Below are 102,257 nucleotides of genomic sequence, written 5' to 3'. Positions count from 1 at the left end.
AGAATGGGTCGCTCCCTGACTTGCATTAGAGTGAGGAAGAGTTAGAATATATGCAGAAAATCAGCAAAATGAAAGGTCCAGGGGGCAGATTAAGGCAGGTACCCTTGTTCATAGAACCTGTCAGGTTGGGTTCCTGTGGTTACTCTTACACACACACACTAGACATCCTTTGCCAGTTGGGTTCCTCTGATTACTCTTACACACACACAACACACATACACACATACACTACACACCCTTTGTCAGTTAACCATCATGCCATTCTGACTTAGGTGAGGTTATATTAACTACTCCTCTCTGTCTCTCCAAATTTCTCTCTCTCCACCCTACAGTGGCTTAGAAATCAAGGATGGGGAAATGGAAGCCAGAAGTAGAAGAAAATGAATGAAATGCACCTGGTGAGATGAGAGTTAGACTCCTAAGGAAAAACTGTGAGTGGTCAAGAAATAGGAAGCTTGAAAGAGGAACAGTTAATCTACGGGATATATCTGTTAATGAAGGAGGGGGAAACTCTATGTAGGAATCTCAAGTTAAAGAATTTGAGGACGGACATAGGGGAGACTTGGAAAAATGAAAACCTGTCAAATGCCTTAAAACCTTTAGGACACTTGCCTTTTCTTCTACAACCACAGTTGGTCAGTTGGTCTCCTGGAGGGAAGGTGGCTGGAACCTCTAAGTATCCCCTAGACTATTGTAGCTATACTTAGCGTCACTCTTCCTCCCCATTCCCCACATCCCACACCCCTCAGGCAGAAGTGACAAAACAGAGACTTCTGAACACATTTATTTGATATGTCAAGTGGAGAGAGGAGTGATTTAGGGTTACTCCCCACTTCTACCTGTGGGGGTGTTCATAAGCTCAAACAGACAGAAGAGCAGCTTAGAGCCCATGACCCACCCCCCTGGGAAAGTGAGACAACCTGTTGTATTGGTTGCAGGGGAGCAGGGTGGGGATAAAAAGCAGGAAGTTGAGAAGTAAAGCTGAGAACAGGAAGGGCAACAGCAGAACTGAGGCTGGGGATTGCTGTAGGAAATCCCAAGGAAAGTGAAGAAGATATCTTGAAAAGTGGTTAGGGCTGGAAGCAGGGTGTGAATAAGGAGCCAGGCCTGGAGAGAGAACCAAGACCTGCAAAACCTGCAGAATAGCTGGGATGTTCACAAAGAGGATAGACTGTGCAAAATCATGAGCCGGCTTTGTTGCAGGGCATACGTGGAAAGCAAGGTTTGCTTCTGTAGGAGGGCAAAGAGACTGGAAACTACCCATAAATAGGGGCTCCCTACTGCTTCTGAACAAATACAAGAGAGTCGGGAACCCATTTGGGGCCCTAGCACAAGTGGTCCTGTGTATGCCATGCCTGTGAGTACACAAGTAATTCCCATATGCGTATGAAGTGACCAGGGCATGAATGCATGTGTCTTTATGCCCAGTAAATAGAGTATTTACCCTTCCCTGCGAATAAAAATACTGTGCTTGTGGACACATGTTTACCCATGTGTGCGTGCACCGTGCCCATGAGCACATGCAAGAGACCCCTATGCCCGTGGTGTGTATGTGAGCCAGTTCTCCCGCCTGTCCCATCAAGGTCCTGATCCCTCACCCTCCTTGGCTCTTCTCGCTCCTCTCAGCGCCCAGGCTCCCCTGGCCCGCCTAGACTCTGGAAGCCCCCTAGCAGGCGGATCTGCTCAGTCTGCATGGAGTGGCGCCTCACCAACTTGCGCTTGGTCCTGGGAGAGCCTGGCGCCCCCGCCTGGGGAGGAGCGGGCAGCGAAGGCGCCCGACCTCCAGGTTGGGGGCGAATGTCGGGGATGGGAGGATGGGGGCTGACGTTGAGCGGGGGCAGGAAACCAGGCCGCGTTTGCGCAATGTGGTCCAAGAGCAACGTCCCGGAGCCCCTCCGCTCCAGCAGCCCTGGACTCCGCCTCCGCCCGCTCAGCGGAGATACAGCCCCAGGCAGACTCTCCTGGGACTGGCGCGGGGAGGGAGCCGAGCCTGCTGGAGGCAGGGTCAGCGGGGAGGCGCTGAATCGGCGGCGCTCCAGCGACAGGCGGCTGCACTCTGGCGAGTCAGGGCAAAGATTTCCGGGGGTATCAAGCTCCACCGGCTCCATGCGGCTCAGTTTCTGCCTCAGCCCTGAAGGGGGACCAGACTCCTGAGCTTCTGGCGCAGTGTTGCGGCGAGAGAGGGGACCCCCGCCCGTCACTTTCTCCGCCCAAGGGGGCGGGTCCTCCGGGCCTTCCGTGCTGTGACGTCTGGAAAGACGCGGTCTGCTGGTCAGGGTCAGGCCGTTGAATTCCGCGGTCAGGCGCTCGACCCCCGGCCTCCCTTCCGAGGGCGGGACCGGTTGAGGAGGGGCCACTAGGCCCCAGGGCTCGGAGTTTAGCCTTTTGAGTGGTTTTGGAGGGTGACGGGGTGGTTTGGGGAGCGGCTCAGAAGGGGACGAGTCATCGGGGGACTTAGGCAGAGGGAATTCAAATACGTCCCGCTTCTCCTCTTCTTCCTGGGTGCGAGGGGATAACAACCCACGTCCTCCTCCTCCTGCAGACTGCAGTTGGATTTCCGAAGGCGACGTGCAGACCCCTGGGCTAGAAAGAGCGGGAGCGTGGTCCTCCACCCCCGGGGAAGGTGGGGAATTGAGATACTGCCGGGTCTTCTTGGTACCCGAGGGCGAGGTGTCGGTGGTGATGATGATGACCTCCGTGCCCTTGGCCTTACAGGCTTCCAGCAGCGTGGCAAGGGTCTCGCGGTCCCCGCGGTCCAGGGCGTGGACAAGCGCCGAGGCGCCCGCGTGATCTCGGACTGAAGGGTCTGCGCCGTGGGCAAGGAGCAGCGAGGCCACGGCGGCACCCCCACCCCCGGCGCAAGCGTGCATGAGCGCTGTGCGCCCTAGGCGGTCTGCGATGTTGGGGTCGGCGCCTTGTTCCAGGAGGTAGCGTACCATGCGCGCCTTGTTCTGGGGGTCGTCGTAGCGGGCCCGACAGGCCGCCATTAGCGCAGTCTCCCCCTGGGCATCACCCTCATTCACGTAGGCGCCCCCCTCCAGAAGCAAACGGGCCAAGCGTAGCTTACCCTGACCCACTGCCCGAAGAAGAGCGTGGCCCTCGGTGTGCAGCATAACTGCAGCTGGGGCGAGAGTACCGATGGAGCGGATGGCACCTGCCGAGAATGGCTAAGGGCGTGGGGGATGGGGGGTGGCTGGCAGAGGCCCGAGGGCTCAGTGGCGAAGCCAATCCCTGCGGGAAAGAGAGAGATCTTATTGAAGGATTCAGGCAGGGAAACTGAGGCACCGATGGAAGGACCTGGCGTGGGGCGGGGGAGATCTCCACGGCACCGCACATAGTCCTTCCTCTAACTCACGCCTTTGAGCCGCCTCTTCCCCCTAGCGCATGCCTGAGGAGGTGGGAAGGGTGCACCCGCATTGAAGGACGAGCGCGCGTGCAAATGCGTACGTGCACGCGCAAGGATATCCGCACCCCCACCCTCACCCCAGGGCTTATCAGACCTTTCCAGCATCCCCCTTTTCTTATCCGCACTTGGAATCCCCTTTTTAGGATGCTGAACGCCACCCACCCACACACATGCACCCATACATTCACACACATATTTCCATTCCTAACCTCTTTTAGGTTGCCACAGCCCCATAAATTGGATGGGGGGAGGGAAGCAGCTTGCGTTTGGGACCTAAAACGGGTGGGGGGAGAATTGGGGGTTTCTTTTGCCCCTGCTATGTTCCCCATCACTCCTTGCTCTTTCCCTTCCCAGGCTATGCGCCCAAATAGTTACCTGAAGGTCTGCAGAATCTCTGCCGGGCCAGGGCTGAGGCCAGGGCTACGGGGAGGCTGGGATGGCGGAGCCAGGTTCTCGGGGGCCCACATGGCGTGGGGGGGGCATCCGGATTCCCTTGGTGTCAGTATCTGCGCCCGGGCACTGGATTTTGGATCCTCCTCCCGGTGCGCCCCGGGCACAGCGCCGGCTCGGGAGGAAAGAAGCTGGGGGGGGGGGGGGGGGCGGAGCTCTGCCTTGCTATTTATAGCCTAGTCTCTGCGGGTGGGGGCGTCGGGTACCAAACCGTTCCCCCACCCCTGCACACATAAACCCTCAAAACCTATGGGTTCCAATCCTGACTTCCTTTGCTTAGCTGACCTCCTCTCGGCCCCAACAAACCTAAGTGTTCCTTAGGAGACTCCTCCGACACCCAGACTGGGACCATCTCAATTCTTCGCTGAGCTTCAGCAGATCCCTATTTTCCGTGCTTGGTGTGTTTATGCGCGCCTGTGCGCCAGACCTGACCTGCCACACACGGCGGCACATGGCACACTGTGCAGAGGGGTGGAGACAGGCAATTGGGTTCCACAGCCGGAGTCCATACTGTACAGAGAGAGGCAAAAGATCCGCCTGCCTTCTTGTACTTTAAATGTCAGGGAGAACGGGAGTCACACACAAAGGCACATCCTCACTCCACCTCCCCCCAAAACGGAACACATAGCATAAACTTGGACCTTAGCTCCCTTGTACAGACCTCTTAGGTAAGTATAAGGAGGGTGGTTATGTGGGGTCATTTTTAGATAAAGCAAGAGGCCTTCCCACATGCCTCCTCCCCATATTCTTGGGGGAGGGAGGGAGATAGAAAAGGGGCAGAGAGAATAGGGAACTTTGTAACAAACATATCCTCTCTCATTGCATCTTTTCACTCTCAGTCTTGCTTAGACTCCTTATTTTTGCATTTTGCTTCAAGGTCTCTGTCCGAATTGCTCCTTAAGTCTTCTCTCTCCCTGTCTGCCGCAATCAGTTTCTCTCACTGTCTATCTCTGACTCGCCTTGCCACCTGCCCTGTCTCCATAGTTACCATAGCTTCCATCTGCATATTTTAGGAATGAGTTTGTGTCCAGCTGGAAGGCATCAGGGGAAGAGGGATGAGGAAAAATCCTCAGGATTTGGAAAACTCACCTGAGATAATTCAGAGGTTGGAGGCCACACACAAGATACTAAAAATAATGTTCCTGAAGAAGGAGAGAAAGAGAACTATTTGCAGGGATTGTTTTGTTGTTGTTTTCACCAGCTACCATTTATTGGACACCAACAATGTGCCAGGTCCTTTACATACATTATCTTCAACCTCAAAACACCACTATAAAGGAATAATCTTCTTGTTATAGATGAAGAAACTGAGACTTAGTATAGTTAAGCAAGTTCTCCAAAGCCTCACAGCTGTGTTTCTGTCCTATTCCAAAGACTGGACACTTGCCACTACACCTACAGCTTTCCAAGTCCAGAGGCTTCGCTCCCAGGGTCATTTTCCCTAACATCTGGGATAGTCTTCTTGACTAACTCCTAGATTTTACCTTCACTCTGAACTTTTCCCCTGAGTTTCTGTTTTTTGTGAAAAGAGGACTCCTCCCACTGTGCTCCCCACCCCTCTTGCCAAGGGCCAGGAGGAGCTGGAAGGGAGTGGAAAATGCAGGAAACACTGGGCTCCTTCCCTGCCTCCCCAACTCTGGTTCTCTGATGCCTAATTCTTCCTTCTCCAAATCCTCTCCCCATCTTCTCAGAGAAATGGCAGCAACCCAGATAAAATTTTTTTTAGAAGAGAAATATTCCTGGTGGTGCTGGAGGGAAGCAGTGTAGCTTTGAGGGAAGGTTGGAATAATGGAGGAGAGGTCAAGCTGTGAAGCCTGAATCACAAAAAGACTGATCAATAAGAACAGGTTTCATAAGGGTTCATTTCTCTGTGGGATCTCCGTCAACAGAGTCCTTCGGTGAGATCTGATTGTCAGGTTCCCTCTGTGAGCTCTCGCTAACCAGGAGCTCCTCCAGCCGAGATGAGGTCCGAAATAACTGACCCCCGGTTGATTCTGCAGCCCCATCTCTCTCCGCGCCAGGCTCCCCAAGCCTGGATTCCGGCTGACTCTCTCCCTCCCTCCTTCTTCTCGCTTCAAGTGGGCGGACCTCCCTCCTCAGCTTCTCCAAGATTGGCCGGGAGAACTCACCAATGGGAAGCTCTGGGAGGCGGACCTAGAACGCCACCGGCTTGAGGAAGACCAGCAAATTTCAAGTTGGCTGCGGCTTGGGCTTCGCGTGGGGGAGGGGCAGCAGGTAAGGCTCCGACCCGGTGGCTCTGACTTGGTTCGGTTCCACACTTCCCAAACTAGTTCACCAAGGCCAAGCTGTGAGACAGAGAGAGCTCTCCTGAAGCCTGTTGGATCAGCCCCCTTCTGGTTCTAGGGAACCTTTCTCCTCTGGGCTCCCGTTGCTGCATTGATTGTATACCAGAGAACCGTAAGTTTTCTGTCGGGCATAGGGGACAGATTAAAGCAGAAGGTGAGAAAGATTCACTGTTGTACCTCTGATTCTTTGCTGTGGCATCAACTTCCCCCGAATCTTAACATTATTCCCCTAAGAGCCTGACAAACTCCTGTTATCTATCAAGACTCAGCTGAAATTACCTCCTACCTGTAGCTTTCCTGGACCACCTTTTTTAGCAGAATTCATTATTCCCCAGTCAGATGATAGCTTTTTATGCATACCCTTATTAGAGCACTTAGACTTAGTGCGCACTCTCTCTTTAGTATTTCTATTCTTCTTAGAATGTAAAGTTTTGTAGGGCAGGTTTTAGTACTGAATACATAGTGCCCAACAAAGGTGAATTGAATGGAACTGATTGGGGAGGCAGGATTTAAACTCCTAGTGGAATTAGGGAACTACAATAATAAACAAAATAAAATACAATACAGTGTATAATTAAGATCCTTAAATTAGTGGTTCATAATATGATTGCTCCCGCAGTCCAGAGAAGGAAGAAAGCTAGGAGGACCAGAATAGGAAGGGGAGGCTTTGTGAATCACAAGGTCTCAAGTTTGGAAGAGCCCTTAGAAATCATGTATTCATTCATTCAAGAAGTATTTGTTGAGAATCTACTATATGCCAGACACAATGCCAGACAATGGGGATCATGATGAATCCTCTACTCTAGGCATGCCACCTTCCTTTGTTAAGCCATATTTAGTAAACTGTTATCCAGCTTCTATTTAAACATCTTTAGGGAGAGAAATCCATGTCACTTTGCAGGTCATTCCATTTTTGGATATTTCTTCTTCGATTAATATCCAGCAAATATTCTAAACAAATACCTAGCCCAATGAAATGCATTCCACACTTCCATTATAAAAGAGGGAGCACTGTCCTAGTGGCAGCATTCTTAAAAATAAAGAAAACCATCTCTTTTGTTTTCTGATTATAGAAGTAATATGCATTTGTTCTAGAAAATTTGGAACAACATAAAGGCATAAATAAAAATGCCTATTATTTCATGACCATGATGTAGTGATAAACATTATGTTAATATATATCCTTTCAATTTCTTTTCTGCATGTATACATATATATACATATGTGTGTGTATGTCTGTATATAGATATTACATAAATAGGGCCATACAATAAATACAATTTTATATCATGTTTCCCCCTACTTTACATTATATTGTGGACACTTTTCTGCCTTCAAATATTATTTAAAGTCATTTTTATGGCTACATAATAGTCTAAAAATGGATATTTGAATTTTTTTAACCATTCATTTTCTGTTGAACCATTTAGGTTATTTCAGAATTTTTGCTACCACGGATAGCTCTTTGATAAACATCCTTGTACTTATATCTCTGGCTATATATCTGATGATTTCTTTAGGATAGATTTTTAAAGTAGGATTACTGAATTAAGCATATGAACATTTAAAAGGCTGTTGATTCAAGTGGTCAGATTGTTCCCCTGAAAGATTGTGTTTATAGTCTTTCCAGTGAGGTATGAGAGTGTCCAACTCAAAAAAATTCATCACAGCCTGATTATTATTTAAATCTTTGTCAATTTGATAGATAAAGAGTGGTTTTATTGGCCGTTTTTTTTGGTCAATTGCCTATTCATGTCCTTTGCACATTTATTCTATTGGGATGATTTTTTTTCACTTGGATTTCCATGAGTTCTAAGATAATAAGGGCTTAACTTGTTGCCTTATTTATTAAAAATATAAGAAACTCTAAACATTAGAGGTCTCCAGGCCTCAGTCCCTGGATCTCTTCTTTTCTCTGTTCATATCCACTCCTTTAGGGATTGCACAGCGTCACATGGCTTGACATATTTGTGTATTGATAACTCAACTCCAGTGTAAGCTCCATTGAAACTCCATGGGTGCAGCAGTTTTTTGTCCACAATGAGTTTTGCTCACTGCTGTATTCCTAGCACTGAGAACAGTGCCTGGCACATGGTAAGCACTCAGTAAATATTTGATCAATGAATTAAGATAGTTTTATTATTATTCCCATTTTACAGATGAGGAAACAGAGATATTAAATAAATTGCTGAAGGTTGTGTAGCTAGGAAATGTCAGAACTGAGATTCAAATACATGTTCTTAACTACTACATGTACTGCCTTCTTTAAATTTGATGTAATTGTTTTTCTGTATGTTTTGTTGAAACCTATTCTTAGTAACTTCTACCACAATACGTAATTGTGTATAACTGGGAATGAGTGTAATGTATACGAGGTGGTGTTTGGGGAGAAGGAGAATGCAGGGTGAACCCTAGGGAGGGTTGATGTTAAGGAGAAGCAGTTTGGAACCAGATTATGGGAGACCTTAAATATCTTCAAGAATTTAGACTCAATCACAATGTTAAATAGAAGAGACATTGTAGATTCATCAGCTGAGTCGGGTAGGAGACAGATAGTTTACAGTTTCCCAACCACCAGTTTATTGTCTGAATTAAATAAAATGTTGTCTTCTTTTTACCACACGTCCTTGAGGGTCACTTGGTTAGTATCAGAAATGGAGTTAGATTTGGTCATGGCCTTTTCTTGACTCCTCACTTCTTTGCAATCAAAACAGCCTCCCATCTCCTGCTAGAACTGTATCTGTCAAGTGGAAAGATACTTAAGCCATCTGGTTAGATTAGAGTGTCCTTTCCCTTGAAAGGGTTTGAAGACATTGTGACAAATTCTTTTTTTTTTTTTTTAAGATTGGCACCTGAGCTAATATCTGTTGCCATTTTTTCTTTTTTTTCTTCTTCTTCTCCCCAAAACCCCTCAGTGCATAGCTGTATATTCTAGTTGTGGGTCCTGGTTGTGCTATATGGGAAGCCACCTCAGCATGGCTTGATGAGTGGTGCCATGTCTGTGCCCAGGATCTGAACCAATGATACCCTGGGCTGCCAAAATGGAGCATGCAAACTTAACCACTCAACCACGGGGCCGGCCCCTGGTGACAAATTCTTGATCCTTCTTTGGTATCCATGAGACATCCTCTCTCCTCTAATATCTTCTTTTAATCAGATCATAATTTAATCTATTAACCAACAGCCATTTTTCCTTACATTTTTCATAGCAGTTGGACTTGAAACTTTCCAAATTCCTCAGACACACATTTTTCCACCCTGTCCTTCCTGCTACAGATTATTAATCTCATCTACTATTCTGTTACTGTATTTAAAAATTTTTTTAATTAATATTTTTCTCTTGTTACAAAACCAGTACCTATTCAGTGTAGAAAAAAACCTTAAAATTCACATAACCAAGAACAAAAACACATCACCCCAAATTAACCAATGTTAATTTTTGGTTAATTTGAAGAACAGCTTTTTGGGGCAGGCCCCGTGGCCGAGTGGTTAAGTTCGAGTGCTCTGCTTCGCTGGCCCAGGGTTTCTCTGGTTCGGATCCTGGACACGGATGTGGCACCGCTCATCAGGGCATGCTGAGGTGGCATCCCACATGCCACAACTAGAAGGACCCACAACTAAAAATACGCAACTTACCAGGGAGGCTTTGGGGAGAAAAATGAAGAGTAAAATGTTAAAAAAATAAATCAATAAAAAAGAACAACTTTTTATTGATATGTGTGTGTGTGTTTGACAAAACAGATTACCTTATACATATTTTTGAATCTTTTGTTTCACCAACTAATCTTTTGTGGAATGCACTTCATTGAGCCATATATCTCTTGTTTAAAGTATTTGTTGAATAGTGATTGAAAAACAAATATTCAAAAATGGAATAGCAAAGTGAGATGGGGAGTTCTCTTACTAAAGATGTTTAAATAAAAGCTGGATAACAATTTACTAAATATGGTTTATGAGAGGCTGGATGCATTTCTAGAGTAGAGGATTCATCATGATCCCCATTGTCTGGCATTGTGTCTGGCATATAGTAGATTCTCAACAAATACTTCTTGAATGAATGAATACATGATTTCTAAGGGCTCTTCCAAACTTGAGACCTTGTGATTCACAAAGCCTCCCCTTCCTATTCTGGTCCTCCTAGCTTTCTTCCTTCTCTGGACTATGGGAGCAATTATATTATGAACCATTAATTTAAGAGATCTTAATTGTGTTGTCTGTATTGTCTCTTTTTGTTCCCTAAACTAACATGTTGTTAGTATGTACCTTTAATATGATGTGATGAAAATGGCACTTTACCTCTGTGTTCCTCCTCCCCAAAACCCATAACCCCAGTCTAATCAAGAGAAAAGCATCAGACAAATTCCAACAGAGGAGCATCATGAAAAACAAGGAACTATGAATTTTGAATTGCTACTCAAGTTTCTTTTTTTATTATTATTAATAGATTTTATTTTTAAAAATAAGTTTTAGATTTATAGAAAGACTGAGCAGATAGTACTAAAAGTTTCCATATGCCCTGGCACACAGTTTCCCCTATTATTAACATCATATATTAGTATGGTACATTCGTTATAATTAATGAACCAATATTGATATACTATAATTACTTAAGGTCCATATTTGAATCAGATTTCCATAGTTTTACCTAATGTTCTTTTTCTGTCTCAAGATGCCATCCAGGACACTTCCTTACATTTAGTTGTTGTGGCCCTATTATGTATGTACAGACATACATATACACACATAAGTACATGTATATTTACACACAAATGAAATTGAAAGGATACATATTAAAATGTTAATAATGATTATTACTACATCATGGTCATGAAATAATAAGTATTTTTCTTTATACTTTATGTGTTTCCAAGTTTTCTAGAATAAATGTATATTACTTCTATAATCAGAAAACAAAAGGGATGGTTTTCTTTATTTTTAAGAATGCTGCCACTAGGACAGCTCTCCTTCTTTTACAATGGCAGTGTGTACCTTCCTTGTTTTTGATGACCTTGACAGTTTTGAAAAGTACTGGTCGGGTATATTATAGGATGCTCCTCTGTTGGAATTTGTCTGATGTTTTTCTCCTAATTAGACTAGGGTTATGGCTTTGGAGGAGGAGGATCACAGAGGTAAAGTGCTATTTTCATCACATCAACTTAAGTGTGCATACTAATAACATGATTTAATATTTTTGATGTTGACCTTGGTTACCTGACTGAAGTAGTATTTGTCCAGTTTCTCCACTGTAACGTTACTCTCCCCCTTTCCAAAATTGTATGGGACAAAATTTCCTATATACAACCCATGCTTAAGGAGTGAGGAGCTACATTTCCCCTCATTAGAGTAGAATCTACATAATTCATTTGGAATTCTACAGAAGAGATTTGTCTTTTCTCCCCCATGTGTTAATTTATTCAGTTGTTTGTTTATGTCGGTATAGACTCATGGATATTTATTTTATACTTTGAGTTATAATCCAATACTACTTTATTTATTTTATTTCTCATTGGGAGCTCTTTCACTTGACTCTTATGCCCCTTTGACATAGCCCCATCAATGTGTGTGTGTTGTTTTTTGGGAGTATTTCCTTACTTTCTGGCACTACAGCATGCTTCAAGCTCATCTTAGATATTTCCTTCCCCAGTCCTAGAATCAGCTGTTTCTCCAAGAAGCCCTGGTTCCTTTTATTGGGAAATGGTGTTAGAAACTAAGATCTGGGTGCTATGTGTGCTCCTTGCTACTGGCTTATAATTTCTTTGAAATTTCATTTTCATTTGGTGACTTTGTCCCCCATTCTATCTGATTGGCTCCCCAAGATGACAAGTGGCAGTGTTCAGTTCAGTAGCAGGAGGAACTTTTGATTCATCACAGTTGAGTGAAATGGGCTGCCTTGGGGTAGAATGAACACCCTCTCTTTAGGAAAATGCGACCAGACACTAAATGACTAACAACTTACAGAGTGGAGCACTGCACTGGGAGCGCATTTGGACTAGGTGACCCTATGGGTCCTTCTAATTCTAAGATTCTTTGCTTCCAAGTGGTGTTTGAAATGATCAATTTGATTGTAATGGCTCTTCCTGCACTCTCCCAATTGACAATGAGACTGACGACTCATTCCTGTGCCCCCACAGTGCCTGGCACACTACGTTTTTCATGGTAGATGCTTAATAAATGTTTTGCTGAAATGCATAGTGTTGGATTGAATTGGGGCCTTGTTGGGTTTGGAAAGGGAGAAAAGAATTCAAAGGTCATATGTACATATGCAGATGGTAATAAACTTCCACTTATCTTAGGGTTGTAGGGAAATTTTATCCAAAAGTCTAATCACTTTCCCTTTTGTGCTACACTTACACTATACTGCAATTATCTGTCCTGTTGGGACCATGTCTCATCCATATTTATATTTCCAGAAACACCCTGCCTGGCACTATGCTTTCTCAGTCAAAATTTGTTGAATTACGCTGGCTTTTCCCATCCCAAGGAGAAAAGATTGTCTTATACCTCCCTGGCTTCCTGTCCATTCTACTGTACTTCTTTTTCTCTTTTTGTCTTTATCAGGTTTTTCTCATTGGATCTCTGAATACCCAGGCCCCCTCCACCATGGCCAGCCGGGGTGGGGGCCGGGGTCGTGGCCGGGGGCAATTGACCTTCAACATGGAAGCTGTGGGCATTGGAAAAGGAGATGCTTTGCCCCCACCCACCCTGCAGCCTTCTCCACTCTTCCCTGTGAGTGTCTGCCCTCCCTTCTTAAGACTCCCATGTGCCCCTCGCTGACTGTATATGATCCTGGATTCCTTGTGGGCTATCATAAAACCATCCTCATCTTGCTCCTCCCTGTCTCTATACTCCCAACTCACATGGGATGTTTTCCACTACCCTTACTTCTCAGACTCCCAGCTCCACAGCTTTCAAAATGCTGTGTTTCTCTCCTCGTTCTCCTTTGGCCCTCTGCTCAGTGGGAGCATTGGATTGAATTGGGGGGAGAGGAGAGGCCCTCCCAGATTTGTACTCCAGCGTTTTCTTTCTGAACTGACCACTGCCTCTGCCTTCTTAGCCCTTGGAGTTCCGCCCAGTGCCTCTGCCCTCAGGAGAGGAAGGGGAATATGTCCTGGCACTGAAGCAGGAGCTACGAGGGGCCATGAGGCAGCTCCCCTACTTCATCCGGCCAGCTGTCCCCAAGAGAGGTCAGTTGGAATACTAGCATCATGTTCTGAGCACCTTCTGTGAGTAGTGCTCTGTACTCAGCACCACTGGGGGCCAGAGAGGCCAGAAGAGGCACAGGAAACTCACTTTCTAACTGGGGAGATCATAATAATTACCCCTTCATTTGAAATGTATTACGGTATCCATGGTTTGTTTTGAGTCTCACAATAGTTTTGGGACAGTAGGAAGTTAAGTATTAAGATAACCATTTCACAGGTGTAAATGAGGGGATGTATTAAAATTTTTAAGAACCTGGATACTATATGCATCAACCAATCAAAAGGGGGGCTGGTGCTGAGTCTCTGAGAATCTCTGTTAATTAAAATATTACCCCTTTAGTTAGTGGATCATGGCAAGGTCAGGGAGACCAGGAGGGACTGGAGAAGGAGGTGCACTTGGGAGGCTTGGAATAGTGGATATTTACCAACTGCTGTGGAAGTACCGTATTTCAGTATATTGACATCAGGTGCTTTCCTACTGAAGCCCTAGAAGCTAAAGCTCAGAGAGATGAAAGACTTGCCTAGGTTAGCCCCGTTAACCAGGGGTATAGGGAAGACTGAAACTTGCTTTCTTGCTCTCTAGTATACTTTCCACTATACCACACTACCTCTTATTGTAGCCATGCCTTTGGGTTAAGAGAAATAACAAAAACGTTGTAATCTTGGGTGGCAAAGGGACAGGTTAGAAGAGTGTTGGAGGTTGTCACTGAAGCTGACCCCCTGGGCTCTGAGTTTGGGGTGAGAGAACAGACAATTCCTGAGTATTGAAAGGGCTGGGACCTCAGGATAAACCCTCTTCTGGGGCTCTGAAAGGATAGTACTTTGACCCTTGACCTCTGACCCCTCAGATGTGGAGCGTTACTCAGACAAATACCAGATGTCAGGGCCGTTGGACAATGCCATCGACTGGAACCCTGGTAGGTGATGGGCCCTTTTCATTGACTGCCCTTCTTTCAAATGCTTGAGATGCCTCAAGCCCCAAGCCACCACCTCATCCACCCTCCTCTGTCTCCCTCTCCACCCTATTAAGTATTTACAAACTGGAGCCTTAGATGTGCTCCAAAACACTTTCAGACTCTACCTGAAAACCTATTAAATAGCCCCTACTCCCCTGGAGGGATCCAAGCCACAGTTTTATTCCAAGCACCTTTAACCCAGCCGCTTCTTTCCTCACCCTTGACCTGACCCTCATCTCTTCTTTAAAATGAGTCATCATTCATAGGAGACCCCAGGCAGAGTCTTACTGACTTTTATGTTCCCACTATTCCCAGATTGGCGACGTCTACCCCGAGAGCTAAAGATCCGAGTGCGGAAGCTACAGAAGGAGCGTGAGTGTATCTGGAAAAAAAAGGGAGAAGAGAGATTTTTTTCATCAGCTCCAGGACCAAGGCAGCTGGAGAGCCAAGGCAGCTGGTGGTCTTGCCTGCCCTCCCACTTCCTACACAATCCACCAGTATTGTTGCTGGATGCCATAGTGGCCACATGAGGGCAGCAGAGTGACACGGTCTCTGCAGGAGGGTGGGGCAGAAAACTAAAAAGAAAGTTTACTCTCTGATAGGTTACCTTTGATCCCCTCACCAGGGACCACCATTCTACTCCCCAAAAGGCCCCCTAAGACCACAGAAGATAAGGAGGAAACAATACAGAAACTAGAGGTAAGGAGGAAATGTGAATGGAGACCACCTGGGCCCCAGATCCATTCCCTCCCCTTTGGCCCATGTGTGCCTCAATTTTTCCCTTCTGGAAGCTAAGTCTGAGTTTCTCTTCCTATTCATCTTCACATAGACCCTGGAGAAGAAAGAGGAAGAAGTGACTTCAGAGGAAGATGAGGAGAAAGAAGAAGAAGAAGAGAAGGAAGAGGAAGAAGAAGAGGAGTATGATGAAGAAGAACATGAAGAGGTGAAGGGGACCTCTTTCCACACTCAACCTCCGTCTCTTCCCCTCATAAGTTCTGGGGATCTCAACTCTGTCCACCAGGGATGTTCTCTTCAGAGGGTTGGAGGGCCAAAGGAGATAGTGCCCTCAAAGGATAGTGCCATCCCCTTTATCTGTCCCTAGGCTCTTCTCAAGAGCGAACTACAGCTGAAAGGGACTTTCCAGGCCTGAAACAGTGTGATTAGGAGGGAACGGTTCTGGTATACAGAGTGGAAGGAGAATGCTGAAAGAATGCCTGACCTTTATTTCTTTTTTTTCTATTTCAGGAAACTGATTACATCATGTCATATTTTGACAATGGAGAGGATTTTGGGGGTGATAGTGATGACAATATGGATGAGGCTATATATTGAAGAAGGACCCTAAACAATACCTTGGACCTCCATATCTTTCTTGATTTAGGATACAGAGAGTAACTGTCCCTGTTGTTTGGTTTTGTGGACAAACAAATCATTTGCTCAGAGTCCAGATAACCTGTTTGGTCTCTGGAGGTAGAAATGGAGAATGATGACTCTTTTCTACCCTTCCCCTCCCCTCTACTCTTGTATCACCTCTGATATCTTGGGGAAAGGGCAAAGGACCAATGTCTTAATTGTGTGAAAGAGAGAAAGGAAGGTCAAAAGAAGAACTGGTTGTTAGAGCTGAGACAATGCACACATGCCCCTACCCATTTTTTATAGTTGTTTGTGGAGATAACTGGGGGTGGGAGCAGTTAGAAGGAGCAAGGGCAGTTTTATATTTTTAAATAAAATATTTGTATTTGTCTCTCTGTCCAGGGTGAGGCATGGTGGGAGATGGCTGGAGAAATGAAAGGGATGTCTAGCTGAGCCATTCTTCTCTCCTTACCTGTCAGAGTCCAGTGTGACACACTGGGGGTTACAGCCTTCCTGTCCTTTGTCCCTTCCCTCCCACCCCCATGGAAGGACATATACTCCCAATTTCGCACTGCCAAGGAACATTCAGGAACTCATCTGCATGGCTGCAGCTGCGCAAAGTGAGTAATAGAGAACAGCCCAGGCCCTGAAGACCAGCTGGCTTCTGAGCCTCTGGTCCTCAGGCTACAGAGACGATTGTTCACGTGTTCATAGGGACACAGGCCCTCTCTTTCCCACACTTGACCTTGATCTTGTTCTTGTTTATAAGGAATGATTACAGCTATTTTTATGGGGAGAATCAAGAAAGCCAGGTGTGGGGAGGGAGTAGGGAGGAGGTGCTAATTCTTCTTCAGCACACTCACCCTCTTCCAGGCCCTGGAGACCCCAGTCTAAGAGGTATCTCCGTGCAGAGGGAGCCCCCTAAATATCCTGTTCTCCGCTTCCAGATGTGGCTATTGGCTGAGTTGCAGTTTCTCTTTTGGTTCTTTCATGGAATTTAGTTAGCCTTTCTCACTCCCTTCTCGGGGAGGTGGGTAGGCGGTGTTGCTTTACAGGAAGTAAGGAGGGTGGGGAGGAAGGGAGTGACTTTGGGACACTCAGCTCTTAGAGATACTTCCTCACCCACACAGCTCTCCCTTGGGTGAGGTCACTTCCCTCGGCTCTGATTGGCTTCTGAGGAAGCCCTAGATGAGCTGATTGGTTCCAGCCACTTGACATGCAACAGTCACGGGCGAGCTGCGTGTCCAGAATAGGGACTGAATAAGGAGGCAGGCACAGATAGCTGGGATGCTGTCATAGCGACAACACTAAACATTTGAAAGCCATAAAGATGGGATGCAGGAGAACCTTCAAGAAATTCCCCACCATATTCAGGCAGGCAGACTGAATTCGTTACGGCATCCAGTGATAGAAACGGGCAATCTAATATTAGATATTTCTGACCCCATTGTAAAGAATGAATAAGGGCTGTTACTTCATTGAAGGAAAGCACCTTAAAAGCTGGTTTGGGTATGGTAGTAGGTGTTAAGGTAGAAGCAGCCAAGAGAACAGAGAAGAATGCAGGAATAGAAACAGAATATTCCAGAGTGATTGAGCAATTTGTGATGATTACTGTGTTTCCTTTTCTAGCTCTCTGAGGTGTTGTATGAGTGGTTGTAGTTGGGCGGGGGGGGGGGGGGGCGACCAGGAGACCTGTCACTGGGGTTTCCCATAGTCACACTTTAGCCTTTGATTGTGACTAGGGAGAAATCAGCAAGAAACAAAAGTAAAAGACACTGAAAAATCTTTTGTTTTTCTCCCCTACATATACACACATATCACTCCTAACCAGGTCTGCTATATCTGTGTCTGTCTTGGGGGCACAGCTAACCTAAATCTCACCTGTACTAGTCTGGGAACTTAAAAGAGTGGAAACAAAGAAGATTCTAGACAGGAGACAGTAGAGGAGGACTGGAACATGTCCCTGCCCCCACCTCTATAGACACACATGCTTGTCCCATAAAATGGGGAAAAGAAGGACAAAGGTTAGAGTAACCACTTGGGATCAGTTGTACTGCCTCAGAGACAAAGTGTCAGAAAGATCAGACCATTCTTGGACTCTTTCCTGTCTGGCCTCCTGCCCCTCCTGGCAGGTGACCTTGCTGAACAAAGCCAGAGACACGGGACCCAGTGGCTTCCTCAGATTCCGGAGGAGTTCCAGGCGTGAGCTAGACTGTTTCCATTTACCTCTCTCCCACTTTCAGTAGGCTCTATCAGGCAGACTGAGGCTGAAAGCCTAAGGCCCAATAAACAGAGTCAAGGCTCCTATTCCTCTGGAGGACCACCTGAGAGGTTAGAAGTTGAGGCCCTGCTTGCAACATTTAGAAAGGACCCATGAGATTCTTGCTCTGTCGTGTACTATATGCCTGCTAGGGCCTGCTTATATTGAGCAGATTGCTCCCATGCCCACAGCCTGGGCTCCCCTTCCTGGGGGAGGTTCTCTGGCAAGAATCCTGTCTTTCCCTACCCTATGTTCCATCCCTAGCCTCCTGGTCCCCTCCCATCTTGAGCACGAAGCTTGAGAGTGGGGTCTGCAAATTTAAGTGTAGGGACTCAAGTGATTTGAGGGAGGGCTGAATGCAAGATCTGGATGCAACATGCAGTTTGGAAGACTGGGAGTAGAGACCAAAGAAAATTGGAGGGTCAAGTGTTGGGTGGATAGGGCACCCATGATTTGGTGAGGAAAAGACAATTATTTTCCCCCATTCATTTTTATTACTGTTTGAACTTTTAAAGGAAGGAAGGGTGGTTTGTAGGCGTAGGCTCGTTAAGAATGTAGCAAAGAGGAAGGGCTAACATCTCAACCGGGCAAAGCACTAGTTTATGGTCCTAGTTTCACCACTACATAGCTTTGTGCCCTTGGGAAAGTCAAGTCTCCAAGCCTCTATTTCCTCATGTACAAAACAGAATTTGGATTAGATGTCCACTAGGAATCCTTCAAGCTGATGTTGATCCACCTGCAAGAGTCCAAATGGTTCTGAGAAGAAAGATCGTGACATGGCCAGCTTTTGCTGAACTCATTCCATCCGCTGGATTTCCCCATCTTATTTTCAACTTGGGTAGCTAAAGATAAACTCAGGCATCTAGCCAGTCCTCTCCAAGAACCTGCTTCTGCACAATAGCAGGAAGATCATCAATTCCATCAACTAGCAAGAAAGGAGACAACCCCTGCAGCAAGAGTTCAAGGTTACAATCTGCAAGCCAAGACTCACATCAAGCTGGCCACCAAGAAATTTCTGACTGAGGAAGGGGCCAGTGGGGCAGGTCCTCTCCATCTGTCCTCATACATCATGTCTGGCCAGAGGACAGAGAAAAGAAATGAGCTAGACAGGAATAGCCCAGTGAGCTAATCTGTCCAGACTAGTGGTGACACCTTCTCCATTGAGCTTTCCCCTGCTGAGGCTCACTTTTGCCCCAAGGTCATTTGGGACCAGAAAGCTGGAGATAAGAAGTTCTAGTTTTCTACTATCCCCTCAGAAAGGCCTTTTCCTTATCCCCGAAAGGACTTAATTTGCCATTTTGTATCCTGAAGGGAAGACAAGTTCTCCCTGCAACCCTAATGGGATTCAGTGGGGAGACAGTGATCCAACCTTAACTGCAGGACCTGAGAGGCTAAGTGCGATCACCTTGGGAAGCCAAGACTTTGGGGGAAGGAAACCAAGGATTCCTCAGACCAGTCCTGACCAATGTAGGGAGAGGCTATATCCCCAGGACCTCTGAGTCTGGGACTATTCTCCATTCTCAAACCTCCCCTCCTCCCAGGATGCTCAGCTGTGGGCTGGGCTTCCCTAGATTTGGACCCCTGCCTCTCCCTAAATCTTCCCCATCCTGTGATTCCATTTCTCTTGGTATACAATAGAAAAGGGGGGAAATATCCAAATCCTGTCACTAACATTCTTTGTTAGATTCAGGGCAGCATTTATAGTACTAGAATAGGAGATTAGTAAAACCTGTCTTTGCCTTACCAGAAGGAGTGGAACAAATTCACCTAAGTCGGTAACACGGATCTAGGGTATTTCCTGTCTTGGAGAGAATAAGTGAAATCCCATTTGGACAGGGAAAGAAGGCCTGGTACTCATCCTCTTTATGCTCTGCCATGGCCAGAGATGTAGCCATTCTGGAGAGGAAATCCCCTCATCTAAGGAGGTCAAGATAATTCCTTTATCTCATTTTTCTCAGGCAGAGGTGGTAAGAAGTGGATAAAAGATGGGCTCAGTGGGAGAAAGGGCAAATGCTGACTAGCCCTTTTCTCAGCCCTCTGCTTCCTGTCCCCAGGCCTCTCTCCTGGCCCCTGGACAATCTTTCCTGTCTGACCATACTTGGCTGCTCTTGGCCCCTCACCTCTCCCTTACTTGGCCTGGCTCCTGTTTTGAGACTTGTTTTCCACCCTGAGCTATCACTCTAACACCTGTCCAGAGATATCAGGGATGTTTGCAAACTTCTCAGGAGCTGGACTAGGCCAGGTCAGGAGGGATGGCTTAGGGCTAGAGAGAAAGCTTGTCACTCAGACTCATTCTTATTGTCCTTCAGATTCTTTTCCTCTTTTTGACTCTCTCTCCGTGTCTCTCTTTGCTTCATGTCTTTAGCATTGTGCTGCTTAAATTGAGTTATTCATGGGTGATATAGTGAGGAATATTTGGAGCCACAGAATACACATGGCACATCTTCCAAAGTGTCAGTTTTACTTTTAAGATTTGGTGGAGGGGGGGGCTGGCCCTGTGGCCGAGTGGTTAAGTTTGCATGCTCCGCTGCGGCGGCCCAGGGCTCGGATCCTGGGCGCGGACATAGCACTGCTCCTCAGGTCACACTGAGGCAGCGTCCCACATGCCACAACTGGAAGGACCTACAACTAAGATACACAACTATGTACGGCGTTGTGGGGGGGTTTGGGGAGATAAAGCAGAAAAAAAAAAAAGTTGGCAAGAGTTGTTAGCTCAGGTGCCAATCTTTAAGAAAAAGAAAAAGATTTGGTGGAGGAAGATAAATTGTTTTTATACTAAAACTGCATAAATATACTATGCAGTATAAATCAAAATTTGTACTCTTTAAACATAAAATAGATACTTCAAAGACATTTCTGGCTTATAACAGGCTTCTTTGGACTGCTCTAGAAGCCCTAGGGAAAATGGTTCACTCTCCCTAATCTTAGGGGTCCTTCAGAGGAAATATTTGAGAATCTCTACTTAGAGCAGAGGTGACAACCTAAGACAAACCTAAACACGAGACAGGAGTCAGGCAGCTATAAAGGAGTGAAACAGTTGAGTGTAATGCAATAGGGAGTGGCGAGAACTGGCAAATAAAGAGCCTACTTGGCCCCTTCAGCTCCAGCAGGTTGATGCCATGAAGGAATGTGGGCTCAGTGTTACCAAATATGATTGCTTTTTACTAATTGCCAGACCAGTAGATTTTAGTGAAATCTTTTTTTAAATGTTTACAGCCAATTCAAATTTTTAGGAAGAAACTGCACAGGTTTCTAGACGTCTACAAGCTGAATCTGCCTGTGTGCCCCTGGTTTGCTGCCTCTGGCCTCTACCAACATTTCTTCTACCTTCCAAAGGTATATGAGGCCCAAATCTGGGCTTCCAAGGTCTCAAATTCTGATCCCAAGAACTGGGGACAGTGAAGTGCATTAGGTTGCAGGAGAGTTTGGAGCTTTCTTGCAGGACATCTTGGGAAGGCAGAACTAAAGAGAAGCCTCTGGGTACCACTGGCATGCTACACCTTTCTCAGGGTGGTGGGGGGAGGCATTGGTCACTGCTCAACTACCCTTTCCCTGATCTACAGAGATATAGAGCTAAAAACACCCTGGGGTCTGCAACGGAAACCAGAATTTCCTCAGAGTTGGAAGGTGAGACGAGCACGAAAGACTAGGAATAGAGAGAAGTGGGAGAACAGGAGACAAAGGAAGGATTAGCTGTGAGTCTGGGTAGATAAAGGAGGAAGTCAGAATTTAGACCAGTGACATGGAGAGTGAGGGGTCTTTAGCCAGAGAACCATACAAGGGAAACACAGTTCTCACGCCCCTGAACTCCGCCTCCCCTCCCAGCAACTGAAATCCTCCCTCTGTCCATCTGTCCAGGAGGTTAAAAATATCCAAGCTGGGTACCCAGCCAGACATTTCCAAGAACCCATTTACTGGCCATTTGATTGACTTAGAGAGGTAGTCAGTAGCTCCATCACCCAACAAGGAATGAGAATGGACCGTGCTTAACATCCTAGGATTCAAGGCACGTGAGATTCACAATCATGTCCCCATGTTCTCCCTGTCCTCCTCCTTCCTCCATCACTCCATTGCCTGGGGATGACCAGTCAACTGGTAGTCAGAAAAATCCCAGCCTTCAGAGTTCGTTCATTCTTTTCTCCTTACATAACAGGCCCAGTTGAGAGTACAGCAGGGTCAAGCCCAGAGAAATGTCAGTAAATGACATGAATAGCTCAAATAGGCTAAAGTGGGCCTCATTAGTGAGCTCACTTCCACTGGCTTTTGTGCTACTCTGTCTAGTCCACCTCAGGGGAAGAAATCAAATGAGATGTAATATCTTCAAATAAGGAGTCTGAGAGTTCTTTGTAGTATCACATTATATATCTAGCACTGTCTGTTCCTCAGTTTATCACTCCAAATGCTGGAAAGATTTCCCCTGGAATTGTATACCAAAAAGTTAAGAACCTTCAATTAATTTCCAGACGGTGACAAAGTTGAATCCAGAGGCCTGTGAAGCACATTCAAGTATGAGAGAGAAAACTGTAGTGCTCCCAGAGCTATACCATGAGATGCTGGGGGTGTGCAGAAGGCCCATTGTGGCCTGGGGATGGGAGTCCCAATAGTGGGCTACCTTTCCTCTATCACAATTAACTCCAGGTTGAGTCAGCTCCTATACACTGACCTCTTCTCAGACTGTTTTGTTCCCCCAAAACAGGAAAGGAAGCAAGAGGAGCAAAGAGAGAATGGCCTTACTTCTGATAGGTCAGAGAGGGAGAACAATTTTTGGAACATGGCTGGGAATAAACTAATCAAGGTGGTGGTAGTGGATATGCCTTCTCTTTTATTTTAGATAACAAGTACTTACTTTCCCTTGTTCTAACACTTCACATATATTTTTAAATCCTCACAACAATCTTCCAAGGTATCTATTATTATCTCCCATTTTACAGATAAACTGTAGCGCACAGATGTTAAACAGGTTGCCCAAGGTCATACAGATTGTTAATTGGTGGAAGTAGGATTTGAATTTAGATAGTTTAGCTCCAGGGTACATGTGCTTAACTACCTCACTATACTGTTTCTCCTTAATAGTATAGGAAGGCTGATCCCTGAAGTTTTTCTAGGCTTTAGACTCATCTGTTGGACCAGGACCTTCAGCCCTGGATCTGCAGCAATCTCTGAGAGGGAGTTTTTCAGCTTAGGAAATGGAGGTTGATATGGGGTCAGAACACAGAATGAGACAAAAGTTTCTGCTTTCCTAGAGGTCAGGGTGCTTGGGACAGGGATTAGGCCGTTGGAGGGTCTATTTGCTATTGAAAGAACTGGGCAAAAATCACTCCTTCACCCCAATTCATGCCCTGCAGTTCTTATGTGATTGTTCTCTGTTGACCAGGTGCTTGGTCAGATCCTCTCTCCACACTTTTCCCTCCCAATGCCTAAATCTAAGTTACATCCTTGTGTTTCCAGCCTGTTCAGAGGTATCAAAGTAGCCAAGGACCCTGGTTGTGGAAGTACCTGCCCTTTTCTTGTTAATTTCACTTTCTCTAGCTCTTTTCTCCCTTTAGTTTTCTTTCTGTTGTCTCTCAGATCTTCCTATACCAGATTAATTGGACCTAATGAATAAATGACACTAAAAAGTACATCTCCTCTAATGGCTGTATCTATAGGTTATAGCTCTTTAAAAATTAAAAGCCATATGAGAAGAGCACAAGAAAGGAAGACCCAAAATATCCACCCACTTAAGTGGAGAAACAGCTGGGCCAGTACCCAGGGAAGAGTACTTAAGCGAGTCTATATACAGAAATTGTCCTGGGGTGAGGCAGAAGTTGTGTGTAGAAGGCAAAAAAAAGTTGAGTGGAGCCTTTTGTGCTCTAAGGAACGGATGAGTTTCCTTTGAGTGAACAGCTGTAGCTGCTTCCTTCCTTCCTCAGATTTTGCTGTGCTGTTCAATAGTGGTAGCCACACGAAGCTAATTAAATTTAAATTAATTAAAATAAAAATTCAGTTCATCAGTCATAGTAGCCACATTTCAGAGCTCAACAGCTATATGTGGCTAGGGGCTACTGTATTAGTGCAAATATAGGACATTTCCGTCATCAGAGAAATTTCTATTTGACACTGCTCAATTTGACGTATTAGGGTATCAGGAAGGGATGCATATGTTCTGGCCCTTTGAGGATCAAATCGCTAACAGACCTTGGGTATAAGTTATCTACCCTCACCCAGATATCCCTTTCTCATATCTCGTACCAGTAGCTAGGCTGTGTACACACACAGCCAGGCTTATGTGCTCCATGGTCTTTCCATCCCTTTGTCCTGCCCTTTGGCCTGCTCTTGTCCTTGCTCTACTCCTCCAGTCCCTGGAAAACAAGCTACAGAAAAAAAACTTTTCCATTAACTTTGACCTAGTTTCCTGGTCACAGATTCGAAAGAGGGAGGTGCCAATAAATTCTTCAACAGGTAAGAAAAGGAGGCAGCAGAGCTAAGAGTAAAGGTGAGAGTCACCATGGCAAAGGTGATCTAGAGACTGACACCTTGAGAAAGAGACAAAGAGAGCCGGGAGAGAGCAAACTAGCAACTGAGAATGAAAGATAAGATACAACAAATGAAGACTGACATGAAAAAGACTTTTTTCAATCTCACTTTCTGTTCAATTCACGCTGATTGAACTTCCAGGAGTCTGAGGTTTGGAATTAATACCTGGAGGTTCACAGAAAAGCCAACCCCACCAAGTAAGGGCCAGAACTAGATCTCTTTGCATAGGTTTAAATGAGCCAAATCAGGAAGTACGTTAACCTCTGCCATCTCAGGGTTTCTCATCCTAGTCACCGCTCCAGGAATAATAATAATCCTTTCATTTAGAGGTGGAATTGGGACTATCAATCTACTGTTATTACTCCACAAAGAAATAGGAACTGCTGAAGCATTATCCTAAGGGATGAGGGTGGGATTGGATATTCAGCAAACCCTGACTGAGACGATTATGGGCTCGGATAGGAACTGTACTAGGAACTGCAGATAAAAAACAGCATGCCTTAAAACAATTTAATACTTGTAACTAAATCCTTAACCCCTGATTATCATCATCTTGCTTCTTATTGCAAATAAACCAAGTTTACACTGGGAAAAACTTCCTGTGATAAAACCAAATTATAAAATATGGAAGCATAACCCTTTCCTTCCAAATGTCCTCAAGAATCTTATTTCCCTGTACTTCAAGAGCTCATTAAAAAAAAAAGCTTGTGCATACCAAAACTGAAGGAATTTAGTGATTGATTATGGATGTAGAAAACTACCTTAGACTACCATAAGATCCCACCAGTTTTTTACTGAATTGGAAAAAAGACTAAAGTTAGTTCAAATTCTCTCCCTCTTCACTCTCCGACACCCCCTCCCCCTGCCTGTATTCATTAGTCAATAGGGCATGTTCTCTCTACAGGGTTTTCAAGAACATGAATCGTGAAATAGGGAAAAAGCTCCCTTAGGCATACTTTCTAATAATTTCTCCAATACCATCTCAGACAAGAAAACAAGCAGTTTCGCAGTTAAAAAAACTTTAATTTTATTTTTATTTTTTTTACAAAGAATATCCCCACCTGGGGTGAAAATATATCTGGTTAAGTACAAAATATAGCTTTTATTATACAAAAAGATATACAATTAAAAAACAAAAAATAAAACCACCTTCAGCCCACATACTTTCTCAGAAAAGGGTGGCGAGCTCAGTGCTCTGACACAGGACAGTGAACAAAGTGCTAAGGCTGAGGGTGACTGACCAAGTGCTAGCGGCTGCAGTGAGAGGAGCTGTCAACATCCCTGTCTCCTAACAATGGGCAGGGAGCCTTCGTGGACACCTGCCCCCTAGTTTCTCATGGCAGCGTCTGGAGGCTCTGATCGTAGTGCTGGACCATCTTGATCCAGAGTTCCTCCTTGCATTTGCAGAAATCACAGTGGGCAAGGCTGATAGCAGCAACCCTTCTCACATAATTAGAGTGTCACAATGACAGAATTTTGCACACTGGGATGAAGTCTCAAAAACAGAGTAACACTTACTTTCGTCATTGTGCTTACCCCTAGAGACATAGTAGACCAGTTGTAGCTTACATTTGAGATAGGAAAAAAAAACCCCAAAAAGTCTGATAGGAATTAAAGTGCTAAGAACATCACCTCAGAATCTATTCCAAAGAGTCCCATGAAAAGAAAAACACCTTCTCCCATATGAAACATGCTCATAACAGGAGAACACAGTGCTATTGGCTCTAGAATGGCTTTTAAGACCTTTAGTGGGGCATAGGTACTACTGCTTTAAGCCAAATTAAACCTTAGAGCTTCCTCCCTTTAATTCACATGGGAAACTCTCTCCAAACCACATCACCTCTGTAAGTTTTTTTTTTTTCTTTAAGTGTAAAAACAAAGGGCAACAATGATTTTAAGAACTTCCTTTTCCCAAAGTTTTGGCCATGATTTTTTCCTTCTCATTTTCCTAGTTTGCTAAATTGGCTCTGCTCCACATGGCACCAAAGTTGTAACGATCTGTAACCCCTTCCAAAAAACCTTGGGAAAACTACACCAGGAGGCTATTTCTACCCCTTATTCAAAAGTACTGAAAAAGCCTCAATTTTCAAGATCTGAGAAAACGGGATGGGCCTGAGTTTTTTCTAATATGTTTTTAAACCCGTCCACAGCAAACACCCCCATACCACATCATCTTGCTGGCTGAGAACGAGTATGCACCCTTTAAGACCCAGGAGATCACCTACTGATCACCTCCTACACTTGGGAGTCAGAGGCTGGGGTGGACCCACACCCCACTTAAGAGACCATTGAGTCTTTCAAAAAGTAAGAGTTCAGGAAGAAAGGCAGAAAGAAACAAGTAGGTACAGCTGCTTCTTTTCTTCCACATGCTCACTGGACATTGTTGTTGAGGACACCGGGATCCACCTGGGAGGAAAAAAGAAAAGACCATTTTAGTCTGAGTAAGCAGGAAAACAACAACTCAGTTCAGCAATCCCTCCAAGTCAACGTGCTACTGAAGGCTTAGGACAAACGTAGTGGTAATACGACAATTCTCACCTCAGTATAAGTAGGTGGTGGCATGAACTTGAACTCAGGAGCATACATAAAAATAGGGCTATCTTGAGGACTATCTGTGTCATCTAACAGAGGAGTGGTGGGGCTCTCCAACAAGTGATCTTCAGGAATGATATCCATGTAGCAAGGAGGAGCTAGAGAGAGAAAGTATGGGGATAAGAAGCTTGGCCGATAAGAAGCTTGGCCAATAAATGCCTGACCATCTCAGTTTTACAAACCCAAGCAGACCAGAGGAGAAGAAAAGACACTAAGTCTGGCTCACCTTCCGGAGTATCAGGGATGTTTAGATCTACCCAACTCATCTCAGAGCTGGTTTGGCTGGCCATGCTGGATGTCCGGCTGCTCAGACCTGACCTGCTGCCAATAACCAGGGGCAGGTCAAGAATGACCTTCTTGGAACCAGGGATGCTAACATAGATCTAGAAAAAAAGATGGCAATTTGTTGTTAGACTAAAGATCTGGAGAAAAACACCACTATTATTATTTTGGCAGATGAGCAATTTCTCTCTCCAACCCCACTCACTCACCAGTAAGAAGTATTCAACTCGAAGGATGTTGCAGCCCAGGATAGAAGGCCTGATCTTCTGCACACGAAGGCTCTTACCACGCCATGATGCACAGGTTCCTGAGATAATATGATTGCCTCTGACTGATGACAGCTTCTCCGTCAACACCTTGGTTTGGCCATTGGCAAGGTAAGTGTGGCGGGCTACAATGGCAGCTTTGGGGATCACGATGCGGGAACACGTATTCTCAAAGTCAGCATGGATGGAAATCTCGTCACCTAGTAATGAAGATGGAAAACTAATGCTCAGTACAGTTAACGACTTTTCTTCTGTTCTTGTCCCCTACTCTCACCCCCAAGCCCACATTCCTGTTTCATCAATGTACCATCTTAAGCACTAGGTTTTTACCTTCACAAAATCCTTTTCTGTCAATTCTGGCAGAGACAGACACTCGCCCATCAGGAATGAACATGCAGGAAACTTTCTTCTCCTTTTTAGCAGACACAGGTACCTATGGGGAGAGATGGGGAAATATTTTGAGAACTTCTAGAGATCCTTTCTCTGCTTCTTTCTCCACCCCTTAGCTGGAGTAGGCAGCTTTCCCTCCCCGCCTTGGTGACTTAGGACTTGATTCCCTAAGGTGCTTCAATCTAATGCCCAAGACATTTGACTTATCCCTGAGACCCAGAATAGAATCTTAAAATAAACCTCACCAATAAATCTGGGGTATTGACATCCACTAGATCCATCACTTCAAAGTTTTTCTTTGTCTCTTGAGTGGGCTGGCTGGGGCGATCAAGAAAAGCCTTCACCCAGTAGTCTACACACCCATACTTTCCTTTGAAGGATGTTCCCAGAGGCCTGTGTCAAGAAAAACGAAAACTTAAAAATCCTCTCCCTAAACAATAAGGGATCAAAGGAGTGAAAAATTTTTGGAGCTCCAACAGTCCAAAGATGCATTTAGCTGATACCTACCCCTCAGGAAGCTCAAAGCCGAACTTGTACTCATATCTGTTTCCAGGTCTCATGATCACCATCTCATTCTCACCTGAAAGGAGACAAAAGTGAGCAGCTATTAGATGCATCTGTGTGATAAGGAATTCTTGGGCAGCAGGTAAGAGCACTGTATTACCCCCCATTTTCATCTCATGTTTTTAAATGAGGAATTCTGATGCATTTTGTTGGACAAAAAGTTGTGAAGCCCGGCAATGCTGAATGACTCAACCAGGACAGTTAAACTACTAACATCTCAAACAGGAAGCAAGAAACAATAAGCAACATATGCATACAGAAAATCTTTAAATAGCTAAGATAACATTCCTCGGGATCACCTTCAGAACACAGCACCAAAAAAAATTGTACACATCATCCTTTTATTTTGGGGGGTAGGGGACTTCGCAAATTACAACTAAAAAGGAAAAAACAAAACACAAAATCCAAACCACTCAACCCAAGCAACTTAGAACACAGTACAGGCTTCATTTATTCGTCTCAAATCAGCTTTCACCCTCTGGCAAAGAACAACTGGGCCACTCACCTGCTGGCTGGTCTTCCAGGAGAAGCGTGTCTTCGTAGCGCAGGTACTCCGAGGTCTGTTTGCACTGCTGGGATCCCTGCATCCAGACGACTTTGGCCACTCCGCAAGCCAGGATTCTGACAGCTTTCACTCGAGTGACTTCACACACCTCCACTATCACCCGGCCAGCCACCTTCTCCCCACAGCCGAACACCTTGTCAGGGTCGTTAAAGACCACCTCGAAAGACTTGATCTTCTTGAACATCACCATGGTTGCGCTGCGTTGGGTCAAGAGTTAGAAACGGGGGAAAAACAAAACCCCTTTGCAATAAATTAGTATTATTTCACTCTTCAAATCTATACTAAATTTTTGAAAAGATGTCCAAACAACGTAAACTGCTCCTTATGCGAAGGGATTTCGAGAGAAAAAATGTGCTTTTAGCTTTCTTTCCTCCAACAGCTGGAGAATAGCTCCGACCTCAGCGGGACAGAGAAGCGTACGAGATCCGCTGAAAGAAAAGGATAGTTTAAACTGGGAGCCGGAAACAGCTCTATATAGTAGCCCGGGCGGGGAGGGCCACGCGAGCGCTAGGCCGGAGGCTCGTGCTGCCCTCGTGCACAACCCTCCCATTGGCTGCCTGGTGCTTGTTTACCAGGAGCTCAACCAATCAGCGAGGTCTCAGCGGCGCGTGGACACGGTGTGCTCTGGAGCAGCGGGGAGGTTGTTGTGCACCGCCGCCTGGCTGGGAGGAGGGGGCGGAGGGGCTTCGGAGCGGCTTCCCTGCGGCCCAAAGGAAGAGGGGCCTCGCTGATCCTAAAATTTGTTCAGGGCCATTGGCCGTCGAAGGGCGGGTGCGGATGCTTTTGGGCTGGGAGCGGTGTTTTGAGGTAAACGGAAAATGTGCTTATGAGGGAATTTTGTGCCGAACCTTAGCCAGAGCAATTAATTTAGAGGCGACCGTTTATTTCCAGCTCACAAGTCGCAAGTCGTGTGAAAAACAATCCCATGGCTCCAAGAATACTTTAGGATGGGGGCGGAGGACAGGGAGTGCTGGTGTTACTGTTCGGGCAGAACCCCTTTGTCCCTCATCTCTGTTAGAACAAATGAACAAACCTGATGGCTGTAACGCAAAGGAGAATATGTCACAAGTTTTAAATCTCTGTTCAGTCGTCATTGGAAAGCGAGTATGTGGGACTGATCGGCCTTCTCCCTCCCTTTCTCTTGGGCTGTGTGCCTGTGCTGTTCGTCAGCCCCTGTACCCTCCATTCTGTTTTCTGGAACGGAAATAGTAAGGGCGTGTTCACATCGTGTTGCTTATTCCCTCATCTCTTCAGTTTCCACCTGCCAAGTTGGGGAACACTGTGTTCTCCCAGTTACCTCATTACCTCTTGAGGAAGGTGTGTTCTTGAGGCTCGCACTCCTTCCCTGCTATCCAGGAAAGGAGAAAGGGAAAAAAAAAGGATGCTTCACTCTTTTCTCTTTGTGCCTGAGTTACTCTGTTCCATCTTTAGCCCCTCACCACCTCACCAAATCAAAGGTACATGCCTAAATCTGTTGTCTACACTCCTCACAGCCTTCAAGTTAGTTAAAAGCAGGAAAGTTCTCACGTTTATAACCAAAGTGTCAGCGAAGAGATGGCTGTATTCTTATTTGAAGGAAGAATTTCCTTATCTTTAAAAATTTTTTCTTACGTTGTTTCAAAATCGGTAAGAAAGGAAAGAGAAGACAGAAGGGTCACAAGAACACTATACATTCAAGTTAAAAGGGACCCCGATTCTTTGTTGTCATTTGGCTGTTTGTCAGATGGGTTTTTCCTGAGCTGGCCATGAGCTGACTTGGGAGCTGAGTCCTGAGGAATTATTTATAAATGGAATAAGAAAAACTTGTATGCAGAGATACTGGGATTCTTCCCCTTTTGCTTTGATTCCTGGGCCCCTCCCATCTCGATGTTGGGGTATCAGGAGATTATTACTTCATTTCTTCTGCAGAAAAGAGGAAGATAATGTTCCCAAGAGTGAAATGGGGAAGTAAATAGAAGTACTAAAATATACAGAAATGTTACTCTCAGCAAAAAGGAGGCTATTCGTTGCTGTTAAGGATCCTTCTTCCTTCCTCATACACCCTAACTGGATTGACACTTTAAGGCTGACAAGTTACATCTTAACCCCAATATTAAGCAAGCTCAAGAAACAGGCATTCAGACTCTGTTGGAAAACATATGCACACACAGCACCAACCCCTAGGAACAAAAAGGGGAACATGTTGATCCTTAGCGTGTGTGGGTTTGAGGCAGCACCCTGTTCTAGAAAGTTAACCGACAAGGCTGGAGTTGTTTTCAGTCGGTCAACAATATTGATTAAATTATCAGGAGCAGGGAAGGTGGGACTCTCACTACAGTAATTTAAAAAATTTGAAATTGTGGCTTCTGGGACACCTTTAGTTTGGTGGGTATGAAAGTGTAAATATGAAACATCAAAATGTTTACAAAGAAATACATGAACCAATGTTGTTAAACAGTGTGTGATATGTGACTACATAAATTTTGAGGGGGCAGGAGGAGAGTTGGGTAGTAATAGGTCCGAGTGGTGTTGATTTGGGACATCTTGGAATGCTGATGTTTATTTGGGCCCATCTATGAAGGGCTGAATTTTTGAGGTTTTAAAAATGTTAATACTCTTTTGCTTTAAGTTCATCTTACAGGCTGTGGTTTCTTCTTTCTTTCCCATTTTGCAGAACTCAGTACAGATTACTTGTTTGCTCTGTGTTATGCCTGGGTTCCCTTAAATGCCAAAAAACTATTTAGCTTTGGCAGCAAGCAGCTGCCTACCAGGCCTGTAGCCAAGGAGTGTTCTGAAATAGAGCCCTCCTGGACAGAGTTGTTTACGACCTTTCACCTTATAACCCGGTATGCTGATAAAAATCTGCCCCCTCATTTTTCTTTCCCAGTTCCTGAGTGGAAGGAAGAAAAAATCTTGTAAATTCCTGTTCTGAAAACGGTGTACAAGCACTTGTGGGGTGCAGGGGGAAAAAGGGCAGGCTCAAGAGGAACAACAAAATAGGGCTAAGTCCAAGAGTTTTGCAAGTTAGGTCATCTTTATCTGCTCCTTCCCTACCCTCTTCAATCCCAGTGCCAATAGGAAACCAAGTGATGATTGTTCACTTTACTGGAGTTGGTTCAGTAAAGCCAAAGCTTTCAGGGAGGGAAGTGGCCTCAGCACTCTGTTGCCAGTCAGACAAGGAGCTGGTTGCATTTCTCTTTTCCTTAGCCTTGGGCCTAAAAAATATTTAAAACTCTAAAGACTTATAGTTCCTAATGCAAAACACCCCCCTTTCTTTGTCCTTTTAATCCTTGTGTCACCTCCACTCTGTAAATTTCCCTTTAGCCTTATCCATCAGCCAGTTCCCATTTTCCCTTAGAGAATATTAGTTTAGGGGCAAATAAAGGTCAAAAGGGAGTGTGGAATTCAAGACTGCTCAGCTGTGTGTATGCCTCCAAGTCATAGATAAATAAGAATATATTAATAATTGTATAGCATCTTAGAATTCAGAGTGACTTTTTTTTGTCATTTATTGAGTACCTATAATGGACCAAAGCCCTTCACATAATTACCTCAATGCTATTTTATTTATAAGTTCATCTGTCATCTTGTTCCAGAAAGGATTTAAGGTTAGATCATTTCATTTAATTCTCACAATAACCCTGTGACTCAGGGTTGATTAAGTCATGCTCAGAAAGTTAAGTAATTTGCCTGAGGTCACAGATTTTTGTAAATACAGTAAGATCTTGAACCCAGTCCTGTCTGATCTAAAGTCTGTACTCTTTGTAATATGTTGTCCTGCCTCTTGGTGCTTTTACACACATATCTTGTTTGATCTTCACTGTAAAGGATTTGGGGCAAGACTCATAAAATTTTAGAGTTAAAGGCAACTCTAGCAGTCTTTTTTTAAAAACCAGTTTCCTTATTTTAGTTAAGTGACTTGCCCTGGGGCAAATAGGTAGTAACTGCAGGAGCCACTCTCCAGCAGAAACCCAGGATTCTTAGTACTTAATCTAGAGTTCTTGTCTCTAGGATGCTTTGTGAGCTTAGCTTAGCTTTAATTATTAAAAATTCCTCATCTGAAAGCCCACATTTCATATTTATTGGGGTCTACTTTTCTGCTATGTTGAGGAAAGAATGAAATCTAGGAGTTGCCCAATTTCAGGGAAAGATGAGAAGAGGAGATGGATTAATTTGTTCGGAACTATTGCAGACTCATTTAGGATATTTCTTAAAGTTGCTTTATTATATTAAAAAAAAATCTTATTTCCCTTCTCATGGTATCACTCTGTCTGCTTTCTTTCCTTTACTATCAAATTTCTTAAGAGAATAGCTTATACTGGCTTAGTCTGTTATCTAACCTTGCCCCTTTGTAGTCTAGCTTTTGGTACCACTGAAAGTCTTCTTTAAGGTTTCCAGTGGAAACAAGAGTGGTTTTTTAGGCCTTATTCTCCTTGGTTCCTATATAATTTGGAAACTGCCATCTTTTTAACATTTACACATTCATCTTGACTTTTGGACTTTATTCTTTTCTTCTTTGCTAGCAATTCCTTTTTTCTCTGCCCCGTGAAACCTGTTCTCAAGGGCTTGTCCTCGGTCATCTCCTTTTCTTTCTTTAAGCTTTGCTCTTCAGTTTGCCCATCTGTACATCACTTATGTAAAATCTGTACTATACCTTTAGCCTGTCTCCCCAGTTCCAGCTGGCATCTCAAATTCAACGTGTCCAGTGTGGAATTCATAATCTTCCCTCTGTGCTCAAACTCAGTTCTTCCCCTAGTTTCTTTTAATGGAACCGTTATACGTTCCCCCAGTTGTCAAGGCTTAAAATCCAGGAATTGCCTTTGATTTCTTCCTCTCTGACCTTCCTCACATCCAATCAACTGCCAAATTCTGTAGAGGCCATCTTTCCAGTGTTTCTTGAATCTATCCCCTATCTTTTATTCCACTGCCACCACTCTGGTATCTTTTATTCCACTGCCACCTTTTTACTTTTGTCTAGATTATTTTAATAGCTTTTAACTGATCATTCTGCTATAATCTATAGACCATGACTAGATTAATCTAACAAAATTGAGTTCCAGTCTGTTCCTGTGATACTCCAAAACCTGTTGCTGACTGAATCGAATTCAAATGCTTCAACCTAGCATTTAAAGCCTTCACAAATTGGCCTCAACCAGACTTTCCCGTCTCATTTCCCACTACTTCCTCATGTATGTACCCTATACCTCAGCCAAACCTGAGTACTTGGTGTTCCTCTAATATATCCTTCTCTGCCTTTGTGCCTTTGCTTATGCTTTTCTCTCTACCTGGAATGCCTGACCATCCTTCTCATCTCTGCTTTTTGAAATCCTACCCACTCTTCAGCAGATAGCCAAATAATTTTTCCTCTTTGAAACTTTCTTGATTCCCAATCCTTTCATCTTTCACCTTACAACCAAATAGGATTTCATTCTCTTTTGAATACTCCATAGCACGTTGTTTATATTTCTCATATAGAACTTAAATGTAAATTCCCTTTTCTCTCCTAGATAATGAATTCCTAGAGGGCAGAGCTACCACCTTTTTTTTTTTTTTAATCTTTGTATTCTTCATAGCATCTAGCATAGTACATTTCATAGAGTAAATATGTTATTAAGTGTAGATTGAATTGATAGATTCGGGTATGTCTCTGGGGTAGAATATGCCACTAATCAGAACCTCGTACTGTTTCTTAGCAGTGTTTGATTTTAAACCTCAACATCAGTTCCTTCTGCCATCCTGTAATGTGTATAACCAGTCCCTCCTGAAAGCCTATGGCCCAAGGTATGTATCAGAACAAGGATGGTAAAGTGGTGAGAAGTGATGGTTTGTTTTTCCAAGAGGGGAAAATTGGACTGTGTTGATGTTTATAAGCATGAGGGAGACAGGACATTGTGTGCTTAGTCCAACTTCCCCTTTTCTGAGAAATTCTTTCTTACACAATTCAGTAATCCATTTGGCTCAGCCCTGCCACCCACTGGGTAAATTAATGTACTATCAAGACCCTTAAGTCCAAGAATTGTCTCAAGCACACAGAAATTTTTCTGAGACCTGAAACTTGACCCATACTGCTCCCCTGAGTGGTGAAAATGATTCTTTAATCATGAGAAGAAAGGAGCAGAGGAAGCAATATGGTGTTCATGACTGAGAGTAAGAAACTACATATTAAAACAGTTTTCTGTTTTTTATCCAGACTGACATTTAACAATACTTTCTTTGTTAATAGCAGTTTATAGTGTCCATAGAGCTAACTATACATGTGTATTATAAAGCAATTGCACAAACATTTGATCCTCACTATATAGGCCGGCAGATATTTTGTAGAAAGGAATATTGCGATTCAGAGAGCTCAAGTGACTTGCCCAAGTTCACACAACTAGGGTAAACTTCATCTGATTTATGGTCAAAGATCTTTCCACTAGAGCATCTCTGATCCTTAAAAAAAAAAGTCATCTCCTTTGTAAAAATTTCTGTGATTTCTACAAGCAGATTTAATTGTCACCTTCTTTGTATTCCTACAGCATGTTGAACATACTTCTGTATGTTAAGAATATAGATCATTTATCTTGTAATTATCTGTTTATCTGTCTATTCCTTCCCACTAAACTCAGCTCCCTGAAAGTAGGAACCACATTGTTTTGTGCCTTAGGCATAGTTTAGGTGCTTCAGAAATTCTAAAGAAGGGTCAAAATCAATCCATACGATTATTTTCACCTGATCAGCTAATGTGTGGCATATGTTGTCCATCCCATTGCTCATCCTTCTGATTTTGGTTTCTTCTCCAACACTGATGGTATCCCCTTCAGGTTTTAGGCTTGGTTGTGGTAGATGCAGGGCAGTGACCTCCATAAAGAGAAAAATAAAACCATGGCAGAACATTTTGTTTCAGACGCTATATTTTTAACAAAAGGCCTTTCACTTCTTGGCTGGGTGAGGTGGGGTGGGAGAGCAGAATGCAGAGGCTGATTAACTTTTTAAAAATTTGACTTACCTAGTTCCTCAGAGGTAAGAGTAGAAGAAAAGTGCTGTATCAAAGACTGATTACACGAAACCCTTGATCTTAAAAATATTGGTTCTTTGAACCAATAGCAAAGAATAGTTCCGAAATAGCCTTGTAGTAGAGGCAGAATCTAGTTATCCTTCCTGATTTCTCTTTCACTTTCTCAAAGCCCATCTTCCATTTACACACAAATTTTATCTCAGGAAACATATGTAATTTAGTTCTTCCTATCAATTGTTGGGAGGATAATGAATAATTTGGTTTGGGAGTAGGCAGAAAAATTGAGGAAGGCTTTTATTTTCTAAAGTTCTGCCTTCTTTTCTTTCCTTAGTGCTGGTGCAGTTTCTTGGCACTCATCTTGAGAACGATAATTACTGGACGGTGGAAATTGTCTGTTTCCTTGAGAAGAAATGTAGGAAGGAACTTGCCGTGGAGTTAGAAGGTAGAGTGAAGCGGGTAGGGAGGGGTTGAGTGGATCTGAGAAATGGTTGAGGTGGTCACAAGTCCAGGAAGTTAAGGGGAAAAGCTCAGGACTGGCCAAGGTAGAAATGCCCTCTCTTTTTTAAGTCAAAGTAATGTAGTATAATGTAGTTAAAATCACATAATATTTAATGTTTACACAAAAAAACAGCAGTTCTTAAGTCCCTCTACTGAGATAGTGTCTTCCAACTTTTCATCTGGTATTTACTTCATACTTCTAAATTATGTGTTTCTTATTTTCTTAATTTAGAAATATTAGACATATCTACTCTTTTTTTGTTAAAGTAATTGAAATTTTAAGCATCTTACATCACATTGTATCTCTACCCTCCCTTTCCTCTTTACTTATCCTCCCAATACAGTTATATCGCAATTTTGGCTAAATTGATAGTCAGTGTTTACTTTATTATCACCGTGTAAATAATATCTATTGTAGAGCCAAGTAGTGTATTTTGATATTTTTATGTCTTGAACAACCCTTTGTTTGTTGTGAAGTTATAATAATTTATTTAGTTTACTATGCACCTATCTTCAGTTTATTTCAGAAATGCAAATTCTGTCAAATGCTTATTAATATTTTCTCTCAAATGATCAACATATCAGATAATCTAAGAAATTAATTTTCTTTTCCTTGGAGACTTGCCCCATCCTCACTAAGTAATTCTTTTTAGTCACCAACGCCACCTGCTGTCTGTTAGTGGAGTGGAATGAGAAAATTATGAGGCACAGGGTTGATATTTTTAAACCAGAAAATGTCCTTTCTATGGTCTCTGACCTTGAGAGTGACAATTTGGAGGAAGGAATATGGTCCTTGTGATAGGAGTAGAGGAGAGAATATAAACTCGTTACATATTCTCTTCCCTTGCCCCATCATCCTCTTCTTTTCTGTGTTTTCCTAGAAGAAGGAAAGTCTGTTCTATTGTTCTTTTTTACGCTATGGTGATTCTAAGCCTTTGATCCACCAAAGGAAGAGGGAAAGGTGGGCTATTCATTTTTTTACAATGTCAGCTTTATTGGGTATACTCGATGTATGATAAACTACACATATTTAAAGTGTATAACTTCATGGGTTTTGACAAATGTGTACCCATGAAATTGCTGCCACAATCAAGATAATGAATATGTTGCTCCCAAAAGTTTCCTCATGCCTCTTTGTAAACCATCCCTCTCTCTCTCTGCCCATCTCCAGGCAACCATTGATCTCTTCACTTCCACTATGTATTAGTTTGCATTTTCTATAATTTTATGTAAATGGAAGCAAACAGTATGTTCTCTTTTTTGTTGTTATTTTCTTTCACTTGCATTATTATTTCGAGATTTGTCACGTTGTTGTGTATATCGATTTATTTCATTTTATTGCTGAGTAGTATTCTCTTGTATGGATTTACCACAATTGGTATATCCATTTGCCTGTTAATGGGTTGTTTCCAATTTCCAGTTTTTGGTTATTACAGACAAAACGGTTATGAACATTTATATTCAAGTCTTCGTGCAGACACATGTTATCATTTCTCTTGGGTCAATGCTTGGGAGTGGAATGTTTAGCTTGTATGGTAAGTGTATGCTTAACTTTTAAAGAAGCTGCCAAACCATTTTAGAAAGTGGTTGTACTGTTTTACATTCCCATCTGCAGCATGTGAGAGCTTCACATCTTGCTGGCACTTGATATGGGCAATCTTTTTGACCATATTCTAGTACATGTGTAGTGTGTTCACATTGTGGTTTTAATTTGATTTGCACTTCACTAATGAGTAATGATGTTGAGCATCTATTCTTGTGCTTATTTTAAGCCATACATTTTTAAATACTTCATTGCTAATAGGGCTAACCCTAAGTTTGGGCAAAGGAAACATTGTTACATGACAGGTGCCATAAAAGAACCTCATTCACCAGTTGGCCATGAAATCATTACTTGAAATTCCCACACTTGAGGAATAAAGTTACTCTTTTGAATTAAGAGAATCAATATAACAAGCAGTTTCTGAAAAAGATGTTTTGAGTTAAAAGGCCTGTGTTATCTGTAAGTGAAGGGGCAGCCCTGGATATTTTTCCTCCATTAGACCAGATTGTTTTCTTATTATCAAACTGTCATTTCATAAAGTACAGAGACTGTGCTTTGAGGAAATGTCAGAGTGGCTGTGGTCCTTAGAGGAGATGGAGAGGAGGGATACGGGCATGAAGAATTGCAAGAGAAATTTGAAATGGCAGTCAGAGAGGACACCTGTCTGGTAAGCACTGACCAGTGTGTATGTATTTCTGTTCTTGGGGAGTATGGTCCCGTGAGTGAGGCTGAGAGAAGTGGGGGAAGATAAGGGTTAATACATGATTACATCAGGGAGGGCAGGCTCTAGATATTGGGTACCTGAAGGGGGAGACTGAGACCAGAAAAAAGGGGAAAATACTGAATATAAAAGTTACCTCCTTCATCATTTTGTTCAGTGTGGCACTGTTACTTTAGAACATCCTAGACTACAACAGTTTCTATTCCCTGTCTTTTCTTCGGCAAACTAGATTCCTTCAAATTCCCCACCCCCGCCCCCCACCAGCTCTCCCTTCTGGGTTTCGTATGACAGAAGAAGAAAGTAGCTCTTGTAGTGGCAGCCACTGCTGCAGCACCCCTTTCTTGCCCAGCTCCACAACCAAAATCTTTAATGGCTCTGTTTCCTTGACAGTATTGTAGTGATTAAGAGTTAAGGTTCTGGAGGGCCTGGCCCAAGTGGTTAAGTTTGCTTGCTCTGCTTGGGCGGGATCCTGGGGGTGGACCTAGCCCTGCTCCTCAGGCCGTGCTGAGGCGGCATCCCACATAGCAGATCCAGAAGGACCTACAACTAACTATGTACGGGAGGGCTTTGGGGAGAAGAGGAAAAAAAAATGATTTGCAACAGATGTTAGCTCAGGTGCTGATCTGCCTGGGTTCAGTTCCTGGCTCTATTGTTCATTAGCTGTGTGACTGTGGGTGAGTTGCTTAATCTTCCTGTACCTCGGTTTCTTTATATAAGAATAGAAATAAGAATATTACCTTCCATAGACAGTTGTAAAGATTAAATGAATTAATAATTTAACAGTGTTTAGAACATTGCCTGGCAGGTTTTAAGCTCTCAATAAATGTTAGCTGTTAATTGAATTTAAACTCCTTGGACCCCCTTTCAAGGTGCTTCATAATCTGGCCTCTGCCCATCTACCCTTCTATTCTGTTACTTCTTGTCTGCTTCATTTGAGTTTTGCTGGTTTCCTCAGTGAATCTATGCATAACTCCAGATAGTTTCCATTGCCTAGAAGGTCCTTAACAATTCAAATTGTACCCAGTCTTCAAAGGTCACTTCAAAACCCATCTCCTGTACTTATTACTTATTATTTCTCGAGTTCTTATCAACCATCTGCCAATCTGAATTCATGGTACCATAGAATTTAATGGCTAATTACACACATCACTCCATGTGGGTCACTTTTGTCTCCCTAATAGCATGTAAACTTCCTGAGGGCACAAACAATATTTGCTACTTCTGAGCCCTCTTTCAGTGGAGTGAACACAAATCCTTTACTCCATTTCAAGCATCTGTAAAGAGATTCAACACAGGCAACAGAGGAGGATGTGAAGAATTCATAGCTTTAATAACAGAGTGGTTAGGGGTGGGGATGATAGCTTCTTTCCTCTCTGTGCCATTCTCCAAAGGCAGAGATTCCCTTCATCTAAGATCCAGACAACCCTCACTTCATTTCTGAACCAAGAAAGCAGAACACATCCTACCCACATATATTCATCAAATAGATTCTTTTCCTTGATCATTTCCCCCTCTTTCCATCTTCTAAGAGAAAATGGCGTTAGATTTTGAGTTTCTTATGGGTAATGGTCATGTCTTCCTCTTTCAGTTCTCCCCTCTCAGAAGTCTCAACCCTTAAGTTTTCTATGCATAATCAGGACCCCTATAAACTCTAAGCTTGAGGGGTGATCTCAAGAGTAGATGGTCTGGAACAATTCATTTACTATAAATGGGACTGGGAAAATTGGTGAAGAGCCCCTACAGAGGTCTGGAATGCAGAAACCTTGCCCAGAATCCTTACTCTGTCATCATTTCCACCCTGGACTGCAGCCTTATCTGATTCTGGATAAATGTCATTGTTTCATGTGTCTCCCTAGTCCCCACTATTTCCTTCAGTGATTCTCTATGTTCTTCCCTGCCAATCTCTATCCCCAAATCATTTCTAAACTAGTCATAGGATTGCTGGCCTAGTTATTGAATGCAAAGCCACAGAATAAAGAGCCCAGAAAGGAGTGGGGCTAGGAGGCTTGCTGAGGAAAGAGGAACTCCGGCATCTGAGGGGAAGAGGTGCAGGTTTTCTAAGTCTGGCAGGAAGGCTCTGGCATCCTCCAGAGCTGCCTGAGCTGCCACAGTAAAGTTGGGGTCACCAGAGATTAAAACATCAAAGACACAGGAATGGAAGTAAGCGTCTTCAACTGGCAGCCCTTTCTTGCACAGCTGTCTGGCAATATCAATGGTTATAGCTCCCCGACGATTGCGCTCTGAGGGAGAGAGTCGTTGACTTGGGGGGCACCCCCCAACACAGAGCTGCAGGTCCTGCTCAGCTGAGAAGGCCCTGGCTACATCCTCTGCTACTTTGATGGAGAAGGAGAGTTGCCCAGCTGTCTGCCGAATGATTATAGTTGTGCCAATATAGGAAGCTCGGATCTCCACATGGCTTCCAAGGTTAGCTGTTTGAATGGACAAACTTGAGCCCCCAGGTCGGTCACCTCCATTGATAGAACCATCTTCAAAGGCTGCAGGAAGATTGCCCACCTCAGCCTGGTAGACCTTCTGATCAATGCATTCCTGCATGTTCTTAAATATAATGGTGAGCTGTGAGGGAAAGAGGGAAAACAGTTCATTTTGGGCTCAGTGAATCCCACCTCCCTTCCCTCAATTAGGCCTCATACATAGACAGGGATATGATCCTGGCAGAGATACAAGGCTTATTATGGCTCTCACCCCTTGATCCCTTCTTCTCTTTATGTTGCAATATTGCCTCATCCCTGGTCAACCCTTCTCTCTCCTTTTTGTTCTCAATCTCAGCAACTCCCACAGGAGAAGGATAAGTTTCCCTGCTGTAACTCCTCAACCCAGGGGTCTTCAGCTTTTGTCTCTCTAGCTTTCTCTTCAGTGTTTTCTGCATTTGAGTGAAATTCGCACCAAGGAAAAGTGATTTACAGGAGTAAGTGTTTGGTAGGAAGGAGTGATTCAAAATGTGGGGGCGATTGAGGAAGAAAGGGAATAGGAAGCATTGCTAGGGAATAGCGGGAATGGGATGGTTACCACCTGGGGTGAGTCCCTCACCTTCCGGGTGGTGGTGGCGTTGGCTCCCGATGCCACGGGAGAGCTGGTGGCCTGGACGAAAAGGAAGTCATTATCCAGCAGGGGCCAAGCTCCTTGGACACGGCACGTGTGAAAATGGTGGTGGAAGCTGCGCACGTGGGGGTCCCCGAAGGAGGCGCAATGCAAGAAGCTGGGGGGACGACCGTGCAGCCGGGAAAACCGGCCTTCATAGTCACAGGGGTCCGGGGCTGGGGGGCCAGAGGAGCGGATGGGGCCCGCGCCTGGAAGGGCTGGGCCTCGGGGTGGGGGAGGGGCCGTGGGGCCTTGGCGGGAGCAGTTGTGCTGGATCATCAAGTCTTCGATGCCGTGCACAGCCGAATGGAAGGCGAGGTCCCCGCGGCAGGTGCGGGCAGTGCGCCGAGTGCAGAGCGCGTAGGAACGGAGGGCTCGACAGAGGCCGATGGAGCCCACCCCTCCACCCCGGCCTCCTCCTCCTCCTCCTCCTCCTCGAAGCGCTCCTGATGAACCCCCACCCCTAAGGTTCAGGGTGGACGATACATACTCAGCATTGCAGCGGAGGATCTTGCATTGAGAATGAGCTGAGGACAGAAAGGAGAGGATTGTGAGGTGGTCCCCAGATCCCTGCTCCATTTGAGTATGCTCTCCCAAATCTCATCAGGGGATTCCAGCCATTCCTAAAACCCAGCTGAAGGCCTTCTCCAGTCCCCACCTCCCCCCCCCACCCCCCCCCCGCCCCTTCCTAGTCGTGTCCTCGCTCAGTCTTGCTAAAAATGTGTAAGCTGGCTATATCTCTTCTTCCCATCATCAAGGACTTTCCCAGTACCCTTCGCCAAGATGAATGGGAAACAAAATATACCCATTTAAGAGTGATGCAAATGACGGAGACTCCTCAGCATCCATCTCTTCTCACTCACACATGCTCACATGCCCACCCTACATAGCAGCCTACCCTCTAGATTCCCCAAACCCTTCCCTAGCCCTTCCTTACCATGTCCACAGAGGAGCAGCAGGAGAGTGAGAGTGCTTAGAGTTGGGGGACTGCCAAGGGGGGACCGGGGACTAGGGGACTGTCCTGGATCCCCCATACCTATCCAGCCAGGTCCCCCCATGCTCCGGTTCTTTCCAGCTGATGACCCTCCTACCTAGTGAATTTTGACTGGACGTCCTGTAAGGGACTGAAAAAAGAAATTTGTCTGGGCATGGGGAGAGAGAAGAGTTGAAGGTTGTTCAGGATGATGTGAAGAGGATCTGGGGAGATTAAGAAAAGAATGAGCAGACTGGAGTTTGGGGAGAAAAGGGCTCCCCAGACTGTAAGTGTGGCTGTTAAGCCTCTGTGCCCTCCTCTTGTGGCCACTTTCAGGTCCCTTATGCAATACCCCTAGGTGGGAGTGGAAGGAAGGTTGAGTGGACTCAGGGAGCAGAGTCCACTGGATTGCCACATCTGAACTACCAAACAGCAGAAATATCAAAAAAGGAGGAATCATAGGGATAGATCAGATCCCAGTCATTTTAGTGGACTCCCCAATAGAATTAGGATCTGAAAATACTTCAGAAACATATCTCTTATTTGCCCCTCCCCATCAGGTGGGGACACCCTCCAGGGGTCATTCATTTCTTTTTCTCCTTTTTGTCAGAATTTTCAGCAAGAAGGAGTAAGGGTGGAATACCCATCCTCTCTCTAGAACATCAGTATTCAAATGAAAAGGAAACCAATCTCTTTCATCTACTCTAAAGAGCTGCAATTATAATCCCTCTCTCTCATGGAATAAAGGGATGCAAACCAAGCATGCAAATCAGTGTTTGTTTGTTCTGACTCAACAGTTCTTGAATTTTCCAAACCTGATTTAAGAACCACTCTTTTCATTAATCTTCCCTTTGCAAATTCAGAAGTTCTCAGTCTTTTGATGAGGAGAGGGCTTGGAGAGGGGCTCTCCTGTCTTGGGGTAAGGATGTGCTTGGGGGAAGAGTCATGCAAGAGGGAGAATAGGATGGTGGGACTAAAGTTATGAGGAGAAGTCATTTACAAGGAGTAGCCTCCATTGGAAGTCCAATGTGAAGGGCACTGCTAAGGAGGGGCAGGGTAGAAGGGTATCAGTGACTAATCATCTGAGGTTATGTTTGGCCTTGGTGAGAAAACCACAGAATAAAGGTTGTGGGAAACTCCTTGTAAAGAAGCAGATTTCATCAGAAGTCTTGAGGTAACAAGGTAAGGAGTGAGCAAAGTCTACTTAAGGAGAGACTGAGGATTAAACTTCAAATGGCCAGGGGCCAGAGTCCAGAAAGAAATAAGACAGAAAGAGAAATGAAATTGAGATGCCTTAGTATGGAAGAGATCCTAGCTTTTGGACCAGGGACATCCACATATGTGTCGTAATTTTATGAAAGTCTAACTTCAATCCAAAAGCTTATTAAAGGAACTGCAATTTCATTTTCACTTACTGTTTCCAGAAGTCAAACTGATATCCAATTCTCCAGCCATGACTGCCTACTCTGTTGGTCAGCTCCAGCCAGGGGATCCCCCGTCTCTTTCTCCATGTCTCCCCCAGGTCCTCAGACCGGCTGCAATCTCACTGAGGTCAGGGAGCCAGAGAAGGTCTGGTATGGGGGGAAGGGAGAGTATATGGCTGGCCGGAGTACTGGACAGCTGAGCGGGGGAGGGAGGTGGCTACTGAGTTGACTGTTTTAAAAATAGCTAAGTCCAAAATTCCAGGAGTGTTGGTGGGGGTAGGGTGTGGGACTGTGGGGGAGTCGGGAGGGTAGGAAGATTAGAAAGAATATGGAGTATAGGGTGCCAAGTGGGGGAGGGGAGACAAAAATATTACAGGGAAGTCAGATAGCCAGTTCTAGCTTATATGACTCTAGTCACTGCCTACTCCAGGCAGCCCTCCAGCATTGTCAATAATGAGCTCCTGGCCTTTAAAAATTAGGGTGGGCAATTGTATACCTTTTGTTCATCCTCATCCCTGCTGTATTGTATATTGCATTTAGTTTCTACAGAACATATCTAGGAGGTAGCTGACTTTAAATAAGGTCCATAGCAGAGGCAGTTCACAGCCCCTCCCCCATTTTTGCAGAGTATTTCAGAAGGACTAAAAAAGCCAGCTGTCCAGAGAAGAAATCTGAGCTCTGAGTTGTTTAGGATGAGGGTTTGTTTCAGTCTACCAGCTCAGATCCTTGCAGCTGTCTATCCCCCTATCCTCCATTTTCATCCCCTTAGTTTATACAGCAATTCCCCTTCCCTCACTCTCACCAATAAGCAGTAAAAAGCCCCTGAGTTGCTGGGGGAGGAGGCTAGCAAGGGCAAAGAGGTGAAGAAATAATAGAAATAGAATTTTTTTGTAAGTTACTAATCCACAGGGGAGGGGGACTTGGAGAGAGAAACTGAGAGAAAAAGAGATTCAGAAAGATACTTTTGTGGAGTAACATAATCTTGTGACCTTTAAAGATATTGCAACCAAGGAATTTAGCCATGTCATATTTTTGCAGCCATAAGCGTCTGGGATCATCATCTCTTAGTACTTGCCAAGTGAAATTAACACAAGGGCTGATTCCAAACAGTGTCAGTAAGGGATCTGCATTAATTGACTCTACATTTAATTCAAAATCTAGAGGCCCACACAGTACTCTTCCCTTTATTTTGTATATATATGAGAAAAAACTGTTTGTTGCATATATATATATGACAAACTTAGTTTTTTCTCGACCACCTGAGGCCATATCACAAGGGCTTTTTTTACAAAAATGTAAAATGCCCCCAACCAAACTATTCAAGTGACTTTAAAGCACAATAATTTGACTATGACATCCCAAATGGGATACACTCTTAGGACAAAAAGAAATGCAAAAATATTTTAAAGTAGTCATATTGTTGGTGGTAGTGTTGTTATTGTTGTTTTGAAAGTATTGTGGGTAGATTGTGGGATAAAACAAATGAGTAATAATGTTACTATCTTTATGAACTTGGATTTTTGGTGTAGAAAAAAGAGATACAGATTTCTGATTGAAGAAGTCAACTGAAAACTGTATAATTCTGAATTTAAACTGTATTTTGTCCTAAAACATTTTCTAGCTTTATCCTGCAAAGGCCTAGAAACAATAACCCAGTAGCAGTGAACGCCCCTAGTGTCCAAACTGAGCTATCTAAATGCCCTTTCTTGCTAACAGGAACTCCTTGGAGAAATTTCAAGTATGGGGCAAGAATTGTCCAAGATAAACAAGGAAGCTTTCAAAGACTATTAGGAGTGTATCAAAAAGACTCAGAAGCAACTAGAATAGTTCCGCCTGGCCAAAGATGGGACAAGTTGAATGTCAAAATGGATAATTTCTGGGCCTGGCCCTGTGGCCTAGTGGTTAAGTTCACGTGCTCCGCTTCAGCAGCTCAGGGTTTTGCCAGTTTGGATCCTGGGCTCGGACATGGCACCACTCGTCAAGCCATGATGAGGCAGCATCCCACATGCACCAACTAGAAGGACTCACAACTAAAATATACAACTATGTACCAAGGGGTTTTGGGGAGAAAAAGGGAAAATAAAATCTTTAAAAAAAAAAAAAGGATAATCTCTGTGATGGATTTAAACATATCCAATATATTCAAACTGTGAGTTCACAATGATAGTTAAAAATACAAACTCGTTGGTCATTGTTGGAGAATGCTAGAGGATCAACTCATTATTTTGAAAACTGCTAGTAATTGGAAAGAATCAAGCGTTTATCCTATTTTTTCCTGTAGTAATTCAAGACGAGGAAAGTTTCTCTTTATAGAAGTTTTCCAGCAAATGAATGAAGAAGGAATGGCATAATTAGAATATCAACATTTTGTAACTCCTAATGAATTAAGGTATCTAGGCAACGATCAACAATGGCTGTTATCCATCACAAAAGGAGAGACAAACATTATGTTCTTCTGATCATAGGTGAAGTACACAATTCCACCTATGAAGTAGCCTTGCAGTCTGAATCTGATCAACTTCTAGACTAGAGCTAATTACTAATTTACGGGAAACACAAGAGACATCAAATGATACCTCAGAGGTATCAGAGGTGCAAATCCAAACTGTAGGAATATGCTACAGGACAAATGATCTGGGTTCTTCAGCAAATAAACAGGGGGAAGAAAAGAAGATAGAGAGGGAACTTATAGACACATCAAACAGCTGGAGAGGATGGACTTTATTGGATCCTAAATCAAGGAAAAAAAAATTATGAGACAATTGGGGAAATTTGAATGCTGATGAACGCTTACTGGATACTTGGTGATTTATAAGAAATTATTGTTAAAGTTGTTGATGCAATAAAGGGTACTTTTAAAAAAACAAGTGCTTATCTTTTAGAGACATATCTTGAAATATTTGCAGATAAAAAGATAGGATAGCTGGGATTTGCTTCCAAATAATCCAAGACAGGGGAGAAGTGGGTGGGGGTAATGATGAAACATGATAATTGTTGAAACTGGATAATGGATACATAGGGATTCACTATACTAGTCTCTTTTTTTGGTAAATGTTTGAAAATTTCCGTAATGACATTTTAAAGTCAGAAGTCATCTGTGGGCCCTTTGAGGTTATTGGAGCAATTTGACCATGGTCCTTGTGAAAGCCCATGGGCCAAACACCACTGGGAACAAACCTGTATTCAAAAAAGTTGGGTTTGTTTGACTTACTACAGCAAGGAAGAGAATGCTGCAGTGGAATTATGGGGCCATTTCAATAAGGGAAAGTTAGGAGGAACCTCTTATAGAGTTTGGGTTTCTGTTGGATGATTCTGAACTAGAGTTCAGAATTGTGAGGGCCAGTTTTGGATTGAATAGTGTCAAGAAGCAAGGGCATTTCAATGATTGGGTGCCTAAATTTTTATCTAGGAGGTGGGAGGATTAAAGAGGGATTGGAGCTGAAATTGGTTAAAACAACAGCAAAAAAGCAGCAATTACTCTTGTTAGAAGAGGGGATGTTTGCTTATTTTTGTGGTTGCAGAGTGATCTTGTCTCTGTTTTATTCCAAACAGTTGTGGTATAGGTCTGATAAGCTGAGAGATAATAATTGTCAACCTTGACTTCTATACTCAGTTAAAATATTATTCCAGAATTAAAAATAAATAAAACATTTCAAACAAACCAAAACCTGAAGGAATTTACCACCAATAAATCCTCATCAAAAGAACTGTTAAAAAGATTTACTACAGAGAGAATGATTTTGAGCAAAGAAGGATATATTAAGATGGGAGAAGAAATGGTAAAAAAAGAAAATTGTGTGGCTAAATCTAAACAATTACTGTATTTTTAAAATGTGTCTGGCAGTAAAAAATACAATAATAACATAAAACAGGATGAATGTAATTAAAACTGTCTGAGGTTCTCATATTGTTTGGGAGAAATACGTCAAAATTGATTGGATTTATGCTTTAATTAAGATTAAGATTTAAGAATGCATTGTAAGGGTAGGCACCAAAATAATGGAAAAAAATAGTGTGTTATTTCTGAACCAAAAGAGGAGAAAAAGGGAATTAAAATAACAAAACAAGACAAAAACTTAGTCAAAAACAAGACAAGAAAGGAGGAGAAAAAAGGAAAAGTATAAATCAAAACACAATAATAATATGATCTAAAATTTAAAACCAGGTAATTCTCACTGCTCTGTAGAAAGTGATTTTGGAGAGGGGGAAGAGTGGAAGTGGAGTAAGCCATGCAGGATTAAGACTGTGGCCATGGAAACATTGAGAAGTGGTCAGCTTTGGGATCTATTTTGCAAATAAAGCTATAGGACTTGCTGATGCTCAGATATTGTTCTTGAGACTAATTTTTACTACTTTTGACAATGTCTTTTTTTTTTAAGTAGGTGAGATCATTTCTTTTATGATTCTCTTCCTAATGAGGCCTTAAACTAGTCTGTTTTCTATAAGTCCATGGCCCTTGATAGGAAGTTTCCCTGCTCTTCTAGAAGATGGTCACTAACTCTTTGTTGCACCACTCACAATAATTTGGAGCATGGTTCAAGTCCTTAAATCTTTCCCATCCCATTTACAGACTTATCTCCTTTACCCCTTTGGAGTCATTTATATTGTAATCTTAAGTTACTGCATGCTCATTCAGTGTTATGAAGCTGTGCTGTGACAGGAAAGGTAGTGAAATGAGCTGGTAACAACTACTAATTTGTATACTATTGGTACTAGGATAAAAAATCCCACCTGTAGCTGAGGGTAGAATCATCTTTGAAAGAACAGACAAGGTTAACTGATAGGAGAAACATAGCAAGAGGGTATTATGTTGGCCTTACAATAAGAGAGAAGCTTTGGAAATGGGTAGGGAGCATTGTCATGAGACACAATAAAATAGATCTACCTGGACAAGAGTAATCATCATAATAGAAGTAGTTTAAATAATAGCATTGCTGAACATCTGCTGGTGCCAGATGCTATGTATGAGATTTATAACCCTTACAACAACTCTGAAAGGTAGATTTTATGCCCATTTTACAGATAAGGGAGCTGAAACTCAGAGACCATCTCGTCCAAGGTTGTCTAATTCAAGTCCAGATTTATCTGACTCAGAAGCCAATACTCTTTGCATTATAGCGTCTTTTATAGGTTCACAGGTGGCTGAGTTTAGATGATGAAAAAGAAAACAGAAAAGGTACAGATTTGGACAGGGATGTGAGACATAGAACAGAGGAAACAGTCCTTAGATCTTCAAATTAGAATGCTGGCTAGGAGAATGGGCCTATCACTAAGTGGTGAGAAGAGAGGCTGGCATCCAGCTTCTATATATGGAAGGAGTTCAACAAAATTCTTATGTGTTTCAGCTTATTTAAACTATATTACTAAACCCCTAACTTCTTGCAGTATGCTGAAAAAATAGAAGATAATCATTTGATAGCCTCTTTTATTTTGTGTCAAATGAAAAAACAAGGAAACAAGATGCTTTTTTCAAAATTTATTTCAGATAAACCAAATGATGGTCGTTATGGTGTTCAGTTGTTACAGGTATAAGGGTCTACTTGATAAATTTACCATATGAGAAAAGTTTACCTTTTTTGGCAGCTTGATATATTTCCTTTTAAGAAGCAATGAGAATTACACAACTCATTTCCTTTCTCTTTTTGTTTTAACTGTTTAGAAGTTCAGAGGAAAATCTAATGCTCAATTATAGTATTTATATTAGCTTGGGTTTTTCCTATATATTTTGTCTTTCCTATAGCTTTTGAACTTTCTATTTTTATGTTAGTTGTTTTTTGTTATGCTTGTTTTTGGTTACATGTAAGGTGTTTATTTTTTTGCAAGTCATGTCAAATCTGTTTTGGAAAAATTAAAGTTCAAATAAAAGCAAATGAAATATTTTTGGAAATGTGAATTTAAATTTAAATTAAATAAAAAGGCATTCATTTTTCATAGCTTGAACTTTTGACATTTTGTTCATTTGGAGCTATTACCTAAAGACATATTCTTTGTGCCACCTTTACCCACACATTTGATGTTTTTGTCATTTCCTGGAAAGGTGAAGAAAGCAGTGCTTGCATTTCCCTGTATTACAATGAGAGTTCCAAAAATAAAATGTTTCTAAAATCAAAGACTGCTGATGCAGTAAAAGATGGGTTTCCTTTTGTTAAACTGATTAGGATGTTGGCAGTGTGAGATTACTTGGGACTGAGAGTTTATAAGTCAATGGTTCTTAACTTTTTTGGCTCACAGACTCATTTTCAAAATCTGAAAGATATGATCCCTGTCCTCAGAAAAATGCTCAAGTATGTGCACTTGATAATTTTAACCATTATACCTCTTATTAGAGGGCTAGAATAGACAAGACATGATTTCTCTTTATTGTGAAAGCACTGAATTCTAGCCACTAGACCACCAGGGAGCCACCTCTTTGCTGTGGGTAGCAGTAAGAGCAAGGTGGACACTTGCTAAATCACCCTTGAGTAAATCAGTCAATACTCAGCTCAAAGCAGTAATAGAACCATAGGCAGGAGGATTCTGCTCTTCCTGCTCCAAGGGTATTTCACGTTGCCTTTGAAGCAGTTCTGTTCTGGCCATCAAATAGTTCTAAAAAATACTTGAGTTGCTGAAGACTATCCACTGTAGTGTACACCCTCATAGATTTAGTTTTGTTTATCTGGTTTACATTAATTTCTTTTCTTCTTTTTTGTTTTTACTGGAGCCTCAGGACTATTTGTTTATTTATTTTTATTAATTTCTATCTTGAGGTCTTGTAGAGGGGAAAACTATTAACTATTTGAGTAGAACTCAGTTCTGTCTTGTTGCCATAAAGTGTTTTTATGTTTCTTGTTTCCTTTGTGGTGTGTTCAACATCCTGACCACGTGAAGAGTTAGGCACACTGTTAAAAAGCCATTATTATTTTTCACATGGTTTTGGTTATGTTTGTGGAGCCAGCCATCAGTGGCTCCTGGCCTCCATGGGAGTTGCAGAACTTCTAACATCTGAAAAAAGGATTATTCTCTTGATTGTGAAGGTGAGTGTGAGTAACTGATGAGGGTGGAGCAGAGGCAGTGAAAGTAATAAGAGAGAGATTAGGGTTCAGAACATATTGAGGTGTGTGGTAAGGACCTTGAGTGTAAAGTAACCTAAATCTTTCAGGCTTCCATTGCCTTCAGTGTTTCTAAATGGGGCCCTACTGGCATTATGGGAGGGATAATTCTTTGTCCTCTGGAACTGCCAGACATTTAGCATTCTCGTCTCCCCTCCCCTCCCAAGTGCCATCTGCCTTCCCAGTCATTGTAAATTTTAAAAGTGCCCCTACTTATTTCCAAAGGCCCCCAGGGAAGGTGGTACCACTTTGGTTGAGGAATACTGCTAGATATTCTCAATCCTAGGTAGTCTCACACTACCATGACCTAAACTGGCTTAGCAGGTCTTTTCACTGTATGGACGATCCTTGCTTTAGAAACAGTTTATTTCTGTGGAGCTAAGGACATGACCTTCCCAACACTTTCATAGAAGACAGATGGTTAATTCTTTTTAATTCATGTACTTGATGTCTCTCTGGAGCCTCCCAAGGACAGGGCCACACAAAGGTAACCCTCAGCCCCTTCACCTGTGGAATTTGGATTTCAAACCCCTGCTCCAAGTGTTCTAGGGACTCCCTACACCCCTATCCAAACCAGAGCAGCTCTGCTTTGAGCTGCTTTACACTTCGGGACTTGGGGTATGATTTCATTAGAAAAAAGGATTCTATTACTAAAATGGCTTGAAAAACCAGTAGATTATATTTTTGATCTAAGGTATCTCTTCTGATGCCAAAAGTCTTTATAATTCCAGCACTTACCCTGTCCCTTCATCTGAGCAGAACTTGGAAATTGGCTGGGCACAGGGGACATTTAGGCTGTTTAATTGCACAGCAGGATATCTCCTCAAAGTATCAGGTATTTTAAGCCCCTTATATATGGATTATTCCAAATTACCGGAGTCCAGGAGATACTGTAGGGTGAACTTTAGTGTATGAATTACCACCCCTTTGGGTCTACCTGCTGGATTTTTATTTATACACTGGAGATGTTCACCTAGACTGTTCTTCAGAAGGACTTTGGGTGTTTCTGATTGATTTCTGGACTCTAGCACACATGTGGTCCTCCATCTCCTGGAGAGCTGTTGGCATACTTGTGATAAATGTTGTGGACAAAATCCAACTGGACTGGTAGAAGAACTCATCATGAGAAATGAATAGTGATTAGGGTTGATGACTAATGCCTTGTGTGGTTTTTTTTTGGTCCTCAGACATTTATTGCTAATCAGGCAAAAATTTTTCAGTTGTTTAGGCCTGTGCTTTAACCACTGTTATGTCAGGAATAATGTCTGCCATTCTCCCAAATGTTAGATTTTATCTCCTTTCCCTGTTTCATCTTGAATTTGAACTATATTAATTAACCAAAATGAACTTGGATCCTGTTGCCACGCCAGGAACATTCTTAGCTAGTTGGCTTAGTTCAATTCTTCAGGTGTTCACTAAACACGACATTTGCTAGAAATAAATGATAGAATTAAGGCCTTCTAGGAGATTACGGTCTTGACATGGAGACAAAATATACACAAATGAAAAATAACAGTCAAATGCAAGACAAATGTAATATAGTGCTTACCGGAAAAAGTGCACTTTCCAGTGCCTAAAGCAGTGGCTCTTCACTTTTGGCTGCATGTTATAATTGTCTGGGGAGCTTTAGAAAATTCTGATGCTTAGACTATACCCTAAACCAATTATATCAGAACCTCTGGGGATGGGACTGAATCACCAGGATTTTTTTGTTTATACTCCGCATGTCATTTCATGTGCTGCTCAGGTTGAGAACCACTAGCCTAAAGTGAGAGTGAAGGAAGGAGTGTCCACGCACACAGGAAATGATAATAGGAAGAGCTGAGATTGATGTCTGGCATTATGTGGGAAAATCTGATGTCATAAAGTGGTTAGGGGCTCAGACGGATCTTGAAGCTCCACGTAAAAGGGAGTCTTAAATAATTTGGAGAGGCGATATCATCACTTCTAAGGCTAGATTGCTACTGGTATGCTGCAGTCATTCTGTTTCTTCACTCCCTCTGGTGGAATTAATTGCAATTTTTCTCATTCCCAACAAAGGACTACCTCTTCTCTAGCCCTAATCAATTCTAATTTTTATTTGTTTGTAAAATTGTTCTTTCTTTATTAAATTTGTTTCTTTTAAAAGTTTTTAATTGTGCAAAATGCACAACATGAAATTTACTATCTTGACCATTTTTAAGTGTACAGTTCAGTGGTGTTAAGTACATTCACATTGTTGTGCAACCAATCTCCAGAACTCTTTTCATCTTGCAAAACTGAGACTCTCTACCCATTAAACATAAATTAAATTTTTTATTTTGAGATAATTGTATCTTTACATACAGTTGTAAGATATAGTACAGAGAGATCCTGAGTACCCTTTACCCAGTTTCCCCCAATGGTAACATCTTGTGAAACTATGTACAATATTATAACCAAGATACTGACATTGATACAATCAGGATACAGGACATTTCCATCATAAGGATCCCTCATGTTGCCACACCTACTTCCCTCCCATCTCCATGCCCACCTTAACATCTAGTAACAACTAATCTGTTCTCCATTTCTATAGTTTTGTCGTTTTAAGAATGTTATATAAACAGGTTACGGTATGTAATCTTTGGGGATTGGCTTTTTCATTCAGCATAATTCTCTGGAGATTCATCCAAATTGTGTGTATCAGTAGTTTGTTCCTTTTTATTTCTGCGTAGTATTCCATGGTATAGACATACCACAGTTTGTTTAATGATTCACCTGTTGAAGGACATCCGCCTTGTTTCCAATTTTTGGCTCTTATTAATAGATGTGCTATAAACATTTACGTACAGATTTTTGTGTGAACATTAGTTTTTATTGCCCTGGGATAAATGCCCAGGAATGCAAATATATGGAAATTGTTTATTTCGGGTTTTATTTTGTTTTAATAAACTGCCAAACTGTTTTCCAGAGTGGCTGTACCATTTTACATTCCCATGAGCAATGTATGAGTGATCCAGTTTCTCTGTGTTATTCTCATCAGCATTTGATGTTGTTATTATTTTTAATTTTAGCCATTCTCATAGGTATGTAGTGATATCTAATTGTGGTTTTTCCCTAATGGCTAATGCTGCTGAACATCTTTTCATATGTTTATTTGCTATCTGTATACTCCTTTGGTGAAATGTCCCTTCATATCTTTTGACCACTTTCTCATTGGATTGTTTTTTTCACTGTTGAATTTGAAAGTTCTTTATACAGTCCAGATAATAGTCCTTTGTTGGGTATGTAGTTTACACATATTTTTCTCCCAATCTTGTCTTTTCAGCCTCGTAACAGGGTTCTTTGCAGAGCAAACGTGTTTAATTTTGATGAAGTCTACTTTATCAGTTTTTCCTTTTATAGATCATGCTTTTGATGTCAAGTCTTTGTCTAGACCTAGATCATGAGGAGTTTCTTCTATTTTTTTTTTTTTCTAAAAGGTTTTTCTTCACATTTAAGTTGGCCATCCACTTTGAGGTAGAATTTATAAGGTATAGACTTAGGTTGAGGGCTTTTTTGTTTGCTTTTTATTTGTTTGCCTAAGGATGTCCAATTTCTTCAGCAGTGTATATGGAAAATCTATTCTTTCCCCATTGAATTGATTTGCACAATTAGTAAAAAAAATCGGTTGGGCATATTTGTGTAGGTCTCCTACTGGGTTCTCTATTCTGTTTCATTGATCTGTGTATTTATCCTTCTGCTAGTACCACACTGTCTTGACTACTGTTGCCTTTTAATAAGTCTTGAAAATTGGTAAGCTGATTCCTCCCACTGAATTTTTCTTTTTCAGAATTTATTTTAGCTATTCTAGTTCCTTTGCCTTTCCATATAACTTTTAAAATAACTTTGTCTGTATCTACAAAAAATCTTGCTAGGATATCCCCTTCACTTATTTTTTATTGTGGCAAAATACATATAACATAAAGTTCACAGTTTTAACCATTTTACAGTGTGCAATTCAGTGGCATTTAGTACATTCAAAATGTTGTGCAACCATCACCACTATCTAGTTCCAGAACGTTTTCATCACTCCAAAAGGAAACCCTGTATCCATTATACAGTCACTCCCCACCCTCTGGCAATGACCAGTCTGCTTTCTGTCTCTATGGATTTGCCCATTCTGGACCTTTCATATACATGGAATCATACAATATGTGACATTTTGTGTCTGGCTTCTTTTGTGTTTTTGAGGTTCATCCCACTTGTAGCATGGCAGTACTTCCTTCTTTCTTATGTCCAAATAATATGCCATTGTATGTGTATATTACCATTTGCTTAACCATTTGTTTCTACTTTTTATCTGTTGTGAATAGCATGCTGCTATGCATATGCATGTACAAGTATTTATTTGAGTACCTGTTTTAAGTTCTTTGGGATTTATACCTAGGAATAAAATTACTGGGTTGTATTTATTTATTTATTTTTTATCTTTTTATTGCAGTAACATTGGATTATAACATTATACAGCTTTCAGTTGCACATCATAATATATTTCGAATTCTGTGTAGATTACATCATATTCACCACCCAAAAATTAATTATAGTCCTTCACCACACATGTGAGCCTAAGCACCCCTTTTGCCCTCCCTGCTCCCCCCTTCCCCTCTGGTAACCACCAATCCAATCTCTGTCTCTATGTGTTTGTTTGTTGTTGTTTTTATCTTCTTCTTATGAGTGAGATCAACTGGGTTGTATTCTGTGTTTAATTCTATGTTTAACTTATTGAGGAACTGCCAAACTGTTCTCCACAGCAGCGGCATTTTACATTCCCATCAGCAACGTACAAGGGTTTGAATTTCTCCTCATCCTCACCAATACTTGTTATTTTCCATTTTTTAAAAGTATAGCCATCCTGGAATGTGTGAAGTGGTATCTAATTGTGGTATTGATTTGCATTTCCCTAGTGACTAATGACATTGAGCATCTTTTCATGTGCCTGCTGGTTATTTGAATATCTTCTGAGAAATTCTGTTCAAATCATTTGCTCATTTTTTGATTGCGTTGTCTTTTTGTTGTTAAGTTGTACTCCCTTCATTCTTGAAGGATATTTTCACTGGGTATAGGAATCTAGGTTGACAGTCTTTTCTTTCAGTGCTTGAAAAATTTTGTGTCACTTCTGGCCTCCATAGTTTCTGATAAGAAATCTGCTGTTATTTAAATTGTTTTTCTCATACAGGTAAGGTGTCATTTTTCACTGCTTTCAAGATTTTTCCTTGTTTTTAGCTTTCAGCAATTTGACTGTGATGTGTCTTGGCATGACTTTATTTGGGGTTATCCTCTTTGGGGTTTGCTCAGCTTCTTTAATTGGTAGGTTTACCCCTCTGCCAAATTTGGGAAGTTTTCAGCCATTATTTCTTTTAGTACTTTTTTTTTTTAAAGATTGGCACCTGAGCTAACAACTGTTGCCAATCTATTTTTTTCTTTCTGCTTTTTCTCCCCAAATCGCCCCAGTACATAGTTATATATTCTAGTTGTGGGTCCTTCTAGTTGTGGCATGTGGGATGCTGCCTCACTGTGGCCTGATGAGTGGTGCCATGTCCGCACCCAGGATCCGAACCCGAGAAACCCTGGGGCACTGTGGCAGAGTTCACGAACTTAACCACTTGGCCATGGGGCTGGCCCACTTTTAGTACTTTTTTCAGTCCTGTTCTTTTTCTCTTCTCCTTCTGGGAATTCAATGACACAAATGTTAGACCTTTTGTTTTAATCCCACAAGTCCTTGTTACTCTCTGCTCTTTTTTTTCCACTCTATTTTCTCTGTTTTTCAGATTGAGTAATTTCTATTGTTCTAACTTCCAGTTCACTGATTCTTCCCTCTGTCCCCTCCATTCTGCCGTTGAGCCCATCCATGGAGGGTTTCTGTGTTGTCTTTTTTATTTCTAAAATTTCCATTTCTTCTTTATATCTTCTATTTCTTTGCTGAAACTTTTAATTTCTTTGCTAGGACCTTCTATTTTTCATTTATTTCACATTTGTAATTGCTTGTTGAAACATTTTTGTGATAATTGCTTTAAAATTCTTGTCAGATAAGTCTAACAGCTCTGGCATCTAGGTGTTGTCTGTTTTAAGTTAGACATCTTCCTCATTTTTGGTCTGATGAGTGTTTTTTTAATTAAAACCTGGACATTTTGGACTTGATCTTATTTAAACCTTCTGTCTTTGTTGCCTTTCTCTGATACTACTCAGAGGAAATGGTGGCGGGGGGGGGGGGGTGCCTTGTTACAGGTAGGCATAGGAGTCCAGGGTCCTCACTTGGCCTCCATTGACACCTGAGGGGCGGGGCTGCTTATTACTGCTGGGCAGGGGTAGGAGTTCCAGCTCCCCACCAGGCCTCCACTAATACCAACCTGGCTAGGAGAGGTTGCAGTGCCTCCTTACTGCTCCTCACATGGCCTCCACTGACACTAGGGGATGGGGGTGGCCTTGTTATCACTGGGTGTTGGTGAAGGTATGGACTCTCTACTAAGTCTCCTGTGATACCAATCCAGCAGGGAAGGGGAGGAACACCTACTTACAGGCCTGGTGAGGGTGGAAGTCTAGGCACCCCATCCAGCCTTTGCTGGCGTGGGTAGAGGTGAGTGACAGCTCTTTCTCTGGTGTTTGGCTGGACTAGACCTGTTGTTCTAAAGACCTAAAAGTTTTCTGTTTTCCTAGGCTGCCTCTTTCCTGGTCCTTTGGGTAGAGAGAGCAGGCTTTTGTTGGGTTTTTGTTTGTTTGTTTGTTTTGGCTACACCCATTGGCATTTCCAGGTTTGCTGACTTCTTTAGCTCCAACTTTGGGATACATGAGGCAAAAAGAAAAACCCAGGAAAATCACCACTGTGTGGTTCTTTGGGTTGTGAGGCCCCTAGCTGATCTTCCTCTTTCTCTCCATCTTTCAGAGTCTCTTACGTTTGTTTTATATGCAGTATCCAGGGGGTTTAGTTGTATTAGCAGGGGGAATAGGGAAAAGTACATCTACTCAATCTTCCTTGATCCATTTTCTTTTATTCACTTTTTTGTTTGGTTTTCTACTAGATTGTGAGCTCTTTAAGTAAATTTCTGTATCTTTAATACCTAGTGTAGCACATAATCTAAATGTTTGAAAAATGGAAAAAGAAAATAGAACATGGAATAAAGTGAATGAAAAGAACTCCTCGCCCATCTATCCTTAGGTGTGTGGTGCCAGGAACTGGAAGAGGCTTAATCTTGTCCTGAGGATGAGATTTCTCCTGGTGCTTTGATGTTGAGAAAGGTGGCTAGGTTTCAGAGCTCATGCTCTCTTCTTATGTTCTCATCTGCTATGGAAAATTACCAGCAGGTGGCAGAATAATAGATGAAAATGGACTGTTGACCAAAACATAAGGAGGCTGATTTCCTCTGTGACATAGAGACATAAATTATATTACCTTGTGCCCACCCCCAGGTACAATCCCAGGATGTTGCTCTGAAGATTAGATACTTCTTTTCAGCCTCAGGGTACAAGTAGCTGTTCTGTGGGAACAGAGCTGGAGTAAAAGGAAGTGGGCTCTGTTAGGCTCCTTGGTGACATGTGACAAGAAGATTACTTGGTTTTTGTGAAAATAAATGTCTAGCATTTAGTTACCCTTTCCCCTAATTTTTGGCATTTAAACCCATAGGAAGGTGGAGATTGGATGACTCGAGGATTCACACTTTTCTTAAACGACATTTTAACATTGATGTAAACATTTTAAACAACATTAACAAAAGCAAAGCAAAACACCTCCCCCCCACTCCACCCCAAATACCCCATATCCTACCACCCGTTTTTCTGTCAGGTGCTGCTGATATGTACACATCATTGATGATTCAATTTTTGGAATTCTCAATTTCATTTATTATCAAAAGTATTTTCTGATGTTAGTGTGTATAGGGGTTGCTTTTAAAAATCTCTATTTGGGGCCAGCCCCAGTGGCTTAGTGGTTAAGTTCCCTGCCCTCAGAGCCAGGGTTCCATTCTGGGCATGGACCTACACCACTCATCTGTCAGTGCCCATGCTGTGGCAGTGGCTCACATACCAAAGAAAAAGAGAAAGATTGGCAACAGATGTTAGCTCAGGGCCAATCTTCCTCGGGGCGGGGTGGGGGTGGGGGGGGGGGGAAAGGAACAAAGAAAACTCTGTTTTAATTCATGTGCAGAGAGTTAATCACACTGCAGTCATCTGACCAAAGAAGGCCTGAGAGGAAGCTTTTTATTGTTTCAGTTTTGTTTTTCTCAACTTTTTATTTTTAAAAATTTCAAACCTATGGAAGAGTTGAAAGAGTGAAATAATGGACACAATTACTCTTTGCAAGATTCATTGTTAACATTTTGCCACATTTGCTTTCTTTTCTCTCTCATATAAAGTTAGTTTGCATACATTGATGGGTATGGTTTTAAAAGTTCCTTCAGTCAAGGCATGTACCCTAATTTTCTTTTTTTTCCTCGTCACTATCTCTCTTCTTCATATTTAAAATTTTTAGAGCTCCAAAACCCTGCCCTTCTCTTAGTCTCCCACCGGCGAGATACGCTCAGATATTCCTGACCACCAAGCACCCATAGGCTGAGTGACTTTCTCTTGTTTGTAATATTCGTTTTAGGCAAGAGTTTGGTCAAAATTCACATGAGATGAAAAAACCAAAAAACCAAAAAGCTGCTATAAGACCAGGATCTCCTAGTGTTACGCATGCGACGAACTTCATATTTCTTAAGAAGAGTTCCTGGTCAATTTGGCACAGCCTCATCTGGAGACCTTTACTTTTCTGCTGATCATAATTCAGGAAATCACTGCAAGCACTCTCGCGTTTTTCTTCTGACATTGGTTTCTGGTCTTGGGGACTGTGATCGTGTGTACACTATTGTCGCTCAGTTCTGGGAGCCACGCTTGGGAGTTCTCTCACAGATTTTCCACTCCAAAAAAGAAATACGAGGAAGCAGTTTCGACGTGGGGAAGACCCAGTAGTCAAGAATCTTAAAACCTACGCAGTTGAGATAACACGCACAGTCGAAACCACATTTGGTTGGAATCATATACTCTTTAAGGGAAGAAGTTGCTAGCTTCCCTGGTGGTCTAGTGGTTAGGATTCGGCGCTCTCACCGCCGCGGCCCGGGTTCGATTCCCGGTCAGGGAAAGACTTTTTTTCCCCCTCCTTAGTTTTCTACAGGCGTTTTCCCTTTTTAGTTTTTAATAAAATCCTTTTAACAACGTTATTTCTCTCAGTCAGTTCCCTCATCCACCCAAAGCCGAAATACAGGAAATGCAGAAAAATGTAAAGAAAAAAAATCGCTCACAATTCTATCACCTAACGATAACTCTTAACATCCAATTTTTGAAACAGAAAAGGGAATCATGGTATACATACTATTTTATGACCAGCTATTTTTTGTTAATGTATTTCAAACACTTTCCAGTGGAAATAAATATTCAGCGACATATTTTCTTTCAATAATTAATTTTTTTGAAAAGGTAATGCATTTACATGGTTTAGGATTCAAATATGCAAAAAAGGCATAAACCTAGTTTTCACCTCTGCCATCTAGTTTTCCTCTAATAAGGCAACCAGTGTTAAGTTTTGTAATTATAATGTATTTTGTGCAAATACAAGTACACGATATATCTAAATAAGCTCCCCCCCTTGCACAAATGATAGCAATCTAAACACACTTCTCTACACTTTGGATTTTTCACTTAACAATATATTTTAGAAATAGTTCCAGATTAGACATGAGGAGCTTCCTCATTCTTTTCTATGGCACGTAGTATTCCATTGTATTGATGTCCCATAATTAATCGAACCAGCTTCCTGTTGATGGACGCTTAGGTTATTTCTAATCCTTTGCTATCACAAACAGTGCTGCCATAAATAATCTTGTACGTATGTCATTTTGCACGTGTGGAGTAAATGTCCAGGAATTGAAATGATGGTTCAGAAGGTATGTGCATTTGTGCATAGACATTGCCAATATGCCCTCTTTAGAGGTTTTTATGCTCCCACCAGCAATGTACAATGTAAATATAATTTTTTAAAAATGATGTCGATTTTCATCAAAATGGATTTAATCAATCTTGTTTCTGGACTTTTAGTATTCTCTCTCCTGCTCCCACCTAAAACTTTGGTTTTACAAATAACACTTTGAGGAACATTTGTGTAGATACATCATTGGGTATATTCTTAGATTTTTTTTTTAGGATAAATTCATAGAAATGGGATTACTACCTCATACCATATATTAAATGGATTGAAGAACTAAATGCACGAACTGAAACAATTAAAAAGCTAGAAAAAAATTAGTAATTAATTATCCTAATTAATTATCCTAATATTGGGCTGAAGAAGACTTTTCCAAGATAAAAGCAATGACAGAAATCATACATGATAATACTGACAGATTAGACTACATAAAAACAGAAAACTTCTGCCTATCTAAAAAATCCTATAAATAATATTAAAAGACAAATGTCAAACTAGTATAAATCAGTAATACAAATATAATATAAATACCCAATAGAAAAATAGACAAAGCATATGACTTAGTAAGTCTCAAAAGTAATACAAATACTTGGTAAGTTTATGAAAAATGATCAACCTCAATAGTAATAGAGTAAATGCAAATTAAAATGAGCCTCCATATTTTTATCCTGCACTTTCTCAAAGATAAAAAGAATGACGATATCCAGTTGACTGATGTAATTTGGTAATACTCATTGAATAGTGAAAATTCATGATCTCTCTCCACACAGCAATTTGGCAATATGTATCCAAAGCTGAAAAATGTGTATATCTTTTCAATTGCAATTATATTACCTTTATGCATTTGCCCTACGGAACACTCTCATATGCGTAACGAAATGTGTAGAGGTAACTCCCGGAATAAGGCCTTAACTGTTTCACTGGATTTCAGAGGCCCCATTGAAACGATGATAAACTAGAATTGACTTTCCTTAAACCTGTGAAACAGTATGAAACCACCATAGAATTTTCAATATAATTATAAGAGAAATCCTAGAGAGCTGCTCTTTTTTCTCCCTTGACTTTGTGTTGAAAATTTCTCTTAACATGAATCTCAGAATAGGAGAGAGATTGTGGGAACAAAACTTAATGAGCTAGTCCTCATATGAAGACAGACTCACAGATTACCGGTGTGCGTTGGTGGTATAGTGGTGAGCATAGCTGCCTTCCAAGCAGTTGACCCGGGTTCGATTCCCGGCCAACGCAGTACTTTCCCTGTTTTATTTCTTTTCTTTTTCGCTTTTCTCCAAAACTTTGAGTAGACCCGCAAAGCAGAGGTTAAAAAAAACAAACAACAAAAACCCGACTTAGGCCACCCTTGTGTCCGAAGACTCCGAGCCCTTGGGTAGTCTCTCCCGAGAGCAAACATCCAGGTCTTTTATAGCTGCACACCCCCAAGCGAAGCGTGTTCGCTGCGTTTGGCCGCTGGCTTCGCACTAGTTTACGATAATAGTCCTTTTGGGGTCTTTAGGGAAGTTTCTGAAGTAAAGGCTGGTCGGATTTATTTTTCTGAATTCTCGGAGGCAGCTCTGATTTATTGAGGAGTCAAAATAAAGAGGGTAGCCCAAACACCCGCAGTTCCCGAGAGAGAGCGCGCGAAGTTACTTGGAGCGGTGACGGAAGCAAGAAAAAATAAAGGAGGGGGCCCGTCACCCCCTTCCGCAGCTCCCCGGCTCAGCTTCTCTTCCGGTTCCACCATTCTGGGGTCAGAAACCTCAATTCCAGGGTAGAAGCTGGAGATGTAAACAGGAAAATCCTCCAGGGCTGCCACTGGAACCCCTGGGCCGGGAGCCTGATTTTTCGGAGGGGAAAAGAGAAGTGATAGGAGGAGGGGCGACTGGAAACGCGGTCCTTGGGGTGCAGCCGCCGCTCTCAGACGTCGTCAGGAGCCGGACGCGCCTCCGCCAGGAGAAAAGGATGGTGCTGGCGCCGGCCCCGCGAGGTTTAGGGTCTAGGTTTAGAAGCAGCTTCAGGTGTCGGGGCTTCGAGGATGAGGAGTGAAATTATTTGTTTAGGATTTTGTGGATCCCTATGTGGATCACCCGAAACAGATGAAACAGCAGCACATGGTCTGCATTTCTGTTTTAAAACCCATTAAATCCAGCACTAGCGCGCCGCCTTGCAGGTGGCGCGCCGTGATCGTATAGTGGTTAGTACTCTGCGTTGTGGCCGCAGCAACCTCGGTTCGAATCCGAGTCACGGCAGGTAGCGCAGCCTCCTTTAGCGGGCGTGACTTTTACCTTTTAAAGGTGAAAAAAAGCTCATATAATCCCGCCTTCGCTAGACGCAGCGTCGCGCAAGTGCAGTCAGCGAACTGGGTGAATATCTCTGCTCAGCTCACACCGCGGCTCGCCGACCTAGCAAACCTGACCAACCAAGGCAGAGACGCTTCAGGACCGTATGGAGAGCCTAGGAGCTGCGATCAAGGCTGCAGAGGGAGTCTCCTTCAGCCTTCACCTGAGCGGAGGAGAGAACCCTTCGCTGGTGACTCCGAAACTCAGCGCCTCTTCCAGACATTGGGGAAATGAACGTTTAGGAGAGTGGAGTGAAATCTCCCGCGAGCGCGTACGCCTGAGGCCGTGAATCCCATCCGAGTTGAAATCTCCGTGGCACCTTTACACGTAATGAATATGGTCTCTTACTGAGGCCACACAAAATTTCAGTATATAAAAACAAGCTCCTGGCCCAAATGAGTAGTGAATTGGACTTATTTTCCCAGTGGAGTCCTTCACCCTCAACCCCACTCCCACCCCCTGCTGGACCCGCATCCCCACTCCCACTCCCTGGTCCTCATGGTTTAGGGGAGAAAACGGTTTCGGGTCAAGAAGAAGGAAATAGGGGCTGCAGCCCCAAGGTCCCGGCAGCACACGTCCCCGCACCCCTCCTTCTCCCCGGGGCTGCTTGCGGCTCTCATCCCGGTACCCTCGCCCTCTTTCGCCTCCTTCTCAGGACTCCGGATCCCGGAAACCGGGTTCTCAAAGTGACGCAGTCCAAAAGGAATTTTTGGAAACATCGAGATTTCAGCACTTGTTATTTCTGCGTCCTGGGCAAGCCCGCCTGGCCCGGCTCAGTACCCATTATTCTCTTGAAGCCTCGGGCTCCTCCGTGGTAGAAAGTTACTACTGCAGCAACAAAATCCTAGACTCGGAGATATTTTTGACGTCAACTGATATGTGACTGGACCATACACCCTTGCTTTGAAAGAAATTATACCTATCTTGGAAACAAAGCGCTTTCAGGGCCCGGCTAGCTCAGTCGGTAGAGCATGAGACTCTTAATCTCAGGGTCGTGGGTTCGAGCCCCACGTTGGGCGCTTCGGTTTTTTTTCTTTTTCTCTCTTTGAAGTCTGTCAGCTACCAATAGAATCAACAGCTTTTAAATAGCCATTGTGGCCACTGTTGTTTTAAAACTTTGGTAAATGATTCCAAGAATCGCCTCTACGCGCCCCAAATTCAGCACAAATAAGGAATCTGGACCAGGGATTCCAGCGCGTCAGGTTGTTGAGGCCAGGAGTCCCTGACGCCCCGCCGCCTGGGTCTGGACTCCTTCCGGAACCGAGTCCGGGAGCCGGGGGCTCCGCGTCCGTCCTGACCCGACTCTGCTCCACGGAGAAGACGCCTGAGGACGTGACCTGACGGAAATATCTTCGTTCTCTTCTCGTAGGTGGGAAATTTTGGATGAGGTATTGAAGGGCCTTCTAAGCTAGTTAAAATGTTCTCCGCTAGGGTTTGAAACGTTCATCAGTCGCAAAGGGCTGTAAAATACAACTCGTTTAAGAAGGTCCCGAAATGAAAAAGAAGAGCGGGACCTGGAAAAGGAGCTGGGGAGGCGGAGAAGGGGCGCGGAACGGCCCGGAGAAGGGGAAGGAGGAGGAGGGAGAGGGAGGAGCCAGGCCTGGAGCGGGCCAGAGGGGGAGGTCACAGCGGCAGTCTCGTCGCGTCAGTATGGGCCGCGTCTCTGCAGCGCTGCGCCCACGTGTTTTGAGCTAGTTATTGATCCATTGGAGAACTATGTTCTACCCCAAACTCTGAAGTTGTTTGCCTTACGTTTGTTCCTGCTACATCTCCTTTCAGTGTTGGGATGGGTGGTGTGGGTTAAATTGGTTTCCAGGGTGAGTGGAAGCCAAGTTTGGCACCGATCAACAGGCTTCTCCACAACAGTGAGGACATTCCCTTTTAACTCCTCTTACAGGTCGTCCGCCTCCCCTCCCTAAGGATCGTTTACCAGTCCTACCTTTTTTTTTTTTAAGTTTGTAAATATGCTTTAGTCTCCCTTGTATATCCAGCCAACCATCTCCAAGATGATCATTACACTAGCCAATTATTCTCAAAGTGTGGTGCGAAGACCAATATCATCAGCATCACCTGGAAACTTTGGAGAAATGCAAATTCTCAAGCCCCACCTCGGAACTGCTGAATCAGAAACTCTCGGAGTAGGCCGACAATTCCTGACTTAAGCTCTCCGGTGATTTGGATAAATGCTCAAGTTCGACAACCACTGCTTTAGGGTAGCCAGGATACACCTATCAACCAAGATATACTATGTTTTTGGGTAGGAAACTAAACGTCATAACGTCGGTACCTCTCCTTAACTTGGTGTCCATATTTAACATGGTTTTCATAAAAATATTTAAAAGGCTTTTTCTTTTTTATTCAAACTGGACAGTTTAAATGGAAAAATAACAAGCAGTAATATTCAGAGAAATTGTTTTTTAAAAAGAGTAATAAGGATTAACTCTATGTGGTTTATTAACCCTATGGCATATTTTAAATGCCATAAATTATAATAATTAAAACAGTAAAATATCATGTATGAATAGTCAGCAATCAATGGGACAGGATAGAGTTCAGATATAGACCAAAATACATAAATAAATGTAATATATTAGAAAGAGGGACTCAAATCAATAATTCTAATGAACAGTTTTTGAATAACTAGGTTACTGCTTGGGAAAAAATAATGGTCAATGAATATCATACCCTTTATATAAGGGTTCATTCCAAATTAACAAAGACTTAAATAATAATAAAAAGGAATATAAAAGTTTTTGTAGAATCATGAAATAATTATTTTATTATCTTAGTGTGTGTACCAAAATGATTGTTCTAACTATGATGCAAACTCAGAAGTCCTGAAAGAAATTTTATTATTATTATTTTTGCTGAGGAAAATTAGCCCTAAGCTAACATCTGTGCCAATCTTCCTCCATTTTATATGTGGGTTACTGCCACAGCATGGCTGAGGAGTAGTGTAAGTCCCCACCCGGGATTCAAACCGGCAAACCTGGGCCACCGAAGTGGGGCACATTCAGAGAATATTGATGAATTTGACTATATAAATCAAATGGAATCTGCATAAGCAAAGTCCTAAAACAAATGACAATTTGGGGAAATATTTGCAACTCACATTGTGTTAAAAACCCTCTATTTTTAGTTCATGTTGTGCATCAACCTCCTTCTCGCTGCCTAATTGTGAACTCGCACTCAAAAACAGCTGAAACCCTTGATAACCAACCAAACTGCTGGGCTGTAACTTTCCCTTTCCTCCCTCCTCTTCTTCCCCCTTCTCCCTTTTCCTCTCTCTTCCCACTTCCCTTCCCCTCTCTCCCCATTTTGGTTTGCTTTCCCTAGACCCACTAGGACCCCAGTAAGGGCTTCCGCCCATAGGTCCTCACTCTCTCTGCTCCCGACCTGTTCCATAGAGCATCCCACTGGTTGTGCTCCTGTGGGGCCCTGCGCAGCATGCAGTGACTACCTCTCTGGGACCTGTGAGTGTAATAAACTTTTCAAGCCTGGTTCTCTTCCTGTGGCAGGACCAACTCTATCATACCGTATCCAACATCTACATTCTTAGAACACACATCATATATAAAAGGCTAATTTCCCTAATATTTACAAAACTATAAACCAATAAGAAATAAACAAACAACCCAATAAAAGTAGCAAACATATAAAGAATAGAAAATAGGAAAGGCTATGCCCATATGAAAAGATACACAGCATTCAACCTTGCTATTAATGAAAGCAATGCAATTTAAAGCTATACTGAAATACATTTTTCACCTATAAGAAATGGTAAAAATTTTAGTTTAGTATATTGGAGAGTTAATGAATATTGTTAATGAGAGGGTAAATTGGTACATGTTCTAAAGGGTGCTTTTTGAACAATATCAAAAATTTGAATAAATATTTTTTTACTTCAGCAATTCACATTTAGAAATTTATCCTAAGATGTACCTACATATGTGTGAAATTAAATGTACACAGAGTTATTCATGGAGCATTATTTTGTTAAGTAAAAGACTGGAAACTCTAAATGTCTATCAGTTTTGGGGGTGACTAAATAAATGACAGCACAATGATACAATTAAATACAATCCAGCTAGTTGTAAAAAAGAACGAGGAAGGTGTTGGTATTCCAATATGGTGTGGTCAACTGAAGAAAATGGTTGTAATATTTTACAGCTTCTCCCATCAAGAGGAGTTTATTTCTTCTCTGTTTGAATCTGGGATTGGCTATGTGACTTATTTTGGCTAAATGTTGCTGCCTTTACAATCTGACACAAGCAGAGGCTTGAAAAATGCTTGCGCATTGGGGCTCACCCACCTTTTGCTGCACTTGGAATCCTAAGACACTGATCTGAAGAAAACCAAGTTAGTTTACTGGAGAGATCACACGGAGAAAATCTGTCCATCCCCGCTGTTCTAGTTAATTCAGCTGTACTCCACATGTGTGATTGAGACTATCCTACACCATCCAGCCCCAAATGAATTAGCTCATACCAGAAAAACTTGCAAGACAACTCACAGAATCACTACAAAATAATAAATTATTGTTATTCTAAATCAATATGTTTGGGATGGTTTGTTATACAGCAAAAGCTAACTTAGATTCACTAAGACATAAAATTAAATCAAGATTTCAAAGTGAGGAACAATCTTACAATATGCAATCATTTGTTCCAAAAGGGTAATGGTGGTGGCAGGAAATAAATATACACCTTTACTGGTATATACATAAACATCTCTAGAATGATACACAAGAAATATGAAGTCCTTTATTGAAAGGGCCCATTGAGGTCCCAGTAAAATGGATGAAAATAGATGATCAAATTTCAAACAGCAGGATAAATAGAAGATCCTATAAGCTTTGGGGAGGGGGGATGAGAGAACAGTTTAATGCAAATAATCAAAAATGAGAATGACATCTGCCTTCTCTACAGTGTTGATGCCCTCCATTCTAAAACCGTCAGGAACAAACCTGTAGTTGAACAAAGTCTGGTTTATTGGCTCACTGCAACAAAGGAGACAGCAGGCACCATCGGGAACTGTGGGGCAATTATACATTTTTTTTTTTTTAATCTAGAAAGTGCGAAGAATGGAACAGGGCTGAATATGAAATTGGTAAAGAAGCAGTAGTCATTATTAGTAGTTGGGAAGAGGGATGTTTGGTCATTTTTGTGGTTTGGATAATGTTCTGTTTGTGCTCAGATATGATCATGAAGTAGTAATTTTTTCTTTCTTTGCTTCATTATGATCATAGAGTGACTTTGTCTTATCTTGGTGTTCTGTGAAATATTTTAGTTTTAACAGGAAACTATCAGGGCCTAGGTGTTTGAGTCAGGCCAGCTCTAAGCTGACAGCAGTCAAGGGCTGTTTTTTCTTTCCCAACAGCAACTCTAGAAAATAGAAAACAATGGAGCAATACCTTAAAAATATCTGAGGGAAAATTACTTCAACCTAAAATTCTCTATCTAGTAAAGTATCAATTACATATATGTATATAATAGACATTTTCAGACATACAATGTCTCACAAAGTTTGGTTCTCAGGTAACCTCTCTACAGAAGTAATTGGAGGATATACACAATCAAAAGGAAGGAATGAATAAAGAAAGAAGACCACTTGCAATCTATGAAGCAAGGGATCGGACAAAAGAGAGAGGCAACAGAAATCCCAAGATGATGGTGAAGTAAAGGGAGATATTATGATGACAGCTGTGGCAAAGGCCTTAAGATCAAGTAGTCCATACTGGAGAAGAGAGGAATGTACCAAGAGAGACTTCTTGAAAAAAACTGATTGCATGTTTCAATGTGTTGAGGTGAGATTTACAGAACTGGGGAGAAATTGGTCATAATTCAGTAATAAATACATGGAAAACTAAGCAAATGGAAAAATGAGATAATTGTTACTGCCAGGGGAAAAATATTATACAAAAAGTGATCATGTTAAATTATGTGGCTTATCTGTTCATAGTTTATATATTTAAAATAACAGCCATTGGGGCCGGCTCCGTGGCCGAGTGGTTAAGTTCGTGCGCTCCGCTGCGGCAGCCCAGGGTTTGGATCCTGGGCGCCGACATGGCACCACTTGTCAGGCCACATTGAGGCGATGTCCCACATCCCACAACTAGAAGGACCTGCAACTAAGATATACAACTGTGTACAGAAGGGGTTTGGGGAGATAAAGCAGAAAAAAAAAATAGCCATTGATCTCATCAAAATTATGATACACTTGTATTGATGTATTAGGGTTCTCCAGAGAAACAGAACCAATAGGATATATAAATATATATATGTATATATATATATATATGTATATGTATCTATGTGTATATATATGGAGAGAGAAATATATTGTAAGGAATTGGCTCATGTGATTGTAGAGGTTGGGAAATCCAAAATCTTCAGGGTAGGCCAATAGGCTGGAGACTCAGAGAAGAGTTCATGTTGTAGCTGTAATCTGAAGGCAGAGTCTAGAAGCAGAATTCTCCCTTTCTCTGGGGAACCTCAGTCTTTTTCTCTTAAGGCCTTCAGCTGACGGGATGAGGCCCACCTACATTGTGGAGAGTAATCTGCTTTACTCAAAGTCTACTGATTTACATCTTAATCTTTTCTAAAAAATACCTTCATAGGAACATCTAGACTGATGTTTGACCAAATATTTGGGTACATGGGCCTAGCCAAGTTGACACATAAAATTAACTATCACAATTGGGAAGATGGAGTGGGAAATGTGTGTGTGCTTGTGTGTGTGTATATATGTATGTATGTATGTATGTATGTATGTACATATGTAGTGGTATTTGTAGAGGGAGTACATAAAAGAGAGATAAAGTGCCTAAAACCAGAAAATCAAGAATTAACAATATTTGTTTACAGAGATGGAAATAAACAACCCATCACTGATTAAAAGAATTTAAAGGAGTTACCTCTAGGAAGCAGGAAGTAGAGGAAGGGGTCAGGGGACTGTTGGTTTTCATTACAAGATTTATAAGAGTATTTGACTCTCTAAACTATGTGCATATATAAGTTTGATAAAAATAAATACTAAATAAAATAAGTTTTTTGTATGTTGTAGTTTTTCAATTTGTTGTCTTTTTGAATTTCATAGGGGAATGGTTCAGTTGTGGTGCCCAGGTGAACTTGTACATATTCATACAGGCCATGCAAGCAAAGGCTTGAACTGCAGCTATTCTGAATCTTATCGCAAGGTGCTCTGTGTCCCAGAGCAAGAGAGGATGGGAGCCTTGTGAAGAGCTGCCATGAGACCGTCTCCATTCACTTCCCCATCTCTCCTGGGAGACTGTCCTGGGACAGTTTCTGATTGCCTTCCAGGTTCTAATGACATATGGGGCTTTCTGCTCACCTTGCCACCCCTCCCCTGGGTAGAGCTGTAGGCTATAAAATCACTTAGTTGCAGTCTAGAGTTAGCTCCTCAGTAATGGGGTATCCCACAACTTGCATTGTAGTCACTGACTCTTTTTGTTTCAGTGTCATCCCTTTTAATCTATGGGATAAGAATGCAGGAAGTCTGCACCTTCAGCTACTCTTCCTTTTATTGTCTATGTAAATAATAAACTGTCTGAATCTAAAAGTCACTGGTATCTTTACGGTCTGAATCACTCAGGTCTTGGCTTTGCCTCATGCTGACTGTTTGTTTATGATTTTTTTTTTTTGCCATACAAATTCTTAATCTTTTTATGTAGTTAAATGTATTGATCCTTTCCCTTAGAGATTTTGAGTTTTATGTCATGCTTAGAAAGGATTTTCCCTACAAGACTGTAAAATTTTTATTAGTATTTTTGAAGGAAGAAAGGTGTAATTATTCTGCTAATGAGCTGAACAGAGGTGCAGTGAGCTCCCAGATGATTTTGTGGCACATTCCCTGAGGCTTTCTGAAGGCTAGACCTGGTGAGGATTGAGGGGGTTTCCTGGGACCTCCCAGCTCAGGATTCCTGGGCTCTAAAAGGGGAATGTAGCCACTGAAAAGATGGTGCAGTATCCCACTGCTAGCAACAGTGGAGAGCGATTACCAGGCCTGATTGGGCAAGTGGAGAGAGTTGTTCCTGGAACCTGGAAAAGTGGTAGTTGTTCCTAAGGCTGTAGTGTAGTACAGTGGCACTGAGCAATAGCTGTGGCCTTGGGGGGTGGCAAACACAACTGCTGCTACAGCTTGCAGAAAATATTTACTCTGACCTCAAATTCCCACCCTCCTATCTCCAATCAATGCATCCCATTGACTTTAGCCAAAAGGAAGACAGTGGGCAGAGGAGTCCTTTTGTGCAGTTCAAAAAGATTAACTTTCTAGGGCATATAATAGTGTGGATAATGGTGAGAATGGATATGGAGTGACAAATGCAGAATACCCAGCAAATATGGCCTTTTCACTCTTGAGATTTTTTAAAAACTAATAGACTTCATTTCTTAGAGCAGTTTTGGGTTTACAGAAAGTACAGAGAGTTCCCATATATTCTCTCTCCTCCACTTCCACTAACCCCCTATTACTAACATTTTGCTTTGGTGTGGTACGTTTGTTACAACTGATGAACTGATATTGATACATTGTTATTAACTAAAGTCCATAGTTTACATTCGGGTTCATGCTTTGTGTTGTACAGTTCTATCATTCCTGAGATTTTCATTGTGAAATAATTTCATTAGCTGCGTTTTGGTGTCAAATAGATTTTTCAAAAAGCTTTTGTACTTCCTGAATTCTTTCATTTATTTGAGAATATCTGTTTGTCGTCTTTAGACCCATATGATGTCTGCCCTGGAGATATGTATATATGTATTTGGTTCAATCTTTCTTTCCCTCAGATCATTCTAAACCCTAGGTTAAATTTTCCTCCACTCTTTGTTTGTCAGAGCCTTATTTTCTTGGCAGAGCTTTCCAATTTCATTAAAACAAAGTTCTATAACTGGTGTATATTTTTCATGCCATAGCTGGATTCTCTTTTCCACAAAAATATCAATAATGTGACTGGAATTTCAAAATGCAGGATTTTTTTTTAGAGTGTGTGTGTGTGTGTGTGTGTTAGTACCTTCAAGTTTCTAGCTCAGAGCAGACAGACAAGAGAAGAAAGAAAGGAAAGAAAATCCTGTGGAACTTCTGGATCGTGATGCTTTAAGAAGTTCATAGAAATTGTTACTTGCTTGAGCTCTCAGAGGAAGGGCTGTGATTGTGGGTTAATGGCCTGACCTGTGGCTTCAGCAGCCTTAGACACGTTTGAGTTTCAGCAGATGAATGTAGCCTGGCTTGTCTGAAGTTGTAATATATACTTATAAAGTAGGTGAGTACTTTATTATAAAAGTAATAAAGTCATGCTTGTTGACTTTATTAAAAAATAAAATTGTCTTAATTTATTAAAAATGAAATTGTTTACTAGAAACAATGAGGTTAGTATTTGTTTGGCCTTTGGGAACTTGGAGCTTGAATAGAGGAAGTGAGAATTTTCTCACTGCATGTACTTTTCTATAATCCCTTGCTTTTCTGTCGTCAGGCACTCGAGTGCATGCACATACACACACACACACACACACACACACACACACACACACACACACACAATCCCTCTAGGAGGAAAAGATCAAAGAAGTACAGGACAGGTTCTGCTCCTACCTTCACGTGACTGTTCCCCAGTCCGTGCAATCTGGTCACGGAGGGCATTTTATACACTAGAGGAATGTCTCTTTATGTTACCACCTGTTATGGACTGAATGTTTGCGTCCCTCTCATTCATATGCTGAAGCCCTAACTCCTAATGTGATGGTATTAGGAAGTGGAGCCTTTGAGAGGTAATTAGGTTTAGATGAAGTCATGAGGGTGAAGCCCCCATGAAGGGATTACTGATTAGTGTCCTTATAAAAACAGAAGAGATACCAGAGCTTCCTCCCTCTGCCAAGTGAGGATACAGTGAGACGGCTGCCTTCTGCAAGCCAGGAAGAGGACCTTCGCCAAGAACTGAGTCTGCTGGCACCTTGATTTTGGACTTTTCAGCTGTGAGAACTTGGAGAGACAAATGTCTGTTGTTTAAGCCACCCAGTCTTTGGCATTTTGTTATAACAACCTAAGCTAGGACATGACCCAAACCTGTGAAATGGTCAAAATGAGACTTTACTCTAGGCAAATCTATTTGTGAATGCATCCTCTGTTTCTACTTTCTGTGAGAAGTTTTCTTTAGCTACTTGTCCACCTCAGCTCACCAGACAAGGTTTTCTAGCAAATATCGCATACCAGCATAGACCATACAATTCCTCAAGAGCAATAGAATGACCACTGTTATTCAGTTCCCCCAAATAAAGTCCTGAGAATGCAATCTCTCCTCTTGTTGCCACAGAAAATAAGAAAAGATCCATTGTGTAAAGTCTCAGTCTGATGAAAAATTTAAAAGTCTCCCCTTTCTAATTTTTATTTGACTCAAAATCAACCATGAAGGTGCCACTCTGGAGGGTGAGTTCCGGGTTCTTCAGCAGCAGAAGCCTGGGCTCTCTGTCACAGGAACACTGGGAACAGCACCTCTACAGTCAAGTGAATCCGACCTTGTAAACTACTTCCCCAGAAGTCCCAGGGCTCAGGAGAACAAGGGAGACCTGCACAGCCCCAGCCTCTCACCTACAGAATTCAGAGCGACGTGTGAAACCAACAAGTAATAACATTCACCAAGCAAAAGATGGGTTTGTACTGCTATTAATGTCAGACAGGATTGCCAAGAAAAGAGCATTCTCTGAGAATGTGGGAATATGACTAGGTACAACTTCTTTGGAGGGTAATTAGTCAGGAATTAGCAAAGTTAGAAATGCACAAATACTTTCATCAGGCAAGTCCACTTCCAGGACTCTATTTTAGGAAAATTCTAGCACAAGTGAGAAGGATATTTGGATAAGGATGTTCTCTGAAGAACCATTTATAGTTCTAATAAACATTAGAACCAATGTCATGCCCACCAACTGAAGAAGGTTTAAACATATAATGATCCATCCATACCATAAAAGGATATGCAGGTGTATAAAAGGACGAGGTAAATAATGAAAATGGTGATGAGATGCCACTGAAAAGAATTATAGCAGCTAATGTTTAATGAGCATTTATTAAGTCTTCAAATGCTTTATGTGCATATCTCATTCAAATTTAGATTAACCCATGAAGGAAGTACTCCTATTTGCCCACTTTTATAGACGAAGAAACTGAGGCACAGAAAATTCAATAACTTCTTGGAAGTCACGTGGTGGAAGAACCAACATTTCCACCCAGAACTTGAGGCTTCACTACAAGTGAAGACTGAGGTTTTGTTGTTCTCCTTTCTTGGGATTTTCAGGTTCCAGGCTGAGAAGTTGTAAAAACTCAGGTTCAGGAAGCGAGAGAATCTGTGCAGTGGCTCTGGGATAAGTGAGCTCTGAAGCCGCAGTCGGGGGCTCTATTGGAAAAATTCCTTCTCTTAGGCACTTTTACGGAACTTGAGTCTTCGGGCAGCATATTTCGGAGTCTGATTTAAAGCGGATAGAGGTCCAGAAGTCTCTGAGGATAAGGTCGGTAACAGGTAATCTAAAATAGCAAGTAGCTGGAAAGGATTCCGGTAAAGTAAAACATACCGTCCCTGGGTGGGCTCGAACCACCAACCTTTCGGTTAACAGCCGAACGCGCTAACCGATTGCGCCACAGAGACACGGAAATTTTGGTTCCTAAACTTTTTCCTGGTCCCAGAAATTGCTTTTCAGCCTCTGGCTGGGGCCGTCCTCAGATTCTCGCATTCCAAAAACCAGGAACGCAGGAGACGCTGAGGCTCAGAGTTGTGTCATTGGGCACGTTTGGACATTCATACCCGGCCAGAGTCAGCTGGCGGACTCTGACGGCCGAACGCCACATCTACGGCCTTGTCTCCTGGCTCGAGGTGACAACGTCTCTGGCTGAAGTCATCCGCTTTCCCATTCTTAGCTCCCGTCACCCGTCGCGCTCACAGCAAGTCCTGCAGGACCCGGGGGGCGCGCGTGCGAAGGACACGAACCGGCTGTGCCCCCGCCGCGCTGCCCGCTCTCGATGCTTCTGGATGTGGACTCCACCGGGCGGGACCTGGGAATTGCTCGCGATGCAGCCCGTCCCCCAGAGCAGGGCCTGGCACCTAGTAGGCGCCCAATTAATGCTCGGTGAAGGAATGCATTCCGCCGCAGGGTCCTAGGGGAACCAAGAATTCCAGCGTGGGCTTTAAGCATTTAGTCCCATTAGGAACTGTGGAATGGGAAGACGGGAAAGGTTTCTCGTACAGGCGCGCTTTTGTTCCCGGAGCTGATTCAGATCACTGCAAAGGCCCTGACTTTGGACACGTGCGCACCGTGGCTGAACTGAGCTCCCCGCCGTGGACGCCCACGCAGCCTCAGCCTGGGGTCGTCTGTCCTGGGGGTGGGGGTGGCGGTGGGGGTGGGAAAGCTGAAGAAGAGGAGAAGAAAGCGAGTTGGGGCGGGGGGCAGCCTGGTGAGGGGTGGGGAGAGAGCGAGCGAGCGCTCTGGCTACTAAAGAAAAAGGCCAACAGAAAACGGAAAATGCCTATTTTCGTTAAATAGCTTCGATCACCCTCCCCCTGCCCCCTCTGTCGGTCAAAGTGAAGACCGTGATCGTGTACGGTTGATGGTTTTGAATCCGAATGACGGATGTTCATCTTTGAAATGCTTAGTTAAAGACAGCAACGCCTCGAGATGTCACCCTTAAGACCTGACGACTTCTCGAGTCCAGATCTCGGAGCAGGTGGGCGAGGGGCCCGCGGCCCCGCGCTGTGGGGAGCCCACAATCCCTGCTCACCGCACGAGGGGAGGAAACGTAACAAACGGTCACCCCGGGGGCTCTCCGACTCCGTCCCAGCCCTCCTGGGACGTCAGAGTAACCTTAATATCATTACCGGAGCAAATTGAGTAATGCTGACTGTTTAATAAAAGTAGGACAATGACAACTGTAGATTTAATTCCATATAAATATGACTGAAAGCCCACTATAATTTTGTAGCCATTTGCGGGCCACCTTGAAACATGCACTCGGATATTTTTTTTCTCAATAGTAAACTTAGTTAATACTTTATTAATGTGCGTGTTCCTTTGTCTCAATTTCTTATTTCCCCAACAGGCCCCAGAGGAGAGGCGGAGAACGCGCAGGGCTGAGGCGCAGAAAGTGCGCTTGGCGCCGCGTGAACTTTCACTTGTGCACCCACGATTGTCGAAGAAAGTTGGAAAATTTCAGTAACAGGACTAAGGAGGTGGATCCGTGGTAAGTCTTGGTGGGACCTCTTGGGATGGATTGAAAAAGACCCTTCTATCCTGGCCATCGAAGTCTGGAGTTGCGTCTGGGCGGAAACGAGCACTAGGAGAGGCTGTTCTCAAAGGCCCGGGGAGGGCGGAGTCGCTCCCTCAGCCCGACGCTACCTCCGCGCAGCAATTTCTATTCGCTACCCTGGGCCCCTCCTTGATCTCAGAAGTAGGACGATTAAAGGCCTGCCGCGTGATTTAGCGTCGCTCAGCCCCGGGCGGGAGGAAATCCATCAAACTCTTTATAAACTTATTTTCTCATCAGCAACGCGCCGAGGTTGCCTTCGGTCTTGGCTCAGATATTTTACATTTGGGCAACTGATCCCAAACTGCAACGGAGAAGAGAAGCTCATGGCTTTGTCTCATCCTGCTAGCTCGGCTTGTAGCGCTCACGACTTTTAATTTCAAAGTCTCGAGCATCGCCCAGAGTCCAGCGCGTTTTACTTGATTCTCTTCTAATTGAGTGTACCCGCCGTTGCCGGGCTCTACGGATCCCCGAGGCGGCCACGAGGGGGCGCGTGGTCCTTCCTCTTGGAACCCTGCTCCCAGGAATCATTACTTTTTCTGTTTGGATAGTAAAGAGAAATGATGTCCAGTAGTTTCAATTGCTCTGAGACTGGCGGAACCCGAGATTTCTTATTTTTCACCACCCCAACTCTAGGATCTTCTTTGGTCGAGGCACAGGAGATTGGTTGTGTAAGCTCAGTTGCCCTGCTTGGGTGCTACCTCATTCTCTCTGCTCTCAGACTGCTCTCAGACTCACAAACACAACTGGCTTTGAAAGCAATTGATTTCCTTTGTAATTTTAAATGTTCTATCCTACTCATTAAAAGCCTTATTCTGAGAAGGGTGTGCAGGTTTCAGCACATCACCAGAGGAATCCTCAGGAGAAGAAATGTTAACAACTTCACAAACGGAGGAGGAGGCAGTGGTACCGGGACATGCCGGTGGGGAAGAGCATGGGAAGGAAGATTCAGAGGGAAGAGCAATGGAATTGAGAGGAGGAAGAAGAAAGAGATGGATTGCCAGGACTGGTCCCCAGTAATGACAGCTTGTCTCTCTGGGTCTCCCCTCCCAATCTTTGTCTTTCAAGGCAGCACCAGGACCAGTATTGACCCTTTACAGATGGCCTTTTGCTAATCCTCTCTTTTATGGTCCTAGGAGGGTCTGTAGGGGAAGCAAAACTTTACCTCCACCCTCGAGGGTCTCCAGGTGAGCCTGAGAATTAGACTGACATGAGACAGATTAACAGAAGAGCATACAGATTTTTACATGTGCTTGGGAGCTCCAATAGGAAAATGAAGTGTTTATACAATAGGTTGAACCAAGAAAGGCAATTGTGGAAAAGTGAAATATATGGGAAGATTAAAGGAAGATACAAGTTCTTTTAACAAGATCTGTTTGTACAGATTTCTGTCAGCCTTGACTTCCTGACAAGAATGTTCCTTTCCTTCTGGTATAGGAAAAGCATCTTTCAAATGGGATTTTTGGGTTTTTTTTGCAGGGAAGGATTCACCTTGAGCTAATATCTGTTGCCAATCTTCCTCTTTTTAAAAATTTCTTGCCAAAGCCCCAGTGCATGATTGTATATTCTAGTTGTAAGTCCTTCTAGTTCTTCTATGTGAGCCACCGCCACAACATGGCAACTGACAGATAGGTGGTGTGGTTCTGCAAGCCAGAAATGAACCCTGGGTTACCAAAGCCATGAAAGTGGGGAGCTTTAACCACTAGGCCTTCAGGGCTGGCTCTCAAATGGGAGTTTTATCTCCTGCTTTCAGAAAGAAGAGGGGAATTCAGACTGTCCTTTCACCTGCTGTTTTCCAAGTGCCTTTAGCTCAAAATAATCCTTGTGCCAAAGTGGCATATTTTGATGTGGTATATTCTGCCACTCTTCAAGTCAAAGCATTGGAATATGCCGAGAGAACAGGATACTCAGCACAGATCTCCTTGTGGTGCTGGGGGGGTTGGGAGGGGCACCATGCTGAGAGTAAATTTAGCAGTCTCAGATCATTCTTAATATTTGCTAATAAAGTAAAAACAAAATCCTTGGTCCAGGTCATTTGTAAATGTGGAAAACATTGTTCAAATTATTTAGAAATCAGTAACCTATGTGATTAAACCTTCATTTTAAAGATATTGACAAGAATTCAGGACTTTCACCTACAGCTATAACATAGTCATGCCACCAGATTAGTCATCTTGCCTTAAACAAAAAAATAGACAAAATATTTGAAGCACCTGTTTATGGACACTGGACAGAAGCAGTGCAACTCTGTGATTCCCTGAGAGAGGATTGGGGAAATGGCCTGACAGTGCTACAGCAAGTTGGAGTCCCAAGAGAGCATGGTCTTCACACTGAGCTGAGAAGGCAGAGATCAGAATTACAGCAACTGAAGCAACTGGAATCTGCAGAGCAGAGCACAGAAGAGGAGAAAACAGTTTAGAGGCCAGTTGTGAGAAATCCATATTGGGTCCCCCTCAGGTCATTTGCTAAGTGTTGGGTGCTCATGTGCTGAGAGCCAACACCCAAGGCTTCCAAGATGACAGATGCTACAGGATGGAAAAGAGAACAGATCAGTGCTGGCAACATTGGAATTCAGACCTTGTTAACAACTCTTTACCACCCTGAGCATTCAGCTGATACTCCAGAAACACTCTGTTTTAGGAGTAAAGACCACACTCTAGGGTAAGGCTTACTCTTGACCCTCCCTAAAATAGTTACAACTAAGCCCTGTTAAGATTAGCAGAGGAGACAGGGTTTGGAGGTTGAGACACACCAAGTTAGAGAGCCTTGGGAAATACCTTGGACTTTCCACAGATCCGCCTAAACAAACCATAAATCCAGTCCTACACAAGTTCAAGGTCATTGGCTAGAAATCAAAGTGCTTACTAGAACAAATATTGATACTCTTCAGAGGAACATATCAGAATCTGGAGTCTCTACAGTGTATCATTCAAAGTGTCCAGTAAACAATAAAAAATATTAGATATGCAAAGAAACAGAAAAATGTGACTCATTCAATTCATTTTCAAGAAAAATACAGCAGTCAAGAGAAACCAATTCTAAGATATCCCAGATGTTGGATTTAGCAGACTTTAAATATATATACACATGAAATTAAAGGAAAACACAATGTCATTGAGTGTTCTGATAGAGAATGTCACAGAGAAATGGAAAGTATAAAAAAGAACCGAGTAGAAATTCTAGGACTGCCCAGTGGGCCCATGAACAAAGTGGCCTGACAACAGGGATGCAGACTGTGCAAGGTTTCAGTTATATGGGTCCCACTCACCATGGCTAATCTGACTATAACCACTACTGAGTGCCCTGTAGGGGAGAACATTTGCCACCCCAAAACGTGCCACTCTAGCATGTGAATTTTTTTGAGCTAAAAACAATCAAGGCCCAAAAGACTCAGGAAGAACCTTTGACCTTCCCCCTAAGTGCCTAAAAAGAATTTAGGTACAGGGCATATTCCTGGAATAGAGCTATCACCAGAGATATCTACAAAGAATATGGGCTAAGTGTGGTGGGGAAGACTCAGCAGGGCCTAAAGTAAAGATTAGAGTCTTCTCTGTGTCCCATTGTCTCTGCATGGCCCAACAAACACTTGTTTACTAAACATTTGGTTTTCCATCTCCATGTGAATTGCCTTCCTCCTCTTTAAGTCCCAAACCACTGGCCCCAACATCCACTTTTGTCTTTAGTTGAAAATGGTATTTAAGGTGAGGGCTTCAGCCATTTTGGCGAGTTACTCAGTTTTCCTCTGTCTCTCCCATGTATATGTGTTATTAAACTTCTGTTTGTTTTTTTCCTGTTAATCTGTCTCGTCAATTTAATCCTTAGATCAGCCAGAAGAACCTAGAAGGGTAGAGGAAAATTTCTTCCTCCCCTACAGTCCAAACAACCAGCAGAAGAGAACAATTCAGCTCCTGATATGACAGCAGTCCTCAGTAGAGGAGGGGGAATATATCAGCCAGCCACAGGATGGCAGGTTGATCACACAGGACCTTTGCATCATGGCAGGGCAGTATTTTGTTCTCACTGGAATAGACACTCATGCTTATTAAGGCTTTGCCTTCTCTGCCTGCAATGGTTCTCCTAAAACAACCATCTGTGTAGACTTTCAGAAGTCCATATTCTGAAATCCGTATCACAGAATTCCATACAGCATTACTTCTGACCAAGAACTCATTTGACCGTTGCCCTGGGCTCACACTCACTGGTCTTATCCTGAAGTAGCTAGCCTGATGGTGGGCTAGGGCTTATTCTTCTCACCACAACCCTGAAGCCAATGAGAGTGGTTCCTCTCACTATTACCCCTAGTGATACACTAGTGAACATTTTGCTTCCCACCCACCCCTGTAACTTTGGGCTCTACTAATCTAGAAGTCTTAATTCCAAGAGAGAACTGCTTCCACCAGGAGATGGCCAAAATGATTGGTCCTGACCACTAAGGGGGAACTGGATTGCCCCTACACAATGGAGGTAAGGAGGAGCATGTGAGGAACACAGGAAAGCTCTTGGGTGACTCCTTGGTACTCACCACACCCTGTGATTAAAAGTCAATGGGGGGGGGGGCCAGGCCCCGTGGCTGAGTGGTTAAGGCCATGTCCTCCTCTTTGGCAGCCCAGGGTTTCGCCGGTTCGGATCCTGGGCGCAGACATGGCACCGCTCATCAAGCCACACTGAGGCGGCATCCCACATGCCACAACTAGAAGGACCCACAACTAAAAATACACAACTAAGTACCAGGGGGCTTTGGGGAGAAAAAGGAAAAATAAAATCTTAAAAAAAAAATAAGTCAATGGGAAACTACAACCCAATCCAGGCAAGACTGAAAATTGTCTAGACCCTTTGAGAATGAAGGCTTAGATCACTCTACCTGGCAGGAAAGCAGCGTTGAGCTGTGGTGCTTGCTGAGGGCAAAGGAAGTAGGGAATGGGTAGTGAGTGAACACAATAGTCATAAATACCAGTGACAGTTGCAGAAGTGAGGACTATAATAATTATGAGTATTTCTTCCTTATTTTGATATGAATATTTTTGTGTATGTATTAACCAGTATTTTTCCCTTTTCCTCTTCCATCCCACTACCAGCTAACATAAGATGTGTTGATAGCAGTTAACTTTTAATCTCAGTATTTAAGTTACAGGATATCAAAGGGGGAGTGAATGTGACTCAGCCAGAAGAGGAATTATCATCATACAAAGACAAGGGATTTTATCTTCTTTTGGGGAAAGGGTTGGCATGTTTTGTTTGAGGAAAGCATGATTTTGTTGTTGTCTTTATTTGAAAGTTAAGAATGGTTTTAAGAGGAGGAGGAGTATATGGATGCCAAGTCCACAAGAGGTGGGCTGTGGTGGGTTTGTGTCAGTTTTGTTAAGCTGGAAGCTTAACAATTTCTCAGAATTCCCATCCCCGCATAGTTCTGGGTTAGCCTGGGCCACAGGAGACATTTGCTGAGATTTGGAAGGTGGAAATGGAAGTGGCTGCCGTATTCTTTTGGACACTGGGAAGGGCAGGGGAGGGCACCAGCATTGTTACAGCTCACAGTGTATTTATCTACTGGCTTATTTTATGGGCAGGCGCCAGCAGGCAGGCTTGCAGCAACTACAGCTTCTGCTGGATCTCTTCCCACTGCTTCTTCATACTTAGGCATTTGATTGTTTAGTCAGTGGGACTCTCCTATCTTTAAGGTTGGGAGTTTGGTGGCAGTGAGAAACTGAGGCAGGTTCTAGTTCTTCCTTTCTTGTGGGTTTCACTCTCCATTTTTGTTCTTGCAAGCATGGACAGAGAAACACAGCAAGGGGTTTGATGCTATTAGGCACATCCTAGGATCCTTCTGGGACACCCCTTCTAAGGAACCAAATTTGGAAGCTCTAAAGGAATACAGGAAACAGGTAAAACAAAAATGAAACCAAGATTCAAGAAAATTGTCAATTTTCGCCTTGCACTATGAGGTGAACAAGTGCACACCATAGCCCTCCCACCCAGCAGAGGAACAAACGTTCCAGCGAGGCCCGTAGTAAAAAGCAAGGCCCTGTGTAAGAACTGGATTTTCGAGTTGTGCGAACACACATTAGTGTTCACTGACGGTGAAAAATGAGTGGAAAAATAAGTGCCGTGCAAAGACGGTAAAGCGAATCCGAAACAGCCCCCGGCTGCTTTCCGGTGGCTGTCTGTTGTTTAAACTAGGTATCACGAAACACGTTCGTCTCCCTTAACAACCGTTTCCATAAAAGGAAAAAAAAAACAGCTATAAAGAATGACCCAATAAGCTCCTAACTCAGCTGCTTAAATCTTTCACCGGGGAAGGTACGACGAGTGTGAGAGTAGACATCTTGCCGTGGTATGATAAACCCCTCCCCCCAAGAAAAAGAAAAACAAACCCCGGGAACAACCCCCAGTAACACAACCAAAAAAATCAAACCAACCCGCGCTTAAAAGATACTAGAAATTGTCAGGGGGAGAACATTAAACAGCGCTGAGGCTAAAAAAATGAGCTTCCATAAAGACCGCGTTTCTTACACAGAACCCAAAACCCAGCGAAGCTTTTGCCGGCCCACTACAACTTCATAGGCCTCACACTGTACACATACGGTCACTTTGCTCCCGCGCCTCCCTAGCCTTTCCACACCGCTAGCACACGCAGTTTCAAGCAACAGCCCTGAAATCGCTCCCACAGCACGGAGGACCATATAGTGTTTAAGAGCAGATAGCGAAAGAGCAGCCCCTGCGCTGACGTATCTGCATAGGACACGCCCTATCCGTGACGTCACGACAACAGCCCTTCCCTCCAGCCCCCGCCCCGCCCTGGTTCTCTCCACCCTCCTTCCTCCCACCCCAACCCTTTGGGGCGGCCCGCGCTGCTTCTTAACCCTTGCCCTGCCGAGCGCCTGTCTGGCGGGCCCCTGAAGCCGTGCGCCTTTCTTGACATAATGGCTTTCCGTTACCGCGGAAACCGGTTCCTTTCAAATCCACTTATCTTTGTGTTGTAGCGCTGTGTGTGTGTCTATTAAAACGCATTAAGCATCACGACTGCCAGCGAAACCTGTTCCGTTCTTGAAAGTTCAATTTGGTTCATCGAAAATTTCATTCATGTTGCTTTCAATCTTCAGGTGTAGAAAAGTGTTTTGGATTTTTTTTCCTATTCCCTTTCTGGGACGCGTGTGATGGTGAACAAATAATCAGGACCCTCTCCGCGGTCAACAGGCGAAACTAGCAAGCAAGCCGCATAGGCTTAGAGTCAGTGCAAAATCTAGGCTGTACGGTGAGGCGGCCTTGGAGGTCATCTTAAGCCTGTGTCAGCATGACCTTGCAACCCTTCATCTCATGACCGAAGACTCCAGCGGGAAAAGATCTGCAACCAGAAGAGAGAAAGGGAACCTGGCTCTCATACCCTCTAGCTACATTTTTAGGTTCAGGAGATAATTCTGTTGCTGCAAATAATCCATAACCAATCTATAAATCAAAATTGGGGTGAGTTTATTATGAGCCACAGTGAGGATTATTGATGCGGGGTCGGTGAGCCGAGGAGTCAAAAGAAAGATTTCTTAGACTCTCAAGATCTGGCAGTAGTGCTCTTTTATTTAGAGAATAGTGTGGAATAGCATGGGGACAGGACCCATGGGCAGGCAGAGCTCCTGCTGCTGCCCCGAGTTGAGGGTTAGGGCTAATTTTATAAGGCATGGGTACGTGACTTATTTTTACTGGAAAAAAAGAAAAGATGATGTAAAAAGTCATTAAATGATTTCAGTGCAGATGGGGTCTGGTTATTGTGCGGTCATATAACTTTAGATACGAATCTGGCCATATAGATCGGCATGTAGGTGAGGATGCCCTGAGCTTCTCTCCCTGGGGCGGTCCTAATTCATACCATAAAAAAGTCCACTGGGTCGTATAGTTTGGCATGTAGGCCAGGTCACCTTGGGCTTCTCTAGCTGGGGCAGCCTTAATCCACATCAATTATAACCCAGGAAGGCCTTAGAACGAGTTGTGGAGAAGCATGGGTTTCAGCACAGTCTTATATCTTTTTAGAACAAAGAACATACGTTAAACCCACCATACAGTCCCATCCAAATTTCAAAGAGGTATTCAGTTGCAAATTAGCAGGTCAGCATGACTCTGATGTCAGGAAAGGGACTAATCCAGGCATTACCAATAGGGTGTAGGAAGGGAAGTATGCATTCTTATTTTAAGAGAGTGCATTCTTTACTTTAATGGATAAGCAGATGTACAGTGTGTTTGATAGGCCATCAGTCAGACTTTTTAGTTCAAGCAGATTCGGGGTTGAATTCGAATAGTTACCCCATATATCTCATTATGTGAAAATGTCCTGTCAATTCATACTTGCCTCCCTCCACACATATATGACATCAACATTCCAGGATATATAAGCAAGAAATTCTTATTTTATAATCTAGAGAAACACCAGATGTACCCTGCCACGGACGAACAGATACCCCTTTGGCATATATGACTCTTGATGAATAAGTCCCTTTCTGTGTGTATATACTGCCTTGTAAAAAGGCATATACACTGTACTCAGATCTGCAGACCTTGGAGTGGTTCCTTCAGGATACTCTGTTGAGGTGTTTCCGGGCTGGAGTCCTCACCCTTGGTTATTGAATAAACTCAGGTAACTTTTATCAAGATTCTTTAGTACAGTCGACGTTATTCGTCTTTGGACCTCCTGGCCTTATTTGCTTTACTAGTACACTTTCCTGAACTGAATGCCTGTTTTTACTTCCTTGCTCTTTGGTTTCTGGGAAATGTTCCTCACATTATCCTCCAACTCATTTTTTTTTCGTTTCGACTATTATGGCTTTACTATCCAAGTATTATGGTTTTCTCTAAGTGTTCCTCTTTTTCTTGTAACCAGTTCGTTTCACATTTTCATTATCTCTGAGACTATTAACTATAGGGTGTTTTGTTGTTGCTTTAAAATTTCTCCTGTAGAAAAACATTTTGTGTTTCCAAGGAGAACTATGCATCTTCTACTGCACACCCTTCCAGGTTATTGGATTCTAGCTCTGCTCATTGACTTTGAGCTTTTTAATAATCTTTGGACATTGTAGATTAATGATGGATATGTAAATTTGTCCTTCCTGGTAGTTAACATAGTTTAGTTCCTCCCTCCAGAGACTGAAAGAATTCTTTCAGTCTCTATTTGCAATTCATCTCTACAGTCCTTTACTCCCAAGTGACTTACTTTGTGTTGTTCTGACTCTTCCTTTAAACAGATTTTAACATCCATTTGCTACCCTCTATCTTATGAGTAAAATACATTCTTTAGCACGTGTTCATTGCTTTAACTATGGGAATCATGATTTTACCTTTTTATGAAAATTATTTTTTAAAACATCTCCTTGCATATGTTTCAAGAAAGTTTTCTCTTTCGTATCACATTCGTGCTGGATATTCTCTGCTCTTCCAGATTCCCTCTCTACCTTTCTCCCCTGATCTGTGTGCCTGAGGCTGACCCCCACAGCCAGCATTTCCTGGTCTTCCTTGCCCTGTGGATCCAGGTGGTTGCATCCAATGCAAGGAGATCAGAGAGGAGGGGAGAGAGGTCAGGGTATTTTTAAAGCCCCCAGCAACCTCCCTGGCAGGCCTCAGTTTGGCATCACTCATTGATTCCTCCTCCAAAGACCATGGTCCTGTCCAGTGATCCTCTCTAAGATTACAGGTCTCCTTGGGCCTGGGAACTACTCCTTTCTCTTCCTATTGCTGTGGACTGAATTGTATCCCCCTAAAATTCATATATTGAGGCCCTACCCTCCAATGTAATAGTATTTGTCGATAGGGCCTTTGGGAGGTGATTAGGGTTAGATGAGGTCATAAGGGTGGGGCACTCATGATGGGATTAATGTCCTTATAAGAGACACCAGAGAAATTCCTCTCCCCCTGCTCCTGCCCCTTGAAAGGGGATCGGAGTGTGCCATTCCAAAATGTGCCACTTTGGCATGTGGATTGTTTTGAGTTGAAGGTAGCCAGAACCCAGCAGACTCAGGAAAAACTTACCTCTCCCTTAACTGCTTAAGAGAATTTAGACAGGTGGTCTGTACCAGAAAGAGAACTATTACCAAAGATAACTTTTTTCTATTTAATTGTTTTATTGAGGTCATATTGGTTTATAACATTGTCTAAATTTCAGGTGTAGATTGTTTCAGCTTCTTTATAGACTGCATTGTGTTCACCACCAATAGTATAGTTTTTATCTGCCACCATACATATATGCCCCTTTACACCCTTCACCCTACCCTTTTCTGCTCTGGTCAACACCAATCTGTTCTCCTTATCTATGTGTTTGTTTGCTTGTTTGTCTTCCACATATGAGTGAAATCATATGATGTTTGTCTTTCTCTGTCTGACTTGTTTTGCTTAGCATAATACCCTCAAGGTCCATCCATGTTGTTGCAAATGAAGATTTCATCTTTTTTTATGGCTGAGTAGTAATCCATTATATATATATAATAGATATATATTATATTTATCTCTCACATATTCTCTATCCATTCAACCACTGATGGGCACTTGGGTTGCTTCCACGTCTTAGCTATTGTGAATAATGCTGTGATGGACATATGGATGCAAATATCTTTTTGAATTAGTACTTTCATCTTCTTTGGATAAATACCCAGAAGTGGAATAACTGGATGATGTGTTATTTCTATTTTTAGTTTTTTGAGGAATCTCCATATTGCTTTCCATGGTGGCTGTACCAGTTTGCATTCCCACCTGCAGTGTATGAGGGTTCTCTTTTCTTCACATCCTCTCCAACAGTTGTTATTTCTTGTCTTTTTAATAATAGCCATTCTGACGGGTGTGAGGTGATACCTCATTGTAGTTTTGATTTGCCTTTCCCTAATAATTAGTGATGTTGAACATCTTTTTATGTGCCTGCTGACCGTAAGTATATCTTCTTTGGAAAAATGTCTGTTCATATCCTCTGCCCATTTTTTGGTTAAGTTGTTCCTGTTACTGCACAAAATTGGGGTTCACTTGCCTGATATGCATACATGGCCAATTAATGATGGCATCAGCTTTATTCTGCAATATTGACCTGCAGGGAGATGTGGTTGTGTGCCCTCAGATCTGTCTCCCTGATTCAGGATTTGGGGTGAAATTTAAGAGGTTAGAGAGAACAGGCTGGTATGTGGAAATGTTGGCAGGACAGGTTTTGGTGGGTGGGCTTTGAGCATTTATGGTAAGGCTTTAAAGATTTATGACAGAGTTCTAAACATTTATGATGAGGCGGGGAAGGAATTTTAACATTTATGATGAGGTTCGAACATTTTATGATAGGGTTCTAAACATTTTTTATGAGGTGGGGAAGGACTTTTAACACCAGATCTCCCTGAATGAGGGACTCCTCGGTTCTGATAAAGAATCCAACTTTTGAGTTCCAGTTATGTCCTAGTCCTTGAGTTCCATGGGAAGGTGGTGTCTTTGGTGTCATTTCAGGTCAAGATTTCCTTTTCTGTGCATGCTCTGGCTACATGACTTTGGTGATTTTCTGAAAAGCATTTCTTAATTGCTCTGTTGATAAGAGTTGAGGTCAGTTGAACTGGTTGCAGAGGGTGAGCAGTTAGATTCATTTGTTTGTTATTGAGTTGTATGAGTTCTTTATATATGTTGGAAATTAACCCCTTGTTGGATATACGATTTACAGATATTTTCTCCCAGTTGGTGGGTTGTCTTCTTGTTTTCCTTTTTTGTGTTGTCCTTGTCTCATGTTGGTATCAGGGTAATGTTGGCCTTGTAAAATGAGTTAAGAAATGTCCCATCCTCTTCAATTTTTTGGAAGTGTTTGAAAAGGATAGGTATTAAATCTTCTTGGAATGTTTAGTAGAAATCAAGAGATAAGACTTCTGGTCCTGGACTTTTATTTTTTTGGGAGGTTTTTGAGTACTGTTTCAATTTTGCTGGATAGAGTATTCTTGGCTGATAGTTTTTGTCTTTCAGTGTTTTGAATATATTATCCTACTCTCTCCTTGCCTGTAGGGTTTCTGCTGAAAAATCTGCTGAAAGCTTGATGGGGGTTCCTTTTTTAGGTTATTTTCTTCTGTCTGGCTGACCTTAGTATTCTTTCTCTGTCATTGACTTTTGACAGTTTTAATATTATATGCCTTGGAGAAGGCAAATAATTTTATTATTTCTTTGAATAAGCTCTCTGCTCCTTTCTCCCTCTCTTACCTTTCTGGGATACCTGTTATCATTATATTATTTTCCAAATTGAATTGGGTATTTCTTGTAGAATTTCTTCATTTAAAAAAAATCTTAGTTCTTTTGCCTCCTCCAACTGAATCATTTGTAGATTTCTATCTTTGAGCTCACTGATTCTCTTTTCCATATGGTCTGCTCTATTTTTAATGCTTTCTACTTTATTTTTCTTCCCATTAATTGTGTTCTTCATCTCCAGAATTTCTGTTTGGTTTCTTTCCTTTTTTTTAAAGTCTGTCATCAAACAGACAGCTTTTTTTTTTTTTAAAGATTGACACCTGAGCTAACAACTGTTGCCAATCTTCTTTTTTTCTCTGCTTTTTCTCCCCCAATCCCCCCAGTACATAGTTGCATATTTTAGTTGTGGGTCCTTCTAGTTGTGGCATGTGGGATGCTGCCTCAACGTGGCCTGATGAGCGGTGCCATGTCCACATCCAGGATCCGATCCGATGAGACCCTGGACTGCTGAAGCAGAGCGTTCAAACTTAACCATTCAGCCACAGGGCTGGCCCTGACACCTTTCTTTTTTAAGGCATGCTTTTTTTTTTGGTGAGGAAGATTGGCCCGGAGCTAACATCTGTTGCCAATTTTCCTCCTTTTTATTCTCCCCAAAGCCCCAGTACATAGTTGTAAGTCCTTCTAGTTCTTCTATGTGAGATGCCACCACAGCATGGCTTGATGAGCAGTGTGTAGGTCTGTGCCCAGGATCTGAACTGGTGAATTCCAGGCTGCCAAAATGGAGTGTGTGAACTTAACCACTACACCACCGGGCTGCCCCTGTTTGGTTTCTTTTTTAGAGTTTAAATCTGTTTGTTGAAGTACTCCTTCTGTCATTAGTTTTATTCCTGTGCTCATTGAACTGTTTTCTGAGTTTCTTCATAACAGCTATTTTGAATTCTCTGTCAGTTAGATTGTTATCTTCTGTGACTTCAAGTTTGGTTTTTGGAGAGATTGCTGGGAAGATGGCAGCATAGGAGAAGTCTGAACTCACCTCCTCCCACAGACACAACAAGTTTACAACTACCCTTGGAACAGTAACCCCTTAGATAGAACCAGAAACTGGATAAAAAGAATGCCCACAACAATGGACAGTGCTGACGGGGGTGTAGGAGGCAAAAATTCCTCTCTGGAGAGGAAAAAGCTGCATTCTAGCGATGGTGCTTCATGGCCAAGAGCAATCATAAGCTATGAAGCTTTCTTGGGAGGAGTGGGGAATCTGAGTGGGAGAGCTTCACCACAATAAGCAGCTTTTGAACTCAGCACAACTGAGACAAGTGTCATATCTGGCTTTGATGGCTATTAACAACAATGGGGAGTACCCCTAGAAAAGCTACTGAACATAAGAGAAAGAAAAACCTGCTCTTGAAGGGCCCACACACAAATGCACCCATTTCAGAAAGAAACCTAAGGTCACCAGAAAGAATGGTGCACAGTCCTTTGGTGAAAAGAGACTCACTTGATAGGTTCTCAGAACATCTCAGCAAGGCAGGAGATGGCTGGGACCACGTTCCCAGGGACTGAGACATTGGTGGCAGCCATTATTGTGACCTAGTGCAAGCATGCTGACACAAATGCTGGAAGAAGCCATTGTAGTTCTTCTCCTGGCCTGTTAGTGCAAGGGTCTGCCCCACCCTCTAGAGCACTGATTTAATCCAGTTCAGTTAGGGCAGGCAGCCTACCCTAGGGACTGGCCCCACCCAAGAGCAAGTCCTCAGGGAACTTCTGGGTCTGCATAGGCAGGGTGTGTGGACCTCAGCAGTCTGGTGAGTGGGTTGCTTCGGTGGGTCTTCATGGTGCAGTACTGCATCGATGGGGATATGTAGGCCTTCGAGTGGTGGGGCTTGTCAGCTGCAGCAGATTTGTGCTTCTCAAACAGCCACATAGGGGATTGGCCCCCCCTTACAACACCTGAAACAATTGTGTGCTGCCACACCTGGGACCAGCCCTTCCCAGCTGCACTAGTGAGAGGGCTGACAACAGCCTTGCAGGCTGGAGGCCTACAGCAATTGTAAGCCCCTGAGCCTAGAAACTAGCCATGCTGGGGGCCTACTCACTTAATAGAAAAGCTGCAGCAGGAATGTGCTATTAGATCTTGCAGCCAGCTGTGCTGCATGATGCCCAGTAAAGTGAGTGACAGGACCATAGTAAACTCTACTAAGTTGAGCATTACAACCAACTGGCCAGGGGCACAGCCTAGCCTCCCCATGCACCTGGAGCAAGAGCAACCCTGCCACAACAGAAGGACACACATAGCCCACACAGGGGACACTCCTGGAACATCTGGAACTGGTGACAAGAGAGAAGCACACTGATGGGCCTCATAAAGCATCTCTTACATAAGGCCACTTCTCCAAGATCAGAAGATGTTGCTGATCTACCTAATACATAGATATAAGCAGAGAGATAGAGGCAAAATGAGGAGATAAAGGAATATGTTTCAAATAAAGGGACAGGACAAATCTTCAGAAAAAGAACTAACGAAAACAGAGATAAACAATCTACTTGATAAAGAGTACAAACTAATAGTCATAAAGATGCTCACTGATCTCGGGAGATAAATTGATGAATATAGTGAGAACTTCAACAAAGAATAGGAACATATAAAAAAGAACAAATCAGAACTGAAGATTACAATAATGGAAATGAAAAATTCACCAGAAGGACTCAATAGCAGAGTAGATGACATAGAAGAGTGGATCAGTGAGCTGGATGAAAGACAATAGAAAACCACCTAAGCCAAAAAGTAAAAAGAAAAAAGAATTAAAAAGGATGAGGGAAGTCTAAGGGACTTCTGAGACAACATCAAGTGCACTAACAACCATATTGTAGGTATCCTGGAAGGAGAACAGAGAACCAAAGGGGCAGAGAATCTATTTGGAGAACAAATAGCTGAAAACTTTCCTAACCTAAGGAAGGAAACAGGCATCCAGGTATAGGAAGCACAGAGAGCACCAAACAGGATGAGCCAAAAGAGGCATTGACACATTATAATTAAAATGTCAAGAGTTAAAGATAAGAGAGAATCCTAAAAGCTGCAAGAGAGAGGCAATGAGATACATACAAAGGAAACCCCATAAGGATATCAGCTGACTTCTCAGCAGAAAGCCTACAGGCTAGAAGAGAGTGACACAGTATATTTAAAGTGCTGAAAGGAAAAAGCCTACAGCCAAGAATACTCTACCTGGCAAGGTTATCATTCAGAATGGAAGGAGAGAGAAAGAGTTTTCCAGACAAGTAAAAATTAAAGCAGTTTATCACCAATAAACCAGCCTTACAAGAAATGCTGAAGGGATTTATTTAAGTGGAAAAGAAAAAACTACAAACAGGAATAAGGAAATTATTTTTTAAAACCAATAAAATTACTGGTAAAAGGTGACTATATAGTAAAGATAGCAGATCTACCACCTATGAAGCTAATATGAAGATCAAAAGACAAAAGTACTGAAATTACCTATTTCCATGATAAGAGGGTAATTGATACACACACAAAAGAGGTTAAATATGATATCAAAAACATAAAACATGGGAGGAGGGGAGTAAAAGAGTAGAACTTTTAGCAAGAGGTCAAATTTAAGAGCCCATCAACTTAATATAGATTGCTATATATATAGGTTATTATATATGAACTTCACGGTAATCACAAACCACAAACCTATCATAAATACACAAAAAATTAAGAGAAAGGAAACCAAACATACTACTAAAGAAAGCCATCCAGCCATCAGGGAAGAGAGCAAGAGAATAAAGGAACAGAAACAAACTATGAAAACATCCAGAAAAAAAGTAACAAAATGACAATGAGTACATACTTATCAATAGCTACTTTAAATGTCAATGGACTAAGTGCGCCAATCAAAAGACATAGGTTGGCCAATTGGATAAAAAAACAAGACCCATACATATGCTGCATACAAGAGACACACTTCGGACCTAAAGGCACTCACAAACTGAAAGAGAAGGGATGGAAAAAGATACTCCATGCAAATGGCAATGAAAAGAAAGCTCGTGTAGCAATACTTATAACAGACAAAATAGACTTTGAAACAAAAACTGTAACAAGAGACAAAGAAGGGTACTACATAATGATAAAGGGAACAACCCAACAAGAGGATATAACACTTGTAAATATCTACCACCCAACATAGGAACACCTAAATATACAAAGCAATTATTAACAGACATAAAGGGAGAAATAGACAGTAAGAAAAGAATAGTAAGAGATTTTAACATTCCACTTACACCAATGGAAAGATCATCCAAACAAAAGATCATTAAAGAAACATTGTCCTTAAATGACACTTTAGACCAGAAGGACTTAGTACATATATACAGAACATTCCATCCCAAAACCACAGAATTCATGTTATTTTCAAATGCACATGGAACATTCTCCAAGATAGATTACATATCAGGTGACAAAATAAGTCTCAATGAATTTAAGAAAAGTGAAATAATACCAAGCATCTTTTCTGACCACAATGGTATGAAACTAGAAACCAACTACAGGAAGAAAATTGGAAAAAGCCACAAATATGTGGAGTTTAACAAACACTACTGAACAGTGATTGGGTCAATGAGGAAATCGAAGCAGAAATAAAAAAATACCTGGAGACAAATGAAAATGAAAATACGACAAGCAAAAATTTATGAGATATAGCGAAAACGGTTCTAAGAGGGAAGTGTATAGCAATACAGGCCCACCTCAACAAACAAGAAAAATCTCAAATAAACAATCTAACCAGGCACCTAAATGAGCCAGAAAAAGAACAAAGAAGAAACAAAACCCAAAATCAGTAGAAGAAATGAAATAATAAAAATCAGAGCAGAAATAAATGAAATAGAGACTAAAAAAAAATTAGAAAAAAATCAATGAAATGAAGAGCTGGCTCTTTGAAAAGATGAACAAAATTGACAAACCTTTATCTAGATTCACCAGGACAAAAAGAGAGAAGGCTCAAATAAATGAAATCAGAATTGAAAGAGGAGAAATTACAACAGACACATCAGAAATACAAAAGATTATAAGAGAATACTATGAAAAGCTATACACCAACAAATTGGATAATATTGAAGAAACAGATAAATTCTTAGAATCATACAACCTTCCAAAAATGAATCAGGAAGAAATAGAGAACTTGTGTAGACTAACCACCAGTAAGTAGATTGAATCAGTAATCAAAAACCTTCCAAAAAGGAAAAATCCAGGACCAGACAGCTCCCCTGGTGAAATCTACCAAATATTCAAAGAAGAATTAGGACCTATCCTTCTCTAACTCTTCGAAAATATTGAAGAGGAGGGGAAGCTTCCTCACTCATTCCACAAAGCCAACACTACCCTGATACCAAAACCAGACAAGGAAAACACAAAAAAAGAAGATTACAGGCCAATATCACTGATGAACATCGATGCAAAAATCCTCAACAAAGTACTAGCAAATCAAACACAACAATACATTGATCATACACCATGATCAAGTGGGATTTATTCCAGGGATGCAGGGATGGTTCAACATCCACAAATCAATCAACATGATACACCACATTAACAAAATGAAGAATAAAAATCACATGATCATCTCAACAGATGCAGAGAAAGCATTCAACAACATACAGCATCCGTTTGTGATAAAAACTGTGAATAAAATGAGTATGGAATTAAAGTACCTCAAAATAATAAAGGACATATATGACAAACCCACAGGTAATATCACACTCAATGGAGAAAAACTGAAAGCTATTCCTCTAAGAACAGGAACCAGACAAGGATTCTCACTTTTGTCACTCTTATTTAACATAGTATTGGAAGTCCTAGCCAGTGCAATCAGGCAAGAAAAAGAAATAAAAGGGATCCACATTGGAAAGGATGAAGTGAAACTGTCACTATTTGCAGATGACATGATTTTATATATAAAAAACCCTAAAGAATTCACCAAAAAACTTTTAGAAATAATAAATGCATATGGTAAAGTTGCAGGATACAAAGTCAACATACAAAATTCAGTTGCATTTCAATACACTAACAACAAAGTAGCAGAAAGAGAAATTAAGAAGGCAATCCCATTAACAATTGCAACAATAATAAAAGAATAACATACCTCATAATCAATTTAACCAAAGAGGTGAAAAACCAGTACACTGAAAACTATAAAACATTATTGAAATAAATTGAAGAAGACATGGGAAGGAGGTGGAGCAAAATGGCCGGGTGAGCTGACCCCGAACTCTCCCCCACTCCAAACTATGACAAAGGACTGGAAAAAACCTGAATTTCAGCTAATAAATCTAATGCCAGGATGTTAGAGACCTACGGTACCAGAAAGACGGAGGACGGAGACCTTGCTGCTGGCCTTGGAGAAGCTGGCTCCGGGTAGGGGAGAACTTCGCTCCCTCCCCTAGAGACCAGGATCACTGCGCAGGAGAGGGAAGGAGTGGGAGAGGGGCTGCGAGACCAGGGGATAGTGCAGGACTACCGCCACCGGTGCAGTGGAAACCCGCTGACGGGGGAAAGCTTCCATGCGCGGGGACCCCATAAACCCAGGGCCCCGGGAGTCCAGAGAACAGAGCTGATCCGAATCCAGATCGGTGCGCGAGAGAAACCGCCCCTCCCCACCCTGGCAAACCGCACTGAGCGCCGCCATCTTGCCTGAAGGCGGAGAGCTCAGAAAGCAAGGCTCTCGACCCCCATCTAGTGGCGACAGGCTGTAACTGCAACCAAGTTCTAGCATCATAAGAAAAAACCGCTCCTCTACCATCCAGCAATTTATAAAAGCTCCAGACCAGAAGGAAAACAATAAAAACACAGAATTAAGTCCTGAGGACTTGGAAATAGGTAAACTAAGTGAAAATGAGTTCAGAGCAGCTATAATAAAAAAAACTCAATGAGGTAGAGAGAAAGATAGAGAAACAAGCCAGCAAGTTCTGGAGTTACTTCACAAAAGAGATTGAAATCATAAAGAAGAATCAAACAGAGCTACTAGAGATGAAAAACACAATGGACCAGATAAAACAGAATACGGATTCCCTGAATGCCCGTGTAGACACCATAGAGGAGAAAATTAGCATAATCGAAGATAGACAGGCTGAATGGCTCAAGACAGAGGAAGAAAGAGAGCTAAGAATTAAAAAAAAATGAGGAAAACCTCCGAGAGATGGCAGATTCAACGAGGAGAAAGACTTTAAAGATCGTAGGAATTCCAGAGAACGTGGAAAAGGAAAATGGAGCAGAAAGTGTGCTTAACGAAATTATAGAAGAGAACTTCCCAAACCTAGGGATTGAGGGAGAAATGTGTGTGGAGGAAGCTTTCACATCTTCTAGATTTGTCAATGCAAAAAGACCTACTACAAGGCATATAGTTGTACAAATGGCAAAAATGAAAGACAAAGAAAGAATTCTCAGGGCCGCAAGACAGAAGAAAATAACCTACAAAGGAACTCCTATCAGACTTTCAGTGGATTTCTCTACAGAAACCTTACAAGCTAGAAGAGAATGGAGTGACATATTCAAAACTTTAAAAGATAAAAATCTTCAGCCAAGAATACTCTATCCAGCAAGAATATCCTTCAGATATGAGGGAGAAATTAAATCTTTTCCAGACAAACAAAAGTTAAGGGAATTTGTTACCAAAAGTCCTCCACTACAAGAAATCCTCAAGAAGGATCTCATACCTGGAAAAAGAAAAAAGGGAGAGGAGGGGTCACAAACCACAGAGTAGGGAGACAGATAGATAGAACCAGAATAGGATAGTAAATATTCAACTATAGCATTAGGATAAAGGGAAGGGAACTACCAAAGCAAAGATGATCTTATCACTCTAACTACAAACTCATAACACGAGTTGGAATAAGAAATGAAAATAACAATTTAGGAGGGGAAGAGCAAAGGGACTAAATCAGTCTAGGTCAAGTAAGTAAGAGACCACCAAAGAACAGACTCTATTATACATGAGATTCTAAATACAAACTTCAAGGTAGCCACTAAACTAAAAAACAGAACAGAGCCACAGAACATAAATAAGCAAAAATCTAAGAAACCTAGCATAAGAAATTGCAGTATTAAATGGATAGGCTAAGGCACACAGAAAAACAAACTCAGGAAATCCAGATAATGAGTGACAGATTGACAGCATTAAATCCACATGCATCAATAATCACTCTCAATGTGAACGGATTGAACTCTCCAATAAAAAGACACAGAGTGGCAAAATGGATTAAAGAACAAGATCCAACAATTTGTTGCCTCCAGGAAATACACCTCAGCCCCAAGGACAAACACAGGCTCAGAGTGAAGGGGTGGAGGACAATACTTCAAGCTAATAGCAAGCAGAAAAAAGCAGGTGTTGCAATTCTTATATCAGACAAAGCGGATTTCAAAATAAGACAAGTAAAGAGAGACACAGAGGGGCAATATATAATGATCAAAGGGACACTTCATCAAGAATAAATAACGCTTATAAATATCTATGCACCCAACATAGGAGCACCAAGGTTCATAAAGCAACTATTAACAGACCTAAAGGAAGATGTTAAAAACAACACAATAATAGTAGGGGACCTCAACACCCCACTCACATCAATGGACAGATCATCCAGACAGAAAATCAACAAGGAAATAGTGGAGCTAAACGAAAAACTAAAACAATTGGACTTAATAGACATATATAGATCACTTCACCCTAAAACAGCAGAATACACATTCTTCTCAAGTGCACATGGAACATTCTCAAGGATAGACCATATATTGGGAAACAAGGCAAGCCTCTACAAATTTAAAAAAATTGAAATAATAACAAGCATCTTCTCTGATCATAATGCTATAAGGCTAGAAATTAATTACAAGAAAAAAGCTGAGAAAGGCACAAAGATGTGGAGACTAAACAATACACTACTGAACAAGCAATGGATCATTGAAGAAATTAAAGAAGAAATAAAAAAATACCTGGAAACAAATGAAAATGATAGCATGCCATACCAACTCATATGGGATACAGCAAAAGCTGTATTAAGAGGAAAATTCATCGCAATACAGGCACATCTTAACAAATAAGAAAAATCCCAAATAAGCAATTTTAAACTACACCTAACTGAACTAGAGAAAGAAGAACAAACAACGCCCAAAGTCAGCAGAAGGAGAGAAATAATAAAAATCAGAGCAGAAATAAATACTATTGAAACAAAAAAGGTGGTAGAAAGGATCAATGAATCAAAGAGCTGGTTCTTTGAGAAGATAAATAAAATTGACAAACCACTAGCCAGACTTACAAAGAAAAAAAGGGAGAAAGCTCAAATAAACAAAAGCAGAAATGAACGAGGAGAAATAACAACAGACTCTGCAGAAATACAATGGATTATAAGAGAATACTACGAAAAACTATATGCCAATGAAATGGATAACTTAGAGGAAACAGATAAATTTTTGGACTCCTACAATCTCCCAAAGCTCACTCAAGAAGAAACAGACAATTTGAACAGACCGATCACAAGGAAAGAGATTGAAACAGCAATCAAAAAAATCCCAAAGAATAAAACCCCAGGACCAGATGGCTTTCCTGGGGAATTCTGCCAAACTTTCAGAGAGGATTTAATACCTGTCCTTTTCAAGCTATTCCAAAAAATTAGGGAAGATGGAACACTTCCTAACACATTCTATGAGGCCAACATCACGCTGATACCAAAGCCTGACAAGGACACCACGAAAATAGAACTACAGGCCAATATCACTGATGAACACAGATGCAAAAATTCTAAACAAAATTTTGGCCACCAGAATTCAGCAATTCATCAAAAGGATCATCCATCATGATCAGGTGGGATTCATACCAGGGACACAGGGATGGTTCAACATCTGCAGATCAATCGGCGTGATACACCACATCAACAAATTGAGGAATAAAAACCACATGATCATCTCAGATCATTGCAGAGAAAGCATTTGACAAGATCCAACAGCCATTTATGATAAAAACTCTTAACAAAATGGGGATAGAAGGAAATTACCTCAACATAATAAAGGCCATATATGATAAACCCACAGTCAACACCATATTCAATGGGCAACAACTGAACGCCATCCCCCTGAGAACAGGAATGAGACAAGGGTGCCCTCTGTCACCACTCTTATTCAACATAGTACTGGAGGGTTTGGCCAGAGCAATTAGGCAAAAGAAAGAAATAAAAGGAATCCAAAAAGGGAGTGAAGAAGTGAAACTCTCACTGTTTGCAGACAACATGATCTTATGCATAGAAAACCCAAAAGAATCCATTGAAAAACTATTTGAAATAGTCAACAACTACAGCAAAGTTGCAGGGTATAAAGTCAACTTACATAAATAAGTAGCATTTCTATACTCTAATAACGAACTAACAGAAAAGAACTCAAGAACACAATACCATTCACAATTGCAACAAAAAGAATAAAATACCTTGGGGTGAATTTAACTAAGGAAGTGAAAGACCCATATAATGAAAACTACAAGACTTTCCTGAAAGAAATTGATGACGACATAAAGAGATGGAAAGATATTCCATGCACATGGGTTGGAAGAATAAACATAGTTAAAATGTCCATACTACCTAAAGCAATCTACAGATTCAACGCCATCCCAATCAGAATCCCAGTGACATTCTTTACAGAAATTGACCAAAGAATCCTAAAATTCATATGGGGCAAAAGAAGACCTCGAATTGCTAAGGTAACCCTGAGAAAAAAGAATAAAGCTGGAGGCATCACAATCCCTGACTTCAAAACATGCTACAAAGCTACAGTAATCAAAACAGCATGGTACTGGTACAAAAACAGGTGCACATCAATGGAGCAGAATTGAAAGCCCAGAAATAAAACCACACATCTATGGACAGCTCATCTTCGACAAAGGAGCTGAGGGCATACAATGGAGAAAAGAAAGTCTCTTAAACAAATGGTGCTGGGAAAACTGGACAGCCACACAAAACAATGAAAATTGACCATTCTTTTTCACCATTCACAAAAATAAACTCAAAATGGATCAAAGACCTAAAGGTAAGACCTGAAACCATGAGACTTCTAGAAGAAAATATAGGCAGTACACTTTTTGACATCAGTATTAAAAGGATCTTTTCGGACACCATGTCTTCTCAGCCGAGGGAAACAATAGAAAGAATAAACAATTGGGACTTCATCAGACTAAAGAGCTTCTTCAAGGCAAGGGAAAACAGGATTGAAACAAAAAAACCCAACCCACTAATTGGGAAAAAATATTTGCAAGTCGTATATCTGACAAAAGGTTAATCTCCATAAATATATAAAGAACTCACACAACTCAACAACAAAAAGTCAAACAACCCGATCAAAATATGGGCAGGGGACATGAACAGACATTTCTCCAAAGAAGATATACAGATGACCAATAGGCACATGAAAAGTTGTTCATCATCACTTGATCATCAGGGAAATGCAAATCAAAACTACACTAAGATATCGCCTTACACCCATTAGAATGGCAAAAATAACCAAAACAAAAAGTAACAAATGTTGGAGAGGTTGTGGAGAAAAAGGAACCCTCATACACTGCTGGTGGGAATGCAAACTGGTAAAGCCACTATGGAAAACAGTATGGTGATTTCTCAAAAAATTAAAAATAGAAATAGCATATGACCCAGCCATCCCACTTCTGGGTATCTACCCAAAGAACTTGAAATCAGAAATTCCAAAAGTCCCATGCACCTGTATGTTCACTGCAGCATTATTTACAATAGCCAAGATGTGGAAGCAACCTAAGTGCCCATCAACTGACGATTGGATAAAGAAGATATGGTATATATACACAATGGAATACTACTCAGCCATAAAAAAGATACAATCACTCCATTCACAACAACATGGATGGACCTTGAAGGTATTATGTTAAGTGAAATAAGCCAGATAGAGAAAGACAATCTCTGTATGACTCCACTCGTATGTGGAAGTTAAACATGTAGACAAAGAGAACAGATTAGTGGCTACCAGGGGAAGGGGGGGTGGGGGTGGGCACAAAGGGTGAAGTGGTGCACCTACAACACGACTGACAAACAATAATGTACAACTGAAATTTCACAAGATTGTAAACTATCATAATCTCAATAAAAAGTTAAAAAACCTTTATTTTTTAAAAATTATTACTATTATTATTATGATTTTTGAGGAAGATTAGCCCTGAGCTAACATCTGCTGCCAATCCTCCTCTTTTTGCTGAGGAAGACTGGCCCTGAGCTAACATCTGTGCCCATCTTCCTCTACTTTATATGTGGGACACTTACCACAGCAAGGCTTGCCGAGCAGTGCCTTGTCCACACCCAGGATCTGAACTGGCAAACCCTGGGCCGTTGAAGCGGAATGTGCACACTTAACCGCTACACCACCAGCCAGTCCCAAAAACTTTATTCTTGATCATTGTATTCTCTACCCTTTCCAATTGCTCTGCTGGAGTTACTCTACTTTGTAGATTAATCATTCTGCTGCCTGTCTTGCTAAATTTATTTTCTCATTTGTCTATCTGTGAGTGTATGTTTGAGAGAGGGGGAAAGTTCCTTATTTGCTTCTGTCTCTCTCTTTCATTGTTTAACAACTTTAGACTATAGAGAATGCTAGGCACTATGCTACTTCTTGAGAATATTTTATTTACATACACAGCCTTGATTTCCCAGGAAATATGAATTCTTTTCATATGAAAATATATCTTTGGAAGACAGAGCCAAATAGAATGTGATTTCATTAGAGCACAATTAATGCCAAAATAAAAGTGGACACATCGCATACTGAATTCAGACAGTCAGGAAAGTCTTTCCAGAGGAAAAGACTTCTGAACTGAGGCCTGAAGGATGAGAATGATGTTGAAGAAGGACGAGGAAGCTGTGAGAGACCATCCCCTGTAGAGAGAAGCAAGTGCCTAAAAGTGAGAGAATTCCTGACGTGTCCAGTACTTCACTGTTGCTGGACTTGAGAATTGGCAAGAGACATTCAGATGATGAGGATGAGGGAAGCCAGGGTTCATGTCACGAAGGTATTAAGACATTTCAGTGAAGGAAT

The 102,257-nt window shown here is 42.2% G+C and overlaps 4 protein-coding genes, 1 long non-coding RNA gene and 5 other non-coding genes across 11 annotated transcripts; 6 read left to right on the top strand and 4 right to left on the bottom strand.

Annotated features, from left to right (window-relative positions):
- Positions 1–768: 768 nt before the first annotated feature.
- ANKRD34A (ankyrin repeat domain 34A) lies at positions 769–3,113 on the bottom strand. Its single transcript, XM_008528242.2, has one exon. The coding sequence runs from the start codon at positions 3,111–3,113 to the stop codon at positions 1,623–1,625; it is 1,491 nt and encodes a 496-aa protein (XP_008526464.1). The 3' UTR covers positions 769–1,622.
- On the top strand, positions 2,789–16,064 carry POLR3GL (RNA polymerase III subunit GL). Its single transcript, XM_008528241.2, has 9 exons — positions 2,789–2,927; positions 5,936–6,091; positions 12,721–12,888; positions 13,217–13,346; positions 14,213–14,281; positions 14,636–14,692; positions 14,946–15,019; positions 15,150–15,263; positions 15,566–16,064. Exons 3-9 carry the CDS (start codon positions 12,763–12,765, stop codon positions 15,650–15,652), a joined length of 657 nt encoding a protein of 218 aa, XP_008526463.1. The 5' UTR covers positions 2,789–2,927; positions 5,936–6,091; positions 12,721–12,762; the 3' UTR covers positions 15,653–16,064.
- A 9,387-nt stretch (positions 16,065–25,451) lies between these two features.
- On the bottom strand, positions 25,452–29,883 carry TXNIP (thioredoxin interacting protein). The gene is made up of 8 exons (XM_008528245.2): positions 29,049–29,883; positions 28,487–28,559; positions 28,225–28,372; positions 27,920–28,022; positions 27,533–27,789; positions 27,268–27,424; positions 26,988–27,139; positions 25,452–26,855 (listed from the first exon to the last, which is right to left on the bottom strand). Exons 1-8 carry the CDS (start codon positions 29,296–29,298, stop codon positions 26,820–26,822), a joined length of 1,176 nt encoding a protein of 391 aa, XP_008526467.1. The 5' UTR covers positions 29,299–29,883; the 3' UTR covers positions 25,452–26,819.
- Positions 29,884–40,150: 10,267 nt separating this feature from the next.
- HJV (hemojuvelin BMP co-receptor) lies at positions 40,151–44,594 on the bottom strand. Of its 2 annotated transcripts, XM_070607578.1 has the most exons (4): positions 44,334–44,594; positions 42,883–43,069; positions 41,895–42,472; positions 40,151–41,420 (listed from the first exon to the last, which is right to left on the bottom strand). In XM_070607578.1, exons 2-4 carry the CDS (start codon positions 43,001–43,003, stop codon positions 40,797–40,799), a joined length of 1,323 nt encoding a protein of 440 aa, XP_070463679.1. In that variant the 5' UTR covers positions 43,004–43,069; positions 44,334–44,594; the 3' UTR covers positions 40,151–40,796. The 2 variants fall into 2 exon arrangements, with proteins under 2 accessions (XP_070463679.1, XP_070463680.1); XM_070607579.1 differs by lacking the exon at positions 42,883–43,069 and having other exon boundaries at positions 44,334–44,573.
- A 6,628-nt stretch (positions 44,595–51,222) lies between these two features.
- On the top strand, positions 51,223–60,621 carry LOC139081512 (uncharacterized). Its single transcript, XR_011536661.1, has 2 exons — positions 51,223–51,355; positions 60,012–60,621. It is a non-coding gene; the product is annotated as an uncharacterized lncRNA (long non-coding RNA).
- Positions 60,471–60,542, top strand: TRNAE-CUC (transfer RNA glutamic acid (anticodon CUC)). The gene has a single exon. It is a non-coding gene; the product is annotated as a tRNA-Glu (tRNA).
- A 1,934-nt stretch (positions 60,622–62,555) lies between the features above and the next one.
- On the top strand, positions 62,556–62,627 carry TRNAG-UCC (transfer RNA glycine (anticodon UCC)). Its single transcript has one exon. It is a non-coding gene; the product is annotated as a tRNA-Gly (tRNA).
- A 926-nt stretch (positions 62,628–63,553) lies between these two features.
- TRNAH-GUG (transfer RNA histidin (anticodon GUG)) lies at positions 63,554–63,625 on the top strand. Its single transcript has one exon. It is a non-coding gene; the product is annotated as a tRNA-His (tRNA).
- Positions 63,626–64,661: 1,036 nt separating this feature from the next.
- TRNAK-CUU (transfer RNA lysine (anticodon CUU)) lies at positions 64,662–64,734 on the top strand. The gene has a single exon. It is a non-coding gene; the product is annotated as a tRNA-Lys (tRNA).
- A 10,557-nt stretch (positions 64,735–75,291) lies between these two features.
- On the bottom strand, positions 75,292–75,365 carry TRNAN-GUU (transfer RNA asparagine (anticodon GUU)). Its single transcript has one exon. It is a non-coding gene; the product is annotated as a tRNA-Asn (tRNA).
- Between the last annotated feature and the right edge of the window lie 26,892 nt (positions 75,366–102,257).

The sequence above is a fragment of the Equus przewalskii genome, unplaced genomic scaffold, assembly GCF_037783145.1.
Source record: "Equus przewalskii isolate Varuska unplaced genomic scaffold, EquPr2 ChrUn-12, whole genome shotgun sequence".
In the NCBI taxonomy this organism is placed as follows: domain Eukaryota; kingdom Metazoa; phylum Chordata; class Mammalia; order Perissodactyla; family Equidae; genus Equus; species Equus przewalskii.
Note: the sequence above shows the minus strand (reverse complement) of the source record. Positions and strands in the feature narration are given on the sequence as shown.

What these genes read in the sequence shown, in the direction of transcription:
- ANKRD34A (XM_008528242.2), bottom strand. Translation starts at nt 3,113, where the DNA reads ATGCTGCACACCGAGGGCCACGCTCTTCTTCGGGCAGTGGGTCAGGGT.
- POLR3GL (XM_008528241.2), top strand. Translation starts at nt 12,763, where the DNA reads ATGGCCAGCCGGGGTGGGGGCCGGGGTCGTGGCCGGGGGCAATTGACC. An exon ending in TGCCATCGACTGGAACCCTG is followed by an intron (nt 14,282 to 14,635) that starts GTAGGTGATGGG and finishes CACTATTCCCAG; the next exon opens with ATTGGCGACGTCTACCCCGA. An exon ending in AAACAATACAGAAACTAGAG is followed by an intron (nt 15,020 to 15,149) that starts GTAAGGAGGAAA and finishes ATCTTCACATAG; the next exon opens with ACCCTGGAGAAGAAAGAGGA.
- TXNIP (XM_008528245.2), bottom strand. Translation starts at nt 29,298, where the DNA reads ATGGTGATGTTCAAGAAGATCAAGTCTTTCGAGGTGGTCTTTAACGAC. An exon ending in TCAATACCCCAGATTTATTG is followed by an intron (nt 28,023 to 28,224) that starts GTGAGGTTTATT and finishes CTCTCCCCATAG; the next exon opens with GTACCTGTGTCTGCTAAAAA. An exon ending in CACCACCTACTTATACTGAG is followed by an intron (nt 26,856 to 26,987) that starts GTGAGAATTGTC and finishes TTTTCCTCCCAG; the next exon opens with GTGGATCCCGGTGTCCTCAA.
- HJV (XM_070607578.1), bottom strand. Translation starts at nt 43,003, where the DNA reads ATGGGGGGACCTGGCTGGATAGGTATGGGGGATCCAGGACAGTCCCCT. An exon ending in GCTGCTCCTCTGTGGACATG is followed by an intron (nt 42,473 to 42,882) that starts GTAAGGAAGGGC and finishes TTCTGTCCTCAG; the next exon opens with CTCATTCTCAATGCAAGATC. An exon ending in ACGCCACCACCACCCGGAAG is followed by an intron (nt 41,421 to 41,894) that starts GTGAGGGACTCA and finishes TTTCCCTCACAG; the next exon opens with CTCACCATTATATTTAAGAA.